We start from the raw sequence: 113,239 nt of genomic DNA on the forward strand, positions 1-113,239 counted from the left end.
AAAATTAGGGTTTTGAGTTGCTTTCAAGTGATGGAGGATTATTCCATATGGATTGCGAGTTGGGAGTTTTTAATTTTATTTTTTTATCTAATAAATTTAGTGAGTCACCTATTTTCCCAATAAATTTGCTTGCGAAAGAAGTATACGAATCCAATCCTGTCACGGAAAGCTACAGGGACTAGGCGAAGACCATCAGTTCAACGGACGGAGATGATCCGCTTGTTGGAGAACGGACGGCGAAGATCGCTTCGCTTCCAAATCGCAGTTCAACGGTCGGATACCCACCGGCTTCACTGATTCCAGATTCTATGCGTGCCGCCAAAGTCGTAAAAGTTCTCCATTTTTCTTATCATCCCCCATTTCGCACGTCTTTCCCCAAATTATTCCTCGGGAAAACCTTTGATTTCCGTCTGCCTCGAGATTTGAGGTACTTTTTTTTTTCATTCGTATATACGCTCTTCCCTGGGTTTGAGCAACGAGGGACGGATCGGGCACGTCGTAATTGTGGATTGTTAACTTTGTCTGGTGAGCAATTTGATTTTGATTTGAGCTTTTCCGGGTCGAATTGGTTGGTTTTTGTGGACGAAGTCGTGCTGCATCTCTTGTAATTCATGATTTTCCCAAGTGTTTCGAGCTATCGCGTGGTTTCAGATATTTCCTTGTGCCAGATGAGAGGATCTCAGGAGTTTTGTCTAGCTATTGTGTATGAGGATTCAAATTCGTGTGCTTTGTTGAGATTGAAGGAGAATTCGACAACCTTTGTCAATTCTATTTGATATGACTGGATGCACGACGTAAATGTCGTTTGATTTGTTATGTTTATACTTTTTGGAGGTTGCATCTTCAGTTCTAAAGATGCGTTCTATTGTCATAGGTTGTAACTGTGTTATTCTTGTATGTCTTTTTCACATCGTCATGAGCATTATTTGCTTATATTGTTGAAATTATCATTACTATTTTCAGCACTATTACTATTTGTTTTACTGCTACACATCACTCGGTTTTATATCATTGTTCCTATACTTGTTAAGAAGTTGAAAATTTGAGTTCTAAAAACTTTGGTGGCAGCCACATTCTGCTATCATGGAATTCACTGGATACATACCTTAGCACAAGATGCACTTAATTATTCTATTACTTCCTTATTCAATGGATTTGATAAGCTATTAACTTGCCATTGATTTTGTTTGATCAGTGCTGGAGGAACTTGGTTGATCGACCAAGACAGAAATATTATCTTTTTCGTATTTAAGGTTTAGCCTCTGATGGGTTGGGGAAGCATCTTAAAAAGACGCTTGAAAGTGTTCACAGCTGCATTGATAATCTACTTGGACTATAAAGTCAGTTTGTCCTCTGCATCAAATTTTGATATTTAATGCATCATTCTATTATATCTTGTGGTGAGAAACTGTTACTTGTCTTTTTGATGCAATAGGCTGTTCAGAAGAGAGTCAATTGGAGTAAGAGAGGTAAAAAGAATTCTATGTGGGAAAAGACCCATGAACGGAATGCTAAACGTGTGCTCAACCTGATGATAGAGTTAGAAGGTTTGTGGGTAAAACTTGGTCAATATTTATCTACTCGAGCAGACGTGTTGCCAGAGGCCTACATTCATCACCTTAAGCAGCTGCAGGACTCACTTCCTCCTCGTCCTTTAAAAGAGGTCTGGTGCACCCTTCTTGAATGAAACCAATAAGCTTTGTATATCTTCCATGCCTTTGCTGTTAATATGATAAAAAAATGTATATCTTTTTTTTTTTATTATATCTTATACTCATTATCTAGATTCCCTAATGAACTAGGTAAGCTTTCCTGTTCACTGATGGAGGTGAATACCGTCGTTGAATGATGGTTAATCAGAGAGATGGCTTAAGCAATAAACATGATAGTCAATGCTATAATTTCTTCATTTATGCAAAGAATTATAAAATGCTGCTTGAATTCTTCAGGGATTGCTCTTCTTAGAATATGCTGGAACATTTTGCTTGACTGGTATATTGGATTTAAATTCTTCTTTACATCATCAAAATGAACTGCAATTGTACAGGTCTGCCGAACTATAGAGAAAGAGTTGGGGAAAAGTGTGAGAGATCTTTTCTCTGATTTTGTCGCTGTTCCTCTTGCAACCGCATCTGTAAGCTTTTCCTATAATTTGAAAGAAATATGATTATATGGACCTACATGTTAATACATGTTAGAGATCACTAACTACGATTAATTACAGATAGCACAAGTTCACCGTGCAACTATGAACGATGGCCAAGAGGTGGTTGTCAAAGTTCAACATGATGGAATTAAGGATATCATACTAGAGGTTTCTCCCTTGATTGTTCCAACTTGATTGCAGTAAAGTCAAAGTCCTCCAGTCATTAAATAATTGATATTGATCTTCAGGACTTAAAGAACGCAAAAGCTATAATTGACTGGATAGCATGGGCGGAGCCACAATATGATTTTAATCCAATGATAGATGAATGGTGCAAAGAGGCACCTAAAGAACTCGACTTTAATCGGGAAGCAGGTATATACCCCTTGTGCATGTAGATCAAATAGAAGATAGATTCAGGCTGTACAGAAGAGGGGTTTAGAATCTGTCATTGAATTTCCTAGCCTGATTTTCAAAGAAATATCAATGAGCTCTAATATAATTGACAATCATCTTTTTGATTGCAGAAAATACTAGAACAGTTTCCAAAAACCTAAGCTGCAAATCCGAGCAACCAAATTTCGATGCATCTAATACTGTTGATGTAGTTCTTCCAGAAGTTATCCAGGTATAGTGATGCAATTTCCTGATTTTGCTTCAACAGTTTACATTTTTTTTTCTTGGATGTCCGTAAATATACTCATCATACCAATATTTTCTCACAGCAGTCATCTGAGAAAGTCCTCATTTTGCAATATATGGATGGAATTCGCTTAAATGATACGGAATTGTTAGATGCATATGGTGTCGATAAACAAAAACTTGTTGAAGAGATCACACGTGCCTATGCTCATCAAATATATGTTGATGGATTTTTCAATGGTGATCCTCATCCGGGTAAGTTGAATAATGAGAAAGAATATATTTCACGGGGGCCTTCTACTTCTTTTATTTTGAATTAGTGATGTGAAGTTTGGATGTTTTATTGGTGGACAATTTTCTAGGAAATTTCCTTGTGAGTAAAGAGCCACCACATCGCCCAATTTTGCTCGACTTTGGTCTTACGAAGTCAGTATCAAACTCCATGAAACAGGCTCTAGCAAAGATGTTTTTGGCATGTGCTGAGGTACTATCTCGATGGCTTTGTAAGAGAAGTTGTGCAGAATCCTTTTTGAAAAGATATAGAGAATAAAGAAAATAGAGAAGCTGTTTAAAATTTAAAGGATAATTAACTAATTATTTTTCTGGAATAATTTGCTTTTTATTTGGAGGCGTACCTTTCTACACTATGCCCATTGCAATAATCATAATAAGGCACCACAGAAGTGCTTACAAAGTAATCAAGAAGTAGTTCTCTGCAAATTGTGTCCTAGATGCCCTACTGTTAATCTCTTGCAACTGCACTTTTGTGCATTAATTGCATACTTCTAATTCACTGTTCAGGAAAACCTAGATGTCCCACGTAAGGATATTGACTATTAGCCAAGGCATGTGATAGTATTTGTCGTAGAGAGTAGGTGATGACAAAATTGAGGTTTCTAACATCAACTGTATGATCATGTGCAACTGTGCATACCTAGTTTATTAGAAATTTAGAACTGGAAGGACTAAGAAGCACAACTAATGAAAACTTATTTTACCTTGATATAAAGGAATCTCTTTCAGGAGTAAGTCCATTTGGCCAAAATTTGAATTATGTCACAGTATTACTATTTATCTAACATTTTCTTTTTCTATAATTATTTCGCTTGTCCTACAAGTAGTATTTGACAATAATAGCATGTAGGGGGACCAAGTGGCGCTGCTGTCTGCATTTGCTGAGATGGGACTCAAGTTGCGTCTTGATATGCCAGATCTGGCTATGGACATTACAACAGTTCTCTTTCGTTCTTCAACGCTAGCAAATGAAGCACAAGTTAGGCCGCATCATCTTGCTTCATTTTTTCACTATTAACTTTTCCTTCTTGTATCTATTTTCTAACGGAACTCCTTAGGATCCCGTGTAGGTAACTTGCTAACATTGTCTGCTCATCAGGAAAGCTTAAAATCTTTGGCTGGTGAAAGAGAAAAGAATATGAAAATCATTCAAGATAAGATGAATATGAACAAGAAGGAAGTCCAACGCTTCAACCCTGTAAGTCCTATTGCAATCCAATTATCTAATTATGTTGTTTCCAGTAGACTGGAAGAAGATAATTATACTTGTTTAATGCACAAATCAGGTGGATGCTTTTCCTGGTGATGCAGTTATTTTTATGAGAGTGCTTAATCTTCTTCGAGGTTTCCATCGAATTTTTTCAATTTCTTTGTGAAATGGAAGTTATAAAGTCTAAACTAGATATGATATCAGTTGTTTGTTCTTCTTTAGGGCTTTCAGCTACACTAAATGTTAGAATAAATTATCTGGACATCATGAGACCATTTGCTGAATCAACTTTGCAGGGGTGAGGAAATAACACCCTCAAATCTCTTTCTCTTACTCTGTCAATATAATATAATTTGCCTTATATCGATTTACATGTTTGCTTCTATATATGTATTTCAGGGACATCAGAAACATCAGGAACGGAACAGTCGCAACTGTACAATGGATTCATGATTCACCAGTTCACTCTGATGTAGAGGCTAAGCTGAGGCAACTTCTAGTTGATTTGGGAACTGACAAAATACTTGGAATACAAGTATGTTTAGTTAATATATAGATAACTATGAATTCTTGCATTTACTTTTCTATTGTTATTGATAAGTTGTAATCATTTTCCTTGTACAATAATCTCAATGATAAGATACAGTCAATATAACTGTGAGGATGAGCTGCTCCTGTCTGCAACAATATTTAACAAGAAGAAGAAGAAGAATCGAGCCATTGATTCTAAATATTTAAGACCTTCAATAGGGATCTTCTTTTGTCATATTAGTGTTATTCCATATTTTGTGTTCCAATATAACCTCAAGTATGGAGAGGTTACAATATGTGGTGCTATTTTATCACATTATCTAAAATGAAGAGAGAGGAGATGATAGAGAGGCAGGACCACTAAAGTCCCTAATACACTCTCACTAATGCTGTCTTTTTAAGAAATGGTTGGATTTCCCACTGACCATATGAATAGATTTTCATGAACTTTGTGAAGGTAGATTCACTTAAATATGTCTCAGTATTGTCCTTTATATTATTGAGATGGAACTGTGACATAATTTGAGATCCATGTTCTGTTAAGTGTTAAATGTAATATACTTCTTTTGTATTATGATATTTTTAACATTTTGCAGGTATGTGCTTACAAAGATGGGAAAGTCATAATAGATACTTCCTGTGGTGTGCTAGGGAAATATGATCCACGGCCTGTTCAACCTGATACCCTTTTTCCAGTTTTCTCTGTGACGAAAGGGATCACTGCTGGACTGGTACATTGGCTTGTAGACAAGGGGTGAGATACTATCTTTGATGCATTCAGTATTTATTTTTAGAATATAGAGAACTATCACATTTTTCATGTATTCTTAATAACTCTGATTAATATTGACAGCGATTTAATACTATCCATACTTTGCTTAACCTTGTGCTACACTGAGACTATACCTGTTCATTTTTATTGCTTCCATCTTCATCTTTTTGCTTAGTGACAAACTGACAATATGTTCTCTGATGTTCTTGCACTTCCTCACTAGCCCATTGCAACTAAGTTTTCCTATTTCATCTAGATATGTATATTTGCACCTTGTGGATATTAACCTTGTGTTCATTCACTTCATCGTCTTGTTCTATGAGACATACAATCTCTTATATTTTGATTAGCTGCGTAAGTGCATAACCGATCAAGATTGCTGATATCATTATGTACTCATACCGTATATATTAAAGATATGACACTCACACAGGCGCGCACACACACACCATTCTCTGTGAGCTTGCAAATGTTACATTTTTTATTTTCCTAGTTGCATAAAGTGTATTGGTTCTTGCAACCAAGAGTTTTACTCTTAAGATCTTGTTTTCATTTTCTGAGCACCCAGAGCAAAACATAACTACCTTCTGATCACCGTGGTACTTCTCCTAACACCAGCTAGATCATTTTAATTGTACATCATTCTTTTGTTGGATTAGTGCGCTTCTATCTTTGTCCTGATCTCAATAATATGTTGTATATTGCAAGAATCATGTGGCTGTGATGTCTTGCAGGAAACTCAAGCTTGAAGAAACCATTGCCAATATATGGCCAAATTTTGGAAGCAATAAAAAGGAACTAATAAATGTAAATAAACTCTATCTCTGGATCTTTTAGTGCTCCAAACTACCGTCAGTTTCTCAAGATTGTGTTCTAGATATATTCTTTACTTATTTTTTCTACTGTAGGTCCATCATGTCCTTAATCACACGTCGGGTTTGCACAATGCAATGGCTGATGTGATGAAGGATAATCCTTTATTGTTGTGTGACTGGGAAGCATCTCTAAGCCAAATAGCCAATTCCATTCCTGAGACAGAACCCGGTTCTCAACAGCTTTATCATTACTTGTCTTTTGGATGGCTCTGCGGTGGTGTTATTGAGGTACAGTATGTTCCTTATCTGGCAATACTACAAATGGGGAAAATTTAGCTTCTACATCTGCATAACAATCTTTTTAGCTCATTCATAACAGGTTAGTATTTATTTTGTATATGACTAAGGTAAGTAGAGTGATTGATATCCATCTGTAAGAAACACAAAGCGGAAGTTCCAATAGAATCCAAACTGTCCTTTAGCTGGGAATAAATGTTTGTGGGAACATGAAACGGATTATTCCATCTCTTATTGTGATTTTGTTTCCTTGGTTTCTCTTTCTACTCATTATATTTCTTGCTCTATAATTTTCAATCTTGATAAGTAGATTCAACTACATTTTACTGACATTTTTTATAACAGTATGCATCTGGAAAGAAGTTTCAAGAAGTATTAGAAGAAGCTATTGTTCATCCTCTTAATGTTGAAGGCGAGTTATACATTGGCATTCCTCCAGGCATGTATAACAATTCTTTTTCTTTCAAAATTTATATAACATTTAGATTACCTGAATCATGCCATACAGATCTGTAACGAGGTTATAGCATCATATAAATGGAAGTAATTTTTCTTGCCTTTGTGACTTTCTCCTACCTATTTACAAAGTCAAGAAAGATCAGGCACAAGTCATTTCTCTTTTTTAGCAGGACTTTATGAGCTTCATCTATAAATCGGTCTTTTGATTCGTAATGCTATGGTTACTATCCATCTTTGACTTGTAAGACTTTAGCTACTATGTAATTATTTCAGACTTTCACAGCAAGGTCCCCATGTTGTTATCCTTTTTCAAAATCCAAAGCTACATGCAAGGACTAGCAACCTCCTTTCTTATAAGCAACTCTTTTAAACTTTTACTTATCTCGTGATTTATATGTGACTTACCAATGAAATATTAATTAGTTTGCCTCATTATTTGTTCATGATGCTTCCCGTATTTGCTCTCTGTTTTGTCATCCAGTTTTTGAAATTTCTGTCTGGACAAACAAAATTTATGGATATCTATATCTAAAATTATATGATTACTTTTGTGGTTCTTTCTTGTCCTCTTTCCATGGTTCGCATAATTACCTTGTCTTCAGGTAATTAAACGATTATGATGTAGAATTGTATTTCCTAATATATTGGAAATGCTGACTTTAGATACTGTTCCAGGTGTTGAATCTCGGCTGGCGACGCTTACTATCGACATGGAAGATGTGCAGAAGCTCTCAGGGATCAGACCACCATCACACATGCCGGCAACCCCTCCACAGACTAACATAGCACAGATGGCAGCTGGCCTCCCTGTCCTCTTCAACACACTAGACATGCGTCGTGCCATACTTCCAGCAGCCAATGGCCACTGCTCAGCACGTGCTCTTGCTCGATACTACGGGGCTCTTGCTACCGGAGGCTCTATTCCTCCTCCACATTCACCCGACTCCAAGCTGCCCCTTGGTAGCCACGTGCATATTCCAAAGTTTCCAACATCAAAACTGAAGAAGAAAAGGAATGGCAAGGGAATAGCTGATCTCGAAACAGACGGTAACAAGGAAACTAATGACATCGTTAGCTTTTCCAGCAGAAGAGGTTATAGTGCTGGCGATATTACAAGTTCTGCTAATGATAAGGGGTATATCCTTGTAGGTATTACTGATGGAGATGCTAACAGCAGTTCACAGAGAATCTTTAGCAACCCTAAGATAGTTGATGCATTCATGGGAGCTGGTGATTACTCAAACTTGATACTTCCAAATGGAAAATTCGGGCTAGGATTTAGGAGGTTTAGCACAACAGGCGGTAAAGTGACCAGTTTTGGCCATTCTGGGATTGGCGGATCCACGGGTTTTTGTGACGTGGATCATAATTTCTCAATTGCAGTGACTGTGAATAAGATGTCACTTGGAGGTGTCACCAGGAGTATCATCCAATTGGTGTGCTCTGAGCTGAATATACCTCTTCCAGATGAGTTCTCCACGTTTGGGGAGAAGGGACCTGACATGCAGCTGAATCTGGGACCTGGCACAGGTGTTGTGTGAGCCTGAGCAGTTATTTTGTTGTCTTGTTTACCCTATATAACTGCATATTTAACAATTCTTCATTTCACAGAGTTACATTTTGTTACAGAAAACTTACATATATACAAGTGAAGAAATAAAAGCACACAACTTTCTCTTTATGCGGTTTGAGCCTTCTGGTTTATGAATGAGGCAATACATTTTATTGATGTCACTTATCTTTGCTAGGATATATATATATATATATTATGGTACATGAATTATGCCAATCACTGTACATGCTTGGCTTGAAATTAGGTTACAGCCTGAAAAGATTGATCAAGCTCCACTAATTGAAATTCCAAGTTTGACTCAAGCCTAAAATGAGCTCGAGCGGCTTGATTATTTTGACAGCCCTAGCACAACTGAATTGTTTGAGGCTCATATTAATGATAGAGGCCACTTACGTTATGCATTAACTGTTTCAGTACTTGTTAAGGATCCAAATTCTATTATCGGATTTCTCCATCTGTATTTGTTTTCAGTACTTGTTAAGGATCCAATTCTATTAATGTGAATTAATAAGATGAATGTTATTCTAGTTAATTTAGTTTCTTAAGAACTACATCTCATTGAGTAGTTTGGCACTAAGATGGCCATTTTTCAGAAAGGAGTAAATAGTATTCATACAAGATAACAAGAATTAGCTCCCTTCCTAGCACCCTAGAAGTTTAAGATGCACTCTTAAACCTGAATTTTGATCTAACGACAAGAGCTGAATGTACTTTCATCTTTTCAAGAAAATGAACTGAAACGGCGTAATGCTGAAGTTTTTTCAAAGAAAATTCTAGCATTTTGCCCGTTTGAATTATCGAACTATCTGCTATATATGAACCTATTGAAAAGGAAACTCATTATATGCATGCTTCTTTTGTATAATAGAATTTTAGAAAGTTGAATGTTTTCTATGTCAAACTCAAACTGCAGTATAAATGACTGAAACTGTCTAAAGTAGTTGCATTTATCTAAAATTTGTCCAATAGACAAAAGTATTTTCCTTGAAAAAATAGTCAGATATCTAAGACATGCTTAAATAAAGTTCTCAAATTCTAACATCTCCAAGACTAATTCTAAAAAGTTTGCTGACAAAAAATTTGATCTAGATATCAAAAATGAAACCTTCTATTCACCATTGCTTGAGACGATATTCGTACATAAGCATCAAAACCACAGAGGATTTGCATTCTAGGATTTCCTTTGACCATAATAATTTCAGTGCAAACTTGCATAACATGGTTTTACTTGGATGAACAAAAATATGCCAAAATAAAAACTATGATTGTATCTGGATTTCTTCCCTACTTTTTTCTCGAGAAAAGAAGGAACAGGTAGAAGTCAGAGCATATATGTAAATAACTGAGCAAAAAGTAAACATTAAAGAGAAGAATTTATACACACACATATACATATATATATATATAATCTTGGAATTCCTCCTTCTGAGTATCTTTTTCATTATTTCAGAGAAGTGGAAAACTTGCTGCTGAGATTCCAACTTAGGATCTCTCCTAACCATATAAATCTTTTTAGTCGTTTGAGCACTATTTCATAAGCTTTTTTATATTTTTCATTTTTGGGTGTTAATGAGCGAGCTAAGTGGATATTATAAATTTAAAGCTAAGTGGCATCAATGAGCCGAACATGAGCGAGCTGATCTTGCTCGTGTATAACTCAAAATTAAGTTTACGAAGCTCGAACACGAGTCAAGCTGAAATTCTAGCTTGTGTTTGGCTCGAAAGGAATTCAAGACGGCTTGTGTTCAGCTCGTTTGGTTTAGCGAGCTATGCCAAGCACAATTATAGCTTATCTCTAGCTAGCTAGTTTAGGGCTCAACGAGTTAATTCACTTAGCTCAAGTAGTAACTAGAATACCAATTAACAAAATCACTAATTAATCTTTAGTCATTAGTGATTAATCTTTGATCAGTAATAGGATTTTATTTGAGATTCTTGTTAAAATTCAAACTAATTCATTTTTTTATCAATATATCTTTTTCTTTTATTTGCACATCAAAAGTTTACTATCAATTTTTCTCACTAAAATCTTGTCTCAATGGAGTCTTCCGATATATTATATAAAGAGAGAGAGAGAGAGAGAGTGCTAATGAAGTCAAACTTAACAAAATAAAGGGAGCATTATTTGGAGTTGAATTCCGCCATGTCATGAATTCATATCTATTTTCCATTTTACCATGAACTTCAATAAGATGCAACAAAAAATAAGTGTCACTTTTGAGATTTGAAAAAGTTACCTTAAATGACAAATAAATTCAATCAAAGTTTGTTCACGCATCATCGGATTGCATTATATAAATACTGAAATTCATCCAAGCATATTCATTATCTTGAATTTGAGACTCCTGAATTCAAAGTTAAACTTGTAATTTGCAAATAAGAAAGATCCAAAAAGACTTATTATGTAATTAAGTCCGAAGAAACAAGTTCATTAGAACTATATCTCACAGATAAATTCTTTCAGCTTCACCTCCAACTCCATCTCCATACCTCTTCTCTGGCCAATCGCTCACGCATCGTCTACGGCAACCCGACGTCTAATCTCCACAAATTCACTTTTCTCTCCTCGTTGAACTTAGACATTATACGCTACAATACAAAAGATATTAATACTACAGTTCTTTATCAGATTTTTATATTTAGAGTAGGGTTGACCCTTGGGCTTACGATGCTTGCGTGAGGAAAAGGGGTGTTGTCTTCAAGTTGCCCATCCACTCCTCTCCCTCTCTAACTCCTTCGACTCTCCACTTTCCTTCGGCCCCAAAAGACCCCTCCTCCCCCCTCTCTCTTCCTCCTCGGTTTGGTGTCATCATTGTCACCGCTAGTTGAAGCTCGGTGTTGACCTCATCATCAAGTTTCTTGATGACTCTCTTTCTTCTCTCCTCTTCAATTTGATTTTGTTGGGTGTGTAGTGTTTTTAGCACTAGACTTTATTGGGTTCTTGCAGCCAAATTGATTGACCGGCAATTGCTATCCCGAGGCTATTTGTTAGCCTTGAGCTTACCCTAGTTGAGGCACACATGTTATCTATTGTAAACCACAAAACCCTCCTAAAGGTGGTCCCTATTTCAGGTTTACCGAGCTCCTCGCCAAAAGCCTTGTTCTGCACTGGTGATGCCTTCTCCTCTGGACCCTTGAGATGATGACCTTAGCCCCACACCCTTTGCCAAACACTGCTGGTTATTGGAGTCCACCTCTATCTAGTTAGGCGACCTTTGAGCCGGTTGTCGTCACCTTTAGACTACTTTGTCCTCATAGGCTGGGTGCACTTGCTTTGTTTTCTTCTGCAATCACAAACTAAACTATTGGGTAGGTAACATGGTTCCCTCTTCAATTTGGGTTGGGCTTGGATGAGCTTAGGTGCGGGTGCAGGTGCAATCTTGGCCTTAGCTCGAGCCTTAGCCCAAGCATTAGCTACTTAGGAAGCATAACTGTCAAGCTACCTTGATCAATGAGCTCTCCTTTTCTCTCTATCCTCTCTCTTTTTATCTCCTCTCTTTTCATTTCTCTCTTGTGCTTAGGTTAGTCGAGAATCGAGCTACCGATGAGAGGGTGATTATCGATATGCTAGCAACAGTTGGAGTCCTCCTTCGTGGCCCTTCTCTCCCTCCCCTTCACTTCGTTTTTCTCTCTTCTATCTTCTTCTACCTCTTCTTCCTCCTCTCTCTTTATTGGCAATAATGCTGAGCTCGGCCTAGCATTTCTGTGACTTATTCATTTTATTTCTCTTGTTATTTAAATTAGATTATAAATATTAAGAATAACATCATATTACAAAATAGTTGTATATGGCAATTTGTATTAGAATTTATTCATCAAGTTTGTAATATTATATATATTTATTATTATTCTCAAATAGAAGATTACAAAGTTTGATGACTCTTATGATTGGGCTGCCATGATTTTTAATTCACAATATGAAATCATTGAAGAAAAATTCCAAGTTCTAGCAGAAAAAAGCACAAGTGACTCATTATAGTTTTGGGCCTTTTTGAGGCAATATATTGCCACCTTAACATTAAAAAAAAATTTAAAAACAATTAAAAAAATAAATATTAGATTAGTACTGCATTTATAGTGGACACAACATGTCTAGACGACTCAGGGCTCTCTCAACAAGCCCAAAGAAATAACAAACTATGCTCAAAGCCAAATTCTCGATACCCAACTCCTCACCGCTCCTCTCCCTCCTCCCACCTCCTCGCCCGCAATCCGTCGAACACCTTGCCTCCCACCTCCTAACCCTCCTAAAGCAATGCAACTCCGTCACCACTCTCAAGCAAATCCACGCCAGAATGCTCATCTCCTCTGTCCACAAGCCCAACCACCTCCTCGCCAAGCTCGTCGAGCTCAAAGACCTCTCCTACGCCAGTCTCCACTTCTCCCAAATCCCCCACCCCAACGACTTCTCCTTCAACCTCATGATCCGTGGCCTCACCACTTCCTGGTACAATTATGCGTTAGCGCTCCACTTCCACCTCCAGATGGTTAAGTCCGGCGAGAAACCCAATAGTTACACCTACCCATTTGTCCTCATTGCCTCCGCTAACCTTCAGGCTCTGCAACATGGCCGGGCAGCTCATGCGTCAGTATTTAAGATCGGAATTTACGATAATGACCATACGCAACACTCGCTGATTACCATGTATGCGAGATGCCGTGAGATGGATAGTGCCCGAAAGGTGTTTGATGAAATTGGTGAAAAGGATTTGGTTTCTTGGAATTCGATGATCTCTGGGTATGCGAAGATGGGTTTCGCCGGGGAAGCGGTGGGTTTATTTAGGGCGATGGGGGTGGAAGGTTGGGAGCCAAATGAGGTGACGCTGGTGAGTGTTTTGGCAGCATGCGGCGATCTTGGGAACTTGAGCTTGGGGAGGTGGTTGGAAGGTTGTGTGGAAGCGACTAGATTTCAGCTGAACTCGTTTCTGGGGTCTGCATTGATTGATATGTATGGTAAGTGTGGGGATTTGGTCGCTGCAAGAAGGATATTTGATGGGATACTGAAGAAGGATGTGGTTCTATGGAATGCTATGATCACAGGGCAAGTATAAGAATTCCTTCTTTGCTTCTCTCTCTCCATTGCTTAATTATTTTACGAATACAGTATTCTTTCTCATATCATTTCATTTGTTTTGAAGCTATCCTTGTTATGCATGCTATTAAAATGTTCTGCCTTCAGTCATAGTCTTGCATTCCCACATGTTTTTATCACACTAAGGCAATGTAGATACAACTGCATTATAGCTAAATAGTTGAACACTTGAACAAGTTTTAGTTAATGAAATGGTTGTCATGAGAAGTTCATATTGGCTGATTGTTTGCTTTACCAGAAGTTATCAGATATGCTCAGAATGGAATGTCCAATGAAGCAATTTCATTGTTCCATGCCATGAGAGAGGCAAGGGTTAATCCCGACAAAATTACATTGGTTGGAGTGCTGTCATCATGTGCAGCTGTTGGAGCAGTGCAGTTAGGCACAAGGTTAGATGAATATGCTTCACAGATGGGCTTGTATGACAATGTGTATGTTGGTACGGCCTTGGTGGACATGTATGGAAAGTGTGGAAATCTTGACAAAGCTATCCAAGTATTTAATAACATGCCTCATAAGAATGAAGCCACTTGGAATGCCATGATATGCGCCCTTGCATTTCATGGGCGAGGCGAAGAGGCCATTCAGTTCTTTAATGAAATGAGGTACAAGGAACATATATGTCCAAATGATATCACCTTTATTGGGGTCCTTGCTGCATGTGTTCATTCTGGGTTAGTTGAAGAAGGTCGTCAGTGGTTCAATTCTCTAGAACCTGTGTTTCAGATAGTTCCCAAGATTGAGCATTATTCTTGCATGGTGGATCTATTAGCACGTGCTGGACATGTGGAAGAGGCATGGGAGTTCATCGAGAAGATGCCAGAGAAACCTGATGCAGTTGTATTAGGGGCATTACTAGGTGCTTGTCGGAAATGTAGGAATGTGGAAGTTGGTGAAAGGGTTATGAACAATATTTTTGAGTTGGAGCCTTCAAATTCATGGAATTATCTGATCTCTTCCAAGATATATGCAAGCTCAAAGAGGTGGGATGATTCAGCAAAGATGCGAGGGTTGATGAGGGAGAGAGGTATTAGCAAAACTCCCGGTTGTAGCTGGATTGAGATTAACGGTGAAGTCCATGAATTCTATGCTGGTGAGGGAGTGCACTTCAAAGCTGCAGACATATATCAAGTCATTGAGATATTAGCTGAAGAGATGAAGTTGGAAGGATACACACCAAATGTTGATCTACTGTAAGGAGAACTAAGGTTGGTGTTCGTTTACCAATCAGAGAGGTATTATGTATTTGAGAATTCCATTGTAATGTCAAAATAAAGTTTTTATTGGTCAATGAATTTTTTCGATTTCCCATGAACTTTTTATTTTTGGCTGGTTTGCAGGCTAGGAAGAGGAAATTTTGATTGAAGAACAAAGTTCTCTCCTACATGGATTCTTTTCGTGATCAAGTGATCAGTATATGACTCTTGATATACATTTCAATTCTATATTATCAAGCCCAAAGGCTCAAACTATGTCAATAGACATGACATTGGTGCATTGCACTTCCCCGAGAACTGTCGGATGACACTGTTTTGAGATGAAAAATGGCAGTAGAAAGATCAAAGCATGACAACAGATATGCACTTTATTATCCAGAGATCATCAGCAGTATTGGTGAAGCTGGAAAGCACGATCCAGATTGCTGGAGTTTCCACTCTTTACAAATGATCTGGTTGTCAGAAGTTATTCGAACATCTTTGAATTTTGGATGATGGTTGAATAGTAGCTGGTCATGACGAAGAAGTCAGCAAAATAAATGACATGTTATCAGAAAAGTTCGCTAAAGATGTCAGGAGATATGCTGAAAATTTGTGGAAAAGATACAACATCCTAAATATCGTCATTAGCTGACTAGTGTTACAAGAAGTTAATAACTGTATCATATCTTTTCTTTACTCGAGCTGTATTTGCAGGTGATAAAAAGGGTGACAAGTTACAAATATGGTTTTTGCACAATACGAGTGTAGGACATTGCTTGCTGTTCACTAGATCAATAAAGTTGTGAATGTTTATATTTGTCTTTGTAAGACTAAGTTTACATAAAAGAGAACGTGCAAATGCTAAAAATAAGATTGCATCTTGTAGGAACGAAACTTGATCAACAGAAGAGGATAGTGGCAAATTCATATTTGTATTTAGGGGAAAAGGAAAATTTTATTTTGGTTCCTTTATTTTTGTCCTCCCCAACTTCAATAAAATCATGCAATATTTAATGGAAAATTTTCATTCTTATAATATGGGAAATGATCTTCTTCTTTCCCACCCAAAGGACTCTTCTCTTTTTCTAATGGGCAAGATCTTTCTTACCCTAGGAGAGTAAATAGTGAAGGGTGAGCATAGTAAGGGTGAGAAAGCTACAATTTTTGTATTTTAGAACTTATGTTTTACAAACCAAAAAGTTTTAGTCCCCCTTCCCCTTCATTTATCAAATAAGGGTAGAATATGCATAACTATTTTAATTTTTAATACTAGAAAAAGAGAACTAATATGAGTATAAATTATTCTTCTATATTTCTTCTTTCTTCCCTCTCTTTTCTTTTCTTTTCTTATCTTTTTCTCTTTCTTTCTTTTCTCCCTCACCCGCACCTACCATCTTTCCCTTTCTGGATCTCGTCACGCTAGAGCATCATTAGAGCTTATTGTCATTGCAGAGATGCTCGTCGATGAGTCCTCTCCTATCTTGTGAAGTTAAGTTTTAGTTTAGATTAGCCCCGATGTGTCTTTCCCTTCTTTTACTTTCCATCGGTCCTGTCGAGTAATTAGCTGGCTAGTGGCCTCGTGCCTCATTGTGCCAGCCCTATTAGCTTCCCTCGCCGTCCTTGCGTTGATGGTGCCCTTTGTTGGATCATTCGGTGCTGCGGTGGAAGCTATATGTGGTAGCCTCCTTTCATTGTTTTCAAGTTGGTTACCAACCTTTTCCACTAGTGTCTTCCCTCCTCGTTCGGCTGGGAACTCTCCTTTCTTTGTAGCTTTCGATGTAGTCTAGTGGTACCTTTGTGGCCGGAGTCATCGAGCGACCTCTTACCCTGGTCATCGACCTCGGTGAGAGGCATTCTTGTCGTCGACCACTTCTAGTGGTGGGTCTCCCTTTAGTTGGCCTCTGCTGGCTGAGGGGATGACTTTAGTGGAGTCGATTGGGGTCGTCAACGGTTGCGATTGCAAGTAGCTCCCCCTTGCCACACCCCCCTCCCCCCTCTCCCCCACCAATTGAGTTCTTGCTCATGTGCGGTTGGTCATTGTCTTCCCCATCACAGGTTGGCACCGTGGGTGCCTTCCTTCCTCTTTTTGATCGAGGTGAGGAAGGAGGAAGGGCGATGTGTCGAGTTAGACTGTGTGCCACCCAACCTATCTCGATCTTGGGTTGAGTGCAGCCTTGCCTAAGTTTCTAGTAGGGTTAGGCTGTATGCAATGCAACCTAAATTTGTGGTCAGGTTGGGCTGCATGCATCCCAGCCTAAGTTTATGGTGTGGTTGGGCTACAAGCAACCTGATCCAAGTTTATGGTGTGGTTGGGATGCCAAATCTTGGGCTATTATGAGTGGGATTGGGCTATATGGTTGGGTTATAGCCCAATCCTTATCAGCAATCATATGTTGTGGGTTTGACCCAAGCTTAATGGGTTAAGTTAGTGGTTTTTGGGTTGGTTGCATCCCAACCCATTACTTTGGGCCTTAGGTTGGTCCAAGTAGAGTTTTTGCTTTTTAAATCTACTTTAATTTACTTTAATATTTTACTTAGTTAATCATGTCAATTTGAGCCTCCGTTATTAATCATTCTTAGAGGGTAGTATGTTAGCAATACTAATTGTTATAAATTAATTTTCATAAAATTAGATTGTGGTGTGAGAGTGTCATTACTAATTGCTCATAATGCAAAATTAGTTCAATTTGGATATTAGCGTGGTTGATTATAATAGTGGTTAAATTAATTTTAGCCAATGAGTCGGTGATCTAGGTGTATTTGTATTAATCGCTCATATTGGAGAATTAATACAAAACTATGGGGAAATATATTAAGCAGGTTGTTTTATTTATTGAGGCTGATTAATTAAATTGTATTTATTTGTCTTTCTTTAAATCAATAATAACTAGGAGAGTGATAATTTAAAATAAATTATTTTTAATTACTTTTAATGATGTGTCAAGCCATGGTGCAACTTTACTAGCTCTACCTATTTATTAAATGCAATAATTTTTTGGATGGACATGCCTAAGCTGGTGGTAGTGGACATAAGTAGAATTATTTAATTAATTAGTGTAAGGAATATTGTGCTCATAGTTTTATTTATTTTTATTATCGAGGTGGACTTTGTACCGTGCAAGGATGATCCCCAGTACAGCTATATTGGAAGGTGATGTCAGGCAAGTGGAACTTTAATAGTCTAAGAGTAGTGTAAAAATATAATGTCTTACCTTATGGCATCATCGCATTTATATCATACATGTGTCCATATTTTTATTTACTATTAGTAATACAAGTAGTACATGTTAACTTTACTTGCTATTCGATATGGTCACACATATCATGATTTCTATTTATATCCTTAGGCATGATTATTTATGATAGCATGTAATACATGAAAATGATGTGTGTTTCATTATGCTTATTTTTGTAATATAATATTATGTCACTTGCACACATACACATTCATAAAGAGAGTGACTTTTACTTCTCAACAATACTTGATACCTCCCCAGCCAAGGTTAGGAGCATGTAATATTATTATTTATATAGTAAGACCTGTGTTTAAGGTCTTAATTTGTTAATCATAAACAATCAGACAGCCATTTTGTCGAGTGATGTATGATTTACTATCAATCAACGAGAGTTATATCCTTTAGAGAATTTAAGCTAGAGAGAGAATAGTAGGATGACATAGACCTAACGATACCCGATGATGTAGGGTGAGAGTGTCCATGAGCAACGGCTCATGATTTTTCATATGGTGATGCGATGAGATGGAGTCGAATGCTCGAAGGGTAATATTAGGTGTGATATTAACTCATGTGATGGACTTAGTGGCGGATAATCAATCATGATGTTCATCGAGTGATGGGCTGGCGAGTTACCATTAAGGTCCATCATCCCTTTGCGATGTTTGTGTGGTCGGGTGTGAGTGTTGAAGTGATCTACAGGCATGGCTCTACCGAGCCTATTGTACAATGTTGACATGACTTATGGAGTAGAGCTCGGTATGACCTTGAGTTTGAGGATAAAATAGTCCGGATTGATACATATCATGCTATGGATTGCTCATGTATGAGCATATTAGATGAATATGATGATTTGTTGTAATGATGTATTAATTTTGATTATGATATGCATATTTATATTTATCTATTATTACATCTTTATTTATAGTACTTTTAAACTATGGAAGTATATATTACTCGGCTTTAGGCTCACCATTTTCTAGTAAAAATATATTTAGATTAGTAGATTAGTTGGAGTTTTTAGAGGTGTTGGTGAAGAATTTTCGTATATTTCTTTTATTTATTTATTTATACTTGTAAATTAAGATAGATGACTTGTGGTCTTTGTGTGGGCATTTGTATATGTTTTTATATATGTGTTAGGGGCTTGTTATGACCTTTAGTGTTGTGGGCGTTTTTGTCTGTATTATTTATAGAAATGTGGGTTTTTCTCTTGTATATTGTGTGTTGAAATATTGAGCAATAAGTCACGTAAATATCGCGTGGGTTCTACCCACGTAAAGGACACGTGTATTTGACGGTGAGTGTTATAATACTATTATAAGGATATGCTCATGGGTGAGTCATCTCCTTTGAGTATATATTAAAGTAATAGTAATAAATAGTATTTTTCTAAAATAATAATATTTTATTATAAATATAGGCTTGAAATGTTTTATATATCTGCATAAAAAAAATATGGATTTACGAATGCATAGCAGTATTTGATAATACATATCAATACATGACAGCGTGTAGTAGTGTGGAGTAATGAATGGTAATGTGTTATAGTGCGCTATAGTGCGTGACAGTTTAGTAGCCATGCAATGCATAACCATGTATTGCAGTAGTGACAATGCATAACAATACGTTGTAGTGCGTAATAATATAGTAGTTATATAGTGCATGACAATACAATAGTTATGATGTATGTTACAATGCGCTGCAGTGTGTGGCAGTACGGATATTTATGTGAGATGACTGTTTTCAAAAAGAAAAAGAGAGAGAAGAAAGAGAATAATCTCAAATATAGCTGATGTGATGTGTAATCAAGTAATGTCTAACTAAGGACAATATAGTAATTGTGTGTTACTATTAAATTATTTTTTAATTTGTATAGAATAAGATAAGAGAGAATAAATAAATTACTATACCAAAATAAGTTAAGATGTTGTTTAGTTACTATACCAGAATAAGAAGGCTTATTCTATAATAATTTATTTTTATTTCGTAGGGGTTAAAAAGATATCATTCAATCATGTTCATTTAGGTTAATAATTTGCAGTAGAAAGCCCTTTAGTTTTTCAATTGAAAGAAATAGTCCCCCATTATCAAATTGCAAATTCGGATAGTTTTTACTAAGTTAGACTAATTTACCTTTTCTCTAACCCAACCAAACCAATTATTAATCTTAATGCACACATTGTTAAAAATTGAAGTGTATATTTTTTAATAAGCGATGCATATAAATTATATATGTGATGTGTGACATTTTTTTTTAAAATTTCAATGTGCACATCATTAAAAATTGCACAGTACATTTTGCATCGGCGATGAGTATAAATTACATAGGTGATGTATGTCATTTTTTTAAAAAAATTAGAGAATATATTTTGTATGGGCGTATAAATTATATAAATAATGCGTGTCCTTTTTTGAAATCTTGATACTCATATGATTGAAAATTAGAGTATACATTTTTTAAATTATATATGTGATAAGTGAAGTTTTTTTAAGATACAACGGTCTTTTTTAGATTTGTTAGGGCTAAATCAGTTAAAAAAAAATCTGAAATTGCAATTTGATAATGGGAAACCTGATTCTGTCTATTAGAAAAATAAAAAACTTTTTGTTGCAAATCACTCACTTATAATATAAAGCAAAAAAAATCAGCTTCTATAAATGAAGAAAAACGTGGTGAAACAACTTTAACCATATCTTATCCATCATAGCAATTATTGGTTACTATGCCTATTAACATACATATATGGCATATCAAGAAATATATAGAACTATTAAAATGGGAATTTACTTAATGAAATATATACCTATTATTTTAGTATCTTATTCTTAAATTAAAATGCATAAATAGAGGTATCTTATTTTCAATAAACAACTTTAACCATATCTTATCCATCAAGCTAGAAGATACACATTAGACTAGGCTGGAATGTAAATCTAATGAATAATTGTCCAAATCTGGAAGCTGAATCTAATAGTCCAAATGTTTTTAATCCTAAAAATTATTAGAAGGATATATCGTACTAATTGAACTGCATTTACTCTTTTACCTAAGATTTTATTTTAAGAAAAGGGATGTAAATACTCTCATGTTATTCCTTAAAAAAAAATCTTGCTTTAGTTTATTTTTATCGAAGTAGATTAGTCTTCAAACTTATTACCAAATGGGGTTTAATTTATTATAACCCTAATAAAAATACTAAACTAATCAATATTTTATCTCTAATTAAAAACACTAATCAGTCTAGTGTTTTTGTCTGGGCCAAAAATATTGAACTGATCAGCATTTTATGTATATATATCTCTTGAACTTAATCTTTCGGCAGTTAAGAAAGAAAGTTGTCTGCTGACAAAAATGTTGAATGATTAACGTTTTTGAAAATGCTGATTAGTTTAGCGTTTTTATTAGGGCTACAATAAATTAGACTCATTTGGTAATAAGTTTAATAAAGAGTCTATTTTAGTAAAAAAAAAAAGGGGGCCCCAGTTTGGTCAAAAACTAAAATAAAAAGTCTCTTAAAACTAACTCGCATAAATCTAAAATTTGGTGCATTAAAAAGAAAAACAGTTGAATTAAATACGAAATGTTCAAACTACACTATTTGGAAGAACATTTTGATTCACTTCTATAAGTTCCAAGTCTAATTTTAATCTTTGTTAAGAAAATAAACAAGAAACTAATAATAGCACTAATTAGATGCACCACTCTTTCCTTTTAATTTTTTTTGGTTCACCTCTAACATTAATTACTTGAAATTTAAGGAACAATTATCACCAGAATTAATTTCACTATCACCATGTCTATGGTGGTTGTGACATGGTCTCAACTCTAAGCAAAGATGGTGATTAGCATGTCCGTAATAGAAATTAGGTACACCAACTTCTACTTAAGAGTTTGAAAAGGAATTCTAAAAGGAGATTAGTTGAAGTACTACTAAATTTATCACTATCACAAAGTAATTATCTTCAAGGTTTATATTAAAACATTGTATTTGGTTATACATTCTAAAATCCTATCAAATTCATTACAACGAATTAAAAATCTGAAAAACCTAGGATTTGGGATTTTCAAGCAGCTTTTGGTAAATATGGACTTACCAATACCAGCTAACAACTTGTGAATTATAAAATTAGGCCTGACAAACTCCAAGTAACCACTATTGTTATTAATTATTAATTAATAATATTATTATTAGTATTAGTATTATCATTATTGCACAAGCCGAGTTTAAACAAAGAAATATTGTTTGGAATAACCGCTAATACATAGAGAAATGCTTTTCTTGATGAAGTTTTACTTAAAATTGCTCTTCAATATTTTCTTCTTTTTTATGTTTTTCTTTAAAAAAAAACGGTCCGTAGACTTCTATTATTCATTTGGAAGAATGTTATAAGATAATTTAGTTGGTGGATCAATCCAAACTTTAGTTTTACTAGCTTGAGAAGTCAGACTAGCAAGTCTATGAGCCGCCCCATTGTTTGCGCGATTTGTGTAATAGACCCTAGTCTAGGGATAATTTAAAATCCACCATTTACATTTGAGTACTATCAGGTAGCTAAGGCATTCTGCATTGTCCATGCACCCATTCATTACATTTACCACACCGAGTAAGTTACTAAAGATCCAACTATCATCTTGCTTCAAAAAACCTTCCATTATCCTCATACCTTCTAACAGAGTGAGAATTTCATAGCTAATGCACTGTGGCAGTGGTCAAGATAGATACTTTTGGCCATGCAGAATGAGTTCAAATGCCTATAGAGAATAATTCCTAGTCCACCCGAGTTGTCACCCTTCCAAGAAGTGTCTATCTAGCAAACCAATTTATTATCGTTAGGAATCACTTGGACTTGCATGCAAGACATAGTGGGTTCTCCACCCCTTGCATGCTGTTGGCAGGTACATTGCTCTTGTTGGCTACCCTAAACATTGTTTCCGAACAACATTCTATTCCTCTAGAAACCTTGTCGTTCCTTGCTTTCCGTAGCACCCACTCAAAGTAAGCAAGATTGTTGGAGGACAGCACTTCCATCATGAGTGCAATCCACCTATCCAAGTGGTTCGGCATGCGATCAATCTTGAACCCAAGATCACTCATGAACCAAACGAACAGGGCAAAGAGAAGGTGCTCGACGCTCTCCACCTGGGGGAGACGTCTCTCTAGTTCTTCACCAACCACAATGACTCAGTTCAGGTAGCGCCAGAGGAATGTTTGCATTCTTGGCATGGCTTGCTTGCAATCCAATATGGCCTTCCACATATTTCGCTCGTCTCCACTTGAGGTAGAGCTGGACCAGTCTCCCTTGTGTTGAACATAGTTTTGATAGAGAATTCTCTTGACGCTGAGTGCAACCAAACCCTTCTTGCTAATGAAGTAGCTATTGATTGCCAAGAAAATTGCTCTTCAATAAAATGATATAATTTTCTTCTAAGATTGTAGATAATAATAGTAGGCAAAATTGTTTTGAAATAAGCTTTGAAAGTGTAGTAGATTCCCAACTGAGGAAAGTAATTTGGTTACGTTGAAAACATATTTTAGCTTATCATAGTTAGGTCAAAATTTAAAGTGTCACTTAACCTTCTAAGAGTTATAACTTATATGCAACCTCTTCATCCAAAATTAATGATTTCATTAAAGCCATTAATCTTTAATTTTTTTTTTCTGTCCATATTATTTTTTTTTCTTCTAAATTTTATTCTAAAATAGAAGAGATATTTTAGTGTTTCATATCAAAATTAACATTTGTCAGATAATTATATATAGTTTAAAACTATAATAGAGTTAAATAAGGTAAATTATATTTCAATTAAATTATATATTCTTTTTCGCTAGGGTTAAAAACTCGAATGTTATTATTCCTTTTTGATTTTTTTAATCGAGGAGTTATATATAAGCGGTAGGAGAACATTCCGAAAATGCCAGACTGTTATTCGGATTCCATTCCTCTCGTCTCTCCTCGTCCTCTTCTCCTCGTCTTCTTCCTCCTCTCTATCATTAGTATAATCCGGTGGAGAATTCCCCGCAGTCTCCTCCGAGGTCTCGCTCAAATTTTCGAAAGTTAATCAAAGAAAGAGGAATCGATTCATTCCGTCCGCTAAATCTTTGGGCCTGATCCAGATTTTGAATAGATTTGTCTCTTTCTGGCTTTCAGCGCCGCTTTCAGACTCACAACTTTGTTGCTCTCGAATCTGTAAATTGCTGCGGAAGACATTGATAGCAACGAGTCTATTCGTCGGTTAAAAGGTTACCGCACCAATGGCTTCCAACACTGCGGAGAAGCTCTCGGGGTTAAGCATCGGCGACGACTGGGCCTCCTCCTGCCCCAACCTCCGCAAGAATCTCTCCCTCCTTTCACCCAATGAGGTAATTTATCTCGATCTCGACTCCTTTCTAGTGCTTACATTTCATGCCCTGCGGTTGTCGATCTTATTGATGCTTGCTTCGGTCTGCTTGAATTGTGAGAGAGGCATTGATTTGTTTGTTGCTGCAAGGTGCATTCTTTCAGAGGGAGACGATTTGAGAGGTTATGTCTTATGATCGTTTCTTCTGGGATGTAATTGCTAGTTGATAGACTGTGATATTTTTCCTGAATTTGTAGGAAACTAAATGAAGATCTTACTTTTCTCTATAAGCCTTTTCATTTTTCCCTTCTTCTAATACTTGAAACCAAACAGGAAAATACATTAAGTTTCTCACATTGTTGAAAAATCAATCTTTAACTTCCTGCTACTCTCTACTCATTTGGTCTAGGTATGTCAGGAAAATATCAAAAGAAGAAAAGAGGAGCATAAATAGGTTTTTGATAGCTTTTCTTGAAACTAAATGACACGAATTGACCAAAGTGGTGCATACTATAGATCTAGTTGATCTTTTTTCTCTATATAGTTCTAGTTGTTGAAACTTGAAAGTTGATATCAGTTATGGTTGCATTTTTGGATGATCAAGTTTTACTTGCATTGTTGATAGAACCACTGTTTGAAGTTCATGTTTTACCTGCAAGGCATGTTTTGATTGGGTAGGAAAGTTTGTTGAGACATCCGTATAGAAGATTCTTTGGTCATTCTATCTGAAAAAACTATGCATACTGAAACTTGAAGCATTTGGCCTGACTTGGCATGTTGGCATGCTTACCTTTTAGATAATTGGCAGGTTTGAATGTCTGAGATTGTGGTGATCCATTCTTCTTCTTCTTCTTCGGATTTGAAGGATGGGAAACTTATATTCCTTACAATTTAGCACCTTGTAACCGATAGTTGAGATCTTTCCACTGATTATTTGAGCTTAATTTGAGAACCTATATCTCACCTTCTCTTTCTTGTTCCCATGCAAGCACGCATATTCATATTTCCTCTTCCCTTTGTTTGTAGGTTTATGGCATTCTCACTCCATAGTTCCCAAATAAATTCTTACTTTAAAATATTTACTTGATCTATTATATTTGAAGAGGATTTAAAGAAACATATGCATTTGCCTCATTTATGACTTTAGTTTGGTGATAATTGGCTAATATAATGTGAACATACATTATTCAGTTTAATGGAAATGTTCACATATTTTTATCCTCTAAATTGCCATAACATATGACAATGTCACTATTCCTTCTCTTTTGCTTTTTATGCTCAAAATTATATTGAAAGATCTGGATAATTAATGCAGGATTTGCCACTAGTATAGAAGTTGTTCTACTTGCAACTTTTTTGTTATGCTTCTTGTAAAGACCCATTAAACTCTGAAAGCATCAATGTACAAAGGTTACATTTGGAAGAATACTGAGTCGTCATGAGAAATATTATAATTGTTAGAAATCATGAGATTCTCAAATATTTGTCAGCCTATATTTGCTATGGAAGTTTTCAAGCTTTTGTTTATCTTCAGTAGAAAATACTTGATTATTTTCTATCTTTTCTGTTATGGGCCTTATGGCATTTTTCAAATCTTAATTATTATCCTCTTAATGTCATCAAAGGACTTGGAAAATCTCAAATGCTTCATTGTAATATTTGCCAGGTTGAACTTGCCAAGATGCTGCTAGATGTGGGGCAAAATCATCTTTTTGGTCATTGGCCAGAGCCAGGTGTTGATGATGGGAGGAAAAGAGAATTTTTTAATCAGGTTTGTGTATGATTGTATTTGTTCTTCCTGTTCCAGAAATTAATATTTAGCTGCGTTTTGTGCGGATTTAATTTATTTGCCGTCTTTGATGACTTAAGAAGTTGGAAGAAACAGATACTTAATATACTGGCCAGTTTATGTTGGTTTTTTTTTATTGATACTTGTTGCATACGGCTGGGTACAATTCCCAACTATATATCTTACAAAACAGAACAAAAGTTACATGTACAACTTTGCTATATGGAGGACAATTCTTGAACACTTTAGAGATCTTTGTATAGTGCATATTAGCTGCATAGTTTCTTTTGGTGTGCCAAGGAGATAGAGGATTTAATTCTTTTTCTCCTTATTAACTTCTATTTCTTTTCTGTCATAATTTGCGTTTGTGGTTAACTTATATACCTTCTTTGTACACTTTTCAGTTTCCATTACAGGAAGATTTCATAAGTTCATAATTTTTTCTCATGTTGTTAGGGCTAATATTTGTGTAGGTTGTTCGTCTTAATTCGAGCTATCCTGGTGGATTAGTATCATACATTCAGAATGCAAGAAAGCTATTAGCAGATTCAAAGGCTAGCAAAAATCCATATGATGGCTTCACCCCCTCTGTAAGTAGATTTACATGTATTGCATTGTCTATGCCCTATCTAATAGAAGGGTGTACATTTGTACTTTGGAACTCCTCCTTGCATATTCTTCTGCTGTTGAGATGGATTATTCTTGCTTAAGCGGATGTCTCAATTTAGACTGTAGCATCAATACCTCTGCAAATACTACTTTGCAAAGTTAGAATCAGTTGAATGTTTTAGGCTTTTAGCTGATCAGCTTAGATGATGGCTTTTGTGACACCAAAAATGTCAAAGTTTTACATGCTGCCTACGTACCCTTTTCAGTTGCTGTTAGCAAGGTATTGTTGCAGCACACAATTCTGGGCTGCCTAGGCACCCTTGTGTAAGGCCAGGCTGTGCTGGTCTTCCTTACCTTGTTCTTGCAGTACATACCATCTAGAATCCTCAAAGTCATCTATGTTACATAAGGAAAAAACCCATAAAACTGACAGTTCCACCTTAGTGCTCCAACAATTATTTGCATGTTCTTGAAATATTGAGAGAGAACATTTGAGGCAGTAAAACTAATTTATATATAGCATGAGAAAGAAATAAGATATTGGGATTTTGGCATAACTGTCCGTCTTCTTTTTAACTACACACAATCTAGTTATTGCATAGTTTATTGGTCAGCCAGGATGCCCATATGTATTATAAGTTCATCATTAGCACGATAGCACCTCTTTATCAAGTTGATTTGAATTATTTCAGTAATTTTCTTCCAGTAAGAGAGAGAGTCTCATTCTCTGAAACATATTTGCTGCTCTTTTTTGAATGAGTAAAAACTATTTTCTTTCAGAAATCATGATTTAATAAATCTACTAAAATTATGTTTCTATGTTTTATTGATTCAGAAACATAGAAGGCTTAATTGTATTTGTTCAGAGAAGTGGATCATTTAGGTCCAGTGTTTAGAAGAAACTAAAATTACAAAATCTCTTGGTGGTTTTACCATGAAAATTTGGATAAACTTTTTTGTCTCCAAATTAATTATGGGAAAAGTGATCCTATCTTAAGCATACAGTCTCTTCTCCCATTCCCTCCCCTCCCCTCCCCTCCAAATCCCCCTCGAAAACATACACGTACAAAACCACCAATCAATCATTGCCTTCTATAAATTTCCCTCTGTGCTCAATTTCTCCTCCTCTTGTCATTCCTGTCAGCTCCTCAATGAATTTCTCAATCTTGATTTTTTTTCCTAGCCTTCTCTTGGAGTAACCACTTCCTTTACTATTTCTTAATTCTTATTAAACCATTTTTATTATTTTCAAATAGTTGATAATTAATATGTATTGCATATTGGTGGGTACTTAATGAGAAAATGAATGAAATATTATTATTCTAGTTATTTTTCCTTTTAAGAAAGGAAATGACCTTTCTCTCAATCTTTCTTAAGAATGATTTGCAACTGTTCATTTAGCTTGCATTTTCTGGGTAAATTGACAATTTCTGGTGGAAGAATGATTCCTGTCACCTATATCATTCAGCATTTTTGTTAGTTCTGTACATCCCTTCAGGCTCCCCTGAAATTGCTACATTTCCTTCTTATGGGCTTTTTCTATGCCTAGATGAATTTTTGGAAATTGGAGGGTCTGCTCTTGCATTACCGCCCCATGATGGTGGGAGATGGCATAAATGATGATGAAAATGGTGGGTGGTAGATATTATTTACATTTATTATTGGGTGTAAATGGTATTCTTTTTTCAATGTACTTTTAATGGGCTCATATTCATGTTTAAAGAAAAGGTCATGGTGGCTGCATTGCAGCGACTATGGTCGTTTTAGCCCCCCTCTAGGCTATGTTGGTTGCCTGAATGCCTGTTCAAGTTCATGTCAGGTGCCATCTTAAGTCAAAATCAATTATTACTCTTGTGCTTCAGACTATGGCATGTTACTGTCATTAGTGGTAGCTGGATGGTTGGAATTTTTTCTTCCCTTATATTTTCTGGAGGATATTATTTTTGTAGATGATGTTCTTTTCAATCCTTTGCTTTTTAGTAGTTTCTGTTCTTTTCAATCTTTCACAAAATATAGTGCTTGATAACATGAATTTGTTAGATTTTAAAAGCTTGTTTTAGGCTAATGCACCCGCCATCTACTGAGTACCATGAAACCTACTACCTGCCATACACTTGCCAAATGTTTGTTGAAACAGTGCTCATATTTCATTCCATATGGTCCGCATCTGATATCTTATTTATCAGCCCCACAAGCTTATGGTCTATAAATGTTGAGTTGCATCACCTGTAATGAGAAGGCTATCTTTTTCTTAGAATGTTGCATCTCTTCAATCCTCAAGAGAGCTGCTCAATTTAGTCTTCTTAATTTGGTACTTCCAGATAATTCCGACATTTGACCATTTACAGTATTGTGTAAGTTATGGACTGAAATCCAGAGAACTGAAAAATAGCCTAATTATAAAGTTGGGGAATAGGAAATGGATGGATATGCATTTGGTGGTAAAAGAAGATACTTGTGCAGGTTCCATCAGGGGATGTCTTGTCATTTGGTGATGATAACTTCTTTAGATTGGAAGAGGCTGGGATCAGGGAAGTTCGAAATGCTGCATTTGTACTTGTAGCAGGCGGGCTTGGCGAACGCCTCGGTTACAAGGGAATAAAGGTCAGCTTCATATCTTTACAATCTGTTTACTTTTATGGATGTGTTTTGGTCTAACTTTCCCATTTAGGCATATATATAATAATGCAATTTACTCTGAACTTGATATGCCTATATATATATATATTTGTGTGATTTATAGAACTAACAATGCATATGGTGATGTCCTTTCTCTCATGTCAATATGCTTGTATCAATTCATAAACAGTCATGTGGATATATGAACCCATTAAATTTGAATGTCAATCACACAGGAGTAATTTCAAGCCAAACTGTAGTTTTTAATAGTTATAGACATACCATGTTACTTATGCTATTAGATTTTTTTACTCGGTTAACATACTTTAAACAGTTGAGCACATCCTATTGATTTCAGAGCCATGATTGATCATATTGTAACATTTAGGTAGGATCACTTTCGACATGTCGTCGATGCTCTATCCCAATTGTTTGCCCCTCCTACGGAAGAAGATGACTGCTGAAGTCAGATGGTGAAAGATCCACATCAGTGGATCGACTTATTAAGTAGATCTAATAAGCAAATTTAACTTGAAGTTGCTGATAGGCCACTATTTTAAGTTTCATTATTTTCAACAGATCTCAGGAAAAATGATCTGCAAGTGAGTCCTGTTCCATGAAACCCCATAGGTGATCCACAACATTCACCTCCTCAGATTGCCTGTGGAAGGTGAATCACCGCCAGGATTTCCACTAGAAGATGAGCTACAGCAACGGATAGCTGTCATATGGCAATTTGAGAGGGGTGCCATTAGTATCCCCCATGCCATGCACTAGTACTAAGCTAACATGGTATGTGCTAGCAGGCATGCCCCATACCGATTGACATGGCAATCCTTAATTTATGTGTCATGTCTTTGATGCCTTATCATCTTGCGCATCTACCTTTTGACTATTGAATTCTGCACACCACAGTATCATCTTGAGACATTTCTAATTTCAAAGTTGTTCTTACCTCGGATTTAAGAGGTTGTGATGAATAGTAGGTGTACCGAACACTTCATTCTAGGCTGATTTTCATCCAAGCATCTTTCGTAAAATTTTTGCCACTCTTCCCTGTGTCATGTTGGTGAAGAAAGTGGTCTAGTAAAATAGCATTGTTCTTATCATTCCAGTTTTTCAACCTCTTTCTAAAGGATCCACCATCTTTATTCTTAGCCATCTCCCATCTGATGACGATATATGAATTAAGGTTCTAAAACTCGGTACTGAGATTAGGATTGGCCGTTCGAGAAAAATGATACGTATTGGTTGTATCAGATCGGACTCTTTTTAATTACCTAAAATTCTAAATATTACTTAAAAATGCAAAAAAAATTCTACAAATTTAAAAAAAATTAATAAGAAAATAATAATTACTCACATATGAAGCCTAGAAACTAAAAAAAATGTATTAACTTACTCAACTTTGATGAATACCATGCTTTCATAAATTTCTATGATCGTCATCATCATAATCATCATAAAGTTTTAAATAATGATATCTAAGACTTGGTGCTCTAATAAGTAATTACATCATACTAGTCAAATCAAATAGATCTTATTGTGTTTGAGGAAGATAATAACCAATACGTTGATCTTATGTCTGAGAATACTGAGAATAATAATAATTAATAATTAACATATGGATTTTATGATGGCTCTAAATAATGGATACTCGATTGGCTCCAAACAATGAATACTCGATGTACCATAATCATGTGAAGCAATATCCTTATAACATCATTGATATGTATGTACATCATCTTCAGTTTCTTTTTTTTCAATTCTTTTATTTTTTTGATTTTTCTTAACAAATATGGAAGAGAATTTTCCCATCATATCATCATGATCATCAAGGTTATCACTGGGACTGGTAGCTGTATTTTTCTCTTACTGTCGAACAACTTGTACCAGCCACTAATTTCGTCATGGTCTTCTTCAATGCTTCATTTAACCATCAGTTTTATCTATCATCTAATAATCTGTTCTCTACTTCTCTGATTCATAGAGTCAAGAGGTCTTTTTCATTAAAAAGATGATTTAAATCAATGTTAAAAAAAATTGGGATCGGAATCAGAATTGGCCTTATGAAAAAACCATACATATCGATCGGGTCGGTAGTATAGGCTATATTGGTCACTCGGATCGGATCAGACTTTTTTTTAATTACGTAAAATTTTAAATAATAAATATTATTTATAAATGCAGAAAAATTTCCAAAGCTTTATAAAAAATGATAAAATAATAATAAAATAATAATTATTCACATATGAACCTTAAATATTAAAAAAAGTATAATTTACTCAAAAATTATAATTTAGTTGAATATCAAGTTAACTCAGTAAATCTCTTTGGTGGTTGTCATCATAATTACCATAAACTTATAAACAATAATGTCTAGAGCCTTGTGCTCTAAAGAGTGATTACATCATATTAGTTATATCAAATAGATATTATTGTCTGTAAAGAGGATAATAATCAATATATGGATCTTGTGTCTAAGGATACTGAAGAGGATAATAACCAGCATATAAATTTTATGATGGCTCCAAGCAATGAATACTTAATAAACCATAGTTATAGGGAGCAACATTCTAATAACGACATCGCCGATATGTATGCACATTTTTAATTTCTCTATTTTTAATCTCTATGTCTTCTTAATTTCTCTTAGCAAATGTGGAAGGAATGATCTCACCATCAAGTGTATTATCAAGATCATCAGAGTTATCGCTGGTATTGGTAGTTATAATATCTCTCGCTGTCGAATGACTTATAGTAGTCTCTACTCTAGTCATGATCTCTCTTAATGCCTCACCATGAGTTATTTCTATTATCTAATAATTTATCCTTCACTTCTTTGATCCATGGAGTCAAGGGAGTCTTCTTCATCAAAATGTAATTTAAATTAATCAGCTGATTATTTTTTGTCTTCCATTTTTAATTTCTATCCCTTAATCTCATATTATAATGGCAAAAAAGTAATTTCTCTAATATCTTCATTGTCAACCGATTACGTATTTTGATGTGGATTAAAGAGAAGATAGTCAAATTTCTTTTGCATTTTGATGAATACATGGTTTGACTTAAGATCTTTACTATTAGTGTCAAATTTGGTGTCTTCTCCTATCCATAAATGGACTACTATTCAGCTAGACTGTTATAAAATATAGCTGCAACAATTTCAACAGTATTGAATTGGCTAACTCTCAATCTATATTTCTCCATCTAAAATGTATTATTGAATACATTTTATAAGAAATTGATTATATTGAAACTTGAAACAAATAATAATAAAATTATTTAATTGAATAATAACTCATTTCTTTATCGTAAATGATTTGTTTATAAATATCAGGCTTTAATCTGCTAATTACTTTCCTATCTCCTAGCTAGATATCATTATTAGTTTTCATTTGTAGAGAATTGAAATTTGAGATTAAAAAAATATTTTATAGAAATTTGTAAGCATTCAAACTTCAAAATATTTAAATAAAAGTAAATTAATAAACTAAAAGCATGCTTATCAACACGTGTATATCTCTATGTATTTGTTTATTCTATCTGTAGTTAATCAATTTCCACCACTTCCTATAACTTTTGCCTATATTTATTTTTATTGACTCTTAGGAAGGGTTTTGTATCATTATTGATATTTGTAGAGAATTGAAATCTTGGATTAAGAAAATATTCTGTAGAAATTTGTAAGCACTCAAACTTCAAAATATTTAGATAAAGTAAATTAATAAACTAAAACCATTCCTACTAGCAATGTATATATCTCTATGGTTGCCTGTTTTATCTGGAGTCAATACACTTCCACCACTTCCTATAGTTTTTGCCAATGTTTTTTATTGATTCTTTTATTATGTCCATCTTAAACTTGTCTTTACTATTTATAAGTCGTAATATTTTGACAAAAGGTTTAAATACTATGGTGGCAATTATAATATTATCCAAAATATATTTTCAAAAGTCTTCTTTTCAAAGCTTCACCTAAACTTTGAACTTTAGATTTCATATTTTTAATTTTTATAGACCACTCTGGTGATATAAATACTTGTATAATCTTATCTTTATATCGCATTATGCTCTCCAATACTAAAAAATTAGTGACAAATCTAGTGAGGCCGAGTTTGATAATTTTTCTATGATCAGTTATCTACTTAAGCAAATTAAGAACCCAATTATAATTATATATAAAGTTTGTCAACCTCTGACCTTCATGTAATTATAATTAAGAACCCAATCTTTCTAACATTTATGTAATATATAAAGTTTGTCAACCCTTGACCTAATTTTATGATCTTTAGCAATATCTTTCAATATGAGATTAAGACAATGTGCATTACATGACGTCTAATATAAATGTTATCTTTTTATCATAAGTAATTGTCTAGCAGTCTTATAATTTGTTCATTATTAGCAACCACTGGGACTACCTTTTTTCACTAATTTTTTTTAGAAAATTTTCTGCATTTTTAAATAATATTTAGAATTTTATATGCTTAAAAAATAGTCCAATCCGATACAAACGGCCAATACAGCCGTACATATTGTTTTTTCGAATGGCCGATACCGATTCTGATACCGGGAACCTTGAATTAAACATCCTAATCTTGAGCCCTAGTACTCACTAAATGACATAACCATACCTTTTAGATACTTTAGAGATTGGGTAACCATGTCTATAAGTTAAAAGTCACTAAAGTTAAAACACACGACTATATTGTATAGTTGGAATATAATCAATTTGTGTGCAAAAGCTTTTTAAGCATGAAATTGTGAGTTCCTATGATTAGTTAGACCTTTTAAGTGGGAGTTTTGATGTAGCTCTAATATCCAATTTCCATGACTTTTTATTTACTATGATTGTTCTAGCTTAACTATCTCTAATATGAACTCAATGTGTTGAAAAGCGGAAAAAGCGGTTGCCTAGGCGGCTTGCTTAGCAGGGTGTGCATTGGCGACCCTACAAATAGTGAATGCAATAGGGAATATGATTGGATTGCGTTGGCGGTTGGCATGCTAAGCGAGTCGCTTTGGTGGGATTGCGTGCCTAGATTGGCGACGAGATGAAGCAAGTCATAATACCACCCTCTTTTGCCCAAAAAGGTAGTGATTGTGGTAGAGGGGTGGATTCGTCGCCAATGGAGGACACCAAAGGGGCACTTTTCGTTTTACTTTGGCGATGAGATGGAGAGATTTATAGTCCGTGCCAACCTCCTCGTTCGAGTTGCATTTGTCGAGCTCCTCCTTTGCATCCCGTGCCCCCCTTTTCGCTGCATCCTCCTATCTCTCTCTGATGAAGCTAATCTCATCGTTGATGAGCTCTTCCAGATTCGCTCCCTACTTGTACTCTAATTGTAGGGATCTGCTCAGATCTTGGATCTCGTCTCTCTCTCTCTCTACTCCCCTTATTTTTCTTTTTTTCTCTATGTTTGTAGTTTTCCTTTTCTATGATGTTGTACATAAGTGGCAGGCTAGCAATTGAGATGGAGTTGTAGAAGGGCGGTCTATTTCCAATTTTCTTTGTTTTTTTATGATTTTTGTAATTGTTAAAGGAAAAAAGATTAATTATGATTCCTAAGTTTTAGCTACATGTAATTTTGATGTTAGCTTTGTTGCTCCAGTAACCATTTTGACCTTATCTTGCTTTCTAAATATAGTAACTTTTATATCATTTTAGCCTTTTAGGCCATTGGTTTGCTTCACTCATGGGATGTGTGTTATCATCTATCTGTTGTACATTAAAAATGGTTGTGAATTATGATCATTATTTTGTATTTTGGTGTAGTGCACTATTAATTTTTCTAATATATATTATATATAACTACTTTTTTTTTGTATACATTAAAAATGCTAGACCAACAAAGTATTTACACTCCTTAGGCGTTATGCGGTGGGGTGGTTGCCCACATACCCTGGGCACCTTTTAAAACATTGGATGCAATTCATATATATATACCAAGGTTCCAAAAATCAGTATCGGGATCGGGATAGGTCGTCCGGAAAAACGATACGTATCGGCCTTATCGGCCGTATCGACCGCCTGTATCGGATTGGACTATTTTAATTAAATAAAATTTTAAATATTATTAAAAATGCTGAGAAATTTTTAAAAATTTAGAAAAAATTATAAGAAATGTGAGAAATAATAATTACTCACATATAAAGCTTAAAAAGTAAAAATATTTCTTCCTCCCTCTCTTCTTTCCTATCCCTCTAACTGTTAGTCTGAAGTATCTATTCTCTCCCACACTCTTTTTTTTCTATCTTTCTCTCTCTCTCTCACTCTCTCTTTCTCAACCTCTTTTTTTTTTAATCTTTCCCTCTCCCTCACTCTCTTCCTTTTTCCCCTCTCTCTCTCTCTCTCTCTCTCTCTCTCTCTCTCTCTCTCTCCCTTTCTCTCCGTCACTCTCTCTTCCTCTTTCCCTCTCTCTCTAGCTGCTGCTGTCAGCAGCAGCTGACAGCTGCCTGCTGCAGCCGCAGCTACTTGTACAGGACGAAATCAGCCAAACTGGCCGAAACCAGCACCTGTACAGGCCGATCCGTTTCGGCCGATCCCACTTGGGATCGGCCGAAACTGGAAACTATGATATACGCATACACACATAGTATGTTTATATGTATTTGATGAATTTCCATGTGACATATATTCTAATAGTTGTCCATCAGTACCCCTTCATGACTAAGCTATGTTATTACTGAATCTGAAATGGTAATATTAAATGAATGAGAACAAAGGAAAATTGAATTGTTTAAATATTCTGTAGGAGTTTTGTAAATCATAGTCTCATAGATGATTTTCTTCATTGAGTGAATATGGCACTTCCACATTTGGACATTAGGTACTTATGATGTTTGAGTGGAAGATGGAACTTTATGTTCTAGTAAGAAATGGATTATTTTGCTAGAAAATTAAGAGACTTTGTACCACATCTATCGCTTAAGTGCTTGCATGTGTCTGGATGACAACTTCGATGATGAGGTAAAATCTGTTGTTTTGAGTCTTTTTCCCTGTTTGATTACATGGCTGTACTATGTTCTCTGCCAGCTTGCTGTCTTTATATTTCAATTAATTCAATAATACAAATTGTATGTGATATTTTGCTCCAGTTGGCCCTTCCTGCAGAAACCACTACTGGAAAATGCTTTCTCCAACATTACATAGAATCTATTCTAGCTTTACAGGAAGCCAGTTATAAATGTGTCGAAGGTATGTATCCACACGATTCTCCTGAATGAAGTTTCTTTTTGGTCCATTTCAAACTAAAAATTCAGTCTTGCATTAACTATGGCCTTTTATGATCATTTATTGTTTGTTAACCTGTTTCTGACTGCCTCTTAAAATTAATCAGTACTTCTCTAATATATTTATTTTCACTAGGTCTAGTGGTATCTAATGTGGCCATACTTCAGATGCAGCATTATAACTATACACAGGAAGAGTTATATGTGCAGATGATCTTATTTGTGTTATAGATATTACAATCTCTAGGATAATGTGTTTTGCCTGCTGAGTTATGAGTACTGTACTTTTCTATTTACACCTGGAGTGTGCTTTTTGTAAAACAATTTTACTGTTTTCCTATTGATTGATGACCAGTATGATTGACAAGGCTAAACATGAGATATAGTTGGAGTTGTGGTTACTATATGCATGGTTATCACTCATGGATATGGTGAAACAAAGTTTCACCAGTGTTTGAAAGGTGGATGCTGGCTGTGAGCATGTAGTATTTTATTATATAAAAAATTTAAAATAAATTATATATGATAATGATATACATTATGTTCTGATATAGCTAAAATCCCAAGAGCAGCAAAATTAATACCAAGATTACAAGTTAGCGAAAAATCTAGAATCACCTAATCCTTTTTTTTCTCCGTTAACAATCACTGATATCATAAAAACTAAGAAAATTAGAAAATCCCGATGCTACCTTGAAGACTCAAATGTCAGCCTGTCATCCATTTATAGCAGGGGCAAAAGTGGAAACATAGGAAAAAAAGAACCAAAAAGAGGGGAGTAGAGAGAGTGAGAGATTGATCATCAAACTCATATTTACTTTCTAAGACAACAAAGCAAAGAGATCGTCAAAACGGGAGATAGCGAGTCGATGGAAAGATCATCGTCATCGCCTGTCGGAGGGAGAGAGAGAGAGAGAGAGAGAGAGAGAGAGAGAGAGAGAGAGAGGAGCTTAATTCAAACCACTGTCGTTGCCTTGTGCCAGCGCTTGCCGCCGCTCAGTATTGCTCGAGAGAGGCGGCGGTAGGGCTCAAATTGAGGGAAGAGATAAGAGTGGATCGGTTTTTGAAAATAGTTTAGTTTTCAAACCCTCTACCTGTTACCTGTCCCATTAGCCTGATCCTACTCGTTATTCCCTCAAAGTCAATTCGCCACTGCATATTCACAAAAGAAATTCGTCGCATGTGGGCTTTTCCTAGTGTTTTACTCTTAAGTATAGCTATGGTATTTTTGGGGCGGCTGGTGCTCCACCCTGCTGAGGCAGCTGCCATAGGCACTTTTCAAAACACTGAGTTTCACAACTCCAAATAGATTTATGAGGTGTATACCTATATGCATGGATATGAAGACTATACGCGGATCATGTAGGTCTACTGTTTTATGTGGTTGAAATATTCATACATATGGGCGTTGCAAAATGCCAAAATGCTATTCATCTAAATTATAAATTTCAGATTTGTTCCAATGTAAAGTACAATTCATATCTAATTGGAAATTGCCGAACTTTCACCATTAACTCATAGTAGAATCTCTTAACCAAGTTTCTTCTCCTTTCCTTGGTAGTTAAGAGATGAATGTTAATTTCTTTTGGTGGTTGTTATTTTGATTAAATTTTATAGTACCTAGAAAGGTTCAACAATATCAAGATATCTTAAATATGATATAGGATGTTTCATACTTCATTTACACCAGAATATGGTAGTCAAATTTATGGAAATTGAATTGATATTCTCTCACAAAGCTAGACACCGGAAACAAACTTACATAGTGGAAATCTTAAATTTTGCATGTACGATTATAATCTTATGAGAATAGGTGAAAATAAGCCTATATCTGGGAGTACTTGACACTGTAACTGTTCAATTCCTTTTTTATGTGGAATGGGAGAAAATTTGAGACTTCATACCATTTATTATTTTACTATGTCCTATATCAATCTACACAATATATTGTTTTATTGGCTTGTGAACTATAGGTCATCTTTTGCTCTATAGAAGTGTGACGTCAACTCTTTGAAGATCATGGAAGAGTTGTGTCAAATTGATATTCAAATTTTCTTTGGTCTACAGAAGTGACTTTAATAAATTATGAAGATTATTATCTACATATTTGGCATTCTATCAATAAGTACCTGTCAGGTACTTCTAGCGAAGTATTCATTTAGTTAATCTCTTCTATTGATGTTTACATCATTGAATTGGTAGGTCAAGATCGTACTCTGATTCCCTTGGTGATAATGACATCGGATGATACTAATGCACCCACGTTAGAGCTCTTGGAATCAAATTCTTACTTTGGAATGAAGCCCACACAAGTGAAGCTTCTTAAGCAGGTGAATATCGGAAAAGTTTTATGGTTCATTTCCAATTTTGTTTGTAGATCTGTTAAGTACAGGATATAGTTTTGACTGCATTTTGGATGTTCATTTCAGGAAAAAGTAGCATGTTTAGATGATAATAATGCAAGGCTTGCATTAGACATAAATGATAAGTACAAAATCCAGGTAATATTATTTAGAGATGAGGCATCTCTTTGCCAGATTTCTTTGACGAAATTAATCAATTATGATAGGTTAGCTGTTACCTATAGATGGTTGTGATATTTAGTTTCCTAAGAGAAGTTCATTATTTGGACAGACGAAACCTCATGGCCATGGAGATGTGCATGCACTTCTTTATTCCAGCGGCTTGCTTGATCAATGGTATGTTTATTTGTAAATTTGTGACGTCCTACTTTTCTTTCTTAGAGATCTTTAAGAAAGAACTTATATGCCATTTTGAAGGTGGAACTTAATAATTTTAGATATTAACTACTAAGAGTAGATACAATTAATGTCCTCATAAATTCTGAATAATTATAACTAATTTATATATGCCAGTGATGAATGTAAGTGTCCCTTTTTCCAGGAAGAATGCTGGTGTAAAATGGGTTCTTTTCTTCCAGGATACGAACGGACTACTGTTTAAGGTTTATACTGGGTTTCTGTTTCTTTAATTCAGCTTTCTATTTTTCCTTGGTGAATTCTAATTTGCATGTGAAAGTATGAGCTAACAGTATCTGCTTATACTTTTATTACTTAAATAGGCCATACCAGCTTCGTTGGGTGTCAGCGCCACAAAAGGATACAATGTCAATTCTCTTGCTGTTCCTCGGAAAGCAAAGGAAGCTATTGGAGGAATAACAAAGCTTACCCATGCTGATGGTAAACCAATAAGGAATACCTCTTAAATAAATGTAGACTGTCATTACTTATATTGCTTTTATGCAAGGATTTGAGTTTCGGCCGATCCCGAGTGGGATCGGCCGAAACGGATCGGGATCGGCTATAGCCGATCCCGATCCAGGCTTTCGGCCTGGCCTGCTGCTGTCAGCTGCTGCAGCTGTCAGACAGCTGCTGCTGACAGCAGTAGTAGAGAGAGAGGGAGAGAGAGAGTGAGGGAGAGAGAGTGAGGGAGAGAAAAGGAGAGAGAGAGGGAAAGAGCAAGAGAGAGAGGAAAGATAAAAAAAAATGGGGCATGAGAGAGAGAAAATGAAAGAGAGAGTGTGGGAGAGGGAAAGATTAAAAAAAAAAGGTGAGAAAGAAAGAGAGAAAAAGATAAAAAAAAGAATGTGGGAGAGAATGAATAGAAAAGAAGAGAAGGAGAAAAAGATATTTTTACTTTTTAGGCTTTATATGTGAGTAATTATTATTTCTTATTTTCTTATAATTTTTTCTAAATTTTTAGAAATTTCTCTAAAATTTTTAATAATATTTAGAATTTTATTTAATTAAAATAATCCGATCCGATACAGGCAGCCGATACGGCCGATACGGCCGATACAGCCGATACGTATCGTTTTTTCGGACGGCCGATCCCGATCCCGATACCGATTTTTGGAACCTTGCTTTTATGTTGTAGTTCTGCTTATTTTATTATTGGTTAGTTTTGGAGTATAACGAATGAGTACATTGAAATGCTTTTAGTGCCTGGAGGGCTGCCCCACACATCTTGTGCCAGAAAGATTCCTGCACAAGAATAGCATCATACAATGATACTAGCCTACTGTCATCCACTATTTCTTTTGACTGTCCACCATTGCTGTCACCATCTAACATTTCTATAGTTGTCTCCCTATTCTAAAGTTGTCTTCGCAGTCTTGAGGGCTGTCCCACACATCTTCTATCCCTTGTTTGGCAAAAGTTCCTTCCCAACACCCTAAGAATTAAGCTCTTGATTTTTGTAAAACATGTAAATATTTAGATGTGGATGAGGATATTTCACTACATGTATGAGTAGTGAGAGGATAATTGGGGAGAAATGAAATTTTCTATTAATCAATGGTTGCAAGAGTGTTCGTCTTGGTGCCTTACCTATTTAAAAAGGTAATGCAATACAAGGGGTTTACCCCAACAACATACGACTGTTTGTGTTCTCTTCTTGGTCAGTTACTTGTTGATGAGAGTAGAATAAGTACAGTTTCTTGTTAGAGATTTTTAAGGCCTAAAATTAGTTTTCATTTTCAGAATGCTGAATCATTGGCAAATGGCAGTATTTGTGGTGGTGGTGAACTAGGCAAATGGCAGTATTTGTGGTGGTGGCGAACTAGTGATGTTTAACAAAGGATGAGTGTATAACCAAAAAGAACAATTTCTTATTTTGTGGCATGTTGTCATGTCAGATGGTATGGTGTGCTGCAAAGCATATGGCATAATTATTAATGAAATCAAAGGGAAGAAGAGGTAGATAGAGGGGTATCAACAGTGATGAAGAGGGAGAGAAGAGGAAGAAGATTAGAGTACCAGGTTGGCTTTGGGCTTGTCCTGAGTTCCTATCTCAAGTAGTTCTGAATTCTGATACATATTTAAGATTAACAATGGTCTTAACTTGTAGGTTTTGGATTCACTTTGTGGTTGGATATATGTAATAAAGTAATACTTTTATTAAGTTGGATGAGATGAGATGACCTCCCTCAGGTGACTGAGACCCTAAGGTGACCTCTTGAGCTTTGTCCTTTTCCCTTCTTTGTGATGGCGAAATTGCAGTTGGTGGAGGTGGATAGGGATTGGGGGAAGTGGTCTCTAGGTACAAATTGTGACAATGGTTTTCATGCAAGCAAGCTGTTGGCTTGTGATATTACTGCCTCACATGAACAATACTGAACTATACTTTGACAATGGTTTTCTTTGTGATGGTGAAATTGCAGTTGGTGGAGGTAGAGAGGTAGATAGGGATTGGGGGAAGTGGTCTCTAGGTACAAATTGTGACAATGGCTTTCATGCAAGCAAGCTGTTGGCTTGTGATATTACTGCCTCACATGAACAGTACTGAACTATACTTAAATTCTTGGTTTAAGGATTTGTAAAGAACAACTCTAAAATGTGAATGTAGCAGAAATGACAATGTCTGTTTTCTTCGTTAGAATAAGAAATGAGAATCTCTAGATTGGCAAGTTGTGCAAGAAGCCAGGAAGGGACATGGATTTATGTATCAACCAGCGCAACTCATGCCACTTAGCCACATACTTAGCAGGGTGCCAATATACAGATGAAGATTGGCACGGCCTGGTTTTCCTTATGTCATATTTGGTCGTGTCATTATTTCCTTTCTTGGCATGGTATTGCATAGTCCTTGCTGACTGGCATGTACTATTCTGAGAAGCTGTCAGCACGGGGTAGACCAGCCACAATTAAAGCCTTGGCCAGATAGATTAGGATGGTTGTGATAGGAACAAATAAAAGCATTTTATGATTGTATGTTGGTGGACGTTTCTCTATATAAGAACTTTATCTTGCTTCTACCCTTGTTCAAGAGTGTTCTTCATATGTTGGACTAGTGTTGGCACTTGACATAGAATCAATGTGTTCCAGTTAATGGACAATCCACTTTTAGGATTTATGCTTGCTACTTCTTCTGTTCTTTTAATGTTCCCAAAAATCTACTACTATAACGTGATAATAAGAGAGCACATCCAAAATGAGTTTATATCTCATGATTGAAGTGTAGATCAATTATTGACCTTACTGCAAGTGTAGAGTCAGGATTAGAACTTGGCAAGCCTGGCCAGAGCTTTGAAGAAAGCTCTATACTTATTTGATCCACAGTTGTATTAGAATGTTGTTTTTCCTCCTTTTCTATTCTTCAACAATATGTATTATAATTTTTCCTTGATATATTCTTGATACTAATGCAATGAAGAATTTGTTTTAGGGAGGACAATGGTTATTAACGTTGAGTACAATCAGCTTGATCCGCTACTTAGAGCTACTGGGCATGCTGATGGAGATGTGAATTGTGAGACAGGCTTTTCTCCTTACCCTGGAAATATAAACCAGGTATGTATTTCCTTTTAACCCAACATAATAATATTTCTGATATTTATGTACTATGAGTAGCATTTAGTGATCTGATCATGCAACCAATGATAAAGTTTGAAATACTGAAATGATTGTACTATTGCTATCAAATCTATAGTGATCTGTGATCCTTACAAGCTAAATCTTCTGATCACTTAAAACTCTATATGAGTGCTAAGATACTGAATCTCATTAAAAAATTGATCAGATTTCTTATTTTGCTTTTATCTTTCCAATTCATTTACAAATGTTGAAACAAGCTAAACTTCTGGATTGTCGGAGAGTGCTATGGTGGGTCTTACTGATGAATCAGTTTAGATAATCCATTGTTGCTTGATTGAGACTAATTGGGTTCTTATCTGCAATAATTGGATTGGCCAGATTCTAGGCAAGAGAAAGTAAGAATTTAGTGGGCTCTTACCCTCCTTTCTCTGATTTAGAATAGAAAAGGCCTGATGATTTCTTGTTCTTGCAATGTTGTAATCTTTTCCCCTGTGTGCAAACGGCATTTCTGTCCCAAAGTTGGAAAGATAATGCCTCTATTCTGGAAAAGAGGAAAAGAAAAGTGTACTAATTTTTATTTTGCAGTTTCTCTTTATCTTTTGCTAATTGTAATATCAAAGAGCTAAAGAAAAATCGAAAGAATACTTTTGTGTGGGATTTATTTGCTTTTCTTTTGGTCAGGATTTTGACTATAGGGTATGTATTGGCTTTTGGAAACCTAGTCCTTTAGTCGATCTTTTTTGTGATCAGCCTGCTGTTCCTTGCTTTTCAAGGTAGCTGGAATAAAATTGGGTGAATGTCTGCCTGACCAACCTAATCTACAGACAACCTTTAGCTTGAGTTAACCTCTGATATGTGCTCATATAGATTCAATTGTTAGTAGTATGATTTAAAGTATGAAAGCAGAAGAAAAAAAGGTTGTAGATCTGTCTAATATTTGTACTTACCTTATAAATGTGTATATTACTTATCTTATATTTACTCCTCTATTCCACAACTTTGCTTTTACAAAAGAAAGAATGTCAACCATATCATCACTCTTTCTGACTAGTAATTTGAATATTCATGATTCTTTGTCATCTTTTTAAGGGGAAGATAATCACTAGTAATGCTGCAATATTGTATTGTTTCTGGCAAAATCTCATTCTGATTACAATTTAGTGACCAAGTTGATCTGCTCTTCTCCAGTTGATTTTGGAACTTGAACCCTACATTGAGGAGCTCAAGAAGACAAGAGGTGCCATTGCAGAGTTTGTTAACCCTAAGTAATGTCACTTATTTTCCACTCATGTTGATTTCCTTGCAAATGCTAAAAGAATAATAGTAGTTTGTTTAAATAATGTAAGTGTAGTATTGTGGTACTATATTAACATATTCTACTTAATAGTTAATAGTATTTCCACATTAAAATTTTAGGTTTTGACCTACTTCATATGTTCCACATGTCAATTTTTTTTTATTAATTTCTGGAGAGTTTCTCCGTCTTTTGCTTTTTTTAAGTGATGATTTCTATAAAACATTGTTTTTCCTAGTCAACTCATCTTTCTTATAGTTCTCTTTTTCTAACACCTTATTTTATCAAGGAAGTCTTCATCTACTTCTGGTTCTCATTTCTATGCCATCTCAACTGATTTTCTATAACTTCATCTTGCTATGCAAGGTCATACTTTATTATCACTCCCTTAGTGACTTTATTGTGTGCTCACATTTGATTAGTCGTTCTTATTCGTGTTGATGTTTATATTTCCATGACCCATATCTTAGAGGGGAGACTCTTACTTGATCCAAGCAACATCGCTGATTTCTTGTATACTTTAGAAGCGAATGACCTTGTACTCATCTTCCTCATTCTTGTACTCATCTGGATCGATTATTTTGGTTGTTTTTCTTTTATACTACTTTTTTATTTTAAATTCTAAAAATGATAGACCAATAAGAAAATTTATGTCACTCAAATAATAGCAGCACCATATGAAGTGTGAAAATTTTATCATAATAATAGTGGGTTTTGAATTGACCAGTAAATACTTGTGCTCGTCATTGCATTACTGCTGTGCTAGAGATGGCTCGAAGCCACCTCCCAAAGAAGGAAGACAGAGGGGAGAGAGAGGACTTGCTTGGATTTTTCAAATCTACCATGGATCCTTGAGGAAAGTGACACAGTAGGAAGTGAAAGTGAAGAAAAGAAACAAATAGCAAAAGGGGTTGTGAACACATCAATTTTATTTGACAAATATCTAGATCATAAAAAATTCCAAATTTGTGTTTGTTGTACGGGCTCTTGTATCTGCCGATATGACCACAATGTTGATACAAACTGATATTGGGCCAAAACTAGTTTTGCTCCTTGTTCTGACCAATACTTCAAACCATGGCCAAGAGTCTATTTAGGATATTAATGGTTATTTGTTTCATGATATTAATCGGTTTAACGTGCATTTATTATCACCTCTTATGAACTCCCACACTGGAAGTTGGAATTCCTATTCTATGATTGAACTCCTTGTTCTCTTTGAGATATTTGAGAGTCATCTGCTACAGCAAGATGAACTCTTACAAATAGTGTATTAAGGATGGATGAGCTCTTAGAAATAGTCAATTGACATTTGAAAATAAAAAAACAATTAATAATATTAATAAAATAAAAAAGGGAAGTTGAAAACTGGAAAAGAGAAAAGGGAGAAACTTTTGACTAAACATATACCTGTTGCACTTGTAAACATTGAAATTGCGGCATGGCAATTCTGCTCTGGACTTTGGTGTTTGAAAGGTGGAGATGTGGATGCTTTTCTGTTTTACATCTTATTTATCTTTTAAACAGATCCAATCTATCACTCCTGATCATGATGATGCCTTCATATATCTACAATATTATCTGGGTGGGTTAAATGCACTTTGTAAGCTACTTCAATTCTTATTGTAATTTAAAGTTTTGCTCTTAATGTTTAACATTCCTATTATGAACACTCCTGATCATGTGTGTGTCTATCTGTTTATTTTCATATATCTGCTCTGTGAACATTCTTTGTAATCTTAACAAATCAGGTACAAGGATGCCAGCAAAACATCATTCAAATCCTCCACTCGATTGGAATGTATGATGCAAGACTATCCCAAAACACTGCCACCATCAGCTAAAGTTGGGTTTACGGTAAGTTAAAGAAAATTGATGATGGATATTCTTTTCCAATTTTTCATAGAAGTGGTGTAAAACACTTTTTACAGTATTTTTCGAGTTAAGATGTCATGTTCTCTTTTTATTGGTTAGACATTTTAATTGAAGCCTCATCTGTCGTCATCTTTTTGCAAGTTAGTTATTCATTTAATTGCTCCTAGCCTGATTGAGCATAGATTTAGTCAATCTTGGCTTGAGATTAATTGCCTGAGATTTATGATGAGTTTAACTCTAGTTTGATTCAAGGCTGCTTTGTTTTGATTGGTGTGAGACTAAACAACCATTCTATAACGTCAGTCTTCTTATTTTCCTTTTAGGTCATAGATACTTGGCTTGCATATGCACCTGTGAAGAATAATCCTGAAGATGCTGCTAAGGTATAAATCTCTGCAGTTTACTGAATTTAATATTTATGTTTACTAGCTCGCAGATTGAGCATGTATTTTCAGGAAGCAGCTGCTTGAATATATGTTCATATAAGATTGATCTTATTATTATTTACTACTGATCCTTCGACTTGAAGCTTATCTTGAATGTGTACGCCATCATCTATTTATTAAGCTTTTTTTATAATCTGCCAAATTCGTCTATATTGTGCTATGTCTTGTACGACTTACTTTTTGAGTGGAAGGGTGTAAAAGTACTTTATTGTAGCGTCTACACTCATCTGCCTAGTTGTTGTTGTGATCTTTTTCTTAAAATTTGCTACTCTTATGAAATCTTGGTTAACTTATGCCATTTACACAGCCTCAGCATGCCTAGAAGGCAGATTTCTAATCATTGGGGCCTAAAATAGCTCTTAGTGGCTAATTTAAAATCTTTTACCCATGGTTAGTAGGATCTGTCGATCCCGTCAATATGGCCGATCCCGCCGATATGTATCATTTTTTTCGAAAGCCAATCCCGATCCCGATCCCGATTTTTTAAACCTTGCCCTCACCTCTAGATATTGGAATAACATGTACAATTTTGTATAGAACAAGAGTTTTGAGTCACTATTACTGCATGAAGTGTCTTGTAGCTAAAAGCTGCAGACATGTGTAACTCAAATTGGAGGCTAAATTCAGAAATTTTGATGTAGATTAACACAGAACTATAGAAGGTCGACCTACTTGAATTATGAACCAATTAAACTCCAATATACAAAAATGGGAAATAATTCGGGGGAAACCCAAATTTTGTGTTCATGGCTGAAATTTTCAACCAATGAAATGCAAATTGTGGGTTGAGATTAACCAATATAGGTTAGATATATTAGGAGATACACCAACTAGACTCCAATTTGATGATTTACTTACTCTCTTTTTGGACTCTTAGTAATTGGGCACAAATCTGGGGAAATCCCATGTTTTTCAATATGAACAAAATTATAGCCAACAATTGCAAAATTTGGGTTGGGATCAACCCATATGGAATAGTCTACATGGACCCTAGAACAATTAAGCTCTAATTTAATGATTTTCTCTAATTCCCCTTAACTTTGCTTAATTAACCTCACTACCCGATTGCATTGGGGCATTTTGCCACATGGACCACCATATTGGGTATTGGCATGCCTCGTGCCAATTGACATTCATCTCTTTTGGAACCCTAGACCTCTCCCTTGGGTCCTTCTAGATTGATCCTTAGTCTATTGGTTGATTTGTCTATCAGTGGAATACTAAGCTCCAAAGAGAAGCTTCTCATGGAATATGGATTATCGAGCACTTGGCAGTAATTGAATCTTACCTTTTTTTCCAATAATGTTGCTTATGGGCATGCAAGATGTGATAGTCTCTCTTCGACACTTAAGACTTGCAATCAATTTCACTTAAAAGTTTTTTTAGAATAATTAGAGTATTTAATTGCAAATTAACTTGAAAAGTTGTGTTCTATTTACTTGAATGCTTTTGCTTTTGCAAAAAAATTTGTCAGATATTTTGTCTTAGGTTTTTTAATGTCTTAAAATCTGTAAAATTGATTTTAGATGTTGATGTAGCTATTCTGCTATTATAGTAATAAAGTATTATCTTCTCTATTCTTTCTTAGATTAAAAATGTGACTGATGCTATGCCTTCTATTCATTATTTTGAATCTCTTTAATATCGAACTTGAGATTTTTACGTTATTTCTGTTGTTCTATTTTCATGTGCTCTGTATCCTAGGTACCAAAGGGAAACCCTTATCATAGCGCAACTTCAGGAGAGATGGCAATTTATAGGGCAAACAGCCTCATTCTGCGGAAGGTATTCCCATGTTGCTTTTAAATTGTGCTATCAGATCTTTCATGGTACAATTTATGTGATACTTGTGCTAATTGTCAGAGTTAATAGACGTTTATTTTCTTTGTTAGTAATGTAAGACTTGACCTTCTAGTGCATAGTTATCTCTGTTGCATGACATGAAACAAATAGAAGAGCAAATATAAGTACTTGTCTAATAACATAAACCTCATGTTGATTTCTTTTGCAAAGTAAGGAAGGTGGAACATTTGTGTGGCTTTGTAGCATTTGAATAAAAGTTTGGAAATTTTATGTTTTATAGCTTTTTTGAATACGTAATTTTCCTATGTTAGATAACCAGTTAACCCAATAGCTTAAGTTGTTTAGGTAATAGAGTAACAATATATATCAAATCTTTAACATGCTCTCTCACATGCAGTCTTGATACATTGCATATGAAAAAATGAAAGATAATAAAGTGTGTTGCGTAGCACACCGTGAATAGGGCCTAATGAGGGACCTCTAGAAAATCACGTTCCTATACTATATTAAATAACTAATTAATCCTAAAACTTAAGTTGTTAAATAATGAACCAATATATATAATATCTTTAACACCTCCATAATCAATTGCCATCAAATGTTAAGTTATTAGATAAGAGACTAATGATGTATATCATACTTTTAACACCCTAACACCATATTGTCAAGGAAATCATGGGTCCATAAACTTGATGTCTCATTGTCATATTGGAGAAGAACAAGAGAAAATAAAACTAATTAACTAGAGAAGAGCCATTATTTTTGGCCAAATATCATAACATTTGCATGGAAAGTGGATGCATTCAAGAATCCTTTAAAACTTTGACAACTGGTGGGCTTAAAATACCTAGATTCAAGAATCCTTCAATACTTCATTTACGTATCTGATTTTTTTCAAAAGAAAAAAGATACTCCTAGATACTTTTTAGGATATAGATACTTTTGAGAGATCAAAGGCAAGTCAAGCTACATGTTTTTTTATTCAGTAAAGAAGGTTCTAGTGGCAACAAAGTTGGCCCTAGATGTAATTTATTATGAATATGTATGAATCTGGATTTTTGAAGGGAAACAATATTGGGATTTAATGCCACAAGTGCATAACCATAACAATTTATGGGACATATGTTCTTTTGTCTTAATAGAAGTGTCTAACAATTTGCTATAAATCTTTGTTGATGAATAAGTTCAAGATGTACTTCATATATATTATTACAAGTTATTATAATAATAAAATTATGAGAAATTTTATTTTGCTCCCTTCTTTTTACATTATTTCTGTTTCTATCCCTCCTTTTTTCACCTATCTAAATTGACCCCTTTTTTTTACATTTACTATCTACTAAACCTCTATCGTTAATTTCTGTCACAAAAACTAATCAACCTTCAAGTTAAACTAACCCAGGGTACTCAAATTACTATTATACTATTAGATATGGAAACCTATTAGTTAAACATAACCCATTTACTAATTTAAAAAAAAATACTCTCAAACCTTTCTTCTTCTACTGACAAATGAAAAAAAAATACTCCCAACCCTGCTCCTCACTAACCATGCTTGTCTCATTTACCAGAGAGAACCTTCTCAAATCTTCCTCTAAGTTTTCCTTCCTAATCATGCTATTCTTCAAAATGAAGATTGTTATGGGTGATCTCAGTCACAATCAAGTGCATTCCCAATGGGCTTTTCTTCTTTCTCAATGATTTCTTCTTATTCTTTCCTAGGGCTCTTCTTCTTTGCCCTAAGGAGAAGAAATGGTAAGGGTAAAAAGATGTGAAACCAAATTAGTAAAGTGTCACAGGCAATGTTGGTATTTTAGAAGTTGTATTTTGAAAACAAAAATATATTCATTAAAAAATGTCATTCTGTCCAGCTCTGTTGGGTTAAAATTAACTTAAGGGTTTTTAAAGACTTATAATGAAAAGTAGGAGTCAATTTAAACAAGTAAAGGAGGGTTGAAACAAAAATAATTCAAAAAGCAGGTGCCAAAATAAAATTTTCCCTAATAACTAAATTCAATATAATAGAAGCATACATAAATATATATTCTGTTTGCAAGGATTTATATACATTTACATAAATATCTATGTATATAAATACATCATATGTATCTTTAATATATCGTATCCTTGTTTTGTAAGATTTGCCGTATTGGTGTGTCTGCATTGTCTTAAGAGTTGTATCCTTATCCATGCGTCACAGTTACAATCTTATGTCTCTATCTCTGCTTGCATTTTACTAGTTCATGCTTTTATTCTCTTTTGCAATAATATATTCTACTCTCTGAGGCTTGTTGTTTTCTTATTTGTTGGGCATTTTTTGGTTTCTTGTATTCCAAGATCTTAAGTTGTAACAAGTAGCACATTGTCACATTAGGTTGGTCACTTGGTTCCATTGTCGACCTTTCATTGATTGAAAATGACACCTCTTACACTTGGCCTTTCTTGATCAATCATCTTAGTCACATATGCAGTTCCTGGAGGAATGGCATGAGGTTAGAGTCTGGCAGAAAAATAGTACTGTTTTTCTTTATGTTGTGTACTTGTCTTCTTGGGTTGCGGTTGTACTCCATGTTATCTATATTGCCAAGATATAGTAGGAATCCTAAAACCTTGAAGACAAGGGAATTGAAGAGTAAGTCAGCATTACTAGAAATTCATAGCATTGTTTGGTATTGCTTTATTTAAGCTTCTACCAGATCTCTTAGTTTTGCATTTTCTTCTATCAGGCTGGTGTCCAAATTGCTGATCCAGAAATTGATGTGTTCAATGGTCAAGAGGTGGAAGTTTGGCCACGCATAACATGGAGCCCAAGGTGGGCTGTATCATTTTCTGATGTAAAAAACAAAGTCAATGAGAATTGCTCTATAACACAGAAATCAACCATGGTTATTAATGGCCGAAACGTGCTTCTTGATGGTCTTACCTTGGATGGGAGTCTTATTGTCAATGCCATAAATGAAGCAGAGGTAATTGATCCATCGTATCTTCATTACTACTTGTTAGTCTGAGCCTTGAGAAACAATTAGTTTATTCACCTTGTGATTGTCTTTTGCACCTGATTTTGGCATGTCAACAAGGGTGGGGTGGTCGCCACCATGGAACTCTTTCTCTTTTCCAAATGCCTAAGTCATAAGGAACATTATCATTATATGATGTTTTTTCAACTAATTGCTTTTAAAATGGTTTTTCAGCAAAGGTGGCTGAAACACTTTAAGTCTTACAGAACTGTTTATATTGAGGATATTCCTCATTAGATGATCTTTCTGCAAATATATTTCAGAAAGGATTGATACACAATTATATCACAAAGATGAGTCTTTTTTTTTTTAATGTAGTAGTTGATATGCAAAAGGGAAAAAAAAAGGCTTTATACCTGGTGTTGAATATGGCATGCAACTTCTCTGGTTTCTGTATAGGTGAAAGTGGCTGGTTCTATTCGGAACAAGGGATGGATTCTTAAGCATGCTGATCACAAGGACGACTCTCTGCCTGAAGAAATAAGGATGAGAGGATTCAAGATCGAGAAGATTGAACAGCTGGAGATGAACTACACTGAACCTGGAAAATTCTGCTTAAGCTCGTGAATGAGCATACCATGTTTCAGTTAGGTGTCATACTTAACCCTTGTTATTATATATAAGCTGAATGTGAAATCAAATACCTATTCAATGTAATAAGAGATGGGACAGGATCTTTTTACCAGAGATTTCATTTTTGTAAAATAAGTAGGATGTATTTATTTTGGTCTCTTGCCAAGAAAGAAAAACAAAGTAGTAGCTTTTAAAAATTCAAGTTAAAGCAACTGCTGGTGCATGATCTGTAATTCTGTGTACTATTTGGACCCAGACATGACCAAGATTAACATCCTTCTTTTGTTTTCTTGTGCTATTGCGTTTGAGTTTCTATGATATTAGGACTTCAAACCAAACCAAATGCTCAGACATCCATCATTCAGAATGTAGTACGGTATTTTTGTATTGCAGAACCATTCTTATTTCTCTACTACGTGATGGTTAGAATTTCAAAATATGACACAGGTTCATTTTGCAGCAAAACGTCTCAGTCGGGTTGACAGCATCCTTTGACGTTTGCAGGTGAATAATTGATGAAACTCCAAACTCTCCCCTTTCCAATGTCATTATTAGTAGTCCATCATCTGGATTGTATATCTTTGTGGGGGTGCATTAAGGAGTTAATGGGTCATTAGTCATGTGAATCATTATACAGAATTAAATAATATTCAACAAATAACTTGTATTTTATGTTTATTTTTTCCTTAGCTTTAGATCTTCACCATTTTATGCTCATTGCTAAAGCACCTCGAGCTAAGTTTGGTAACACAGTGACACTGTCTAATTTATTTTGCATCCTCCCATCTATGATTAAAAAAAAGGAAACAACCATAGTTTACTTTTATACGTGTTGATAAGAAATATGCACATTTTTAGAGAGGGGGAGGGGGGATATTTGGCTATTATTTATAAGTAAAACAAAAGGTGAATTCACAAATATCTCTCTCTCTCTCTCTCTCTCTTGTTAGGAAAACTAAGGTGTGTTTCTTGTTGTATGGCAAATTGTTTTCAAGAATAAATTAAATGGAGCATTTATCTCAATAATAATAGTAAAAGAATAGGGTTTATCTCAGAAAATTAAGCCAATTCCAGATAGCATGGCATGGCAATGCCATAGATAGCGGGTCGGATCGGAGTTAATCCGACCCGTTTTAACCCCTACATGGCATGCAATGAAATGGGCCGGATTAAGGCCTAGAACAAGAGCGGCCCATAGGAAACCCTACCCCTCGAGCCATGGTACGCTGGCATATAAAAGCCCTTCCATTCGCGGCCAACTCTCTCGCTCCCTCACAGCCGTTGAGTCGGAGTTCCAGTCTCGGGTTCCTTCACCTTCCCTTCTTCGACGCTTCGGCCGACCTACTCCAGCTCTTCCGACGCAGGTGAACTTGATCTCTTGCGTTCGATGCGTAATTATGTCGAATAATCTTAGTAGCTTTGTTCCTCGTTCCGATCGGATCTATATTCAGAAGATGAGATTTTTGCTCTAGCTCCTGTTGTAAGATTGCTTTTCTTTTTCTTCCTTCTCATAAATCGAAAAAATTGGCGCGTTTTTTTTGGATCTGGTATGTTTATCTTTCACTGTTTTATGAGATGCTAGGGTTAATTTATGTTCCTTCTATTTTGGATTCGTTAGGAAGTGCTTAGGGAACCGGATTCTAGTTTATTTTCTTGCTATCTCTTTGAAATTAGCAGATCTGCTCTGTTTGGAGTTATTTAGATGTTGTTGAGGGATAAAGGTTCTATCTTCTGCAAGAACTGTGTATTGTAATGATCCAGCTTTTCCATTTTTCCCTTTTTCTTCCTCCGTTCCTTTGTTTGAACTAAATTTTCACTATTGAATTGCTGGAGGTCGACACGTTTTGGTGTTTCGTTTCATATTTTTATATCATTAAATTGGAGTTATCTGTAAAGAGGTCTTCCAAAAAGAAGAAATCAGATTGCAACTGGATATTGTATCCAAAGTGTCTTTCGCTTAAGATATGAGCAAATTATCAACTTTTATATTATATAATGCACTGCTTGAAGAGTACACAGTTTTGCTTATGATTCTCATAATCCTCGCTAGCTTTTGCCATAATGATTTGTAAGGGATGCTTCAAAGATTCCTGGTAAAGTTACTCTTCATGTTTTGATGAGTTTGAGTGCTCTAGGTGACTACAAGAAATGGATTGAGCAAGTCTGCATTGTTTGTTGCCATCATCTAGTTAAGATAGAATCAATTGAATCTGTACTGGTTTCTCGTTTGGTGCTTAAAATGCAATATAAGGGTGTGGTCATCTGAAGCTCCTAAGAATATGAATTCTAGCTTACTGCTGTAGTACTACTACTTAGGTTGTTTTTGTGAGTTAGCACCATGCTACTATGGAGCAAGTGACAAGGTTAAATCATCAAAACCATGTGATGCCATCATAGCTTGACATATTGTTCATATCATATGATGATGGGAGAAATTGCCCCTCTCTTTGTGTCGCTCTCTTCCTTTCATGTTTTAAGTCTTTGTTTACATTACCCTTTTTATGCAAATATAATTAGTTCTTTTAATATCTTTGAAGTACAGCCTTTAATTAGTCCATCCTCTTGGATGCAGACATGGCAGGATTGACACAAGAAGGATCACAGTTTGACGCTCGTCAGTATGATGCCAAAATGAATGACCTGTATTGCATCTTACTTCTACCCCTGCTATAGTGCTCTCACTGTCTCCATGCATAATTTTTAAAATAATTTTAACATGATTGTTATGCTTCTTTCCTTTTTAATTAATGTAGGCTAACATCTGACGGTCAGGATTTTTTCACATCATATGATGAGGTCTATGAAAGCTTTGATGCTATGGGCCTTCAAGAAAATCTTCTGAGGGGAATTTATGCTTATGGTAGGAACTTAAAATTTATTCATTTGTTGGAGTTATGACTGAACAATTATACAATAGGACTAATATATGTGAATTATCTTATAAATTTTAAGGTTTTGAGAAACCTTCTGCCATTCAGCAAAGGGGAATTGTTCCTTTCTGCAAGGGTCTTGATGTTATCCAGCAAGCACAGTCGGGAACAGGAAAGACAGCGACTTTCTGTTCTGGTATTCTACAGCAGCTTGATTATGGGTTGGTTGAATGCCAGGCTCTGGTTCTAGCTCCAACTCGTGAACTTGCACAGCAGATTGAGAAGGTCATGCGAGCACTTGGTGATTACTTGGGTGTGAAAGTTCATGCATGTGTGGGTGGAACTAGTGTTCGGGAGGATCAGCGGATTCTTTCAAGCGGTGTCCATGTCGTAGTTGGCACACCAGGTCGTGTGTTTGACATGCTACGAAGGCAATCCCTTCGTCCAGACCATATTAGAATGTTTGTATTGGATGAGGCAGATGAAATGCTTTCACGTGGTTTCAAGGATCAGGTCTGTTCTTTGGCCATTCCTCCTTGTTAATTTACTTATTGATGTGCTTGGTCTAATTCTAGGAATGAACTTTTCATTTTCGATTTGTCTGGGCTATAGGAGTTATTTAGTCCATGGAGATCACAATCTTTTTTGTTGATTAGTTGAAAACATGTGAAAAGTTTCTCACTGTTTATTGGGAACAAGGTTTTGATCTTCTAAGTACGATTTTGTTACTGTTGCAGTTCCTACTCTTTATTGCGGTTATTAGGTTTGAATATTCAGATGGAGTTATTTCTGAACTGTAATGAATAGTAGTTTCTGTATATTATGGATGATGGCTGTTTTATATGAGTGTCTAATCATTTATTTGACTAAATAACTCAAAATTTGGATTATTTATTTCTAAAAATCTTTCTGATATAATGTTGTGAATAGTATACTTGGCTAAAATGAGAAGTTTTGTCCTATAAGTATGAATTTATGCTTCTTCAGGATATTTAGGTTTGACGATGAAAAACGGCATGCCTCTACTTTTTGTAATTTAATAATTTTTCACATTTACTTCTGCTTGCATGTCTAGAACCATTATCTGCTGTGGTTGTCTAGGCTAGAGTAGGGGTGGTCTGTTTGTTATGTTGTTGTTGGTGCTGATTATAGCTATTTTGATGTTGACTATCATTATTTGATTTGGATGCTTAGGTCATGTTTAGGTAGTATACAATCAGTTTTGGGCTAGCACGGGCTACATAATAGTTTGCAGCATATGAAGTACATTCATATTAGAGTAGAAGCCCCCAGTGGAGAGGCAAAAAATTTATTAGGGGATGCAAAATTATTATAAAAAAACAAGTACTTAAAATGTCAATATATAAGTTTATTATCAACTAAACTTTACATCTAATAATAATCATGAGATAGAAAAATAATTATTTTTAATCCAAACTTCAATAATAATTATAGTTATTCTAAGGACATCTGACAGGATTTAATTTTGTAAAGATGTTGCTACCTGACCACCTATTTCTTGGATTTAAAATTTTTGCAATAAATTTTGTGTCTTATGTATGAAAAATCAAAATGGTTTTTGATTTTGCTCACTTTTTTATTCAATTTCACCTTGTAGAGCTAACCAAATTTAATTATGTATCACTGAATTTCTTATATTGTGCGAACGAATTCCTTATTAACAATGTATGGGTTTTGTAATAATAAAATTTTTTTTAGGGTTTTTGTAAAATGAAGAAGACTAAACTTGCAGGATTTAAAATTTGATTGCTTTTCCATGTAAAAATATATGGTGGACCCGACCTAAATGGATAAATGTGAAGGAGAGGAGAACTCACGGTATTTGAGTATTTCTCTGACGTGCACCAAGAAAAATAATAGATAATAAATATGTGGTAGAAGGAAAACTGACAAGTGGGTGTAATGTTTCACTGCAGATCTACGACATCTTCCAGCTTCTCCCTTCGAAAATACAGGTTGGAGTCTTCTCTGCCACAATGCCACCTGAGGCTCTTGAGATCACCCGCAAGTTCATGAACAAACCTGTGAGGATCCTTGTGAAGCGTGATGAGCTTACCTTGGAGGGTATCAAGCAGTTCTATGTCAATGTAGAGAAGGAAGAGTGGAAGCTTGAGACACTCTGTGACCTCTATGAGACTTTGGCCATTACTCAGAGTGTCATCTTTGTCAACACCCGACGCAAGGTGGATTGGCTCACTGACAAAATGAGGAGCAAGGATCACACAGTGTCTGCAACCCATGGAGACATGGATCAGAACACGAGAGACATCATCATGCGTGAATTCCGTTCTGGATCTTCTCGTGTTCTTATCACTACTGACCTCCTTGCTCGTGGTATTGATGTCCAGCAAGTATCATTAGTTATCAATTATGATTTGCCGACTCAACCAGAGAACTACTTGCACCGTATCGGACGAAGTGGACGATTTGGGAGAAAGGGTGTTGCCATCAACTTTGTGACTCGTGATGATGAGAGAATGCTGTTTGACATCCAGAGGTTTTACAATGTGGTTGTTGAGGAGTTGCCATCTAATGTCGCCGACCTTCTCTGATGATTTATATAAAATCAGGGTTCTTATGAACTTATGTAGGTTTGTTTTCCTCAGATATCATCCTCATCGCATCGAATCCACTTTCAGAGTAGTAGTGCACCCATCTATTTACTGGTAATTCAGGACTAATCATTTGTTTATCCCATCTTTGCAAATTTTTTGTTGCATTGGAAGTTGTGCTATCCTGTTTAGTTTAAAGAGGGAGATACTATTTGTCTTTGTTATAATTTTATCTCAGTTCAATCTATATCTCTTCTGTGATCCTGTTTCTAAGGTAGAATATGCTATCCTGTTTGGCATTAGTCCACACATATTACTCTGAGACTTAGAGGTACTACTTGTGAAACTTGGAAACAATTTTATTTCCTGTTTGAATCTGCTGCTTTTGCTGCACACTTGTGAGTGGGGAATTTGTATCTGGGAAGGATAAACTTTTCTTCCCCATCTTTAAATATGTCAGATGTTCTCCCATTATTTTACTTTTGCTCCTTGAGTGAAATGAGATACCAAGTACTAAGCTGATGCATATGACTCATATGGAGCAAATATGATCTTAGACCATACTGAACATCTTAGAAGTCAGATTAATCCTTCAGGCTCAACATTTTGATTTCTTTGTTTTTTAGTTTAGTTTTGTACTTCATTAAGGTACCTAAATGCGGAATTTCTCATCTGCTCGAGTTCTGATTCATACATTGTAATTCACTTTTCTACTCCACTGTATCTGGTTGTAATAGTGACTTATGTTTGGTGTTGGGCGAATAATGGCATGTATCCTCTTGGAGACCTACTACGCGGAGAAGTATTCAAAAACTTTTATTACTCAATATCCCATTGTAGTGAGATACTACTTATGTTAACCTTTGAGAAAGTACAGAGATATGCTTTGCTTTCAGGTACTTACTTCAGCCCTCCATTTTAGTTTTGAAATTTCTTGAGCATAGAATCTATTAAACATTACATATTATGTGAAATTATTTGAGGAAAGGAGGGGATTAGAAGTGCAATTCGAGAAGTGGATGCATTAATCAAGTAAAAAATTCCTCTATATGTGTTAGTTAGCTGCATTTATATCCTTGTTACAAAGATATACGTTTTCTTCATACCTACGCACCTCAACATTAAGTTGATATTTGATATATTTTTTATTGAAGTGAATAAAGAGACTTGTGGTCATTAAAAAAGAGAAGAGGAGGAGAACATTTCTGAGTAGTCCAACATACAAGCTATAAACGTTGCCCTTTTCAATAGTTGGTGTTCATTAGTGGAGATTGGAGAAAGATAAATTTATTTGCCAAAAGGACTTGGTAAAAGAATTAAATAGAATCCAAGTCTTTAACCAAACTATTAACTTGTTAATATAGGGCACTCTTAGAACTTCATGTACCAATGTGGAGCTTTTGACCATACAGTCTTCTATTATGTTTACTGTGTTTAATCCACTTGCAAATTAAATATGAAACTAGGTGAATCTCGTACTATTCTATCAAAACCATTCATTTTAGATCAACAATTCATAAAGTGAGTTACATTTTGGTCCAGTGAAAAACTCTAATAATTGGTATGTGTTTTATACAACGATCTTAATTAGAAGCTTCTTGATTTGTGTTTGTCCAATCTAGATGTCAATGTGTCAGTTTTTCTACTTCAAAAAGTTCTATATATAATACACAAAAAAATAAAAGGTTAAAAAAAATTATTGAAAAATAGTAATAGTTTAAGGAGTTTAATATATATATATATATATATATATATATATATATATATTTATTTATTTATTTATTTATTTATTTTATTTTATTTTTTTTGCGCCTTAGTTTGTTCGGTCAAAATACTCTCAAATACTAAGTATAATAGTAAGTAAATCACTTTTTTCGTACCTAGATAACTGTTTATTAATTAGTTTGATAAAAATTTAATGGTTAAGATTAGGGTATAATAGGAATGTAAAAAATTTAAAAGATATTATCTGTTTAATAGATAATTATTATTTTTTAAATATATTACCTTGCATATTATTTTTTGGTAATTTTATTATCTTAATAATTTATCAAGTAAAAGACATACATATATCCTTAATTGATAATAAGGTATATATATATATATATATATATATAATAAGGGTATTGATGTCTTCTTATAATTAACTTGACGAAAGTTTAATTAAATTTTACCTATTTGATTATTATTTTCATATATTTCTCATTAGTTTAAGAATAATTTAAATTAAACTTAATAAAACAGAGAGATACATAATCATATTTAAATTAAAGTGTATCTCTAGAGAATTAAATTTAAACAGTTTAATATCAAATAATATCTTCTATAATTAAGGCACAATTATATCTATCACAATTATATCTAAAAAATTATAAATATTAAAAAAAAACTTATAATCCAGAAGTTAAGTCACACATAATTAAATCTTTTTAATTAATATTTTTTATTTACGTAATGTGATTTTGGAATCGGTTTTCGATATTGGGCGTAAATCTAGCTATTATAGCAATATTAAAAGATTATTAATTTTAGAGGGGCACTGAAGTAATTGCGCAGTATCTATCACTTTGACGTTTCATTAAGACTATGACTTCACGTCTTCACGGTGCCGTCCGTGGCCCAAAGTTTCCTGGTTAGGTTATCTTGTTTTGCGGTGTGGTTACCGCCCATCTATCAATAACGATGTGGATCACCTACCATCTGCGCCCCAACTACCCTATAACTCCATCGCGCCATTCTGAACCTTTCGATTTCCATCAGACGTCCCGCAATTTTCCCACCCTCATCAACGTCCTCACCAAACCGCGAACTCCACGTGTCGATATACCTAGAAGGAACTATTGCCCGATTCGCTCAATGTCATGCCGCCACGTGCCGGTCGCCAACAGGTCGTCGTTCTTAAAAGTTCCAACGACACGAATAGGCCGGCAATTCCCTTCGCATCTCGTCTCCCACACGTTGTGAATGAGGCGAAAAGATTAGAAGAAGGGAAATACTTCTCGAGAAAAAAAAAAGGAAGGAAAATCCCCCTCTCTTGGCTTTGATTTCGCGATGGGGATCTCGAAGCTTGCGGTAGCTTGGATCTTGATCTCGATCTCGATCGCGTTGTTGGGGGTTCGAGCGGAGGAGAACATCGAAGTGGAGGAGATCAAGGTAGGTGGGGCATCGGATTCGGGGCTGCTGGAGGAGTTGGAGCAGCTTCGCGCAAAGGTCTCGTCCCTAGGTTAGTAGCAGAGTCAATCTTTGGGAGGTGCGCTACGATATTGTTGTTTGATCTTTTTGTCGGCTAGGGTTTTGCAAGCGGATGCGAGATATTTCCGCTTCTTTTCGACTGTTTTTGAAGTCGTTAGGCCAGTTTTTCCTTCTTTCTTTCTTTTTCTTTGAAAAGATAAATATTTGATTGCTAGTTAGGAGATAAAAAAAAAAAGTGAGTTTTCGGTCGTATGCTTTATGGTGGTTAGATGTTGTAAAGCTTTATGCTTTCTTTGTTTTGAGAGACAAAAATTGTAACTTCGTTGTGTATTGATGCATGAAATTGATCATTTTTGTCCACTTAAGAGTCGAGTATAGCGGCGAGGGCCCAGGAGTTGAAAGGCAAGGATGATGGTATTGCAAAGTTGGAAAAGATTATTCAGGAGAAGTCAGAGAAAATTGTCTCTTTGCAGAGCGAGATAGCATCGCTGCAGGTGAGCTTATAATGAGATGCAACACAGCTTTACTAGATTCTTTTCCTTTTGGGTTTTGATAATAATGTCCGGTTTCACTGTGGATATGCAGAAAAAGGGTGCTGTAGCTGTGGAGGAGCAAGTAGGGAAGGCCTATGCTCGAGCTAATGAGCTTGAGAAGCAGGTTCAGAAAATTTAATCTTTTAAATAGTAAAAGATGTTATTTGGTGCTGATATTCTATTTCTTGGCAGATTGAGAAACTTACTAAGGAGATCGAATTACAAAGTAGCAAGAGAGATGCTTTGGAGGCTCGAGCTAATGAAGCAGAGAAAAAAGTGCAAGATATGAGTCAGAAGTTGGACAGTGTAAGTATAGGTTGTTTCGTGTTATTTTGTGTAGGCTGTTCCAGTTGTTTTGTTTTATCACTAGTTTGGTTACGGAATAAGAAAAAAATAGAATTGGATTAAAATGAGGACTTATTTCGGGATAAAGAATCTTTTATTCCAATTCCAAATAATTTTTTGGTTGCAAAAAGAGGGATAAATGCTGTAACAAAAATAAAGGGTAAGATGTTGGATTGTTATAGTTGGAATAAGGGATGAAAATGATTAGATTGACCTTATTGACCTTTTTATTATAATGTAAATAGATATTTGTTATTTGTTCTTTTCTTTGAGAAAGAAAGGAAATAGATTTAAAATTAATAAATTAGAATTTTATTTTACAACTAATCTTCGCATAATTATTTTTATAATTCCTGGCCAAAAAAATAATGTAACTTAATTTTTCATAATTTACACATATCAAAATATTTTTCACTATAAATATGTTATAATATATTACTAAGTGTATTATAGTCACATTGTATTGTTCAACCTGAATCCAAACTACAATATATCACCATATCTAATATATTATTAAGAGAGAAGGGCCATTTGGGTTTTGGAGTAAGTGGGTGAGTTATTCTAAAATTTTTATTCCAACCAAAATATGAAAATATTAGGTATAAGGGGATTTATTTTATTTTCCTATTCTAAAACCTTATCTCATGTATGGCATATTTATTCCGGAATAAATGAGGCTTATTCTGAATTGTAGGTCTTATTCCATCTAACCAAACAGGCCGCAAGTTTATCATCTGATCTTTCTTTTTCCCTGTATCTCTGAATAATTTGCTATAAAGCACATAGTTCTGTTCTGCATATTATCATGACACAATTTATCTTATATAGCATATACTTATATTAAAGTATGTGACAGTTTGAATAATTCTTGCTGTCTTCTTATGACCATAACTGCATTTGTTCATATCTACAAAGATGTGAGTAGCTGACGTTGTTTTCTCTCTTTCTGTTTCTTTTTTAGCTTCAAAAGACTAGTGATGAACAAAAGAAACGGATTCGGAAAACTGAGCGTGCACTTCAAGTGGCAGAGGTATGCCATATATATGAGATAATGACTGAAGTTTTCCATGATAAGACACTAATATTGTCTTGTTGTCATTTATTAATCTTGTTCACAGGAGGAGTTGATGAGAGCACAGTTGGAAGCAACTTCAAAGGTGAAGGAGTTGACAGAGGTGAGATTATAATTGTGGCTGCTTTAGTTAAATAGTTTGTTAAAAACTTAAAAACTCTTGCTTCCCATACGGATGTGTAGTGGCCATCTTTTCTGCTCATCATATTAAGTTATAAGATGGTTACAGGCTTTTCAAATCTTCCTCTTTAAAAGTTATTATTTATATGATAAGTATGTTTGGTCATGTTGAATTTTTATTTGGGTTAAACTATTCATTGACCATCTTCTAGACAGAAGCACCTATTCTGGAAGGTGATTAAATATACAGTTGTGCAAATGAATCAAGGCTACATTAAACTTTCTTTAAAAGCATTTTGTTCAAATTTTAAACAGAAGATATAAGCAGAGCACAAAAATAGTTTCTTCCATACTCAGATCTATAAATGACTATTCAAGTTTCTGTTCTCCTGCAACCTATGGATGCCTCGAGAGTTGCTCTATCCTTATTTCCTGAAAGTTTATTGTCTATTTTCTCTGAAGTTTCTTCATATTGATTGACAAAATCTCAAAATCAAGAAGAAATTCTTGCCTTTTGAGCATTAACAGGAACTCAATAACCTACTGTAATATTGAATTATAAAATTTGCTTTAGCTTTTTAAAAGGAATGTTGGTGTTAATGAACAGTTATTAAGACTAAATAGTTCTTTGGAAATTAATTGGAAGCAAAACCTCAAGGTCAGTCTCTGGAGAAGAATTGACTAGGTGACAGAAACCTCTTTAAAGTGCAAAACTGAGAGCATTGAAGTTAATAAGCTGAAGAAATTTGTTGAGTTTGATGAACTTTTGAACATGTATCCTGCAATTTTTGGAGCTTTAGTTATCAATTATATCCACCTTAGGTAATGTGAACAAGAATGGAAATAAGGATACTTTCAAAGTCTCGGGAAGAAAATATTGCGAGAAAAGAAAAACAATAACAAGAACCAAAGAGGTCAATTATTGAGGATCTCATGGCTCAGAAAGTGCAACGACCCAATAGCTAATATATTTCAAGTGCCATGAGCTTCCATGATTACTCATTTATTTGAAGGTGTATGTTTTGATATTGCTTTTCTAAAGTTTATTTGAATATCCTCCATGATTTTCTCCATCAACTGATTTTCCTCTTGTAGTCAGTATGTTTAGTTTTCTTCTGTCATCACGGTGACAGTTAAGCAGCTAAATGGTTGCCGTCGCTGTTGTTGTGCAGGTTCATGGGGCATGGCTACCACCTTGGCTAGCAACACAACTAAGCAATTATCAGGCATGTCGTGTCTTGCATCTCTAGACATGCAAGTACTTTGGTGGAGTTATTCTCACTGTACTTCTTATGTTCCATTTACAGGAGCTTGCATCAAACCATTGGAATGAGCGTGCAAAGCCTGCAGTTGACAGTTTCCTGCAAAAGGTGCTTCTTCATTATATAGTATTTTTGTGTTTGATTTCAAGAAAGTGTTTCCTTATGTTGCCAGTACTGTATTTTTCTCTAAGTAAAATAGTCTGTCATTGATGACTATCTAACTCTAAATAACCGTAGGCATCAGAGAAATCAATCCAAGCACAGAAATGGATCGAGCCCCACTTGGAGACAGCTAAGAGTGTAAGCTGCTCAAACTACATTTTTCCAGTTTATTATTAAAATGCTCTTTTGACATGAATGGAAATCTGCTAGCTGCATAGTTCTGAGTAATCATTGATGTCTGTTAGAGTGTTAGGTATGGGTTTACATATTTCCATGGGGCAGGGGTTGCTTGGTGATGGGGGTGGTTTCATTGTTGGGGAATGTTTTTGTTGTTATAAGATACTTCTCTATTTTGAAATTAGTGTTTCGGATACTTCACATGGAATTATTTTTTTTTTGGTTTATTCATTTATCCAATTAAGTGTCCACTAATTTTTTATGTACTTTCTGAAGAGATGGATCCCTGTTGTTAAAGAAAAATGGGTTGTCCTTACAACAACTGCTGAACCGTACATGCAAACAGTCTCTTCAAAATCTGTTGAGTTTTATGAGGCATCTAAAAGTGCTATTGCACCTCATGTTGTCAAAGCACAAGAATTTGCTGATCCCTATTTCCAGGTAATTATCACTAGTACATACTTCAAAGATTATGCAGTCAATTCTGTTTTGATGATCTTGCACACTTGATTGCTATGCAAAATCGTTTTTCTTATGGTTGTATTATTTTCTCATCTGCTGTCTGATACATTGTGGACACATTCATTGGCACCAGGAAGCAAAAAAGCTTTCTGAACCCTATATCAATCAAGTTGCTAAATTCACCAAACCTCATGTTGAGAAAGTAAGAGTTGCCTTGAAGCCCTATACGAAACAAGTGGTTCATGCCTATGGAAAGTTTCTTAAATCAGCAACTACATATCATCGCCAGGTACTCATTGTTTCTCCTATCATCTTCTAAATGTTTTCCTGCTTCTCATTGCTGTAGATCTTTTTGAATCATTGGTTGGTTGTCACTTTTCTTGTTTACATCTAATCTGCTATAGCTGATTAAGGGAATCCACTTGGGAGCTTAGCATAAAATGGTGTCTTGCAGACATCTTAATTGGTACTTGTAGTTTCTCAGAAGCTTCAGATGTTTATTGTCTATTAAGGAATTCGGAACCATAAATGCTAGACTCGTTGAGATGCATAGTGACCAACTTAACTGGCTATAAGTCATACATTAATGCTGCCTATGTTCATTTTTATATTTCTATATTTCCTGTTGCTCTTGTATGCTCTAACAATCACTACATTCATTTGATTATATATATATTTATCCTGCCATTATAACCTCATCTTTATTCTATTCCATGCTTCCATATTCATTATTTCTCAATTTCGTCTATAAGTTATCAGTTTTTTCCACATTTTAGGATATGCCTATAACTAGACAGCTGGTCTTTGTTTTGTTCTTCAGCATCAAATTTTAGCAGAGATTCAAAACCAGGTTGTGTAGCCATACTGGATCATTCAAATCTGGATCTTAACTAAACAATAACTGGTCAACCACCAGATTATATCCTCTTAAAATGAGGTGGATCCAATAGATAGAGTTGTAGGCCAATAAATAGATTGTTGTCCAATGTAACCAAAATTTCCTGACCCGCTTTCTTTTAGGTGTAAGTACAAATTTGGACAAGACTCTATACATCTTCTTTCAAAGATTGAAAGCTAGCTTTTGGTCTCAGAGATGACTAAGATATATATATTATGAAGCATCCATTTGCAAAGTCCATCTGTTACTTTTCTTTCTGTCATGACCTAGTGACTTAAAAATAGCTATTATTCTTTTAGTAGTCTAGTTATAAATTTGTTATATGTTAGACTGGATTAAACATCTCTTGATACTTGATTGGTTCCGTATTAGGTGCAAGCAACTATCCTGGATAATTTAAAGAAGCACGATTTGACGAAACCACTTGCAACTAAGGAGCTGGTTTGGTTTTTGGTATATAGCATTGACACTTTAATACTTCAGCTGGCTAAGTAATGACCTCTTATTCTCTTGGAGTATTATTAATGGTAAAAATCTCTCTGCAGGCTTCTGCATTGTTGGCATTGCCTGTTTTCTTTATATACAGACTTCTCTCAGATATTTTCTGGTCAGTGTGTTACATAACCTGCAAACAATTACTATTCTATATCACCAGTCACCACATTACTTAGCTTTGATGATACACATTATCATTCTTTAGCTCGAGTCTTGTTGTTGATGTTCTGCAGTAAAAAGGCAAAGAAACCAACACGGAATGCCAATGCAAACCATGCACCTCGGAGACCCAAGCGGAGGCATGCTGACAAGTAGACTAGCTAAATCCTTTGAGTTGATCTTTGCAGCAGTTATATTCAAGGTATGGCTTTATACTACTAGCTGCAAATTTGGCCACACATGAGATCTGTTCTAGATGTTATCACATTTTCTTTTTTAATGAGGAGAATCTTATATAAGCTCGTTTTTTTGTTAAAAATAAAATCAATCAGACTTGTGCTCTTACCTAGTGCTCTTATATAGAAGAGGTTCTATATGCTGTTGATATTTCTGCCTCTGTATAGAGGGCTTCACCTAGTGATGGTAACTCCTTCCACCATGTGCTTTGGCAGTATGGATTCAAGATGTTGAACTAACCTCTTCAAAAATTGGGAATAGGCTGCGTACATCTTCCCCTCCTAGATTCTCATCGGTGTATTGTTTTAGGTGGCATGCACTTCTTTTGGTTCCTGCATATATATGAGTACTAGGAGGTGCAGCAAGTCTTATAGCCTAAAAAATGTCAAAATTAAAACCAGTTGAGTTTATAACCTCAGCTTAGTGGTCAATGGTCAGACTTAGTGGTTATGAAGTAGTTTGCAGGCTAATCTTATGTTAGGCATAATTTCCCTTTTCCAATTTTTCATTTTTTTTCTTCTTAAGATCAGATAGTTGGAGTGGTTAGCATGCTTTGCTCCTTTTTATTCATTCACTGCCCTTCCTTTCTTCACTATGGAAGTTCCTGTAGTTGGAAAAAGAATCCACTGCTGCTGGTTGTGGAGTGATTCTTTAAAGTTGAAAGTTATAGTGATGCCACAAGTTCTTGAATCAAAGAATAGCAAAACTAAATAAGTATAAATCTAATGTTAGGCATAATTTATCTTTTACAATTTTCATTTTTCTTAAGATCAGAGTGTATTGAGGTGTGGAACATGCTCTTTTGTTTTTCTTAATTAATTCACATCCCTCCTTTCTTAACTATGAAAGTTCTTGTAGTTGGAAAAAAAAATCCATTGCCACTAGTTGTGGATGTGATTTTTTAGAATTGAAAATCACAGTGGTACCACAAGTTCTCAAATAAAAGGAAATTACAGTGGTACCACAAGTTCTCAAATCAAGGAAAGCAAATATAAAGAAGTATAAATTTTCCAGTCTTCCTGAAACAAAAGAAACTGAAACCAATGCATGTGCCCTTGAGTTTTAATGAACTTTATAATTGAAATTGTAATGTTTAACTGGTACTTGGAAGCATAAAAGAAGTACAGTACTTATTTTAATTACAAGATGTCAGCTTTCAGCTGAATTCGGAATAGTCATTTAATTGTGCGTATAGGTCTAGCAAGCTATTTTTTATCATGTTCATTGTAAGTGAGTAAGCATGTTTTCAAAGGATTTATTCTTTTATAACTTGGCATCTTCATTTATGATGCTAACATTTTTCTCAAGTATGAGTTGGGGCTTATCAAACAAATTGGCCAGGATCTGGTATTAAGCTTACTATGCTTGAGTATGTCCAGCCATGAACCAACGTTGACAACTTGAAATACAATAGTCAAGTATATGGTTGAATGGAAATGATACACATTGAGGTGAAATGCTTTTCCTTTGATCATGACCAACACCTTAAGCCTTATCTAAAGCAATCTCATTCTTCTAACAAGTGCATAGTCACTGATAAAATAATTCAAATTTCTCACCGGAGGGCATCTTTGCATAACTGCTTTGACTGTATAGTATCTCTTCAGTCTTGATGTCATAATTTTTCTTCATGTTGTCATTGAATAGAATTTCAGCAACTTTCTAATATAATTAATTAACATGATGGCATACTGTAGTGCAATTATTAGATTCAGAAAGGTTAGCTCATTAGGCATGGGCCCCATGTAACAACCCAAGACTACCTAGTATGTGTTCAACTAACTATGGTTTAGTCTGATCCTGGTTGGAACAAAATGGTGCTACTATTTAGATCAGCGCAGAAAGATGTTTCAGTCTTGACATTTGACCAAACCTTTACATAAGTAATAATGTAATATATGGATGTTGGATGTTAGAAAAGTACTTCCTCTGCCCAAGGACACTTTTTGGCATTATTGATAATTAAGGTCTGGTAGCTGCTTGCTTAAGGTTGTTTTCTTTGATATTTCACTGTATCTCACATTTCAGAAGCATGGTTCTGGTTGTCAACTATCTAAATCGATGTTTAGTTTAAATGTGGGTATAAAAGATTTGATAAGATGATTCATAGTAGTTATGCATGTGGGAAGCATAAAGTAAATGGAAAGGTGTGTACAATTGTTTGTCTTAGGGAGCTCATTCTATTGCTCATTCTATTTTTATTAGCACGGAGTATATGGAGTGCTTTCTGTGGTCATATTACGTTTATAATTTCATCTTGTCTGTGATTATTTCTGCATAATCTTAATTTTTTAACGAAAACATGAAGCTACTCTCAAACATTTTTGTGGGTCGTAAGACCCTTTTTTCTTTTCTTTTTTAATCTTTTCTTGGAGTGGTGATGTTTTCAGGTGCTTCTTTCTTCTCTTTTGCGGTGTTAACTGACATAGATCTTGTGGTATGCGTGTGTTTGCAGATGTCTAAGCATTCATAAAATGCTGTTTGTTTCACTTGATGGATCTGGAGACTTTCATATCTAAGGCGAGTTTTGGGTCTAGGGTAATCCCTTGTAATGATAACATCTGAAAATTATTCATACACCACCAACCAACAATACGTCTTCCTTTCGTCAGTAAAATCTGGACTTTGTGATCTGTTTTGTAGCAACAGGGTTCATGTTTATGAGGTTGTACTCTTATTGATTTTATTAATTATTACTTGAAGTTTATTTCTCGTGTTTGGATGTGTTTAAAAGCCACAAATTGCTGCTAGAAGTGAGAATTTGAACTCCAAGCAGAGAACCAGGTTTCTCAACTTATAGGCCAGTTTGCATATCGATATGTATCTTTTTAATTTTTCTTTTTACCTCTTCATTTTAGGGTTTGTTTGGATTAGCGAGCTTGAGCGAGATGGCCTCAGCTCAATTGCAACTTTTTTTTCAACTCGAACTCAGTCCAAGCTCCGAGATGAGCTAGAAAAGGTTAGCTTGAGTCGGCTCGTCTCAAGCTCAGCTCGAGCTCAAGCTAGCCTGATAGGCATAAGAAAAAAAAAATTGCATGAAAGCCAAGTTAGGCTCGTAAAAATCCAGAAAGCTAAAATTAGCCATTACAAATAACTAATTACCCAACAAAAATCTTGAAAGCCAATATCATAATCAAATACAATATATGCATCAACACATGAATATATATATATATATATATAGTAATTCTTTGACTATGTGAGAATTAAGTTTTTGTTAGAAAGATTTTAAAGGAATAGGAGAATTTTCCCACGCAAGTATTAAGATGATTTTATTAAAGAATATTTTCATGAAAAATACCCTTCTTTTCTACACTCCTTTGATCACTCTCTTCCCTCTTTTTTCTCCCTTCCCCATCATCTCTCCCTCTCCTATCACAATTCTCCTCTCCTCCACCTTCTCTACCCACCACCACCTTCTCCTCCTCAGGTCACCACCACCACCACCACCTCCTCCTCCTCCTCCTCCTCCTCATTCTCTGCTCACTACCTCTTCCCTCTCATCCTCCGACTCCCATCTCTCTTCTTTCTTCTTTTCTATTTTGTTTCTCCGAGATTTCCTATACTACCCAAAAATGATAAATTAAACCAATCCTAAAGGAAACAACTCTATATGATCCTTTACTTGCATTTTTCATTTCCTACATACTGAAATTCCTACGAATTTTTCTTCTAACTTACCCAGATCAGGCAGTTAGTATTGAAGGCATTATGCTCAATTAATGTTAACCACATAGAATAACGATTAGGTATTATAACTAATGTTTGAGTGTTAGAGTAAGAAAATAATATCTTGGTGATCGATCTATCAAGGGGTTTTATCCATGTCCTCCTCAAATCCTCTTCTTTTATCCATAAGAAAACAGAGTGATACTTCAAACAGATTTTAAATGTTTCCTCACAAGAAATGAGGAAAGAGTCGTTAAGGATATTTTGGTTATTTTTGGAGCTAAATGATGCATAAGATAATCATATTCTTAATGGGCCCTAAAGAAATTACCATAAACTTGGAAAGAAAACATCAATTAATTCAACAACTTACTGCACTAACTTTACTCATTCCATAATGTAAGGAAGTCATATCCAATTTCTAAACTATACTTTATAAAAGTAAAAAAGAAAAAAAGAAAGAAAAAAAAAGAAGAAGAATAGAAACAAAAAACTCCAACTAACAGCAGCACTACTTACTACTACTGACACAATGATATACCATCAACATATAGCCTAATTTTGACCCACTCCTGCACCATTTCAGTATTGAGCCCAGTATCCCTCAAGGTCCCCGCAGGGTTCCAAATTCTGGTACCTATATCCGGTCCCGGCGGCGCCGACATCGCCGCCGAATCCGCCGTCGCCCGTCATGACACAATTGGCGAGCACCGGCATAGGCTGCTCCGGCGCGACCTGGACCGTGGGATGATTCAACTGCTGCTGCATTGCACGTAGGACCGGCGGCGACGGCGGTGGGCCCCCGAGGTTCAAGTTGAGGCCGGAGAGGGTGAACGGCGCCGCGGACCCCACGAAGCTAGGGTGGGGCTGTATGTGGGGGTTCATGCCCGGGGTGCCCCTGGCGAAGCGAGACAGCTCAGCGAAGTCGGCAGTGGATAGGTAGGCCCCACGGGAGAAAGGGTCCGTGTGGACCAATGAGGGGTGGATGGGTGGGCCCATGTCCAGGGTGTACGTGTGGGCCCGGGGGTGGGTGTTGGATGGGTACTTCTTGCCGCCGGAGCTCTTCATGAACACGCGGCACACCACCCATTCGTCCTGCGTTAACGTGCACGCGTGCATGCATGCACGCGTCCAAATGTGAGTTCCAAATAAGTCGGTTTTAGACGTGCATGATAACAATGCTATCTTTTTAAGAATCCAACTTAGGTTTAATTCTATTTTCTTACCTCCCAATCTTCACTATTCCAATACAACAGTAAATAAAACAATAAATATAAAATCAAAGCCTACAATTTGCCCGAGAAATGTAGTTTTTGACCAAAATAGGTCTACATAAAATTTTATTTATCAGAATGGTCCACCAATATATTTTACCATCCTAAAGTTAGGCCTAAATTTATTTTACCATCATATAGTTTTATTTATGTCGCTTTACTTCCTTATAATTATATTCAAACTAAGATCATTAACTTTTAATCATATTTAACCGGCTTACTGATTGAATTTAAAAATATTCATTAGAGATAAAGTTGTAGATAGTAAAATAAGCCTTCAAATACACTTAAAATAATGCCGATCGAATTTCAAATGATAAATATATTGATAATCATCTAAAATCCGATCAGTACTATTTTAAATGCATCGAAAAGCTTATTAAATTATCTACAACTTTGTCTCTAATGATATTTTTAAATTTGACCTATATATTAGTTAAATATGATAGAAAAAGTAATGATTTCAATTTGAATATAATCATAAGGAGATAAAATGATACAAATAAAATTATATGAGGATTAACCATTAGAGGGTGTAAAAGTAGTTTTATCTAAAATTTATTATCAAAGAGGGTCTGTTTTGTCCAACTTAACTGTCATGTCATAAGCCAACAGTGAAATTACTGAATTATTAAGCAGTTTATATAAAAGATAAACTACTGAACAATTTAGTAGTTTTATTATTCATAAAATACTAAACAATTTAGCGTTTTACATATAGAGTACTCAATACTTAACATATAGAATACTCAGCACACTATGTGGGAAAAATAGAGTATTCTTTTCCTTTTAATAAAACGCCGAATTGTTTAGCATTTTATGAATATGAGATCATTAAACTGTTCAACAATTTATCTTTTATATAAATCGCTAAAAAATTTAACACTTTCACTATTGACTTCTATATAAACCATTGAACAATTCAATAGTTTTACTATTCATAAACACTAAACAATTCAGTGGTTCACATATAGAGTACTCAATGCTTAACAGATAAGGTACTCAGCATGTTATACAGAAAAAAGAAAATATTCTTCTTCTTTTAGCGCTGAATTATTTAGCATTTTATGAATAGTGAAATCACTGAAATGTTTAATATTTTTTTTCTATATAAACCGCTAAACAATTCAGCATTTTCACTATTGACTTATAGTATAGAAACTAAGTTGGACCAAAAAAACTCTGTGGGTAGACAAAAAATAAATAAATTTGAATAGGCTAATTTTGGTAAGTACTCTGTGAAATTTTACAAACTCTACCCTCTACATTTTGAACAGTATATGAGACAAATTGTATGCTTTTATTTCTTGGGGATGTAGTATGATATTAGGTCATAATGCAGAGGTGAATTAATGCTACAAATATAACTGATTTATGATAAATGTCTTGGGTATTGAACTTTACGCAATTAAAATACTATTTAGGTTTGTACTTATGCATTTAATTACATTACATATGCTCTTGACTTCTTGCATACATGAAGAAACTTTTGAGACATTCTAAATTCAAATAGCATAAGTTGACTGATGCTTTAAAAGCATTAATTCTGCTTGAAATCAAAGCATGTAAAAGGCATGAATGCTTGATAATATCTACATAGTAGAATCATGTTGCCATTTTACATGATTGTTTTAATTTCTTTAATTTGTGTAGTGTTGTGATGATTTATGACAATATCTTTATAAGTCTACCATTTCTTCCTATATATCTTTTAGTAAAACACAACCATAAACATACGTAGAATATGTATGTAAATGCATTAAATAAATTACCTTGTTGGATTTAGAGACAGATTTAGAATGCAGTCTGTATTCATGCATGACCCAGTTTGTCTTCTCTCCTCTTGGAGCTCTTCCCTTATAGAAGACCAGCGTCTTCTTCATCCCTACCAGCTCGTTGGTCTGACTGCCGTAGATCTCCTTGTCCTTGCCAGTAGTCTTCCAGTAGCCGGCACTCGTCGCTCGGTTAGTCCGGATGCCGGTCGGGTACTTGCGGTCTCGTAGGCTAAAGAAGTACCACTCTTTCTCTCCCATCTTTGCCTTGCCTGGTTGGTGAAAGAGAATGTTAAAAGAGTTAATTTTTAGTTAGTGTAGATGGATTAAGATGATATTAAGATAACGTGAAGGATTTAGAAGTGTCAAAAGTGAGTAAAGATAACTTATAGAACTTGGAGGGAGAGAAGTATAAGTTTCCTTGCATCATCTTAGCTTGTAATAGCAACAGCTAACCACCAATCTTATATAAACAAGAAACTCTCTCTCTCTCTCTCTCAATTACACACACACACACAAACTATTATATATATATATATATATATACTTGTGTACATGTGGAAGTCAATTCTTATAAAAGAAGAATAATTTTGTGAGGCAATATAAGAGCTTTTATATTTTGAGAATAAGACAATAAAAGAGTTATCCATGGCCTATATTTTCTTAGATAAAGTCAAGAATATAGTAAGCATGACAAACACTCCATTAGTTCTTTCCTCCAGCCTAATTATGTTGATCTATGGTGGGGGGGGGGGGGGAGAAATATCTGAAAATATTTTTAATAGAGAAAAGAGATTTTTGCAGGAAGTTGGATTATAGATGGCATGCTAGAATTGATTATAGATGGGATGAAATGAGAAGAAGTGGTATACTTCATAAAAGTAACAAGTTTTTAATTTACTTCCTAAACTAAATTAAAAACTCTATTTATCAGATTAAAAAAATTAAGCAGGTGCCTTGACCCATAAATAGTTGTCTAGTTGACTATCTATAGTCTACCAGACAACTTGACTGAGTACTAGCTTAAGGTAATTGGATTATATTCCTTAGTTCAAATACCTGGGAAATTAACATCTACATATGAAAATGTGTGAGTTTTAGGATTCATTGGGAAGAGAAAACTTATTTGAAGTTCGTGGATAACGAAACAAGTGTTCATTCAGATACTCTAGATTTATTAACGTAACCAGCTCTCAGCCACAAAATCAGGTAGAGAAAAGAAATCCTCCATTGTTAAGAGTATAAAACAAGAAAACAAGATTAAAATATATATATATATATATATATATATATATTTTTTTTTTTTTATGTTGAGAAAAGATAAAAACAAGAAAACAAGATCAACTTTGAGAAATTTCTAGCTTTCTATGTTGTGCTTGTGTGTGCACTTGTATATAAAGTTTATCATGGAACAGAAGAAGAGATTAGAAAAAGGAACCCTAAATTAATTTGGTTGAAACAACTCAAATGATGAATTCATCTTTGAAGACATATATAGTTCTATACGCCATCAAAGCGATACAAGAAACAGAAAGACTACATGGATAGATACCAGGGGAGTATGTGTATTACTCTACAATTTAATCTAAGAAATCGTCGTCGGATTCCCTCCTACAAGGATGCAATTCTTTACAAGTGGTATAATATTATACCAACGTGCAAAGAAAAGAAAAATAGAGTCATGTGAATCAAGAGAGCCATGCATGCGTGTTGTATATTTTATAAGATATCTAGAAGATTAAGTTTGGCTGAGCCATAATTTTAATAGGTTCAAGTGGATTATTAATTTTAGAAATCATACAAGTGGATCATTTTCTTTTACCTTGGTGATCATATAATATATATGATCTCTTGAAAGATCCATGCGCCAAATAATTTGCATCCTTGTGCTCATGAACAATTAATTGATGGGTGCTCTTGTTGCAAACAACAGAAACCAAAGATTCTTAAGTTAGAAAGGATTCAAACTTGTACCTGGTAGATCCCATGGCTCGCACTTATTGAGATCGACCTCTGCGATCGCTCTCGCACTGAAATTGGCCTCGGAGAGCTTGTGTGTCAGGTAGTAAGTGATAAGCTCTTCGTCAGTTGGATGAAACCTGAAACCAGGAGGCAAAGACTCCTCCTTCCCTTTTCCCTCCATTTCTATTCTCCTCCTCCTCCTCCTCCTCCTGCTCCTCCTTTATTTGTATACGATCACCACTTCAACCTCTATATCAAACTATGGGCATGCATAAAATATCAGAATTCTGGTGGAGAATTATTATATACTTTGGAGGTGAAAGAAAACAATACCAAGATCACAACTAGTAAACAAGGACTAGATATTATAATTGGAAGAGAAGGAAGAAGAGAAGAGAAGAGAAGAGAAGAGAGAGAGAGAGAGAGATTAAGTAAGGGTAAGCGAACAACAAGAAGGATAAATAGGGGGAATGATCTGGTTACTGATGGACTTGTTAATTGAAGCTCTAGCTAGCTCTTAAGCTTTGGTCCTCACAATGGCAAAGAAGGTTGAGATATAAGCTTCTCATTTTCATGTGTACTGATGAAGCTTTTACCAACCAAGGGTCTTCACTCACAAGATGCTGACTGATCACAAAGTGCATTATCTTCCAATTAGTAGTGGTCATCAAATTAAAGAGTGCATAGGTGGTGACCAGGTTGTCTTCTCCTACTATTCTAAGTTTACTACTACACCCATAAATACATATCTCTTGATAAATATATTATTATATTGATGCCATGAGCAATTGTTCTTTAAAATTCTCTAACCATCGCGAAGGGTAAAATCGTCATTTTAACCGGACTTCTAGAGTGGGTATGGAGGAGAAAACGAGACGAAATGCAGCAACCGACTCGTGTTCTGACCGAAATACCCCTCGGGCCGGGGGTGCAGTCAGCAGCACACCACGTGCGGGGCGGACCCTACGTGAACCATTTCGTCCCGTGCTGTCAGTAGCCAATAATGGATTGCCACGTCATTCGGCCCCCCACAGCGGAGTCATCCCCCCGCCCATTTGACCAGGGGGGCAGTCGGTCAGAGGAGCCGGGTCAGGGTCCCCCTACGCCCGAACCGCCGCCAATAAAATAAAGACAAAATCCCCCAACCTTATACATGGAATCGTTCCCACTTGTCTACTCTCCCTCTCTCCCTCCCCCTTTTGATCCTCCTTGACGTCCACAAAATTAGGGTTTTGTGGGGGTACATTGACGGTGCTTGGGGTACCCCAAAACTTACCCTTAGCTAACTTATTCTCCCCTTTTTAATTTATCCCTCAAAATTAATTCTTACAAAAAAAAAATTCAATTTTTTTGCAACCAGAAAATACTTGACATCAGTATGAATTCGATGCAGGCAAACCCGAGTAGTATTGTTGGATATATCTAGTGCATTAATCATACACATTTAACGGCTTCAATTATATCTCAAAAAATATACGAAGAGGTAGAAGGATTTAAAATGGCTGTCAGATATACGCAATTGATATCATGTCATGCATTTGATAATGCACTGAAACCAATTAATATGGAATTAGTTTGCACTTAACTAAGCTCAGGTTTAAGTCTTAGTGCCTTAAGTTAGGGTTTGTTGGAGCATCGTCTAATAGCAATGATTCATTCACATCAGTATTCTATCATATTTATAATTTGAGTAGTGTTGTTCGAAACATGCTATGCATTAATTATACACATTCAACGACTTTAAGTATTCAAAAAATAAAAGTACAAAATGATCGTAGAATTTAAATTAGTACAATCAGAACCGTTAGATATATGCAATTGATATTATAGGTTGCATCTAATAGATATAGAATTAGCTTGTGCCGAATCCTAATCCACTGGATATCCCTCTAACCAAGCCCCTAAATTTGGAGGTAAAAAGAAAAACAAACCTATTTCGAATAATGTCATAGGATGGTGTACGGGACACTTATTTTGGAAATATTTTCGACATATCACCTATTTGAGAATAAATCCTGCAACGAAACCCTAGAAACAAATTACCCTAGAATGTTGGTGAGACTAACAAAACAAGTTCCTTTTTAATACTAAGTCGTCATCAACGATCGGGCTTCTGTGGGGTTTTTTAGGTACCTCTATCAATGCCTTTTGATCTATTTTTGTCTTCAACGGGCAATGGCTCCATCTCGTGACTGATGCTTGTCCATTATTGTAGTGCTCTCCTTATTGTTGCTTTAATTTATTAGAAGACATTGATAGTTGAATGCTATTTTGAAGTTTGGGGGCAATAAGAGCAAGGATAAGTCCAGATATTCTTTGATCTTTACTCACAACACTCATTCTTCCTTTATGTTATACTTTTTGGCTTGCTTAAATTAGGGGCTATTAATTGTTGGGTACAGTTAGTTGATTCTTTGACTCTTTTCAGTTCTTGTATCTTATTAGCTTTCTCATGTTGGGGGTAATGTTGATTTTTGAGTGCATTTGAAATTTTGTTCACAGGATTCTTATTAAACGAGAGGATGCTGCTTCTTTCTTTATAATGGTAGGAGCAACCCATATTAGGTGACAATTAGATAATATCCACAGTTAGAAATTTGCTCATGAAATTAGAAGAACCTCACATACTATATTCTCAAAGGGAGGTAATGAATTTAACCCTAGAATAACTGCATAAGTTTGTATAAGTTATATATTTCAACAGTTACCAAATCTGCTTTGAACGACACAAGTGGATGAATCTTTTTCTCTCTTCACAAACTTCTTATAAGCAATAGATGGTGTTTAGGTGCTCATGAAACAACATAAGGTTGCAGACTTGCAGTAGTATCATTTAAGGTAATGGAACTATTGATTTGCTAACCATTGTTGTTTCAGTACACTTTATCTGAACACGTACTTGACAATACCAATTTGCGTTAGCATGACAATTTTCATTGGTCACTGAATTCTAGATACAAATTCAGAAGAAAAGGGAAAAAAAATTGCTCTATGTTATATTAGCAAGAAAACAACTTGGTTTTCTCTTGCTTCCTAACTGTTTGTGTTCCACATAGCGCAGACATCATCCTAGTTCAATACTCTCTCATTGTGATCAGGACATTAGTCATACAAGAAAGCCTTTGCAATGATAGTGAACTTCTTATATAAAATTGCAGTAGTGAACTTCTTTATGGAAAATTGATTAAATGCAATCGGAAATCCGTATCTACTTGGTTACGTAGCAAACACTTCATCACATGGAAGAAAGGTCATGTAAGTTTCCAACTCACCCTTATGCTTTGAGAATTCTATGCAGTGTGCTAATCAACTCCACATGTTTATAATTTTTTCAGCAATTTCACACCTAAAAGGGATTAAAATCATATATTTAAGTTTGACTGAGTGCCTGATTGATATATCTCCAAAGTTGTTTCTAAATTATGGCATGATCCAAATTTTTTATGATGTTTGGTGGATTCAATCTTTCAAAGCGGTTATGATCAGGACCGTTTCTAACATCAATGAAAGATATTGCCAATCAGTTCTGCATCATAATGTACATCAAGAGACAATATTTCCTCTCTTTCTTGGGGGCTTTCTGATTAGTGGTAGCACTTGATAACTAATATAACTCATTCAATTGTCCATAAGTGTTCAAAATCTATCACATACAATTCTATTTCATTTCTTAATATTTTTTGGAACTTGTTTCTTTTAAGGAAACCAAATACACTAGGATGATTATATTCATTACCACCATTTCTCATCTGCATAATTGAATACAGACGATATCATATATGTTAATTAATTTTGTAAAACTTTCAGATCAGACAGTTGCAGATAACAGAGAAGTGTACCTAGATATTTCTTCATTTCATATTTCCCCACAACCGTGTCTCTAACATGGTTGCTGCAGTCTGAATCATACTTCTACGAGGAGTTGGATCTTTTATTTTGAACAATATATTTGATATGTATCTAAGTTTCTTGTCAAACACTTCAAATAAGAAATTATTGATGCTTCAACCTTGACGTGACATTTCTGAATGGTGCTTTTGTCTCAACTATATTGAACCTACAAATTCTGTTTAATCATCACCGTTTCTGATCATCTTCATCTGAAGTTTTAATATTTGGAAGTTAATTATGTCTTTTCCCCTTCCTTCAAGTGTGGGAAGTTATTAAACTAAAATTACATTATAACGAAAACCAGTTGCTTAAAATAAAACAATGGATGAAACGTGGTGAACTGGTGATACTATGATTGACAAGGGTTTATAATTATATATTCGAGACAACACTATGGTTCACGATCTCCAAAGATTATGTTCACATTGTGTATCCTTCTGAATGCCTAGCCTCTTCAGGTAGAGCCATCTTACCACAACAGTCCCTCAATTTGTAGACGAGATGTTTGAGACACGAAGACACAGCCAAAATGATATCATCTTCATGCAAAAGTATGCATCATACTCCATTGCATCTTTTTGTCGTCGTAATTATCAATGTCTATATATCACCCATTAGAAGTTGCAAACGTAACCTTCTACTGACCAGGCCGTAATCTTTCTGGAAGCCTTTTCTCATTTGTCTTCATTAAAAACTGTCACACCTGAGGCAACACCTTATCAATAATAAATCAAATCATGAAGATATCCATATTTATGTTATAGTGGTGACACAGAAAGATTTTCTGGGATAATATTTATGACCAAGTTTGATGTGTAACAATCTTCAATTAAACATGTGAGACAAATGGTTGTAGGGTTTACAAAGATTTTAAATCTATTTTCTCTTGTACAAATCTTGTCCCTTTGATTTCCTTAAAATGAAATATTGATAGGCAGAAAGTCTATTGTTCTTCCATTATGAAAGAGTGCTCTTAGATTGAAAAGCTCAATTGAAATCAACAGTGCCCTGTTTTTTGCTTAGGTTACCTAGAGACTAGATAAAAGTTTAATATACTAGTTTGTTATGAACTCAGACATGCTAATAGTAGGTCTACTTAGATAAGTAACAGGAATAATCTTGTCAGGAGAGGTATATTAATCTTTTTTTTTTGCAATAATTTAAGTAAAAATTGAATAATGAAGTAATATTTTTCTTGGATTACTTGTCTAGTACTTCATATTAAGAAATTAAATGGTAGAGTCACTTGTTTGCATCATTATCATATATGGATGATCTGAGTGGATGATACAGTGAAACTTTGAGAAGAGATTAGTTTTAGTTGTTTCATTATTGACTAGTGGACCGGAAGAAATCAAAGTATGACGATCGATATGTAACAAATATTGACCCGTAACTACTCTCGATGGGTTATAGATTGGAATTATTTTTGAAAATGGATCAACATCAACATCAGCATCCAAAAAACGACCAACTTCAAAGTGATCATCCACATCAAAGTTGTTTGTAAGAAACTCATACACGCTATCGTCCATGCTTTACATCTTTACGCTACTGGCAAAGATTTGTTTACTCAGCCTTCTTTTCTTGATATTGAAACAACCAACATCAGCATTATTCAATCTATTCTTTGTCCATCCACTTGAAGTTAGTCTCTGAATCTTCAATGCAGATTGTTATGAGTTTTGTGCAAGTGCTATTACTTTTTCTAGATAAAACTTCCACCTTTGAGAAGCTACATTGATACAGAAAGTTTAGACAATAGCAACTGTTTTTTATTACTAGAATTAGTAAAAAGAAAAGTTATTTCCCTATATATATATATATTTGTGTTTGTATATCTGCAAGCGAGTTGAGGGGCAAACTTGTCTACTTTTGTGATCTCTTGCATTACTCTTGCTTGTTGAGATACTCGAGCAAAGGTTAGGAAAACAAGTATTTGTTCAAAAGAAATTAATACTTGATAGCTTAAAACATACACATATTACTTTCTCCTTACTATAATTGTTAAACTTTTCTTGAGAATGGATTAGACAGAGGGAAGCTTCCATTAACCAGCTTCTCCTACTAACTTGTCATGATTCTCTCTCTAAACAAATGAATTATGATACCAAACATACTGGTGCTACGATTCAAGAGAAGGCCACCATGGTGAACCTATAGTCCACAAATGTGTTATGCTGCCACTGGAGATTATTAGAGAATGATAAGTGAAGGGTGCACTAAGCTTATCTCCCTGCTTTGATATATCGGACAGGCTATAAAACCCACAATAGAGTGATTAAGAAGCTAAAATCATATGAGCATTATTTCATGCACCCGATCAATAGTTTTACTTATGAAACACTTCAATGATTTTCCATTTGACTTGGTGTAGATTATTCTATGCACTGGTAGGCAGAATGACGTTGACAATGTTATGTCTGATTTTTATGACATTTGTGGTGACAGTTTGTTAATTGAGGAGCAAGTGGTTTTGTTTTAAGGATGTAGCAAACCACATATAGAAGTTTGCTGAATCTTATTATTGTGATATATTAGTATTAATAGGATAAGTAAACATTACTGCTTCTCTTCCTGTCATTTCACTTGATAATAATTTCTATTGTTGATCTCTCTATGTACGAGAAAAAACAGATCTTGTTGCAGGATTGAACATCAAGGAACTCAACTGAATCAATGGTATCTTAGTTCAAACTGACAAAATGATACAGCAATGGAAGAAAGGTGCATGACAGCCTTACTGAACAATTGGAAATGGCTGCAGTAGAAGTTATATTGCTAACGGGAAATTTAAAGGCGAGGTATTTCAGGAAGTATATGTTATGTTCATCATCGACAATTTACAGTACTCATTAATTTCACCATTATGTAGAAAGGATGGGTAGTATGTTCTGATATAATATATGTAGTTCTTTGCTTGTCTCATGCAATCATGCATCTATGAAATTGCAAAATCTTTTGTGTTTCTTTGTAACTCTTCTCTATGTGGAAGTGCATTAATCAAGTTTGAGAGGAGTTGTATCTACAAATTGGTGTTCTCTTGCATCTCTCTGGCTTTCTGAGGTACTCACGCAGAGTTTAGAAATCAATATTAGCTTACTGATTGCTTCTGAACATAGACATGCTCCTATATATCCTTATAGTAATCTTTAATAGCTTTCTTGAGAGTGGGCTAATTTCACCTAAATAATAGCTCAAAAGCTTTGGCTAACTTTCTCCAAACAATCGACACCGATAACGAACGAAATTTAAGTAGCCATTGTTGTCTGAAAGTTTATCAGTATCTGAAAGCTTAAGCTGATTAAAGAACAAACAAATATAATTCCTTTACACTCAGGCTTCTTTTTCTGCTTATTTTTAACAAGTTAGCTTAGCTTCTATCATTCCTCATTTTCTAACAAGTTGAGAGATTTAAAAGCATTAAGTTGTTAACACTAGGAAGCAACTAATAGTTGTAGATTAAGCTACTACGTCTTCAATTCACAACCAACCAGATAATGCTATTTGTATGCTATGGCCCACGTCTCAAATGAATTTAACATAGAAAATTTTGTTTCTCTACTATATATTCTTCTTCTTCTTCTAAAAGACATATGAAGGTGATCATTTCTCTTGTTAGCAATGTATAACTATTAGTAAACATTTACCCAATGAATTTAACATAGAAAAAATTGTTTGTCTACTATTTTTTTCATTTTTCATCTAAGAGACAAATGAAGGTGATAATTTCTATTATATGCAATGTATAACTATTAGCAAACATCTACCCATTCTTAATTCGATCTCTAATGGCTGTATGCATGCATGCAATTAGCTAGGCTAGAGATGGATTTAAAGAAGAAACGTAAACTATCAACTTCTTCTTGAACAAATCATGGTTTGATCAATGTCAACCTGAGTAGTTGAAGTAGTTGTGACTGATGCCATGATTGATTTACTACTACTACCTACAAGTGATAGATTGCAATTTCTTAATATCTCTCAGGAAACGTGACAGATGTCGCAAATAATTATCATGCATGATCACCTAGTAAAACTAATTGGAGTGTCATAATCCTACGACTATGATGCTTGAGATAAGAACTCTTTACTTACCTTCAAATTGGCACTATCTGTCAGAAGCTCATAAGATTCAAACATCATCCTAGCTTGGATCCAACTGATTATATATATATGTATATATGTCCATCACAAATACACTCTAAGCTAGTCCTCTCAAAATGAATCCTTTTTGCCCATACTTCAAATTGGCTTCCATGCAACATCATGCCAAACAATTTCTTCTACGTTAGAAAGCTGCTTGGCAAACAATTTCTCACCTAAGTGGCATTTGATGATCTATCTTGCAAGCAATATAGGTTTTCTAAGACAGATGGTTATAAAAGACTTGAATATTTTTGAGTTAAAAGATGTCTCCTGAATTATTAGAAGGGCGTTAGAACGGTCCTTCTTTGCATAGTTATTAGAATCGAATTGGACATTGGCCCAGTCTGATGTCTAAGTCATTAATTATTGGTTCAACCAACTGTTCACCCGGTCGGATAACAGGTAGTATAATTGAATATATGTCCCTCAAAATATATGCTATTTATGTAGATATCCTCGTAGTTAATTTTCAAATTAAGTCATTTAATAAAAAAGGATATACTATTAACTAAGAGAAATATTTAAAAATAAAAATAAGGATATTTTTATCTTTTTATATTTAAATTATTCAAATTTTAATACTAATTTACTCTTAGGGGTATCCAGGCAAATAATAAGGATTTTAAAATGTATAAATGCAAAAAAAAAATGTGTGTATATATATATATATATATATGTAAATACTATCTTTGGATAGACATACAATCAAATAAGAAACTTTTTAATGGTATAGCTATAAAAACAACTAATTTTAAAATAACAATATATGTAATTAACTAAATATTTTTAAAATTTAGGACTAAAATAATAGTAGGATATAAAATAGAATAGTTAAATATTAAAGATAATTATATAATTTTGCAAAAATAGTTGATCCAGCCGGTTCGTCGAAAACTAGTTAGGTTGCACGGGTCACCGATTCAACTGCTGGGTTAGTTAGTTTTTATCGGGTCGAATGCTTATCTAGTCCGATAACAAAATCGAACCGGTTCGACCACTTGGTCCGGTCCAATTTTGATAACTATATCTTTTTATTTGAAGTGTTGTTGGAATAGTTTCATGATGTTTAGAGTAGTATGAGAAAATAATCCTTAGGCATTGGAATGGTCACTATGCCTTCAAAAGACCACTTGGATATTTTGAATGGACACTTTAGCATTCAAACACATAAACCAGGAAGGTTGAGTTCAGTACGAATTTTTTTTTTTTTTTTGGTTTTTTCCCATTCGTCATGGGTTAACGCTGATAGAAGAGATTTAGAGTCCTAGAAGAATTTTATTGAAGCGTTCTTGGCGATCCGAAGAGTTTAGAGAGGCAGGATTTATTAGAAATTTCTTATCATTGTTGTTGTGTTTTTCCTTGGAGCAAGTTGCTATCGTGATCTTCACTAAGACGAGGCATTCAATCTCAGGGGGTCTATTAAATCAGTTCATCATCCACTTTAAGTAATTGATATGTATTTTAGTAAGTAAGATAACATTAGTTATAGTAGTGATATCTGGTTAGAGATTTGTAAGTGATTCTTGTATTTATACATTATTAGTTGTTGATTTGATTTTAGAGAAAAAGATAGATAGTTTTTACCCATAGGTTTTGTAAGATTTTCACGTAAAAGTTTGTGTGTTTACATTGCTTTTCTTTCTAACTATTTTCTATTTTTATATACTTGTTTCTATAGTATGTTATTTCCTAGATTAGGGTTAGCATAGAATTTCCACACACCTTAAAGATAAGTACCATTTCATAATCTTTAGTTAAATTATTACAAAATAATCAGCAATTCATCACTTATTTTAAAAAATACTATAAAATAAAAATTTATTGTGGATATTGTAAAGAGAATATTGAAGGTGGATGGATGACCCCCCAAATCTCATATTTTGAATATGACTCAAATTATTCTAATGGATGAGAGGAATATCTTAATCTCGAATATCTAAGATAAAAGAATATACGTCCACACAATACACTGATAACTTGATCCTCTTAAAGGCAATGTATTATAGATGTTACATTTATCCCAGCCTAGCAAGTACTCTAGGGCTTTATCGTGAACCTATAGGAGACGATCTTGACTTCGATACCCACAAAAGCAGTCTCATTGGGAGTGTATAAATTCACTTTCACTCCCACAACACTATGAATACTATTAAGGGCTAATAGTCCATTCTTACATTGTGCATTAAGATACATTTATCTAGACATGGGATTTTATATAGAATAGTAGCATCCCTACTATTAATTTATATAGACATAGGATTTATCAACACCATCCTCTCGGTGTCGGAGAAGAGAAGCCAAGCAAACCATAAAACATCCTTAGACGCTAAGGCGCTAGCCTTTAGCCGGTTTGTTGGTGAAATTGGCCTTTGCAACCTGTGATATGAGAGCCTCCATTTCACTTGGTACAATAATCAAAAGGATGGCAATCGTATTTGGGTTAAGTTGGATTGGGTCCTAGCGAACACTAGGTGGATGTTGAACAATCCTAGCAATCGAGTTCAGCATTTAGACAGACCTACCTTGGATCACGCTCCTATCCTCTTTACTGTGTTACCAGCTAGGCCTCCTTAGATCAAGCCCTTTAGATTTGAACTTATTTGGCTTGAGTACGTAGACTACCAACACATCATAGATGAAGCTTGGGCCATGGTTGGGAAGAGAAACCCCATGCATGACTTTACCCATAGGCTAAGCTCCATGCAAAAATCTCTCAAAGAATAAAGTAAGTGGGCTCTTAGCAATCTTGAGGGAGCACTTCAAACGGTGAAGCAGGAGATCATCGACCTTGAAGAACTCGATGCATTGGGCTGGTTGGATAATGTGGGGTTAGATCAACTCAAATGATGCTACAATAGAAAATCTGCCTTGAGTAGGCAGATTAATATTACGTGGCTGCAGCATTTTAGATTAAAAGGGGTTGAGGATTGATGATAAAAACACAATTTTTTTAATCTCACTACCTCGATCAAGCATAAGAGAAACCTCATCTCAGGTGTAATGATGGAGGGAAACTGGGTTCAAGGCTAAGACGATATTCACACAGTATTCCTTAGCCACTATCGGGAGCTGTGGGAGACCTAGGCGGACTACTCAAAGACTCTTTCGGATGAGATAATCCTCCCGTCTATCTCGACCGAGGAGGCGATAGAGATGGAAAGAGATGTTAGGGAAAAGATCAAACATGTGCTTTGGGGCATGCGAAGAGGTGAAATTCTAGCTGAGGTTTATTGCCAATTCTAGAATGAGTTAGGAGGTCACCTTTGCAAGGTGGTGATGCACTTCTTTAGCCGTGCATCACTTCCGGCTCAATGGGGTAATACCTACCTGGCCTTAATCCCTAAGAAGGATAAACCAATTAGAGTGTAGGACTTTCAACCCATCTCGCTCTTCAACATTGCTTAGAAAGTCATCTCCAAAATCCTAGTGGAAAGGTTGAAGCCCCTCCTCCCCAAACTGATCGGCTGTGAGCAGGCAACATTTGTCAATGGTTGAAACATCAGCGACAACACCCTGGCAGCTCAAAAAAATTGCTCACTCTCTGATTAGTGCAAAGAGCAACCCGCCATTGATGATGCTCAAGCTTGATATGGAGAAGGCATTCGATAAAATTAGCTGGGATGCAGTTAACAATGCCCTGAAGGGGATGCAGTTTCCAAAAAGATGGTGTAGGTGGATTTAGGAATGCATCAAGTCTCCTAGATTTGCCATCCTTCTTAATAGAACTCCAACGCAATGGATTTATCCAAAACAAGGACTTCGATAGGGGGGACCCATATCCCCTTACCTTTTTATCTTTGTCTCCCAAATCCTCTCAAGCCTTCTAAATAACAGAGTTGATCGTGGGCTGTTTGAAGGATTCTAGGTTGGAACGGTCCACGTCTCTCATCTTCTCTAGGCCAATGACCTCTCATCATGGCAAAGGCGATGGTGGAGAATGCAGCCTGCATTCTAGACTGCCTCCAAGTCTACCCGCTAGCTTCGAATCAAAAGGTAAATAAGGATAAGTCGAAGCTTTTCTTGCCCAATTGGTGCAACCTAGGGTTGGCCGGTGAGCTAAGTGAAAGATTTGGTCTAAGGCAGGCCAACTTCCCCTTCATCTACCTTGGAGTGCTGATCTCAAGTAGAAGGGTCTGCTCCAAAGGGCACAAGAATCTTGTTGATAGAGTTAAGGCGAAGCTGGCGAGATGGAAACAACAGACTCTCTCTATGGCGGGGAAAATTGTCTTATTCCGATCCACTCTCTTGGCCATCCCAAACTATTGGCTTGGGTGTTCTTGAATCCCGATCTCCATACTGAAAGACATTGAAAGGGTGGCAAGAAGCTTCCTGTGGGATAATGGCAAGGGAAAAGGAATGCACCTACTTAGTTGGGAGGTTGCTACCTCCCCCATCAAAGTAGGTTTACTTGGAATAAGGAGGCTAAGACTAGCGAGGGCTGCCTTCTTGGCAATCACATTTTTCAACTCCTCAATAACAGCATGGCTGTATGGGTGCAAATCATACATGCAAAATATAGCAGCTTCGATCTGTAGACCTTGGGTAACAAAAAGGACGCCTCCTAGGTTTGGCATGCACTCTGCCAAGCTACAGCTTCCATTCATCTCAACTGCAAGAAGCTTGTCGAGGATGCTGCACCACGAGGGCTGCCTTCAATCCCTAGATCTCACTGGTGCCTTGGTGCCGCCAACCAAGGGTTCTTCACAATGACCTTATGCATGAGGACCTCATGGTCTTAGACCTCATGCATGTCTCGCTTTGGGATGACCAGTGCCTCATCTGCATGGGAGGGGAGACTTTCAACATCTAGGCCTCCTCAGTGGGTGGAGCCACCATATCTGATTCCGGGATCTAGTGGGGCCTCACTTTAAGGGATGAGCCAAAAGCAAGTTCCATCTACTTCCTTTGTTCGAGCTCAAGTGAAAGTTGGCAAGGGTGGAGAGATCTCTGGAAGTTGCGTATTTCCCCCCGCATTAAAACATTCTGCTGGAAACTCCTATGGAACAGGATCCCCACGAAGTCGTTGCTCTACGAAATGAGAATAGACTTGGAAGAAACCTACTATCTGTGAGGCCTCCACATGAAACACCAAAACACCTGTTATTCAGGTGTCGCTTTGGCCGAGAAGTTTGGACGTGGATAGAAGAGAATAGTAGGGACTTCATGGGTTTTCTAACTAGACTGAGCTCGGGTTGGAACTCCCATCGCTGGGATGAAAACCCATGCAAGGATCAATGCATGAAGGCCATCATTGCATCCATGGTGTGGTGTATATGGAAGCAGAGGAACACGGTGGCCTTTGGAGGTGTGGCTGACCCCTCCAAGTTGGTGGCTAGATGTGTTCTGCACCTTGTTAAGAGCTACAAAATGAAATATGGCAAAATGGCACCAAAAAGGCAAAGAAGGAAGACGATTTTGACTCGGTGGCCTTCAAGGTAGGTTAAACTAAACCTAGACGGGGCCTTCAAGGCTGGTATGTGCCAGGGTGGTGCAGTCACAGTTATAAGGGATCCGGATGGTCGAGTCTTAAAATTGGGGGTGAGAGCCGACCCCTACCACCTCCACACTCTAGGTGGAAGCTTGGGCCTTGTGCTTTGGCCTACAACTCGTGGCGAACTTTGATATGGTGGCAGTGGAAACAGACTCGCTTGAGCTAGCCAATGTTATGCAAATGAAGTCTTCTTGCCCTTGGATCATTAGAAACCTGATCCATGAATGTACCTCCCTTAGTCAAGGTTTTTTGGACTTTCTTATTACCCATGTACTTAGTGAAGGCAACACAGTGGTTGATTGGGCAGCTCACTAGGGCTTGGCAACCTCGCACTGCTCTATTATGAGCATGAGGGAGCCCAGGCTACCAGATCTACAAAAGCTCATTTTGATGGACTCCTCCAAGTCTCCAAAGGAAGAAATACAAACTAGTTGAGCACAACCCTTTTAATCATATATATATATAAGCATATCTCTACTATATTCATCAATAGCAAATATAGCTTAACGCTACAAGTAATCATGTATACTTACAATATATATGCTTAAAAGTAGTATACAACCGTATTAGATAAAATATGCCACTTTTTTTATTATGCCAAAGACATAGCACATACATTTTACTAAGGTAAGAATAATATCACATCATGCTTTCTCTTCTAATAAATGCAATGACATATCAAGGAAAAATCAATCTATTATTAGTTCAATGATTTATATGTCATCTAACTCATAGTTATAATTTCTTCAATACTTCATTAATGCAAAATTTTATAACTCATACTCCTGGAACAAAACATCTACTCAAGATACTTTGAAGCTTATCCTATGTGACATAATCATGAATATTAGAGCTACATAGTTAATGATCAATTGATAAATGATACGATCCGGACTTCATCGACTTCGTCTCGAGCATGGATTCACTTTAGGAGTATTTTTGTTTCATGTTTTAGTATTTAATTTTCATTAAAATAAGTTTTCTGTAAGTCGCATTCGAACGTGGTGCGTTCGAACGCATTGTGAACGCCTGCATCGCGTTTGCAAATCCAGAGGAGCAAACTTGGTGCGTTCGAACGCGCCCAACGGTCGGCGAAAATTATATTGTTAGGGTTAATTTGAGTTGTTGGTTAACCTCTAAAATGATGTGGATGGCAACCAAAGTCATTATTGATTATTGAGAATTGAGTTTTGCCTTGCCTCCTTCATTTTCTTCGCTCCCGTTCTCTCAATCCCCGGCGACGTCGCTTCTAACCTCTCTCGACCGGCCAATTACCCTAGACCCTTAGGGGCGGCCCTCTCCTCCCCCTTCTTCCAATCTATCCATCACTTGCCCTATCCCTTTCATCAACCATAACCCTTCCACCACCACTTTTCACCGGTGCCACCCCATTAACGCCGGTCCTCCACCAACCACCATTGCCTAGGATTTCGTGTCTCTATCCACGGATCCTAAATAGACAATCCTGACATTCGTCCACTAAACGGATGATATCTCGAGATTTCGTATTTCTCTGAAACTTGATTTGTTGGCAAGCTCTTTTCCGGGGCTACAACATATCAAAATTTCACGTCGATCCGACGGCGGTATATTTCAGGATCTTATTTCAAAGTTTCGTGCTAGATCCAGTCCAGATCAGGAAATTGAAAGATATCGAACCTTAGCCTAAAAGGGGAGATTGTATCAAACTTGGTATCAGAACAACTTTAGCCCGAGGCGAGATCGTATCAATAAAATTACCATTAGATGTAAGCACATAGTTCATACTACTTGCTTACTTTTCCACAATGAAGCAACTTCTTGATACTACAAAACAAGACTACATCTCAAAGTACGAAGCAGCATAAGCATATCAAAGTTTAGAAGCAAAGGTTTCCTCATTAGAGAAGGGAAATTAATCAAAATGAGAATTGCCAAACTAAATTCTTTTATTGAGCATAAATCAGTAGTTCAAGACTAAAAAATCAACCAACTTCCAGTAACGCATTTGCCATTGGCTTTAAAAGAACAGTGCAGATAGTAGTTTCATCCTTAGAGTACTGTATTATTTAGTATTGGATCTTTTTTATCAACATCATTCAATTTTGACATTCCATATTTTTTAACATCTATGGATGGTCACTTGCTATATTCTTCTAAATACTTGAGCTATAATGAGGGTAAATGATCATATGCAATCTTGGCGATTGCAAGATGTAGTTGCATTCATTTATTCCAGTATAAATCATGCATGCATGCGTAAGGTGCAATAGAGAGTGGCATTTGGGCATGCATCATCACCATAGTTAATTAGATATAATGTCATTGGGATAATATGAGTTCATATATCCCCATGCCAGGTAAAAAAAGTGAAGAGGGCTCCAAGTCTTTTAACAGACTGCATGCAATTAATAAGCGAAGGAGAAAAATCTAAATGATGCTGAAAGATGCATCTACATGGAAGATGGCAAATCAGTGGAAGTAGAGGAGATATGGCCATTTAGATTATTGCTCAAAACTAATTGTATTTGGATTTGATTTGTTGTACCATCTTTTAGAGGGAATTTGGTTCAATTTCTATTTTGGACAAATTTGGTTATTAGTGTTCATTTGAAAACAATTAATTTACTTTATCTATGAATTCACTATTATTGGAATCAGTTTACTTAATACTTATGATAATCTACATTTGCGAAAAAGTATTTCATCTTATAATAAAACCTTGCATGCAGAATTACGAGATACTAAGCGTAAATTAGATAAAGAATATTTAGCCTTATTATGGCACAGATACGTAGGTCATATCTCTAAATCTATAGTTGAGCGACTTATGTCAATAGGTTTTGCAATCTCTTGATTTTTAGACTTTGATATCTATATTAAGTGTATCAAGGGAAAGCAGATCAAAACAAAGAAATTAGATGCTAATAGAACTATAGAGGTTTTAGAATTAATTTATATGGATATCTATGGACCATTGCCTATGGCATATTGGAATGGTCAATAGCATTTTAACATTCATAGACGATTATTCAAGATATGGCTACATATTCTCTATACATGAGAAATCACAGATTTCGGACGTATTCAAAATATTTAAAGTCGAGGTTGAATTATAAATTAACAAAAGGATAAAGAGTGTTAGATCTAACCGTAGTGATAAATACTATGGTGGATATGACGGATTAAGTGAATAACGTACAAGACTATTTATTGTATACCTAAAGGAATGTGGAATTGTTCCATAATACACCATGCTAGGGTCACCTAGCATGAATGATGTATTTAAAAGATGATATTGATATTTTAGAATATAATAAGGAGTATGATTAGTTATTCTATTTTACTAGAGTCACTCTTGGGTGAAGCTCTTAAAATAGCTGCTTATATCCTAAATCAAATGCCAACTAAAGTGGCTGCAAAAATATCTTATGAGCTTTGGACATGCTAAAACCTAGTCTAAAGCACTTATATGTTTAGCGATGTTCAGCTGAGCTGAGGCCTTATATACCACATGAAAGGAAATTAGATTTTTAAAAAGTAAGCAATACTTTATTGGCTATACTGAGTGACCAAAGGGCTACAAATTTTATGATCCCACAAATAGGTCAATATTTGAGACAAGAACTATAACATTTTTTGAGGATTTGAATTTGGAGAAAGAAATTAAGTTAGAAATAAGATTAATTACGTTGACACCTCCTGAACTATACCCAGTTTTCATAGAGACCCCCTAAATATTTTTAGGTTACAATGTCACTCTTAAACTTTGGGGTAAAGTGAAATTAGTAACATCAGTGACGGAAAACGTATAATGACCAACTATACTCCTAATTAATATATCACAATATTATTAATTTTAAAAAATAAATTAAAATATTAAATATTTTACATCTCTCTCCTATTGACTCCCCTCCCACGCTTTCTCTCTCTCCTTAATATCTTCTATTTTCTCTCTCCTATCTTTTCTCTCTTGCGGTCTCCCGTCCCACGCGGCTCGGTAGCAGAGCTCGCCATGACCTCCCGTCCCAAGTGGCACGACAACGAGCTCACCACAGCCTCCCCGTCCCATGACCTCACTCACTATCATTGCAGAGGCTACTCGGCTCCTCGCCGGCGCACATGCGCAAGCAGCCAATCAAGATGGCAAGGCCGAAGACCGCGGCCTCGCTCACTATCATTATCGAGGTTGCTCAGCTCCTCGCCGGCACACATGCGCAAGCGGCTAATCAAGAAGGCAAGGCCAGAGAGCACGACCTCGCTCGCTGCCATTGCGGAGGCTGCTTGGCCCTTAGCCTCGCCATCACCGTAGGCAGAAGCTCTACGGTTGGATCCGCTGGTGTTGCCCCTAGCCAATGCTGCCAATGGTGAGACGAGGGAAGGGAGAGGAGGGCAAGCCAACGGCAAGGAGGTTGGTCGGCTAATTCTTAGCTGTCGTAAGCCGACAATGGGGAGGCGATGTTGGTGGCCGGCGATGATGAAAGGGTGGTCGGCGATGGTGAAGGGGCTATCGGCGATGGTGAAAGGAGAAGGATGATGGATTGGGAGGAAGATTGTAAATTTTGATAACAAGTTAAATTTAATTATAATAATATATATCTTTTTTTCTTAATTTAATTAAAGGACTTTATGAGGGCATCTAGGTCATTTCTAAGAAATAGGAGTGCCATGTAAGCTGACTCTCCCAATTGTTCTCACGGCACACTAACAGAAGGTTGACATTGAAATTTCTCTAATATTTAGAGGTGATATTATAACCTAAAAAAGTTTAGGAAGATCTCCGTGAAAACCTGATATAGTTTAGGGGTTGTCAACGTAATTAGCCCTTAGAAATATTATCTTTGAAGAGCAAGAGGGATCAATCCCTCTTTCTATTATTGCTTTTGATGATGTGCATGCTTATATATCTATCATTGATTAAGATTTGAATATAGATCTTCAACTAGACAATGTTGTTCAACCCCTTATTCAAGATGAGATAATTATTCCTAAGGAATAAATTTCTACGGAACAAACTCAACAACCTAAAAAGTCTGTATCATTAAAGTGATGTACGAGAAAAAGGAAAATGCAATTTCGGATAATTATATTGTATTTCTCTAAGAATATGAGGAAGAAAGTGATATGATGGTAGATGATCCCATCAACTTCCATCAAGCTATACAAGGTTTCAACTCTAAAAAATGGATTGAAGCTATGAATAAGGAGTACAAGTCTATACAAGACAATAAAATTTCGAAACTTGTCCTATTATCGGTTTTAGTGTGAAGCCTATTGGTTGTAAATAGATATTTAAAACCAAAAGGATTCAAATGATAATGTAGAGAGGTATTAAACACATCTTGTAGCTAAAGACTTTACTAAAAAAGAATTGACTTTAAAGAGACTTTCTCTCTAATTTCTACGAAAGACTCTTTTAGAACAATCATAGCACTTACTGCATATTTAAACCTTGAGTTGCAGCAGATGGATGTCAAAATGTGTTTCTTAATGGTGACATTGAAGAAACAATTTGTTTGGTGCAGCCAGAAAACTTTGTATTGAGAGACCTAAAAAATATGGTCTACAAATTGACCAAATTTATCTATAGGTTCAACCAAGCATCTCATCAAGTCATTGTCTTGTTTGGTTTTAAGATAAATATTATTGATGAATGTGTATATCACAAGTTTAGTTAGAGTAAATATATATTCTTAGTCTTATATGTTAGTAACATATTGATTACATAAATGATATATGCATGCTACACGACACCAAGAGATTTCTATTAAAAAAATTTAAGATAAGATCTTGGTGATGTCCACTTTGTATTAGAAATCCAAATACATCGAGATCATTTTCAGAGTATTCTGGGATTGTCTCAAAGGAACTATATCGATAAAGTTCCCAGTAGGTTTAGCATGCAAAATTACAAACTAGATAACATCCCTATCGCTAAAGGAGATAAATTCAGTCTCATCCAGTACCCAAAGAATTGCCTTAAAATGAAGGAAATATAGAAGATTACTTATGCTTCAACTATAGAGAGTCCAATGTATACTCAAGTATGTAAGTCGCGTCCAGATATTATGTACATTATTGGCATGTTAAGCAGATGATATTTAAGTAACCCCAGCACGGATCATAGAAAAGCAACCAAGCAAGTGATGAGGTATTTAAAGAAAAAAAAAGGGTATGCACATACGTATAAAAGATCAAATTAATTAGAGGTCATTAGATATTCTGACTAATATTTTGTTGGATGCCAAAATAACAGAAGATCCACATTAGGTTATGTTTTCTTGTTGGAAGGTGGAGCTATTTCTTGGGGGTTTGCCAAGTAAACACTCGTAGCTTCGCCCACGATAGTAGCAAAGTCCGTAGCATATTATGAGACATCCAATCATAAAATATGTCTGTAGAATTTTATCATTGAATTGTATATTTTGGAGGGTATTGAAAGACCTCTTAAATTATTTTGTAACAATACATCAACAGTTTTGTATTTCAATAACAATGGGAGCTCCACAAAATTAAAGCATATTAATATCAAGTTCCTAATTGTGAAAAAAGAGTGTAGAGTAGATAGATATCTATAAAGCATATTGAGACAAACTCCGTGATAGTAGATCCACTCACAAAACCTAAGGCCTTTCATGAGCACACTGCTCGTATAGGTGTCATTTTGTTTGAGAATATTTCATTTTAGTTGGAGTTTGTATTAGTATTTCGTTTATTACTTTATCTTACACTTTAGATATTTTCTATATATTTATATTTTTTTTAGAGAAATAGGATATTGAGTTTATTTCACTCAGTTAAGTTGTTTTTAAAGTAATGATCTCAATAAAGTAAAGTAGGACTAGTTAGAAATAGGCATATATGGATCATACTTAGGGGTAAAAACGGATCGGATACAGATTGGATAGTGCTCAACCCATATCCGGATCCATATTTTTAGTCCAGATACGGATATTGGATGGATAGTAAAATTTAAAACCATATCCTAACTAAACGGATACGAATAATTTTCGGATAGAGGATCAGATCTTAAACGGATATTGATTGAATTTAAAAGAATTATAATATTTTATTTAGATATAATTAACATAAAAATATTAAGAGTTTTACAACAAATAAATTTTTTTGTATGCCAAATATGTAAAATTAGAGAAATTAATCTCTATAAATATATATAATGTATTGTTAGTTATAATATTAATATTTACTATTTAAATAAGTAAATTAAAAACTGTAAATCATTCAAAATAATATGTGGGTAAATGGATATCCAATATCCGTATCCGAATCCGAAAAATATATTCGACCCATATCTGAATCCGTATCCGAATTTTTTTTCAAAAACTATATCTGTATCCGAATTGGATAGAATTTTTCTATTCGAATCGGGTCAGATCGGTGTTAATCCGACCCATTTTCACCCCTAATCATACTACATATAATTTTCATATTTCGCATCCATGATTGATCTATGCCATTTAGCTATATTAGTATATGTGATGATAAAATTATGATTAATGTAATGAAGATTGCTTTGATCCTTTACTAATATAATTGATGGACGAGATTGTCTAGATATACTCTAAGGTCATGATAGAAAATTACTGAGCTCATAATATTGCATATGTGGTCAAGTGGGAGATTGTTGCACTAATTTATATTAATTTTAATAATTAGCCCACACATGTAAATAATTAAGCTATCATTTAAATAATCCTAAAATTAGGTGATCTAATTAATTATCAATTAATTGACTTAAGGATATAATTGTGTGAATACCATTATGTAATTTCCTTTTCTATGAGAGGTAAAATTAGAAATAAAAAAAATTATGCCCGTAAAAAAAGTAGTTTTCACTTTAAGAGGTAATGGTCCCCAATTTTGGCTTAGTAAAATTTTTTCTCACTTATCTCCTCTTGTGAAATTTTTTTTTTCGGATAGTCACTAAGATTAGATTTAGAAGACCATTCTAAGGATCATCTCTCTCTTAATTTTCGTCCACCAATAGATTCAGGTATGTTTCGGCAAATCTAATCTCCTTCTACTCATGGTTTTAACATGGATATAAAACGTACTAAATTAGGAATAGGACTAAAAATATTTTAGGATCTATTGATTAATCCCTAACATATAATCCTACAATAATTAGCTATCCAAATAATTTAATTTAAATTACTAATTACTATAAAAAGAATAATTAATAGTAAACAAATAAAAAGAAAAAAATTAAATTTAACACCCTGCTACAATGCTAGGCTCAACCCAGCACTATCTGCTACAGTTCTCAACAAACGAGGAGGACGAACCGAAGAAAAAGAAGGGTAGGGAGGGGAGGGCTAGGATGGCGAGAAGGACACCGGTTGCAGCTGACTAGCAAGTGGCCGCCCTCTTTCCAGCAACTCAGTTCTAGTGAACCCGAGCCCAAAGGAGAAAGGCAAAAATAAAAAAGAGAGAGAGGAAAGAAAAGAGAAGAAAAGAGAGGAGAGAAGGCTCATTGACAGCTACTTGGTGGTGGTAGTGGTGGAGTTCTATAAGGTGGCGTTGGGAACCCGAGGGGAAGAGATAGAGAGAGTTTGAGGAAAAGAAGAGAAAAAGAGATTGAGAGGGAGAGAAGAGCGAGAGAGAGGCAATGGAGGGCATTGACGCTATGGTTGTGGTGACGGCAGGCCCATCGTGGCCGACCACGTCGTGCCATAAATTAAATTATTTATTTATTCTTTTTAGGGTAGGGTTGTGACATTACTCATGTGGACATTCCCTTCTCCACCTTGAGTTTGTGGTCTCCCTAGATTAATGACACATCAATCCTTGAGAACCAATCTTGACATGGCCAACGACACTAAATAGGGAATGGGAAACCCTCCTCCCCTTACTAGTTGTGTGTACTTTCTCTAATTATGTGACTATTGAGAACCTTTGGGCTCTAATTCATCCCATCTTTTTGGCCCAACTAGGCTTAGCAATGTTGGACTCTCTCGCATGGCCCAATCTAGGCTTAGCCCCATCCTTACGAAACTCACAACTATACCTCTAATGGGCCCACCTGGACAGGTCCTAGTTTGGTTAGCATTTGCCCTAATGCCCACATCACTTGCATCCATAGGTGATCTTCGAGCCGGGGTGGTTGGGCTTGATTGTCTGCTTGTTAGCTTGCACACCAATCACTCGGGCCCAGCAAGGTTCACGAGCTGAGCTAGAATATTCTAATTCATTATCACCTCGGAACCCATCAGAACTTGGGTCTACTATAATGAACCCAGCGAAATGGGTTGGGCAAATCAAAATTATTTAGCAATATCACTAATCGGCTGAGCTTAGTGGATCGAGTTTATCAAATATTTTTATTAGCTTTCGTAGAGAAATACTTATATACTAGTCCTCACTACATTAAACTTTTTGACGTGAGACTAAATAATCATAGGAAATAGATGAGCGGGACCCCATGGGCTAATTTGATCACCTCTACTCAGATTAGTTTTGGCATCCCACCGAGGTAGGCATTTAACAATGGTCCCCAACCTAAAGGTAGATGCCAGCATGCATTCTTTCTTCAAGATGGAAGGGACAACACCCTTCCCACCTTGCTCGTCGCCCATCATATATCGCCCATAGTATGTCGCCCATTATATCGGTATTGAATCCAGATCGGGGCGACGGTGAAATCCTAGAAGGTGAGCATGAAATCATTTTGTCATTTAATGAGATTGAGGACCCTCCTCTTAATGGTCTCCATGGCATTGGTGAAAGCCTCCAAGGTAAGGTAAGCACATATAGATTCTTAGTGAAGACATAATTATTAACTTCTCCATTAACTTCCACTGTCGACAAAATGGTTGTCTCTTTCTTTAATATAATATCTTCAAAAGTTAATCTCGGCACAAAGTCGAAGACTTTTAAAGTGGTTTTAACTTTTAATATAGTCAATCATGTTTGTTAATTTGACCAGTCTATACATCCTCCGTTAGCGGGGGGAAAAATAGTAGTGAGGATATTTTAGTAACTTGATAGATATTAGTTAGTCAAAATAAATTAGAGAGAAAAATGAAAGGTTGGATTATAAAATCATCAAAGAAAAGGTATAAATCACATAAAATATAGAGTTCGATTTATAAAATATATTTTAAAATATTTATTAATAAAGAGATAGTTATCCTTAGATGTTTTAAACTATTAATTATTTCTATATAAAGCTCTTAGTATGAAAATGGACAAGAATCTTAGTGCAACTATCCCTTCAATAACCAGTGTTTGTATTAACAATTCTAAAATGTCAATCAAGTTGGGCAAGTAGTTGACAACAATGCTAAACTAATCAATTAGATATAACGCTATCAATAAATGATTCATAAAGTCAAATGGCTGTGATGAATCGTCAACGTGGATAAGCAACCCACCCAAGATAATAAAAGTTATTATCAGCAAAAAGAAATTAAAAATATATGTCATATTGTTATTGATTCGAAAAGTCAAAATGTGACTCTTGCTCTTCTTAGAATTCTTTATTATTATTATTATTATTATTAATTTTTCTTTTTAACTATTTGTTTTTAATTCTTTTTGGAAGTTACTATGACTTTGATATCCCTTGGTTGCAGCTGATTAATTTTGCTTTATTTTTCTAATTTATTTCTTTTCATATGACTTCAAATGATGTAGAGATCTCAATTTAGAATTTTTAATATGTATAATTCACGGTGTCTAAGTATAATTATTTTAATATTTTATTGCATAGTGTTAATTGATAACGTCTTATAAAGCTTAAGCTCTATAATTTATTTATTTATACTCTTAGCATGTGATAGTTATGCAGAGATATAGTTATTAGAATGGTAACTTAAGCTTCATCCAACCTAAAGCTTGCCCATTGATTACAAATTAGTCTGCTTGCAAGCAATAACTACGTGCTAAGTCGTACAATCTGTTCGAGAACAATAGATTTTTACAAATCACACTCTATATTTTATCTATATTGTGATTCACACTCCACCTTTAAAAGTTTTATATCCCGACTCATTTTTTTTCCTATAATTCTTATTTAACATACTGTGTTAATTTATATGGTACTAGAAAAGAAATATTCTGTTATAATATATCCCAAAGAACAAGAAGAAAAAGAAGAGGAGAAGGGAGATGAAGGGGAAGAGGGAAGATGATGAAAGGTGGTGGTGGTGGCGACAACGACGACCAAAGATATTAGTTAGTCAAAATAACGTCAAGGTGTTAAATAAGAATTATAAAGAAAAATAAAGAGTCGGGTTACAAAATCTTAAAAGACGAAGTGCGTTTCACAAAATAGATAAAATATAGGGTGTGATTTATAAAATTGTCGAAACTATAATATAATGCATTGATGCACATCCAACTATGAGCGTGAACCAACTTGCATAAAATCGGCCGGCATCGAATTCCAATATCTAACAATCATTACATTCTCTTATATCGTGCACTTATCTTTGTAAAACATAACATTTTAATTACCGACAACATTATAAAACATTACCAATAACTAGTAGCAGTATCAGTTCTTTTTAAATTAAGGAATAAGAATAGATTTTTCTTAATATAGTAAGTAAACAACCACTTAAATCGATACCAGTATAGTAACACTTATTCCTCTCTCCACTTCACTCCTCTTTTATATAATATTTTTATATTTATCACTAACTGTTATACCTCTCAAGAAAGACAATCGATGTAATTAACTATCATTTGAATCACTCTTTCTTCACCTCCATTTCTCCTCTTCAATTCATTATTATAGAAATTAGTGATTAGATGTACTCGTCAATCACGTCATTAATTATCTTAATTGGTATTTAAAAATCTGAAGAGAAAAGACAAAGATATCATACAGGGTGTGATTTTGACCAACTACCAGTTATTTGATTTGAAGGCAACTCATGAGATGAATCCAAAAAGGACTTTAAACTTCTATCACAATGAATAAATCTATATATATATATATATATACGAAAAATACAAGAGGAATAGCTTATCGCCGACATGAATAAAGTATTATTTTAGTCCAATTGGGAATAGCGAAGAGTTTAGGATCAATCGGGGTCTTAGAAAAATTTAATGCTAAATTTATCATTATTCTTTCACTTAATGTGTAAAACAATGAAAAGTTTAATGCTTAAATAAAAAAGAACCTTAGGATTCAAGATCTGAACATATAAAATGTTTATATATATATATATATATGGTTAAGCAGATGATGATGTGCCCAAAATAGACCCATAGGATAGGAAACTAACCATTTGGATAATTAAGATTATGGGTGGGGCCACTTTTGGATCAAAATACTCTATAGTGAGCAACTATAATAAAAGACTATTTCTTTGTTAAATTAAAAATATCTCTAAGTAATCCCTTTTGTGACTTGTTCTTTTCCTCTCCCAAGTTGCCCTAATTTAATACATGTAAACACTCCAATCCCCTTCCTATCTCAAAGATAGAGAGAGAGGGAGTGATGGAAATAAATTAATAATTAAAAAAAGAAAAAGGAGTCATACTTCCTTTGATCGATCCCCACACGCTTATATAAAATGTTAGTATATTTTGCTAGCATTGTATGTGATTTAAACTTGATATCTTTATACTATTCTAGTTCTCACTAAGATTACCTAACGAACCTTGCCTTTTTGGCGTGTGGTAGGGGTTAAGAAATTTGCATTTGAGGTCTTCATTCCTTCCTCCATCTTTAGACTTTTTGAAGAGAGAAAACAAAAGGTTTTACTTAGTGAGGTATTTGGCCACCCACTAGGGCTACTTCACTATAACCACCGCCAACTAGAGAAATATTTTTTTTGCCTTCGTTTAGCTCCCTTTTCTTGATTGGGATTCGGTGCGAGCTAATTTTGTGCGAGTAAATCTGAGTATGCTTAATCGGGCTACTATACTATAACTATCGCCAACTAAAGAAAGAATTTTTTTTTTTCATTTAGCTTCCGTTTCTAGTTTAGGATTCAGTGTGAGATGATCTGAGTATGCTGTTAGATATATTCCAACTCATCGATTGCTTACATTCGATAACTCTGATTGGGTTGATTCACATCCTATATGTCTCTTATATTCACTTTCAGATCTAATTAAATTGTTAAATGTGTACGATCAATGTGTTAGATTACATTTAATGATATGCTTGGACTGATTTATAAATCAGAGTAGTAAATCAATCACAAAACAACCTATTAGAAAAGGAGAAAAGACAGAATATTTTCGTAATCAAATAAAATGAATGGTTTTTGTATATATATTCTTCAAAAATCTTATGTTTACATATACATCCCTTTAAATTTGATATTTACAATATATATACCTTTTAAAACACACGAGCTTTACATGTATACCTTAAAAATCTTTATTTTCACAAATAACCCTTGGAGTTAATTAAAATTTAAATAATTTAGACATAAAAAGATAAAACTATTTTTATTCTAGTTTTCATAAATTTTTCTTAGTTAAAAGTATTTTAATTTTTTATATTAAATTATTATGGCTTAACTTAAAAGGTAATCGGGTAGGTATGTATACAAATAACATATATTTTAAGGGATATCTATATTATTACGAATCGGCTTAATCCGATCCGTAACGGTTCTAGACCGGTTTAAGGACGTGACTTTCGAAGGAAACTATGGATGATCTAACTGTTGGATCTTGCTGGATTTTGAATATTTTGAAGAGAGTTTTCCAACAAATCCAAGATCACACAGTTTGCATGGCTAGATCTTGAAATATCGGCCGCATAGTGATTGAAGGTCAGATGAACCCTAGTTTGTTAGCCCTTCAATGGTTAGATAGATACTAAGTTAATTCTTTCGAAGTAAAGGGGGGAAAAGTTGCTATAGAAGAGGGAGATTAGGAGTTAGAGGAAGCCGACTAAGGACTTGGGTAGTGGAAGGAAGAAGGTAGGAGAGGGCGCCAATGGGTAGAGCAAAAAAGGAGATAAAGACACAATGTCGTTTCAATTATCAGATAAACTCCAATTAGGATTTCCTCCACATATTTATAGAGGCTAACTCTAAAAACCCAAACAATTAGGTTAAATCCTTAACAAACTAACAATTTTCACCGCACTGCATTCGAACGCGCCCGATCGCATTCGAACGCATAAATACTGTTCTCTATCTTTGCGAATGCGTCCGCTCGAACGCAGGTCCCTAGCGTAAGACCATAAACCAAATTCAGTTCTTGGTTCTCTTACCTTTTAAGAACTTTTAATTCTAACCCAGCAATCTTGGCAAAATATCAAATAAATACCCTACGATTTAACAGAAATCCTATGCCCAGGTGCAAACTAAAATAAGCATATATTATATCACAGGGTAGGGTGTTACATGAAATTAAACGGTCACATAATAAAGGGTATTTAGGTAAATCACTCACAACTTTACACCCACTCCCACGCTACTCACTAGTAAGACCATAAACCAAACGATGACTTCGTTTGCTTTTTGAACGAGTCCACCCCTATCTGCCCTTCTCTCTCTCTCTCTCTCTCTCTCTCTCTCTCTATATATAACTTCCTCTTTCTCTCCAACCTCTCCTCCCACTTCTCTCTCTCTCTCTCTCTTCTTTCTTCTTTCTCCTCCTCGCCGTCGTGTCGTCTAGAGATGGGGTGTATCTTCTCATGCAACTCGTCCCAGCCGTTGGATTGCGTCCGCGTCATCCACATCAACGGCTACGTGGAGGACTTCGACGGCCCCGTCACGGTGGGCGACGTGACCGGAAAACCGCCCCGGCACGTGCTGTGCACGTCGGCCCACCTCCTGTCCGTCTACTCCCGGCCGTTCCGGTCCGACGAGCCTCTCGAGCCCGGCCGGGTTTATTTCCTACTGCCCAACTCGGTCTTCCAGTCGGAGTCGTCCCCGGTCGACCTCGCCTGCCTCATGACCCGGCTCACGTCGATCGCCAAGCGAGGCGGACCGCCCGGTCCCGGTCAGGTCCCGAGCTCCACCCCCAGCCCTAGCCCCAGCCCAGTCGAGGCGCCGCTGGGCCGGTCCGATCGGTCGCCGGTTCGGCAGACCGGCGGCACGTGCGGGGGGATGGGGTCGAGGGCGCGCACGTGGAGGCCGCAGTTGGATCGGATCGACGAGAGGTCGTTTGGGAGGTCTATGGGGAGGGAATCGATTAGTAGTAATTCGAGTGGGTAAGGGGAAACGGGTTTCACTTTTTTTTTTTTTTTTTTTTTCCCCTTTTTTTTTTTATTTTTCAATACTTACGATGATGACGATAAGATTAGGGTTCACGAGAAGCATGGGTGGATTTAACTCCTTTTGTTTTCTAATACTTGTTGTGTAAATAGGCGAAGATTAATTACTCTCCAAATAATTCCAATAATTCGCCACAGTAATCACGTAGGAAATTAATTATTTTCTCTTTAATAATCTCCGCGGATGATTTAATTACATTTTATCCAATCAATTACCCAGCGTGATAACTCCTGTACTGTGCGCTTAATTTCAACACCGTAAGCTATGTAGATAACAATGAAGGATTTTGACATCTCTGACATTGATTCCGAGTCGTCGTGCAATGATGGGGTTGACATATTTCATCTCATTAATGCTTTGATCTTTGTCTACTTTGTAATCTATGGTGGATCGGATACGTCGCATGGGTGTTAGTAGTTTACTATTTGATATAATAGTAACAAATAAATGAGTCAGTTGTATTGTTTTGATGATAGCAAGCAAATAATAACAGTAATTATCAGTTGTGAAATATTTTCTTAACCATTATGTGACATTTGAAAGTTAGCTATGTGCAGTAGGATATAAAACTGACTGCCAGTAGCTGTATTTCTGGCTAACAATATTTAGTTGTAGATTTACTCTTTTAATTATAACTTTTTAACTTAATTTTCTTTTGATGTTATTTTTGTTAGGTTGGAAAGATAACTAAATACAACTTACCTTTTGTGACCACTAAATCAAAGATCGATCATTTTATCTATGAAAAAGATGTCACAAGTCCGAAAGAAAATTTTGGCCCGAATCTGAACACATTAAAAGCTTTGTAAAATAGTCTTTATTGCTTCAAATACTTTTAAGAGCGTTTTTTTTAGAATTTATTTATGAAGAATGTGGAAAACCTCGGTGGTGAATGATCTCTTGTAAGAAGTACGATAAATTTTTTAACTCAAAATAAGTGTTATTTTGCTAGAAGGGATTTTGTGAATAAATCTCTTGTGAAAAGTTTGCTAATACCTCAAAAAACTACTTATATTTATTTTGAATATATAGTAAATTCTCAAAGAATGAATCTTGAGGAATGGATGCAGGTATTGATTGGTATTATTATAAATCTTAGTATCATATATTCTCTTCTTTTTTCCTTATCTCGCTTAAGTTTTCATAGCATGCTTATATACATAAGTATAAGATGTATCATTCGCATTCTCTTACTTCGTATAAAGTAACTTTGGATTTTTATTATCTCTGCATATTTAGTTTGTAAATCTAATTCATCCCAAAATTGTTGGGCTAACAAATCTTTTAAGTGATTCAGCAAATTAATACAACCAATGCAATAGTGCTCAAATAGTTAAAAAAATTTATGTTCTATGAGTAGTTGTTCCTTGCTTTAACCATCAAAAGTAACATGAGAACCCTAACCAGTCAAACAAAATGAAGTCCAAAATTATGGAGTCAATCTAACCATCCATATCTTATAACGATGTCAATTGTGTTGTCAAAGAAGGAAAACACACTCTAATTTATGGTCAAATAGAGAGGAATAAGACCTCTAAAAGTGCTCATCTCATTGAAAAGGAGCTCTAAGATTTATTGTCGTTGATATAATAATTACATTGAATTCTCTTATTCTTGCAATAAAAGTCTAAGCTCCTACAGTAAAATACAGTTATATTCCCATCTCCTCTGACTAAATTTGATCTTCTACAAGGAAATTCATCATCAAATTTGAACATTCCACAAAGCTAGGAATCTCATGATGCCTGAGATTCAAGAAATCAAAAAGATTCCACATTAGTTCTGGTGTATACTTTGAGAGCTCTCGAAAGGCATATCACAGCTATGAACCATGAGCATCTAAGCCTGCTTCGATTATTATTGCAGAAAGTTATCCTTGCCACAGTCCATGTACTTTTTTAGCTCTATTTTTAGGGTGATTTTGGATGTTTTCATAGGCTAAAAGTTTTAGTGTCTCTCAGGAGTCCAGTGTAGTATTCACTTTCCTTCGGAAGTTAGAAATCCAATATAGCCAAAATTTTATTGATGGGGTATGTAGATTACAAAATATAGAAAAAATAATAACTAAAGGTCAGGAGATGACAAGATAGATGTGGATGATGGAAGTTAATGATGTGGTTAGGATTATGGGAGATGATGATGGCTATGGTGGATGAATTAGTATTTTAAACAAGACGAGGAAGGAGAAAAGAGATTCCAAGTATGGCTTGTCATTGGAGTGAGGAGGGAGAAGCAACGGAGGATTAACCTCGGCAGTAGAAGGAAACTCAAGGTGGATACCAAGAAGGTGGGAGAAAATTAGCTCAAGCCTAGATGCAAAACAAAAATTTCAATAATCAATAATTTCAATGTGGCAGCTTTTTTACATATTTGAAGGCTAGCCAATCATCAAAAGTCCTAAACAAATCATAATACAAAACAACTTAACCAACGGATGTTCGAGCGCACTTCGATCGTGTTTGAATATCTAAAAATAAAGCTCCGTATGTGTGAACGCTATGAAGGCATTCAAGCATCGCGTTCAAGTGCACTTCAATCACATTTGAACAACAAAAAATAGTGCTATATATGTGCTAACATTGTGCAAGCATTCAAATGCCACATTTGAACACACCCATCAGAAGTCATCTTATTTTTTCCAAAACAAAAAAATTATCCAATTCAAAGCGGGTTGGTCATGTCCAATCTATATCTTAATCAAGAACCGGAACAACCCACCATGCATCCCTCACCTTATCCTCAAGGTGCAGAGTGAGGAAAACTGTCCATCACGTCGTCATCCAACTCTCACGTCACTACATCCTTAGGTCGTCCTAGCTACTCCACTAGAACCTCCAACTTCATTACCCCGTCATGTCAATAGTGTCGATTGGCTAGAACTTGTATGGGTTCACTCGTCTCACGCTCCTCAGTAAGCTCCAATAATTCCTATGGCTAGATCAAATCTGATTCTAACTTTTATAACTGAGATATGAAAGACTGGATGTACCCGTCTCCCTTTAGGCAACATCAAGTGATAAGCTACGGGACTAATATGGTTCAACACCTTTTATAGACTGACCAAAGAACCGATAAGACATCTTTTGGTTTTGCATAGGCTGCAAGGTGACCTGGCGATATGGCTATGCTCGCATAAAGACCCAGTCATCCACTATAAACTCGCGGTTGTAATGTCCCCCTTTATAGATCTATTTCATTCGGCTTTGAGCTACAACGATGTGCTCATGAAGTTGTCTCAATACCTCATCCCGATCTATCAGCTCCTAGTTCGCCTTTGACCTCTCTATAACTACCAATCGATCATAGGTTTGTAGCACGGGGGAGATCCAATCATATACTGCTTCAAATAGAGTCATCTAAATGCTTTGGTGGTAGGTGATATTGTAGGAACACTCCGCTCGAGACAAATACCACAACTACTCTCTCGGTCGATCCGCCATAAAGCATCTCAAATACTGCTCAATGTCTCGATTGACTACCTCAGTTTAGCCGTCTATTCATAGATAATAGGCCGAACTGAGTATCAATCGTGTCTCCTATAATTTGAAAGCTTTGCCTAGAAACCACTAATAAAGATGCAGCCCTTGTCAAAGACGATCGTCCTATATCCTTCACAAAGATTTCAACATGGTGGACTGATGTGATTCGGACCACACGAAGTCATCTCATGCATGGATACGACGTATGGACCCTTTTTTATTTTGGTTTCTTAGTTTTCTTCAAAAAAATAAAAATTTTGGCTGTCACATTCGAATGTGAGGAGGTTGCATTCGAACACCTGCATATGTTCACACATATAGAGAACACAAATTATCCATTCGAATGCGTGGAGGTTGCATTCGTACGCTCATATTCGGACGCCTGCATATGTTTGCACATACAGAGAACTTGAATTATGCATTCGATCATGCTCGACGAGAATGTATTGTTTCTAGATTTATCATTTGTTAGTTTTGCTTGTTATGTTAACCTCTTATTATGTGAAAGAAAACCTATTGGGAATAATGAATGAAAAATATGTTTTCTTTCCTTCTTCCTATATTCTAAATCTTCTCCCCCCTTGCTCAAACCCTAGCTGCATGACACCTTGATGTCGGTTACTCCAAATCCCCCTCGACTTCAGGTCCTCCTTCCTCCTTAGGATGTCAACCACCTTCTCCTCCCTTTTCTTTCACCCAACAGCACCTTGTGCTACCACTCCGTCACCACCATCATCACCGTCACTAATCATCTCCACCTCCACCATAACATTGCCTATTTTCTCTCTAGCTGTAGTCAGAATCTATGAAGGGCATGAATATAAAAAACATAGGCCAGGAAGATACAAAACAATCCCATATAATTTTGTAATTTTATGACTATAGAAGAATATTTAGAAAATATTTTTCTCTGACTGTGCAGACTGTTTTGCTACATCCGATCTTGATCGAGTAGCTGAGGCCCGATCCATAACAAGTAGTATTAGAGCCACCGTTCTTCGGACACCATGCCAACAACTAGATCCATGACGTTGACACCCAATGAAGGCACTTTTGTCGAAGGAGAGGCCATAGATATGGCCAGATTTGAGATGAACCCGAACCCAAACTCACTGGTTGAGACTTCTCCAATTACTTCTTCCATCAACTCAGATCTTATCAAGATATTCACGGACATGAAGGAGACACAGTGAGCCATGCTAGCATCAATGGAAGCGATGACTTAGGTCCTCTTGGGCGCACTAAGGAGTACAGCGACAACTGAGCTTCTCACTCGCACTAGCATTACACCACCGATAGAATTACCTTTTTATCAAAGGACATCGCCTCCACCATTCCATGTTGGACTGGAGGAAGACCATGGCCAAGCCAGGGGACCCTTGCTGCCTACACCACCAGACAGGCGTAACATACCACTACTAGCTTTTCATCACAACCGAGTATTGAATCCCCCTCACCAGAATGACGATGACGAATAGGTAGATTATGAAGAGCCAACGACTCCTTGATATCATCTTAGGAATGTTGGATTAAACCTAAGAGAAGGAAGGCCCAACCGACATGAAGAAGAACGCGGAGTCTATGTGGGGATTGTTTGCCTCAACTTTCTACCCTTTAATGGAGGTGATCCACTTGATTGAGTCTATCAAGCGGAGTAATTTTTTGAGTACCAGCGAACATCCAATGCACAAAAGGTGTTGCTAGCATCCTTCTATTTTGAAGACACCGCCATCTGATGGTATCAAGCCATGAATCAAGCTTAGCCTTATCAAACGCAGGAGGAGTTCGTCGATGTTATTTGCGTCCGGTTTGGACCCTCCAGATATGAAGATTTCTAAGCTACTCTCACCAAGATAACCCAAAGAACTACGGTGAGAGCATATCAAGAAGAGTTCGAGTGTGTTAGCAATTGAGTTCGGGGCTGCTTGGATTTCCAACTCAAGAGCACGTTCATTAGCAGCCTTCGGTGGGACATTCAAGCAGAAGTAAAGGCTGCTCAACCAACCACATTGCTTAAGACTTTTGTCATAACTCAATTGATTGAAGAGAACCTTAGGGAGCTTTGGTTGGTAGCAAAAAGGGGCTGGAACACTACGAAGGTTAGAGGAGTGCCTCGACAAACCACGACCACACATCATATGCCGACAGCTCCACCTAGGACAACGAGTGCAAGACTGCTTCCACGACAACAACTGGAGGTGAAGGGACCTCCTCAAGCTACCATAAGACCAAGACCAAGTTGAAGAAAGAAGAGCTAAAGGGTTATGCTTTTATTGTGATAAATGATTCACTCCCGGGCACAAATATGCTAGACCTGCGACCATGGTGATGATGTTGGATTGAGCGGACGATGTGGAGGAAGATGTAGTGGAGGATGAATTAGAGGACTTGGTGGAAGACTAAGAGGTCTTGGAGAGCAGCGAGGAGGTCCATGCCCCTACACTAGCGCCAATGCACCGAGAACGCTTCAGGTTAATAGCACCATGAAGAATCAAACAGTGAGAATCCTCATCAACTTCGGGAGCACCCACAACTTCATGGATACGTGTGATAAAGAAGATTGAAATGATTATAGAATCTATCTCTAGGTTTGATGTAGCACTTGGAGACAGCTCAACGCTCCGGGCAAACTATGTATGCCGAAGGGTTCTTTTAAAGATTCAAAGCAATTTTTTCACCTTGAATCTTCACCCCTTAGCCTTAAGAGGGGTTGACATTATATTTGAGACCCAATGGATGCAAAGTTTGGGCCTAGTGACCTTTGACTTTTTAGAAATATGGATGGATTTCAAGCAAAGTGACAAACGAGTGCGGTTAGACGGAATTTGACCGCAACTTGGAGCCCAACTTTAGCCAATGGTGGGGCTGCCAAGGGTTGGCTGCCATGGCCTTATAATGTAACTAATCGAGAGCCAAGTGGACCATACGAAGAAAGAAAATGTACCCACTAGTCTATCTAGCTTGTTAAAGGAATTCAATAAGGTGTTTGAAAACCCACGCGGTATGTCGCCAACTCAACTCCAAGACAACCACATTGAGATTACTCTCAAAGTTGAGCCGGCTAATGTACGACCCTACTAGTACCTATTTGTGCAAAAGAAGGAGATCACAAGGCTTGTCAAAAATATGCTGGACAATGGAATCATCCAACCGAGTCGGAGCTTATACTCATCACCAGTGCTTCTAGTATGGAAGAAGGACAACACATAGTAATTTTGTGTGGACTACTGTGCACTCAATGCCATCATGATGAAGGATAGGTATACTATCTCTATCATTGAAGAACTCTTGGATGAGCTTTTGGGAGCCTCTTATTTCAACAAGTTAGACTTGCGAGCCGGCTATCACCAAATCCAAGTAAGACCCGAGTATGTGCACAAGATCGTATTTTACACACATGACGAGCATTATGAATTTAAGGTCATACCTTTTGGACTCACTAATGCCCTCTCCACCTTCCAAGGGTTGATGAATAACATCTTTAGGACATTATTGAGGTGGTATGTGCTTGTCTTCTTTGATGACATCCTTATGTACAGTCGCTTATGGAAGGAGCATCTTGTCCACCTTCGTGAAGTGTTATAAATTTTGAAAGACAATGTGTTGAAGGTGAAGGAGTTCGAGTGTTTATGGGGTCAGACGAGGGTGAAGTATCTCGACCACATCATATCAACAGAGGGAGTGAAAGCCGATCCCTCTAAGGTGCAGAACATGATGGTAGATTCCAAAGACACCGAAAGAATTATAAGGCTTCCTTGTATTGACGTGTTATTACCATCGATTTGTTGCCAACTATGACAAGATCGTCGTCCCCTTGACATCACTACTGAAAAAGAGAGAGTTCTAGTGGACCAAGGCAGCAACAAAGGCATTTGAAGAATTGAAGAAAGCAATGAACACAATACCAGTTTTGGCGCTATCTGATTTTACCAAAACCTTTTGTGGTGGAATCCAATGCGTCAAGAACTAGAATTGGGGCTGTCCTCATACAAAAAGGGAGACCAATGACATACATGAGCAAGACATTGTCGATGAAGTACCAGATGATGTTTACATATGAGTGAGAGATGCTAGCTATTATTCATGCCGTCACTAAATGAAAATTTATGGTGCGTACTGGCAAGCAAAGTGGTACATATTGACCAATAAAGCCTTCCCTATTTTCTTAGACAATAGATTCACACTCCAGTACAACAATAGTGGGTGATAAAGTTGTTGGGCTACGACTATAAATTGGTGTACAAGAAGGGAATTGAGAATTGAGTTGCCAATACGCTATCGCTGCAACCCAAACCGACTGATTTAGCCATGATTTTGATCCTGATTTTTCTCTTTCTTTCAAAGATTAGAGCTGCATGTTTAAGAGATGAATGAACTTATAAAGAAAATAGAGGAAGAACTAGCAAGCTATTCCAGGTTAGAAGTGAAGGATGGTCTACTACTAGACCGAGGGCGAGTGTGGGTATCGGCCAAACTCGAATTACGAGTGACTTTGATTCGCCACTTCCACGACACTCCTATGGCGAAGCATAAAGGAACATTTAAAACCTATAAGAGGTTAACACAAAATTGTGTATGGGTAGGGGTGGAAAAAGAAGTGTTATCTTATATTCGAGCTTGTGAAATCTGTCAACGCGCCAAGGCAGACTCAACGAAATCAACAGAGCTGCTGCAACCCCTACCCATTCCAGACCAGATTTGGGAAGATGTAGTGATGGATTTCATTGAAGGACTTTCTCAGGTCAAAAAATATACAGTGATAACGGTGGTGGCCAATCGGTTAACGAAAAATGCGCACTTTTTAGCTCTAGCGCACCCATACACCGCAAAGAAGGTAGTAAAATTTTTTGTGAAGGAAATAGCCTAGTTGCAATAGCCCGGCTGCATGGCATACCAATGTCTATAGTTTTAGATCGTGATCCTATCTTTATGAGTCATTTTTGACAAGAGTACTTCAAGCAACAAGGTACTGAACTCAAATAAACTCGGCATATCATCCGCAAACCGATGGGCAATCCGAAGTAGTTAATCGTTGCCTTGAGTAATATTTACGGTGCTTCGCCGAAGAGCAACCCAAGAGATGGCTATCTTACCTACCCTGGGTGAAATACTCATACAACATGGCTCACCACACTGCTATTGCGATGACACCCTTCAAGGCGGTCTATGGATGCATGCCCTTCCCACATTGCGATCCTATGGCCGACCGAGCACACTGGACCATTCCAACATAGATAAGGTACTAGGAGAACAAGATGAAGTGCTCAAGCAACTCAAGCTTCACCTAGCAACGGAACAGAACTGAATGAAGCAAGTATATGATCACAAACACCAAGATAGAAGCTATGAAGTTGGCGATTGGGTCTATGTTCAACTCCAACCATATCGGCAAATCTTGGTACGACTCATTCAAAACCAAAATTTAGCCCATCGCTTCTTTGGTCCATTTTAGATTCTAGGGAAGGTGGGAGCGATCACATATAAGGTGATTTACCCAAGTCATCTCGAGTTCACTCGATCATCCATGTATCTAGCTTGAAAGCCCGAGTTGGTCCAATTGAGCAGGTTGCAGCAGAACTACCCGAGCTTGAACTGG

At 35.8% G+C, this 113,239-nt stretch overlaps 6 protein-coding genes across 10 annotated transcripts; 5 read left to right on the top strand and 1 right to left on the bottom strand.

Annotated features, from left to right (window-relative positions):
* The first annotated feature begins 281 nt into the window (after positions 1-281).
* On the top strand, positions 282-8,847 carry LOC140777963 (uncharacterized). 3 transcript variants are annotated; one of them, XM_073122414.1, is made up of 20 exons: positions 332-525; positions 1,196-1,340; positions 1,436-1,663; positions 2,048-2,134; positions 2,225-2,314; positions 2,395-2,521; positions 2,674-2,774; positions 2,875-3,043; positions 3,151-3,272; positions 3,933-4,061; positions 4,182-4,280; positions 4,369-4,426; positions 4,515-4,590; positions 4,692-4,827; positions 5,420-5,577; positions 6,330-6,402; positions 6,504-6,698; positions 7,053-7,146; positions 7,842-8,213; positions 8,316-8,847. In XM_073122414.1, exons 2-20 carry the CDS (start codon positions 1,266-1,268, stop codon positions 8,705-8,707), a joined length of 2,781 nt encoding a protein of 926 aa, XP_072978515.1. In that variant the 5' UTR covers positions 332-525; positions 1,196-1,265; the 3' UTR covers positions 8,708-8,847. The 3 variants fall into 3 exon arrangements, with proteins under 3 accessions (XP_072978514.1, XP_072978515.1, XP_072978513.1); XM_073122413.1 differs by having other exon boundaries at positions 282-427; positions 7,842-8,847; XM_073122412.1 differs by having other exon boundaries at positions 7,842-8,847.
* Positions 8,848-12,861: 4,014 nt separating this feature from the next.
* Positions 12,862-15,861, top strand: LOC140779834 (pentatricopeptide repeat-containing protein At2g34400). 2 transcript variants are annotated; one of them, XM_073125121.1, is made up of 3 exons: positions 12,862-13,780; positions 14,080-15,066; positions 15,172-15,861. In XM_073125121.1, the coding sequence occupies exons 1-2, from the start codon at positions 12,879-12,881 to the stop codon at positions 15,026-15,028; spliced, it is 1,851 nt and encodes a 616-aa protein (XP_072981222.1). In that variant the 5' UTR covers positions 12,862-12,878; the 3' UTR covers positions 15,029-15,066; positions 15,172-15,861. The 2 variants fall into 2 exon arrangements, with proteins under 2 accessions (XP_072981222.1, XP_072981221.1); XM_073125120.1 differs by having other exon boundaries at positions 14,080-15,039; positions 15,172-15,860.
* Positions 15,862-24,195: 8,334 nt separating this feature from the next.
* Positions 24,196-52,500, top strand: LOC140778827 (UDP-sugar pyrophosphorylase). Of its 2 annotated transcripts, XM_073123698.1 has the most exons (17): positions 24,196-24,628; positions 26,273-26,377; positions 26,869-26,985; positions 29,468-29,608; positions 36,725-36,824; positions 39,062-39,189; positions 39,289-39,360; positions 39,494-39,558; positions 39,764-39,824; positions 39,942-40,059; positions 43,046-43,170; positions 44,383-44,459; positions 46,240-46,345; positions 46,687-46,746; positions 48,514-48,594; positions 51,339-51,578; positions 52,029-52,500. In XM_073123698.1, the coding sequence occupies exons 1-17, from the start codon at positions 24,521-24,523 to the stop codon at positions 52,194-52,196; spliced, it is 1,872 nt and encodes a 623-aa protein (XP_072979799.1). In that variant the 5' UTR covers positions 24,196-24,520; the 3' UTR covers positions 52,197-52,500. The 2 variants fall into 2 exon arrangements, with proteins under 2 accessions (XP_072979799.1, XP_072979800.1); XM_073123699.1 differs by lacking the exons at positions 24,196-24,628; positions 26,273-26,377 and adding an exon at positions 28,554-28,635.
* A 922-nt stretch (positions 52,501-53,422) lies between these two features.
* On the top strand, positions 53,423-57,906 carry LOC140778238 (eukaryotic initiation factor 4A-8-like). Its single transcript, XM_073122858.1, has 5 exons — positions 53,423-53,566; positions 54,775-54,844; positions 54,956-55,062; positions 55,155-55,585; positions 57,010-57,906. Exons 2-5 carry the CDS (start codon positions 54,777-54,779, stop codon positions 57,643-57,645), a joined length of 1,242 nt encoding a protein of 413 aa, XP_072978959.1. The 5' UTR covers positions 53,423-53,566; positions 54,775-54,776; the 3' UTR covers positions 57,646-57,906.
* Positions 57,907-60,562: 2,656 nt separating this feature from the next.
* Positions 60,563-69,466, top strand: LOC140777868 (uncharacterized). Its single transcript, XM_073122268.1, has 15 exons — positions 60,563-60,868; positions 61,204-61,331; positions 61,423-61,494; positions 61,563-61,676; positions 62,677-62,745; positions 62,834-62,890; positions 64,080-64,133; positions 64,215-64,277; positions 64,407-64,469; positions 64,785-64,949; positions 65,104-65,259; positions 66,241-66,321; positions 66,414-66,475; positions 66,597-66,724; positions 69,215-69,466. Exons 1-14 carry the CDS (start codon positions 60,697-60,699, stop codon positions 66,676-66,678), a joined length of 1,338 nt encoding a protein of 445 aa, XP_072978369.1. The 5' UTR covers positions 60,563-60,696; the 3' UTR covers positions 66,679-66,724; positions 69,215-69,466.
* A 1,318-nt stretch (positions 69,467-70,784) lies between these two features.
* On the bottom strand, positions 70,785-76,028 carry LOC140777146 (NAC domain-containing protein 100). The gene is made up of 3 exons (XM_073121067.1): positions 75,449-76,028; positions 73,475-73,746; positions 70,785-71,523 (listed from the first exon to the last, which is right to left on the bottom strand). Exons 1-3 carry the CDS (start codon positions 75,615-75,617, stop codon positions 71,011-71,013), a joined length of 954 nt encoding a protein of 317 aa, XP_072977168.1. The 5' UTR covers positions 75,618-76,028; the 3' UTR covers positions 70,785-71,010.
* Between the last annotated feature and the right edge of the window lie 37,211 nt (positions 76,029-113,239).

This window comes from Typha angustifolia, chromosome 15 (assembly GCF_048772165.1).
Source record: "Typha angustifolia cultivar Huaian chromosome 15, ASM4877216v1, whole genome shotgun sequence".
NCBI classification, from domain to species: Eukaryota; Viridiplantae; Streptophyta; class Magnoliopsida; order Poales; family Typhaceae; genus Typha; species Typha angustifolia.

Bases quoted from the DNA above. Each gene is read 5' to 3' on its own strand.
- LOC140777963 (XM_073122413.1), top strand. From the start codon at position 1,266: ATGGGTTGGGGAAGCATCTTAAAAAGACGCTTGAAAGTGTTCACAGCT. The intron at 1,341-1,435 runs GTCAGTTTGTCC...TTGATGCAATAG, and splicing joins TAATCTACTTGGACTATAAA to GCTGTTCAGAAGAGAGTCAA. The intron at 3,273-3,932 runs GTACTATCTCGA...AATAGCATGTAG, and splicing joins TGTTTTTGGCATGTGCTGAG to GGGGACCAAGTGGCGCTGCT.
- LOC140779834 (XM_073125121.1), top strand. From the start codon at position 12,879: ATGCTCAAAGCCAAATTCTCGATACCCAACTCCTCACCGCTCCTCTCC. The intron at 13,781-14,079 runs GCAAGTATAAGA...AGAAGTTATCAG, and splicing joins TGGAATGCTATGATCACAGG to ATATGCTCAGAATGGAATGT.
- LOC140778827 (XM_073123698.1), top strand. From the start codon at position 24,521: ATGGCTTCCAACACTGCGGAGAAGCTCTCGGGGTTAAGCATCGGCGAC. The intron at 40,060-43,045 runs GTAAACCAATAA...AATTTGTTTTAG, and splicing joins AAAGCTTACCCATGCTGATG to GGAGGACAATGGTTATTAAC. The intron at 43,171-44,382 runs GTATGTATTTCC...GCTCTTCTCCAG, and splicing joins ACCCTGGAAATATAAACCAG to TTGATTTTGGAACTTGAACC.
- LOC140778238 (XM_073122858.1), top strand. From the start codon at position 54,777: ATGGCAGGATTGACACAAGAAGGATCACAGTTTGACGCTCGTCAGTAT. The intron at 54,845-54,955 runs GTATTGCATCTT...TAATTAATGTAG, and splicing joins GATGCCAAAATGAATGACCT to GCTAACATCTGACGGTCAGG. The intron at 55,063-55,154 runs GTAGGAACTTAA...ATAAATTTTAAG, and splicing joins GAGGGGAATTTATGCTTATG to GTTTTGAGAAACCTTCTGCC.
- LOC140777868 (XM_073122268.1), top strand. From the start codon at position 60,697: ATGGGGATCTCGAAGCTTGCGGTAGCTTGGATCTTGATCTCGATCTCG. The intron at 61,495-61,562 runs GTTCAGAAAATT...ATTTCTTGGCAG, and splicing joins CTAATGAGCTTGAGAAGCAG to ATTGAGAAACTTACTAAGGA. The intron at 64,278-64,406 runs GTGCTTCTTCAT...AAATAACCGTAG, and splicing joins TTGACAGTTTCCTGCAAAAG to GCATCAGAGAAATCAATCCA.
- LOC140777146 (XM_073121067.1), bottom strand. From the start codon at position 75,617: ATGGAGGGAAAAGGGAAGGAGGAGTCTTTGCCTCCTGGTTTCAGGTTT. The intron at 73,747-75,448 runs GTACAAGTTTGA...TTCACCAACCAG, and splicing joins CGAGCCATGGGATCTACCAG to GCAAGGCAAAGATGGGAGAG. The intron at 71,524-73,474 runs GTAATTTATTTA...ACGTTAACGCAG, and splicing joins CTGTCTCTAAATCCAACAAG to GACGAATGGGTGGTGTGCCG.